General features: G+C 42.1%; 1 protein-coding gene across 2 annotated transcripts; it reads left to right on the top strand.

Moving 5' to 3' along the window:
• The first annotated feature begins 87143 nt into the window (after window positions 1-87143).
• GOLM1 (golgi membrane protein 1) lies at window positions 87144-143793 on the top strand. Of its 2 annotated transcripts, none has more exons than XM_068974127.1 (10): window positions 87144-87205; window positions 97924-98073; window positions 100087-100266; window positions 117410-117464; window positions 120738-120840; window positions 128644-128773; window positions 133801-133960; window positions 134728-134997; window positions 136559-136672; window positions 141995-143793. In XM_068974127.1, exons 2-10 carry the CDS (start codon window positions 97945-97947, stop codon window positions 142003-142005), a joined length of 1152 nt encoding a protein of 383 aa, XP_068830228.1. In that variant the 5' UTR covers window positions 87144-87205; window positions 97924-97944; the 3' UTR covers window positions 142006-143793. The 2 variants fall into 2 exon arrangements, with proteins under 2 accessions (XP_068830228.1, XP_068830226.1); XM_068974125.1 differs by having other exon boundaries at window positions 141681-143793.
• Window positions 143794-144179: the final 386 nt, after the last annotated feature.

The following is a 144179-nucleotide window of genomic DNA, read 5'->3' as shown; positions in this document are numbered from 1 at the left end:
AAAAAGCATAGAAAGTATTGAGAATCAATAAGAAGAATTTGCAAAATGCCTACTAAAGAAGTGCTGAAGGCTTTGAATGTTTGATAGGTCTGAAACATTTACAGCTTTGCCACCCATAGGGGCCTAATTGTCCTTTCCTCTGGAGTTCTCTCATGTGCCCTTTCAGACTCTATGTTAAAATCTCTCTTCTGCCTCCATGAATTCATTTCCTGAGATCTTGGAGGCAGACTCTCTGAGATGTGGCCTGTCTATTCAAGGAATATGCATGAAGCCCTGTAGGCATCCGTATGAGGGATATCCAGTACTTAGGTTTAATTGTAACAATTCATCTTTTACTGTTCTATATTGCTTGTTATTGCTATTATTGTATCAGTCAGCCAGTCCCTAAATCTTTCTCAGTCCAGGAGAACTTTAGGTGTCCTGATATACCAAAGAATGTTATAGAACACATCCTTACTAGCTCCAAGAGCCGGGGGAGGAAAAGGGTGTGGGTGCTGCCATTTTCTTCTTCTCCTATCACATGAGCTTCTCTTGCTCTGGATAAATCCTAGAGGACTATGTAGATTAGGCATGTGTTTTATGAAAAATTACAGAAAAAAAGTCAAATGAGTTTTTTTTTTTAATTTTTCCATCTGGAGGCAGACAAGGGCAAGAGCAATGCTTTTTGGTGTTGTCAAGAACCCATGCTCCCCATCTTTTTGTGTGCAGTTTTTGTCTTCATGGCTAAAATTGTATGTACCTCCAGGTGCTATGGATACATTTCAGGGAGGAAGGGGGGCTAAGAGAAAGAGCCACATTGGCTACTTCTGTCCTCTTTTAATGGGAAAGCAATGCTTCCTCAGAACACCCCTTCTCAGGTGACCTCTCCACACATATTCTTGGCCAGAATTGTGTCCAATAGCCACCCATTACTGCAAGGAATCCTGGTCAATACAGATCTTAGCTTTCAACTTTCTGAGGAGAGGAAGGCTGAAAAGGATTATACACGGTATAGAGTGAACCAACCCATAGTGTCCACGACAGATCACAACATAAAGCTCTTCACTAATCAATACCATGCATTCTCTGACCTCACCTCTTGAGAGTCCCTTGGACTGCAAGGAGATCCAATCGGTCCATCCTAAAGGAGATCAGTCCTGGGTGTTCATTGGAAGGACTGATGTTGAAGCTGAAACTCCAATACTTTGGCCACCTGATGTGAAGCGCTGACTCATTTGAAAAGACCATGATGCTAAGAAAGATTGAGGGCGGGAGGAGAAGAGGACCATAGAGGATGAGATGGTTGGATGGTATCACCGACTCAATGGACATGAGTTTGGGTAAACTCCGGGAGTTGGTGATGGACAGGGAGGCCTGGCATGCTGTGGTTCATAAGGTCGCAAAGAGTCAGACATGACTGAGCAACTGAACTGAACTGAATGACCTCACCAAATATTCCTGCTATTCCAGGCCTGCTGAGATCCTGTCAAATTCCCTCAACCTTGGCAACTGGGCCCTAGGACAGGCCATTGAACACTATGGCCAGATCTGAATCAAAGAACAGTCCCTGGCCCCTGTCTCCTAGTTCAGGCATGTGTAGAATATTTATACAGGCTTCCTACCTCACAGACCTGGGGAAACTCAAACCCTTCCCAGGGATGGGGACCTGACTGGGGCAGGAGCAGTATCTCAGCCATAGGTGACCTGCTCAAATATCACCACACAGGGAAGATGCCAGAGTCACCCACTAGAAACAGATCAGCCCAGCTGCTTGTTTGCTTGACCCATTTTCTCCTGCTCTCCTGATATTCTTTACACTCCTATTTGCTCTTTGGCCTCGGGTTTTACACCCAAGCCCCTGCCTAAGATCTTTTTATTGTTCTTTTTGCTTTTAGCCATGAACACATCCTTACTAGCCATGAAAAGAATTGAAGGGAAGGGAAAGGGCAATGGCTGCTAAGGAGGGGACTGCGTAGTATATGCTGGCTTGAGTTTTCCATGGTTCATTACCTCCATGAAGAGGTTGAAACTATTAATGATGCCCTAAGCTGGCAGGTCCTGAAAGTGAGGGGAAAACAACCAGATTCTGGCTAAACCACTGCCCTTTTATACTCAGGCCTTACACTAGTGTCTTGGGAGAAATGACACTCACAAATGTACTGTGATCAGTCTTTCCACTCATCTTAACCACCCATTAGGATCCTTTTCTATGTCCTGTAGACCTCTGTACTCTGTGTTCTCTAGATTCACACCAGAGGAGACACCTCTACCTGTGATGGCCCTGCAAGGTCCACTCCAGCCCTAGCCAGCCCACTCTATCTCCCATGTAGAGGACGGCTTTATAGGCAATATAGGTTCCCCCTTAGTTTACAAAACTTCAGAAACAGATTTATTCAGAAAGTTCAGAAACACAAGGGAGAAGGGGACTTGAATTCGTCAAATGTTCCTTCTGTTCATGAAGCATCTCTAAGTAACTGGGGGTTAAATAAGGCCATTGTGTGATTCTTTGAAAATATGATTCTTTTCAGCAAAACAATTCATGGATCTAAGGGATCTGGAATGGAGATTTTACAAGGGGCTTGTGAAGTGGAAGCGCTGCATTTTGAATGAGTTTTCAGACATTAAGAATGACAGCGAGAAGAGATTTGTGGGGAGCCTGCAGCTGCCACATCCTCTTTCCCCACCTCTAGTTCATAAGTCTCTGGTCATTTATCCTCAGGTTGATCACCCAAAAACGTTATCGCCTTCTTAAATGAAATATGTAGTTCATTAAAACATCGTAGATACAGATCTTTCTTTTGAGAGCAGTGAATTTATACGTGAAAAGCAAAGAAGCAGCGGCCCCATGGAAAAGAGGAACTGAGTCTATAAAATATGCATGTAACGTTCAATATGAAACCATTATTATGGAGTAAAAGACCTAAATTGGTCTGCTAATATAATGCCTGGTTTGGACTGGTGAAATCCATCTGGACCAGGTAATTTAAACCGTATGAAAAGAAGAGTGCATATGAAGTGAACTCCCGAGCAAGAATAGCTCTTAAAATATTTTAGGCATATGAAGAAGTCCATTATCATAAAAATAGTAAACTCAACAAATAGTAATAGTAAATTCAACAAATGGAAGAATTGACAACTGAAGTTATAGAGATCATTCTGAGAACTTAAAAAATAACATGCTAACTGCCCGAAAACATGAGGAAGGACCTAGCATTTATGAAGCAAGAACAAAATTTGAAAAAGAACAAATTGGAAATCTTGGGAAAAAATATCGTCTTTGAAAATAAAATGATAATGATAATCCTTAATAAATTATCTCAGTGGCATACTAGATAATTTGAAAAGAGAGGATTAATGAGATGGAAGATAGCACTAGAGAGAAGCTTCATAGCGCAGTAAGATAAAGGAGAAAACTATGAAAGAAGTTAAAAGTAATAGAGTGTAGAATTAGAAGTTCAGAAATATATCCAATGTAAATTGCAGAAGAATATAGGAAGACTGGAAAAGAAATGATGCTTGAAAATAAATGACATAATTTTCCAGAAATGAAGAAGCATGTGAAATCTTGAATTGAAAAATCTCACTGAGTGATTAGCAAGAAAATCAAAATAAATCTATACTAGAAACACTGCAGCAAAATTAGAGTGTTAAGCAAGAAAGGAAAATATTATTTGCAAAAGAGAGTAGATGGATACCATACAAAGAAATGACAAATCAATAGTGGAACTTTCATTAATAGATGTCAGAAGGTGATGATGTCATATACTCAGAGTCCTGAGGAAAAACAGTAAATCTGGAATTATCTAACCAGCTAAACTCTTTTTAAAGAGTAGGGATAAAAATAAATACATTTAAAAACATATGAGAGCTAAAATCACTTACTATCCACAATCTCTTACTGAAAAATATGTACTTTATTAAGAACTCAGAGTATAAGAAACAATAGTGAGCAATTAAATTTTTAATAATATTTGTATATGAGTATATGGACATTAAAATATACTTTTGGATTCTATTTCCTATTACCTAGAAATTTTGCCTGTATGTATGTGAAATTTGTCTGTGTTGTTTGGTCACCAAGTCCAACTCTTTGTTTGTGACCCCGTGGACTGTAGCCCACCAGGCTTCTCCATCCATGGGATTTACCAGGCAAGAATACTGGATTGCATTTCCTTCTCTAGGGCATCTTCCTGACCCATGGTTTGAACCTGCACCTCCTGCACTGGCAGGCAGATTCTTTACTGCTGAGTCATCAGGGAAGCCAAAATTATTCTACAGTTTTCATTTTTCAGTTCAGTTCAGTTCAGTCGCTCAGTCGTGTCCGACTCTTTGTGACCCCATGAATCGCAGCATGCCAGGCCTCCCTGTCCATCACCAACTCCCGGAGTTCACTCAGACTCATGTCCATCGAGTCAGTGATGCCATCCAGCCATCTCATCCTCTATCGTCCCCTTCTCCTCCTGCCCACAATCCCTCCCAACATCAGAGTCCTTTCCAATGAGTCAACTCTTCGCATCAGGTGGCCAAAGTGCTGGAGCTTCAGCTTTAGCATCATTCCTTCCAAAGAAATCCCAGGGCCGATTCAGAATGGATTGGTTGGATCTCCTCACAGTCCAAGGGACTCTCAAGAGTCTTCTTCAACACCACAGTTCAAAAGCATCAATTCTTCGGTGCTCAGCCTTCTTCACAGTTCAATCACATCTATACATGACCACAGGAAAAACTATAGCCTTGACTAGATGGACCTTAGTCGGCAAAGTAGTGTCTCTGCTTTTGAATATGCTATCTAGGTTGGTCATAACTTTCCTTCCAGGGAGTAAGCGTCTTTCAATTTCATGGCTGTAGTCACCATCTGCAGTGATCTTGGAGCCCAAAAAAATAAAGTCTGACACTGTTTCCACTGTTTCCCCATCTATTTCCCATGAAGTTTTCATTTTTACACTATTTTTTTTAAAAATTGTTGAAGTTTAGTTGATTTACAATGTTGTGTTAGTTTCAGGTGTACAGCAAAGTGAATCAGTTTATACATATACACATATTCACTCTTTTTTAAGATTCTTTTCTCATATAGACCATTACAGAGTACTGAGTAGAGTTCCCTGTGCTATGCAGTAGGCTCTTATTAGTTAACCTATTTTATATATAGCAGTGCATTTTTTGCAGTATTTTTTAAAATCATGTTTTAGTTCAAAATAGAGGGGATCTTCATCAGGAGTACTGTCTAGTTTCTCGGCTACCCATAATATTTTGTTTTTTTCTTTGTGACTAAGTTCAGTGTGCAAAAATTCCTCAAGCTGTACACTTAAAACTGAAAACTTTTCTTCATGCATGTGACAGTTCTGTTGCAGGAAGGAGGACCCCTTCCAGGCCCCGAAACTGGGCTCTTGTCTAACACTCGGAAATGAATTGTCCGAGGAGACACACATGCTGGCAAAGCAAGAGATTTTATTGGGAAAGGGCACCCAGGTGGAGAGCAGTAGGGTAAAGGAACCCAGGAGAACAGCTCTGTCACATGGTTTGCAGTCTTGGACTTTATGGTGATGGGATTCATTTCCAGGTTGTATTTGGCCAATCATTCTGACTCAGAGTCCTTCCTGGTGGTGCACCCCTTGTTCAGCCAAGATGGATGCCAGAGAGGATTCTGGGAGGTGGTCAGACATGTGGTGTCTCCTTTTGACCTTCCCCAAACTCTTCTGGTTGGTGAAGGCTTATTAGTTCCGTGTTCCTTATCAGAACCTCCTGTCGTAAAACAACTCAGGCAAATGGTTACCATGGTGCCTGGCCAGGGTGGGCGGTTTCAGCCAGTGTGCTTCCCCTAACAGTTCCAAAGATATTTTTTAAGTTGTGTTACCTTCACAATATGAATTAGGGAATTTTCATCCTTTTTTGGAGGCCATAGATACCTAAATAATAATAGAAATTTATTCTTTAAAATCGAGCTAGAGCTCAGCTATAAAACCATCTAGTCCTGACATCTTTTCTTCCCATATTTATTATGAAAGTGTTTAAACATTCATAAAAATAAGTAAAATTATACAATAAACCTGTATACACCCATTATTAGAGTATGAGATTCAATATTCATCAAGATTTTATCACACTTGTCTCATCTATTCCTTTTGTCGTTGTGTTTGCTTTATCTACTGAACTATTCTGAAGCAAACCTTAGGCCTCAGGTCTATCATCCTTATATGTTTTGGCTTGCAACTCAGAAAAAATGGAGACATTTTCTTTCACAGTCACAATGCCATTATCATTCCAAAAAAATGAACAAAAATTCCTTGATCCTGTCTAAGTTCAAAGTCCCCTTATTGCCTCAAAATTGATACTTTCTAGTTGACTTGTTTCAATAGGTATCCAAGCAAGGTTAAATACCGCATTTGGTGTTTACTTCTCTTTACCAGCTGAGCCACAAGGGAAGACCGGTTTTTACTTCTCTTAAGGTTCTTTTCAGGAAAGTCAATGGCACCTGACTCCAGTACTCTTACCTGGAAAATCCCATGGACTGAGGAACCTGCTGGGCTGCAGTCCATGGGGTCACTAAGAGTCGGACACGACTGAGAGATTTCACTTTCACTTTTCATTGGAGAAGGAAATGCCATTCCACTCCAGTGTTCTTGCCTGGAGAATCCCAGGGACGGGGGAGCCTGGTGGGCTGCCATCCATGGGGTCACACAGAGTCGGACACAACTGAAGCAACTTAGCAGCAAAGTTCTTTTAATATAGAGAATTTCATTTTTTCCCCATGCAATTGACTTACTAAATAAATAGATCCTTTCTCCTATAGAAGGTCCCTCAATCTAGATTTTTACCCTTTTTCTTCTGTCATCCATATTTCTTGTAAATTAAATGTTTGCTAAAGGCTTGCAGAGACATTACTTTCCCAACAAAGGTCTGTCTAGTCAAGGCTATGGTTTTTCCAGTGGTCATGTATGGATGTGAGAGTTGGACTGTGAAGAAAGCTGAGTGCCAAAGAATTAATGCTTTTGAACTGTGGTGTTTGAGAAGACTCTTGAGAGTCCCATGGACTGCAATGAGATCCAATCAGACCATTCTAAAGGAGATCAGTCCTGGGATTTCTTTGGAAGGACTGATGCTAAAGCTGAAACTCCAATACTTTGGCCACCTCATGTGAAGAGTTGACTCATTGGAAAAGACTCTGATGCTGGGAAGGATTGGGGGCAGGAGGAGAAGGGGACAACAGAGGATGAGATGGCTGGATGGCATCACCAACTCGATGGACCTGTTTGAGTGAATTCTGGGAGTTGGTGATGGGCAGGGAGGCCTGGCATGCTGCGATTCATGGGGTGGCAAACAGTTGGACACGACTGAGCAACTGAACTGAACTGAACTGAACTGATTAGATTTAGACTCAACTCTTTTTGCAAAGGACACTTCATGAGATGATGCTGTATACCTCAAATTGCTTCACAACAGAAGGCAAACAATAGCTGGTTGTCCCCTTTATAATAGATTGAGGAGTGAATTCATGTGGTGGTGCCTCTGATGATGAAGTTCTCCATCAGCCTTTCATCCAGTGGTTTCCATCCACTCATGATGATGGTAGGCATCCTCGATGAGGCTCCCAGTGATCCCCACCTCTTTGGTATTTACTTCCTTGTGTAAATTTACACCCTTTCTTTGAGTGTAGGCTGGCCTTATGACTGTTTCTATTAACAGAACCCAGCAGAGGTGATGGTATGTCATTTTGACATTGTTTCAAAAAACTGTGCACATTATCTTGAATTCTCTCTCTTACTCTCACTCACTTGGTAGCTCCTGGGGAAAACAGCTGTTATATTCTGAGATGCTTTATGAAGAGGTTCCTGTGGCAAATAACTGACATCTCTGGACAACTGCCAGCAGGGACCTGAGCTGTGCCAACAGCTGCAAAGGGGAGCTTGGAAACACATCCTCCTGCAGTCCCAGCTGAATCCTTGACTGCATCCTCATAGGAGAGCCTGAGTCAGGGGCATCCAGTTAAACCACACTCAGATTCCGGACCCATGGAAACTGTGACATAAAAAATGGTTGTATTAGGTTGCTACATTTTGAGGGTAATGTGCTACACAACAAGAGATAACTAATACAAAAATCTTTGACTAGATTATTTCATTACAATTTACTCATTTGGTGATTTTCTAATTCTATCATTTATTATAAATTTATTAATTGGGAATAATTTGTAAGAAAAACTTTCCCCCCATCAATTAGGGCTATTTAGTTACACTGAAAAATTGCGCAAGAGGTGATTCATTGCTTAAGGTTTCCCCTTTAGTTGCCAATATTTAGATTAAAGAGATGATGTTCTAGTTACCTCCTAAGTTGACCAAAGAAATGTTTCTCTCTTTTTTCTTTTTTGGCCACACTGTATGGCTTATGGGATCTTAGTTCCCCAACCAGGAATTGAACCTGCTTCCTTGGCAGTTAAGCTACAGGGTCCCAATCACTGACTACAAGAGAATTCCCTGTCTCTTTCTCTCTTTTTAAATAGCAATGTAGACTTATCAATGTTTGTTTTGTTTTTCAACAAACGTTTTTTCTGAAGTATGCTATCACACAGAAAATCCAAACCTTGATGAATTATAACAAACTGAACACACCCATGGAAACACCACCTAGGTTATAGAATACTGTCAGCAAGCCCTCTCTTGCCCTCTCCTTATCCTTATCCCACTCCTTCCCTCCAAAGTCAACCAATATTTACCGTTGGTTAGCTTTGCTTGTTTTTGCACTATTTTATACAAATGCAAACATACAGTATGGATTTTCTTGTATCTGGCTTCTTTCAGTATTGTGCTTGTAGGGTTCACCCATGTTTTGTATGTAATGGGCTTCCCTGGTAGCTCAGCAGGTAAAGAATCCACCTGCAATGCAGGAGACCCCGGTTCAATTCCTGGATCAGGAAGATCCACTGGATAAGGGACAGGCTACCCACTCCAGTGTTCTTGGGTTTTCCTGGTGGCTCAGCTAGTAAAGAATCCACCTGCAGTGTGGGAGACCTGGTTTCAATCCCTGGGTTGGGAAGTTCCCCTGGAGAAGGAAATAGCTTCTTACATGTTTTGTATGTAACAGGATTTATTAATATTTTTTGTTGTTTAGTGCTCAATTGGATGAATATAACCTAACTTATTTATCCATGCTGGGTCATTTGCATTTTTTGGCTATGACAAAAATGCTATTGCAATAATGTACTTAGTTGCTCAGTCATGTCCAACTTTTTGTGACCCCATGGACTGTAGCCCTCTAGGCTCCTCTGTCTGTGGGATTATCGAGGCAAGAATACCAGAGTGGGTTGCAATAATAGTGGCATTTAAACAGGTTTTGATTGTTAGAGAAGATGCACAGGACCCAAAATGAGAATTTCTGCCAGTCTAAAGTTTATTGCAGGAAAGGGATTCAATACAGCAAAAGCATCACAGACAACAGCAAAGGGTCCAGAGAGACCAGACCCAGGCTCTCGTCATCCTCTCCGTTTTTTGCTTGTATTGTTTGCCTCTCTCTGTAAGGACTATACTGGGCGCACTGTTTCTCTGCTATCTAGAAGCAATGTGTGCATGGAACACTTTATTATCAGTGAGCGCAAAATGGAATCTCAGACACTCCTTTTTGCATTTTGCTAATCAAGTAGACATATCCCTGTTCTGTGTAAGCAGATTCTGGTAGTCTCATCAGAATAGGTGTCAATCATCTTATGAAAAATACAATGCTGATAAGCTGATACAAATTACCCTGAATGTTCTTGGAACAATGGATACAAAAGTGAAAGTGAACACCGCTTATTAGTGTCGAACTCTATTACCCCATGAACAGCCGGTGTGAGAGTTGGACTATGAAGAAAACTGAGCACCGAAGAATTGATGCTTTTGAACTGTGGTGTTGGAGAAGACTCTTAAGAGTCCCTTGGACTGCAAGGAGATTCAACAAGTCTATCCATCCTAAAGGAGATCAGTCCTGGGTGTTCATTGGAAGGACTGATGTTAAAGCTGAAACTCCAATGCTTTGGCCATCTGATGGGAAGAGGTGACTCATTTGAAAAGACCCTGATGCTGGGAAGGATTGAGGGCAGGAGGAGGAGGGGACGACAGAGGATGAGATGGCTGGATGGCATCACCGACTCAATGGACATGGGTTTGGGTGGACTCCAGGAGTTGGTGATGAACAGGGAGGCCTGGCGTGCTGCGGTTCATGGGGTCTCAAAGAGTTGGACATGACTGAGCGACTGAACTCAGTCATGTCCAACTGACCAGCCGTAGTCCATGGAATTCTCCAGGCCAGAATACTGGAGTGGGTATCCTTTCCCTTCTCCAGGAGATCTTCCCAACCCAAGGATCGAACCCAGGTCTCCCACAATTCAGGCAGAGGGGTACAAAGCAACACTATAAATTGACAGGTTTCATGCCTTGATCAGAGGTCATTGTGATGTGGGAAATTTATCATGCAAAACTGTTGCTATGAACAGTCATATTCCTACCTTTTGATATGCAAGTGCACGTATTTCTCTCGGGTGCATATTATGTGCATATTGCTGAATTACAGGGCCTGAATACATTCAAGTTCAGTAGATAATGCCAAACATTTCTGCAAACTGGTTGTACCAATTTACTGTTCTACCAGCAGACTATGAGGAATCTCATTGCTCTATATAACTTTGTTGTTGTTCCTTTAAATTTTAATATTCAATTAGATACAATGATAACTCATTGTATTTTTATTATTGTATTTTCATTATATTATTATATTCTGCTTACAAATGAGGTGAACACCTTTTCATGTTTATTGGCCAGTTAGATATGTTCTTGTGTAAGTTGCTATTCAGATTACATGTCTATTTCATGACTGTGTTGTCCTTTATTCCTAATTGATTTGTAGTTTGATTATGAGTTGTTATATGTATTTCAAATATCTTCACCAATTATGAGATCTTTGTTATATGTATTTCAAATATCTTCACCAATTAGCTGGATTGCTTTTTGATTTTCCTAATGATACCTTTTGATAAATACGATTTCCTAATTCTAAAATCCTCAGTTGATTAATCTTTTCCTCTGCAGTTAATCCTGTTGAAGAATTCTTTGCTTATACAAAGATCATGCAGCTATGTTATCTTGTCAAAGCTTTATGTTTTTATCTTTCATATTTAAGTCTACAATCCATTAGGATTGCTATTTACATTTGATAAGATGTCCAAAAAAGTTGTACAGCAGCTGAAAGGTATGCTTAGAGGGAAAATTATAGACCTAAATGCACATATTAGAAAAGAAGGAAAGCTGAAAATCAACTATTTAACTTTCAGCGTAAGTTAGAAAAAAAGGATAGTTTCTAATTTCCAATATGATATCTTTGAATTATTTAAGGTTATTCATGTGTATGGCTTTCATTTATTTTTGAAAGAGTATTGTTTTTAAATAACTATTCAGAATTATATTTTTAGTCCTTAAATATATGGATATTTTCCATTATCACTTTGTTATTGATTTCTAGCTTAATTCCACTGTGATCAGAGAACATGCTTTGTATGATTTGCTTGTTATGAAATGTGCTTTATGGGCTATCACATAGTTAATTTTGATAAGGTTTCATGTGTACTTCAGCAGAATGTATATCCCATAATTATTGGGTATAGATTTTTATTTATATCAGTTATGTCAAATTTGTTAATCATGTCATTCAGTAGGTCTACTGATTTTATCAGTTACTGAGAGGAGGGATACATTTAAGTTTTCCATTTTGAGTAAATAGGATTTTGCTTTTATTTTTAGTTCTATTAAATTTTTTCTTCATACGTAAGACTCTGCTATTCAAGGCATACAATTTATGTTTTATCTTCTTGATAAATAAAACTTAAATGATAAATAATACTCTATCTTTAATCATGCTTCTTACCTTAAAATTTTGTTGTCTGAAAGTAACAAAGCTCTGTAAACCAACTATACTCCAATAAAAATAAATTTAAAATTTTAAAATAAGAAATGAAATGATAAATAAAATTGACTTTGTCTGATATTATGATAGCTATAACAACTTTCTATTACTAAATGTTTCGATGGTATATCTTTTCCCATCCTTTTACAGTTAATCTTTGTGTATTCTCGTACTTAGATTATGTCTCTTGTAAGCAGCAGGTCACTGGAATTTTTTTATCCAGACTGACAATATTTGGCTTTTAATTTGAGGTAGTTATTCAATTCATATCAATTCAAGTGTTGATATACACAGTTTTCCCTTCGTGGATCACAGCTTTGTTGTATAGGGACATGAGTAACTCAAGCCATGAGCCATGCTATGCAAGGCCACCCAAGCAGATGGGTAACAGTGAAGAGTTCTGAGAAAATGTGATCCACTGAAGGAGAAAATGCAATCCGCTCCAGTATTCTTGCCACAATAACCCCATGAACAATATGACAGAGAAGCCTGGTGTGCTGCAGTCCATGGTGTCACAAAGAGTCGGATATGACTTAGTGACTGAACAACAACATACACAGTTTTAACATCTTACTATATGCAAGAATACACAGAAGAACTGTACAGAAAAGATCTTCATGACCAAGATAATTACGATGCTGTGATCACTCACACTCACCTAGAGCCAGACATTCTGGAATGTGAAGTCAAGTGGGCCTTAGAAAGCATCACTACACAAAGCTAGTGGATGCGGGGGGCGCTCTGCAGAAAGAGAGAGGCAGTGGAACTTCCCTCAGCAAAGCCAAGGGGTCCCGAGGAGAGGTGAGCCTGCTGTCCGCCAACCCAGCCCCTGGGCAAGCGAGAGACAATCAGACGCGACAAGGGGTTCCGTTTAAGCAGTTCCACTTTATTGCCACAAACTCTTGGTTTATATAGGCAAGCAAGGGGGCTTTGCGAGGGACTTTCCATAGTTGCACCAATCACGTTAAAGGTCAAATCATAATATGCCATAGTTGCACCAATCACGTTAAAGGTCAAATCATCATGCGCCTTCATTGTAACAGGAGTCTATGTTGATCGCTGCACTGTCCACTTGCACAGAAATCAAGAGAGCCAATCAAAAACTGTAACATAGACCACGCCCCTATCTCTTCCGCCAGGCGCCATCTTAGCTCTAAACCACAAAGCTAGCCCTTCTTTTTTAAGGTTTCCCATTTAGGGCCCCACCAGTGGAGGTGATGGAATTCCAGTGGAGATATTTCAAATCCTGAAGGATGATGCTGTGAAAGTGCTGCACTCAATATGACAGCAAATTTGGAAAACTCAGCAGTGGCCACAGGACTGGAAAAGGTCAGTTTTCATTCCAATCCCAAAGAAAGGCAATGCCAAAGAATGCTCAAACTACCGCACAGTTGCACTCATCTCACACGCCAGTAAAGTAAGGCTCAAAATTCTCCAAGCCAGGCTTCAGCAATACATAAAGCATGAACTTCCATATGTTCAAGCTGGTTTTAGAAAAGTCAGAGGAACCAGAGATCAAATTGCCAACATCCGCTGGATCATGGAAAAAGCAAGAGAGTTCCTGAGAAACATCTATTTCTGCTTTATTGACTATGCCAAAACCTTTGACTGTGTGGATCACAATAAAGTGTGGAAAATTCTGAAAGAGATGGGAATACCAGACGACCTGACCTGCCTCTTGAGAAACCTATATGCAGGTCAGGAAGCAACAGTTAGAACTGGATATGAAAGAACAGACTGGTTCCAAATAGGAAAAGGAGTATGTCAAGGCTGTATATTGTCACCGTGCTTATTTAACTTATATGCAGAGTACATCATGAGAAACGCTGGGCTGGAAGAAACACAAGCTAGAATCAAAATTGCCGGGAGAAATATCAATAACCTCAGATATGAAGATGACACCACCCTTATGGCACAAAGTGAAGAGGAACTAAAAAGCCTCTTGATGAAAGTGAAAGAAGAGAGTGAAAAAGTTGGCTTACAGCTCAACATTCAGAAAACGAAGATCATGGCATCTGGTCCCATCACTTCATGGGAAATAGATGGGGAAACAGTGGAAACAGTGGTAGACTTTAATTTTTTGGGCTCCAAAATCACTGCAGATGGCGACTGCAGCCATGAAATTAAAAGACGCTTACTCCTTGGAAAGGAAGTTATGACCGACCTAGATAGCACATTCAAAAGCAAAGATATTACTTTGCCAATAAAGGTCCATCTAGTCAAGGCTATGGTTTTTCCAGTGGTCATGCATGGATGTGAGAGTTGGACTTGAAGAAAGCTGAGCGCCAAAGAATTGATGCTTTTGAACTGTGGTGTTGGAGAAGACTCTTGAGAGTCCCTTGGACTGCAAGGAGATCCAACCAGTCCATTCTAAAGGAGACCAGTCCTGAGTGTTCTTTGGAAGGACTGATGCTAAAGCTGAAACTCCAGTACTTTGGCCACCTCATGCAAAGAGTTGACTCACTGGAAACGACTCCGATGCTGGGAGGGATTGGGGTCAGGAGGAGAAGGGGACGACAGAGGATGAGATGGATGGCATCACTGACTCGATGGACTTGAGTTTGAGTGAACTCCGGTAGTTGGTGATGGACAGGGAGGCCTGGCCTGCTGCAATTCATGGGGTTGCAAAGAGTCGGACATGACTGAGAGACTGAACTGAACTGAACTGAACTGATATGCCCTCTGCTTTTCCCACCTTCACTATATAACTTTTTCTTGACTTTCTTGTCTACTTTTGGGTTGGTTAAATATTTTTTATTATTCATTTCTCTTCCTCTATCCTTCCTTTTATGATACAGTATCTTCCTATTCTTTCAGTGGATATCCTAGATATGACAGCAAACATCTTGAACTTAGAACTAATAAACCTACTTCTTTCATGTTTCACATATGTTATTACTTTAGGACCCTCTAACTCCATTTACCTCCATCCCAACTTACGTGCTTTTGTTTCCATGTATTTTAATTCTATAGGGAGATGCCCACTCCGTAACATTTTTAAGATTTGGATGAGTACACATGGAAACCCATACACTATGTATCTAGATAGTTTAAAGAATAAATCATGCTAACAAATTGTTGAGCAAAATATATGTTATTTTCCTACATTTATCCGTAGTGACAATTTAGAAAGCCAGATGGAATTAATAATTCTGAATTCAGATTCAGGACTCCTCAGAGTTCGCTGCTAGAATATTACGGCACAGAGGAGCTAGCTTCTGGTTCCTGGTCCACAGTTACACTCATCCTCCTCCCATCCCCAGCTCCTCTTCCCACTTCTACCTCCAACACTGGGAGGCCTCATGCACGTGTGTACGGACTATCCAGCTCTGTGAATTCCTGCTACAAACAGCCTCCGTGTATTCACTCTTAGGTCCTCAGGTGTGCACTGGAAATGTGGTCTGTCCTTGGGAGGATGGAGCCAGGGATAATAGGGCCCACACCACACAGACCTGGAAGGAGGATCAGATCCATGTGTGTGGGGAATTTTGAGGTCCCAGGCACACAAACTGTGCTCTAAGTAGAGAGACATAGGCTCCAGGTGGGCATGTACCCTATGGATACCTTACCTTAAGGCATGGCAGAAAGAAGGCCAGAGTGCAAGGCCCAGGGAAGGGTGCCTCTGGCCCAGATCTTAGTGACTACACACACACACACACACACACACATACAGTGTGTGTCCATCTCTACAAGATATTATTTTACAAAGTTTTATACAGCTAATATGCATTTAGATTTACCTACATATTCACCTTTCATATTGTTCTTCACTTCTTTCTGAATTTCCAGCCTTCTATCTCATTTAATTTTCTTTGTGCCTTGAGGACAATCTTTAATATTTTCTTTAAAGTGGGTATCCTAGCTGTGCATTTTCTCTTTTTCTTTTTTTTGTTTGTCCAAAAATATCTCTCCTTTCCTGTCACATTTAAAGAATATTTTCCCTGAATGTAGACGTCTAGGTTAGAAGTGATTCTCTTTCTGGTCTTTGAAGATGCCATTCCATTGTTGCCTTTGACTCTGTCTCTCTGGGGTGTTCAACTGTCAGTGTTAGTGCTTAAACTTTGAAGAGCACGTAAGCAATAATTAAGTAGATGAGCAACCCAATTTTTAGAAATAAGAAAAGATTTGAGCAGACCCTTTACCAAAGTTTAAAAAAAAAGATAATATATCAGACTTGTAAGATTTCTGTAAAATATGATTAATACACAGGTCTGTGGTAAGACTGCTCAGGTTGAAATACTGGCCCTCTGACATTCAGTGAGTCACGTGAGCTCTCTAGATATTAATATCTTCATTTGTGAAATACAGATAATAATCATAAAGGCCAGTCTGAAGCTTAAATGTTCAGTTCAACGTAAAGTGCTTACAAGAGGGCCTGGCATACAGTCAACACTTAGGAAACGTGAGCTAGCTGTGCTGTGAGTGTGTACCTTTGCTCTGTGTTATGAATAGTGTTAATAGTAGTATTAGTAGTAGCAGTTGTATTGAGATATTTCCTCTTGGTTTTGGCTCCTGTCATATTTGGGAGCAAATTTCAGGATGCCATGTAGCAATTGTGCAAGACAAGCTTGTCTTCTTTTTGGGGTTACCATCATCACTGGATTTATTTTCACCAATATTTCTCCTAGTTCCCTAGACCATTGTTTTTTCCTTTGATGTATTATTAGATTTAAGATTGTGTTTAGCTACAAGTAAGAGAATGCCTACATGCCAGCCCCCTAAAAGAATAAAGTTTTGTTCATCGCATCTGATGACATGAACAGAGGTCAGCAGGACTAAGATATCATCAGTCTCTTAGACTCCTGTGCTTCCCTTATCTCAGTCTTTAACTGCGGTTTTCATTTAGATGGTTTCAAGAGGGCTGCTATACCCATGGGCATTGCATCAATGTTTCAAGCAGAAGAACAGGAAAAAATTAAAAGCTGTCTTCTAGAAGTTCTCTTCTTTACACAGGAAGGGAAGCTGTTTCTATCAAAATCCTAGATACACAATATTAATCAGAACCTCTAGCTGCAAGGGGTTCTTGGAAATGAAAGGTTTTTAATTGGATACAATGCAACCCCAAACAAAATTGTAGTTCTGTTAGAAAAGGAAGAAGTGGGGATGGATGGTTACAGGGCAAGTACTCGGCAGCGTCAACAATGAGGGGTAAGCTAAAAGCCCACAAAGCTCTAATTTTCTGATGCTTTCATACCCTGTGACCTCATCTCATGCCCAGTGCCCCTCAGCCACTGCCATCTAGCCACACTGCCTTCTTTTAGTCCTTTCAACTCACTAAGCCCCTTCCTGCCTTGGAATATTGATACTGAGCCCTCTCTGCCCAGAAAGCATCCCCCTGAATTTTACATGGCTTCTTCCTCTTCATTCGTCACATCCCAGTTTCCAAAGCCCCAGCTTAGGACTCTCCACCCCATCCCTCTCTCAGACACCATCTCTGCTTAGTATATAATGTATAATAGTACAACTATATGATTACTAAAACTTTATGTGATGTTTTTCCACATTTTGGTACTTATTAGTCTGTATTTCCCAGCAGGAATTTTGTCATTCTGTTCACTGTCATGTCTCCAGTGCCTAGAACACTTGCTGACACATGATAAATACTCAATAATTATTTGTGGGGTGAATAAAATAATCCTAGCTATTTTACTGAAAGAATAAATGAAAGCATCTGTATGGAACTAGACCTCCCCGAGGAAGTTTCAAATGTGACCACTAACTCTGTAGTGTCAAATACTAGGTCCTATGTGCCAGACTACTTTAAAAGTAAACTCTTTAAAATCTTCACGAATAGCCAATAAACTTCACAAGTGAAAATGAGGCCCATGAAGTCAATTCCTATTCAGAGTAGTGAACAAATGCTTTCCTTTATTCTGGACATTAAAGATAAAATCCTATCTCTTCCAGGGCCCTCACTTATAATTGCCCTCCCTTGAACTTCTCCCACTAGCGATCAATTGCCTCTGCACTTAATGCGTTATGAAACTGAGAACCTGTTGTACCAATTTTGTTCCTAATTTCCCTCTAATTTGTATCTGCTTCTAGAATGGTAATAAAATCAGCCTGAATCATATAACAAAATAAGATTAGGGGCTGCAGATACACACGAAGTTTCATTAAAAGAATATATAACACAATCAGGATTCTGAGATAATCAAAATGTAATAATCTGCAAATATATCAAGCGAAAATTATCGCCCAAATGATACAATCAGATGATGAAAGTAAGCATAATAGTTCTGAATTCATGTGACTTCCTTTTAAGAAATGATTACTAAGGGGAAAAAAGGTCATTTAAAAGGAAGTGGGGTCTCTTATCAAGTCCAAAAACAAAACAAATAATCAGATTACTGTCTCTGAAAATAGAAATAGATGCTGTGATCTTGGAAAAGCGAACTATTTATCATGTCATTGAGGCATTGACTGGTAATGAACCAGGCCTTCTGGTGACAATGATTAAAGCATTTGGAACACATGTGAATAGAAAGCAGAAAGGAAAAAAAGGAAGACAACAAAACCTATTGTGCTAAATAGCCTCAGGGCTGTTAGAACAACCTCATTCAGGAGGCTTTAGACTTAAGATGTGGTGACCTTATTTAGATACTGCTTCCTATCACCCTGCCAAAAACATAAAGCCCAGGCATTTGGTTGTTGTTCAATCACGAATAATAAAGCTGATTGCCTTCAAGAGGTAAGAGCTGAGGGATATGAAAGGGAGTAACAGTACTCTGTCCTTCTTTGTATATTTCTGACTTTCGGAAACATATTAATGTTCCTTGTGTTCATGAAATAAAAGTAACATAGATGAGAGAGGAAAATGTCTAAACGAAAGAAAACTGGGGGAAAAAACGGAACCCAATAGAATGAATGTAACTCCTGAAGGAGAGAAAGAGAAAGAAGTAACCCAACACAGGAAGGCAGATTTGGCAGAGTGGCTCTTTTGAGTAAATCTGTTTTTGCAGCGGTATATTAGAAACAATTCTGAAGCTATATAATTTTATTTGTTTATTGGCTGTGCTTGGTCTTCATTGCTTCTGGGCTTTTCTCCAGTTGCGGCAAGCAGGGACTACTCTTCACTGCAGTATTTGGGCTTCTCACTGCTGTGAGTTCTCTTGTTGCGGAGCACAGGCTCTAGGGGTATGCACTGAGTCGTTGTAGATTCCAGGCTTTAGAGCACAGGCTCAGTAGTTTTGGCACATGGGCTTGGTTGCTCCATAACACGTGGGATCTTCCTGGACCAGCCATCAAGCCTGTGTCTCTTGCATTGGCAGGTGGATTCTTCACCACTGAGCCTCCAGGGGAGTCCTAAAACTATTTTAGATTTATTTTAAGGTTGAATAAAGTTGTAAATGTGTTGATACTTTGGAAGCCAGGATTCCTGCTGTGGAAGGGAGGACTTACAGATACGAAGTGGGCTTATGGAGGGTCAGAAAGAACCTTACGGGTACAGACTGGAATCATAAGTATCTATGGAGTCTCATGATTTCTAAGATATGTTGTTAATCCTCATTATTGGAGGGTTCTTCTACTCACTAAAGTCAATACATGTGCCAGTCTGTGGTCTCTCACAGACATAGTCAGAGTGGCAAAAACTTTGAGTCACCGGACACTCACATTCCCAGCTGAGGGAGAACGAGGCAGTGCTCTCGCGCTTGTTCTTGTTGCGGCTCTCCTTCTGTAAGCAAATGCCCGTGTTGCAGTCTATTCAGTGCCACATCTTGCCCATTTGTGATGCTTTCTGTTGGTGATGTTGCTGTTAACATGGCTCCCAAGCGTAGTGCTGAAAGTGAAAGTAAAAGAAAGTGAAGTCGCTCAGTCATGTCCGACTCTTTGCGACCCTGTGGACTGAAGCCCACCAGGCTCCTCCGTCCATGGGATTTTCCAGGCAAGAGTACTGGAGTCGGGTGCCATTTCCTTCTCCAGGGGATCTTCCTGACCCAGTGCTGAAGAGCTGTTTAATGTTCCTAAGCGCAAGGAAGCTGTGACGTGATTTATGGAGAAATATATTTATAAGACAAACCTAGTTGAGGCATGGAAATATAATGCTATTGGCCATGAATTTAATGTCAATGAGTCAACAATATATACTAAATAAGGTGTCTTTAAATAAACACATATTAAAAAAAGTTATGTATTGATCAGTGGACAAAAATGTGACCAGAGGCTTGCGGGAACACAACTACACAGTGTCAGTGCATGTGGCCTGGAAAACAGATACATACCAGGTTGGTTCTAAAAGGGGATCGATCATGAAACAGGGCATGTTTGTCATTTTCAGAGTCACTGCAGATTGAACAAGCAGCAGCCAATTTTATACTTTGCACAGTTAGAGTTCACCTATTGTGGATACTGTCATCTGAACCATGTGGTTAGGCTCTTGGTGCAGTTTCAACAAGCCGTAGTCACTGGTAGCTCAGACAGTAAAGAATTTGCCTGGGTTCGACCTCTGGGTTGGGAAGATCCCTTGGAGGAGGGTATGGCAAGCCACTCCAGTATTCTTGCCTGGAAAATCCCCATGGACGGAGGAGCCTGATGGGCTACAGTCCGTGGGGTCACAAAGAGTTGGACACAACTGAGTGACTAAGCACAACTTAGCACAGCCCTGTATTTGCCCTCTTAGCAATGGTTTAGTATTTTCTAATTCAGTGTTTGTGGCAACTTTATAGAACATAACTATGGAAAATAGGGAGAGCTGACCATATATGTCTATGCATGACACTTGCCCATGTGTACAGTCATATAGGTAAGTATGTTTGCATGTATATTATATGTGTATATACCATACATGCCTATATTTCCTGGTTCTGACTCTTGTAGAGCCAAGCAATAAAAACATCCCAGTATCAGTGAGCATACCTAGCACTCAGATATAATTCTATAATACAAACAAAATAAAGAATCAGGGCTCCTTGGTAAAATAACCAATTCCAGGTCAGGGGTATGGTGGATGGATGGATACATGATGAGTCTGGAATATCTTATCATGCCAGAAAGTAGGAAAGCACCCTAAAAAATGATGGAGGCAGCCTACTCAAAGCAGGTTCCACTGGCCAAGTCAGGGACAACCTGAGCACTAAAATAATTGAGTACAGTAATGAATCACAAACCATTAGGGGAAAAAAATAGAAACTGAGGTATCTGTATCCATTATTAACAAATGACAAAAAAGGGAGCTCTTCCTTACAGTGGAATGCTGGTTGCCAACTGAAAAATGGGGACATAGTGCTGGTGTTGAATTATCATTCTGCAGCCATCATTATAATGACTGGTTTGGTTAAGAATCATATTCATGCTACATTAAGGGAGAAATTTTGATGAGGACCTGGATATTTGAATGTCTCCACACAACTTGCTCAGTAATTCCAAGGGAAAATAGTAGTAGTCACTACACAATGGAGAAATAAGAGAAGACTTTCACCAGATGATCAAAATTAACATCACAGTGAAGGACAGATGGACATGGTGTGCCTCCAGACGTGATGCCCTGAAAAGGACACAAGAATGCATAATCTGAATCTAATCATGAAAAACACCAAACAGATCCATGAGAAGCATGTTGCTCTCTTAAAGTGTTAGGAGAACCTCTATTCTTTTGAAATATTAAGGTCATAAATACACAGAAAGACTATGGATATGTTTCAGATTAAAGGAAGCTAAGGAGATATGGCAACTAAATATAATGTGTCATCTGAACACAGATCCTGTACTGGTGAAAATGCTTTTAAAACTTTATAGGCATAAGTAAGTCAACATCTGAGTTATTGACGCAATAAGCGAGTCAACAAGTGAGTTAATATCTGAGACTGGAATGTAGGCAAGAGATTCAGTGAAAGTATTTTACCTAAGGTAAGTTTACCGTAGTTTTATATAAGAGAGTCTCTGCATTCTTAGAAAATATACACTGAATATTTAAGAGTAAAATGTTAACATTAGGTGCATGTGAATGAAGAGTATACAAGTGTTCTTCATATTCGTCTTATACCTGCAACTTTTCCTTTTTCCTTTTTATTCATGCAACTTTTATGTAAGTTTGAAATTCTTTCCAAGTGAAAGTTTTAAAAGCAAAAGAATGAAAATTCTTGTTATCCCAGAAATCTTACTTCCTGGAATGTTTTTCAACAGAATTTTAGGAAGAATAACAAAGACAATGTGATAATAGAATGATTGCTGTTGAACAAAATCAGAGAGTTAAAATCAATCTTTAGTAGGAGACTGGTTAAGTAAATATAAATGTATATCCATGATGACCCAATTGCAGATATTTGCTCAGCTCCCATCAACCCTCTCGTTGCAGCCATATTTGCACCAGAGCCTGGGTTCAGGTGTTTGGCCTGAGGGTGGGCACCTGGTTCATAAGCCAGTCAGGTTTCCTCCACCAGAGGTTCCATGCTGGGCTGACATTCCAGTTCAGTCTGCGTGATTCTGTTGACCAGAACAGCAATAAATCAAGAAGTTCCAGTAGCCATCTTCAACCAGATGTATAGAGGAAAAAGAGCATTAAGGAACTGCTAACAATCTATTTTTCCATAAAATATATTCAGGTATTTAAATAGATACATTTTAACTGTCCATTTATATTCTTTACAATAGTACAGGAATATGAATCCCAACAAATAAAAAATTAATGATCAGAATATTGAAAGCGTTCATGCTATTTAATCTCATATGTTTAATATTGTCTCACAGATTTATGTATGATATTATAAGTAAATAATGTTTTTTTTTTAATAGATCTTTTAAAACATATTGAGCTTATGTTTTAATGATTTCATGATGCTGTGAATGTCTCTTCTCCAAACAAGTTTGTTCAACTTTAACATTTTTAAAAAGATGCTTAAAGTTTCCACATCTGTGAAATGAATAATCTGAAGGTTGGAAGTTGGATCCATTTCCCTGCATGCTATTGCCGCCTAGTGGCTGATGATAAGAACCTAAATTTGAATTGAGAACTGGCCCATTGCGTGACTGGAGAAGGCAATGGCAACCCACTCCAGTACTCTTGCCTGGAAAATCCCATGGACAGAGGAGCCTGGTAGGCTGCAGTCCATGGGGTCGCAAAGAGTCAGACATGACTGAGCGACTTCACTTTCAGTTTTCACTTTCATGCATTGGAAAAGGAAATGGCAACCCACTCCAGTGTTCTTGCTTGGAGAATCCCAGGGACGGGGGAGCCTGTTGGGCTGCCGTCTCTGGGGTCTCACAGAGTCGGACACGACTGAAGTGACTTAGCAGCAGCCAGTGCATGACGGGGGCAGCTTAGCTATTCCACCCACTCTAAGAAGGTAAGTTCCACCAGCCAACTCCCATCAGGGGTCTCCCAAGAAGTAACTCTACATATCTTCCTAGAACGTCTTGCTCCCCAAAGCCTGACTTCTTTCCCAGGACTTCCTGTTTCCCAGAATCCCAGGTTAAGTTGGGAGCATGACAAGAAAGCTTGGGGACCCAATCAGTGAAGAGGCCCCGAAAACAATCTCATTTGGATGTCATGCCAAGGAACTCATCTTGGAAAGAGAAAAGGAAAACTGAAATGCTTTCCACTACAGCTCGCAAAATGCAGGATAAAGCAAAAACTACCAAGACTCTAGTTAAGGGCACCAGCGAGCTCTCACCTTGTGGGAAAAGAGAGCCTACATCAGGTACAAGATACGTGCAGTCTGCTCTTTCCACAACTTACCCTCGGGGAGTCCTCCAGTTTCCCTGGGTCTGGATTTTATCTGCAAAATACTACCCTGTCAAATTCACCCCAACTTACCTGTTCAGTTCAGTTCAGTCCAGTCACTTAGTCATGTCCGACTATTTGCAACCCCATGAATTGCAGAACGCCAGGCCTCCCTGTCTATCACCAACTCCCGGAGTTCACTCAAACTCATGTCCATCGAGTCGGTGACGCCATCCAGCCATCTCATCCTCTGTCGTCCCCTTCTCCTCCTGACCCCAATCCCTCCCAGCATCAGAGTCTTTTCCAATGAGTCAGCTCTTCACATGAGGAGGCCAAAGTACTGGAGTGTCAGCGTTAGCATCATTCCTTCCAAAGAACACCCAGGACCGATCTCCTTTAGAATGGACTGGCTGGATATCCTTGCAGTCCAAGGGACTCACAAGAGTCTTCTCCAACATCACAGTTCAAAAGCATTGATTCTTTGGTGCTCAGTTTTCTTCACAGTCCAACTCTCACATCCATACATGACCACTGGAAAAACTATAGCCTTGACTAGATGGACCTTTGTTGGCAAAGTAATGTCTCTGCTTTTGAATATGCTATCTAGGTTGGTCATAACTTTCCTTCCAAGGAGTAAGCGTCTTTTAATTTCATGGCTGCAGTCGCCATCTGCAGTGATTTTGGAGCCCCAAAAAATAAAGTCTGACACTGTTTCCACTGTTTCCCCATCTATTTCCCATGAAGTGATGGGACCAGATGCCATGATCTTCATTTTCTGAATGTTGAGCTTTAAGCCAACTTTTTCCACTCTCCTCTGTCACTTTCATCAAGAGGCTTTTTAGTTCCTCTTCACTTTGTGCCATAAGGGTGGTGTCATCTGCATATCTGAGGTTACTGATATTTTTCCTGGCAATTTTGATTCCAGCCTGTGCTTCTTCCAGCCCAGCGTTTCTCATGGTGTACTCTACTACTACTACTACTACTACTAAGTCACTTCAGTTGTGTCCAACTCTGTGCAACCCCATAGACGGCAGCCCACCAGCCTCTGCCATCCCTGGGATTCTCCAGGCAAGAACACTGGAGTAAGCAGGGTGACAATATACAGCCTTGACATACTCCTTTTCCTATTTGGAACCAGTCTGTTGCTCCATGTCCAGTTCTAACTGTTGCTTCCTGACCTGAATATAGGTTTCTCAAGAGGGAGGTCAGGTGGTCTGGTATTCCCATCTCTTTCAGAATTTTCCAGTTTATTGTGATCTACACAGTCAAAGGATTTGGCATAGTCAATAAAGCAGAAGTAGATATTTTTCTGGAACTCTCTTGCTTTTTCCATGATCCAACAGATGTTGGCAATTTGATCTCTGATTCCTCTGCCTTTTCTAAAACCAGCTTGAACATTAGGAAGTTCACGTTCACATATTACTGAAGCCTGGCTTGGAGAATTTTGAGCCTTACTTTACTAGTGTGTGAGACGAGTGCAATTGTGCGGTAGTTTGAGCATTCTTTGGCATTGCCTTTCTTTGGGATTGGAATGAAAACTGACCTTTTCCAGTCCTGTGGCCACTGCTGAGTTTTCTAAATTTGCTGGCATATTGAGTGCAGCACTTTCACAGCATCATCTTTCAGGATTTGAAATAGCTCAATAGGAATTCCATCACCTCCACTAGCTTTGTTTGTAGTGATGCTTCCTAAGGCCTACTTGGCTTCACATTCCAGGATGTCTGGCTCTAGGTGAGTGATCACACCATCGTGATTATCTGAATCATGAAGATCTTTCTTGTACAGTTCTTGGTGGGGACTCTAAAACCGCTCTCCCTCACTCTCCACATCCACATAATACAACTCCAGTCCATTTCACCTTTGAAATACTTCTCTGACCTCTACCCTAATTTTCCTGATCCCATAGTATTCACACTGTCCCTGGTACAGCCTCCTAGGGACAGCCTTCCAGCCCTGTCCTGTCTACATCACATCCACACGCCACAAGGTGGGGAAAGGGTGGACTATTTGGAGAGCAAATCTATCTCTTGCTCGGGGTTGAAACCTTCACCTACTGGAGGAAGTCTTGGGTCTCAAGTGGAACCTGAGGCCTCTCTTTCTTCCCATTTCTTGCATCCCTGCCTCTCACATTACCCGCTGGCCACTGGACCCCTCCACCAGCTGTCTCTCCACCTGGCTTCCACCATCTCCTCTGCCTGCAAGCTTCACCCCACACACATTTCACCAGCTAATCCTACTTATTAATACCCCTGGGAAGCCTTTTTTCACCTCTCTTCCACCTCAGCTCCTGGGCCCAGACTGTGTCAGGGACCTCTCGTTCCTGCTTCCAGAATATTTCCATCTTGACAGTTCACTTCTTCATTTACTCACAAACAACTCTTTCAAGAACACTGCTCTGTGCAAGGCACAAAGGCCAGGGGCAAAACCAGAAAGGAGGAACATGGAGTCCCAACAAGGCATAGACTCCACATGTCCCCTAGGTACCACAGGGAGGTCTTCTCTCTTCATTGCCCACGTGCTCCACTGGGCTGTGAGCAGAAAGGACAAAATACTCTTAGTTATCATTTTACTGCCAGGCTTGGCACAGTGTCTGGCTATAATCTTTTCTTTTTTCTTGGCTGTTGTACATGGCATACGAGATCTTAGTTTCAAGACCAGGGATCAAACCCATGCCTCCTGGAGTGGAAACACACAGTCCTAACCCTGGACTACCAGGGAATTCCTTGGCTATAATCTTTATGGATGAATAGAATAAGGACTCACACCTCCCAACATGCAACGTCCTATGCTGACTTTTTGGAATTAGAGAGAACCTTACAGATGTGGCACAACTCCCTCCCCAGACCTTTCAGTTCAGTTCAGTTCAGTTCAGTTAAGTCGTTCAGTCGTATCCGACTGTTTGCGACCCCATGAATCGCAGCAAGCCAGGCCTCCCTGTTCATCACGAAAACCAGAGTTTCCCCAAACTCATGTCCATCGAGTCGGTGACGCCATCCAGCCATCTCATCCTCTGTTGTCCCCTTCTCCTCCTGCCCCCAATCCCTCCCAGCATCAGGGTCTTTTCCGATGAGTCAGCTCTTCGCACGACATGGCCAAAGTATTGGAATTTCAGCTTTAGCATCAGTCCTTCCAATGAACACCCAGGACTGATCTCCCTTAGGATGGACTGGCTGAATATCCTTGCAGTCCAAGGGACTCGCAAGAGTCTTCCCCAGAACCACAGTTCAACAGCATCAATTCTTTAGCGCTCAGCTTTCTTCACAGTCTGACTCTCACATCCATACATGACCACAGGAAAAACCATAGCCTTGACTAGACGGACCTTTGTTGGCAAAATAATGTCTCTGCTTTTGAATATACTATCTAGGTTGGTCATAACTTTCCTTCCAAGGAGTAATCATCTTTTAATTTCATGGCTGCGATCACCATCTGCAGTAATCTTGGAGCCCCCAAAAATATAATCTGCCACTGTTTCCACTGTTTCCCCATCTATTTCCCATGAAGTGTTGGGACCAGATGCCATGATCTTCGTTTTCTGAATGTTGAGCTTTAAGCCTACTTTGTCCCTCTCCTCTTTCACTTTCATCAAGAGCCTTTTTAGTTCCTCTTCATTTCTGCCATAAGGGTGGTGTCATCTGGCATATCTGAGGTTATTGATATTTCTCCCGGCAATCTTGATTCCAGCTTGTGTTTCTTCCAGCCCAGCGTTTCTCATGATGTACTCTGTGTAGAACTTAAATAAGCAGGGTGACAATATATAGCCTTGACGTATTCCTTTTCCTATTTGGAACCAGTCTGTTCTTCCATGTCCAGTTCTAACTGCTGCTTCCTGACCTGCATACAGGTTTCTGCAGGTCAGGTGGTCTGGTATACCCATCTCTTTCAGAATTTCCCACACTTTATTGTGATCCACACAGTCAAAGGCTTTGGCATAGTCAATAAAGCAGAAGTAGATGTTTTTCTGGAACTCTCTTGGTTTTTCCATGATCCAGAGGATGTTGGCAATTTGATCTCTGGTTCCTCTGCCTTTTCTAAAACCAGCTTGAACATCTGGAAGTTCATAGTTCACATATTACTGAAGCCTGGCTTGGAGAATTTTGAGCATTACTTACTAGCCTGTGATATGAGTTCAATTGTGCGGTAGTTTGAGCATTCTTTGGCATTGCCTTTCTTAGTGATTAGAATGAAAACTGACCTTTTCCAGTCCTATGACCACTGATGAGTTTTCCAAATTTGCTGCCATACTGAGTGCAGCACTTTCACAGCATCATCTTCCAGGATTTTAAATAGCTCAACTGGAATTCCATCACCTCCACTAACTTTGTTCAGAGTGATGTTCCCTAAGGCCCACTTGACTTCACATTCCAGGATGTCTGGCTCTAGGTGAGGGATCACACCACTGTGATTATTTGGGTCGTGAAGATCTTTTTTGTACAGTTCTGTGTATTCTTGCCACCTCTTCTTAATATCTTCTGCTTCTGTTAGGTCCATACCATTTCTGTCCTTTATCAAGCTCATCTTTGCATGAAATATTCCCTTGGTATCTCTAATTTTCTTGAAGAGATCTCTAGTCTTTCCCATCCTGTTGTTTTCCTCTATTTCTCTGCATTGATCACTGAAGAAGGCTTTCTTATCTCTTCTTGCTATTCTTTGGAACTCTGCATTCAGGTGCTTTTATCTTTCCTTTCCTTTGCTTTTCACTTCTCTTCTTTTCACAGCATTTGTAAGGCCTCCTCAGACCACCATTTTGCTTTTTTGCATTTCTTTTCCATGGGGATGGTCTTGATCCCTGTCTCCTGTACAATGTCACAAACCTCTGTCCATAGTTCATCAGGCACTCTGTTTATCAGATTTAGACCCTTAAATCTATTTCTCATTTCTACTATATAATCATAACGGATTTGATTTAGGTCACACCTGAATGGTCTAGTGGTTTTTCCTACTTTCTTCAATTTAAGTCTGAATTTGGCAATAAGGAGTTCATGATCTGAGCCACAGTCAGCTCCTGGTCTTGTTTTTGCTGACTGTATAGAGCTTCTCCATCTTTGGCTGCATAGAATATAATCAATCTGATTTCGGTGTTGACCATCTTGTGATGTCCATGTGTAGAGTCTTCTCTTGTGTTGTTGGAAGAGGGTGTTTGCTATGACCAGTGCATTTTCTTTTTTTTTTTTTTATACTTTAGAAAAAGTATTTTGTTTTCTTTTCCTTTTTTTTTTAAATTTTTTTCCCTTTATTTTAATTTACAATACTGTATTGGTTTTGCCATACATTGACATGAATCAGCCACGGGTGTACATGCGTTCCCAAACATGAACCCCCCTCCCACCTCCCTCCCCATAACGTCTCTCTGGGTCATCACCGTGCACCAGCCCCAAGCATGCCTTATCCTGCGTCGGACATAGACTGGCGATTCGATTCTTACATGATAGTATACATGTTACAATGCCATTCTCCCAAATCATCCCACCCTCTCCCTCTCCCTCTGAGTCCAAAAGTCCGTTATACACATCTGTGTCTTTTTTGCTGTCTTGCATACAGGGTCGTCATTGCCATCTTTCTATATTCCATATATATGTGTTAGTACACTGTATTGATGTTTTTCTTTCTGGCTTACTTCACTCTGTATAATCGGCTCCAGTTTCATCCATCTCATCAGAACTGATTCAAATGTATTCTTTTTAACAGCTGAGTAATACTCCATTGTGTATATGTACCACAGCTTTCTTATCCATTCATCTGCTGATGGACATCTAGGTTGTTTCCATGTCCTGGCTATTATAAACAGTGCTGCGATGAACATTGGGGTACATGTGTCTCTTTCAATTCTGGTTTCCTTGGTGTGTATGCCCAGCAGTGGGATTGCTGGGTCATAAGGCAGTTCTATTTGCAATTTTCTAAGGAATCTCCACACTGTTCTCCAAAGTGGCTGTTGACCAGTGCATTTTCTTGGCAAAACTCTATTAGTCTTTACCCTGCTTCATTCCGTACTCCAAGGCCAAATTTGCCTGTTACTCCAGTTGTTTCTTGACTTCCTACTTTTACATTCCAGTCCCCTATAATGAGAAGGACATCTTTTGGGGGTGTTAGTTCTAAAAGGTCTTGTAGGTCTTCATAGAACCATTCAAGTTCAGCTTCTACAGCATTACTGGTTGGGGCATAGGCTTGTATTACTGTGATATCACATGGTTTGCCTTGGAAACAAACCAAGATCATTCTGTCGTTTTTGAGATTGCATCCAAGTACTGCATTTTGGACTCTTCTGTTGATCCTGCCCACAGTAGTAGATATAATGGTCATCTGAGTTAAAGTCACCCATTCCAGCCCATTTTAGTTCACTGATTCCTAGAATGTCGACGCCAGACCTTTCAGTTCAGTTCAGTTCAGTTCAGTCGCTCAGTCGTGTCTGACCTTTTGCGACCCCATGAATTGCAGCACACCATGCCTCCCTGTCTATCACCAACTCCTGGAATTCACTCAAACTCACGTCCATCGAGTCAGTGATGCCATCCAGCCATCTCATCCTCTGTTGTCCCCTTCTCCTCCTGCCCCCAATCCCTCCCAGCATCAGAGTCTTTTCCAATGAGTCAACTCTTCTCATGAGGTGGCCAAACTACTGGAGTTTCAACTTAAGCATCATTCCTTCCAAAGAACACCCAAACTGATCTCCTTTAGAATGGACTGGTTGGATCTCCTTGCAGTCCAAGGGGGACTCTCAGTAGATGAGAAATAAAAACTCCTGCAGTGAGAAAAATCAAGTGTTAGCAGTGGAATTCTGAATCCAAATTTCAGTACTCTTTCTTTCTAAACCATGCTGCCCCTAACTTGAATAAACTGTTTTTTGTGGTCCTTGGTAACATTTGACTAATTAATATTTTCTATCACTTATTTAACCATAACTTAGTGATCATTCTTGCTTGTTCGTTTCTTTATCTTATAATCCTTATAATCAAAATGATTATAAGGATGATAATCACTTTGATCACAAGAGAATTTTAGACTAGTTGAGAGAGGATTCTAATGGATTCTAGGGTACAAAATGAACCAAGCCAGGTCCCTGTCCTTAGAGGGGACAGCTGGGTGCAGACAGGTGCAGCCAGTGTGAATGCCATCACTGAAGTTCTTATTTGGATGTATCATGAGATGCTGCCTGGAAATGAAGCCTCATCTCTAAAAAGTCAATGGACATTTTCCAAATATTTGAGGACCCAGGAAGGAGAGTGTTCCTAGCAGGGGCACCACAGTTATAAGGAACAGGAGCAGCAAACTTCAGTCCTTACAATGATGTTGGCTATGTTCTTTTGAATTAAACTTGTTTGTATCTCAATCAGTCCATCAGTTATTATACCACATCTCACATCTAACTGCTTATCCTTTTATTGATCCTCTTTCAAAAGAAGTAATTGATTCAATTCTTCCAGTGTTGAATCCACTCTATTTGACAAATTGGTTACAAGGTTCTAAACACTTGGCAAGTGCCGTGGTCAGTGGCACTCATTCCACAAGGCTATGTTGATGACCACGTGCCAAGCGTTGAGCCAGGTGCTGATGCAGACTCAAAGATCAAGATGGGGTGCCAAGGATGCAAGGGGCTGGCCCAGTGAAGACAGGAGAGATCAGCAATCACCCACTAAAAAAAGCCCCAAAGGAGGCTAATTTCAGCTGTTATTGTATTGGTTTAATTACTGGAAATTCTTTGAAGGCAGGAACATGTCTGAAAGTACCTGGGAGTCACTCTGATGTTCCTCATGCTCCCCACTCCCCAGTATCTACCACCAGGTCCTTCCTGTTTTACTCATAAATATTTTTCAAATCCATCCATTTGTTTCCATCTTTATCAGCACCTCTGAAACAGAGCAGGACCTATGGTCCTTCCTTCCAATTTCCTCCACTTGCCTTTGGTCTGTAGGAAAACTTTGGTCAAAGAATAAATTTAATCAGAGAAGTGAAAAAATGCAGAAGCAAAGGGAAACAGTCCAAAAAGACCAAATCATAGTTGTTTAGTCATTAAAGTCAAGGACCTTTGGTTCCTTCTCAAAGGCTATAGATAATATTCTAAGCCATATCCTGTGAGCTGTCTTATAGATACTGAAACCCCTACCAGATGGAAAAAGTTAAATACGTGATAACCAGACTGTAGCCATGGCATAAGCTATCACAATTCCAAGAATTGGCCTCAAAGAAATGAAAACCAACCATGGAACCGAAGATTAACTGTACTCAGGACCATCAAGGTGATGCTGGTCAGACCACCATCGACCAATTCAAGATGACTGTCAGAGCTGACTGCTACTTCTGCATGGCCTCACTCTGTCTATATGCCCCTGCTGCTGCTGCTGCTGATGCTAAGTCGCTTCAGTTGTGGCTGTGCGACCCCATAGACGGCAGTCCACCAGGCTCCCCCATCCCTGGGATTCTCCAGGCAAGAACACTGGAGTGGGTTGCCATTTCCTTCTCCAATGCATGAAAGTGAAAACTGAAAGTGAAGTCGTTCAGTCATGTCCGACTCTTAGCGATCGCATGGACTGCAGCCCACCAGGTTCCTCTGTCCATGGGATTTTCCAGGCAAGAGTGCTGGAGTGGGGTGCCATTGCCTTCTCCACTATGCCCCTGGACTCACCTTTAAAAATTCTTGCCCACTGATTGTCAGTGGGGAATTGGCCATCAGACATGAGTCCTCTTCTCCCACCAGGTGCCAGCCTCTGAAATAAAGCAAAGTTTCCTTTCCTCCAACCTAGCTCCTCAGGTATTGGCTTCCCAGTAGTGAGCAGCCAGGCCTCAGCACTTCCATATTGCTAGTCACCATTTCTCTTTCTTCTGGATTACTGTGATTGCTTTCTTTGTATCATTTCTAATCCTTTTGTAATGCCCTCTAATCTATTGTCCACATGTCAGCCAGAGGAATCTTTGCCACATGTAAGCCTAATCACATTCAGTTCTCACACATGTTTAAAGTCATTCCCTGCCTTCTGACTATTTTTGGTAAAAAGACGTGACCTGTACCTTTGCACCTCCAATGGAAGCAGAGAACTTGAATCAAGCCTTTTAGAACTCTGTGTTCTCAGCAGTGAGGAATAAGCAAGTATTATGTCATCTGATGTCATTTAATGGCTTAAATGCTTTGTCTGCCACAAATTCATACATCTCATATCACTCGTTAGCATCTAGAGACTATTCCATATTGGCAGAGCTGTTTCTTTTATTGTCATAACTTCATGTTATTTCATAATTCTTGATGTTTCATAATTTTTTAAGCAGTCCCAATCCCATTTAAGATGTTTCTAATGTTGTATGTATACAAATTATACATAGATCTTAGTTTACTATTCTTCATCTTCAAAATTACTTTAGCTCTTCCTATAACAATTTCCCCATTCTGACATCTTCCAAACTTTAGAATTAGTTTTTTAAAACTCTCTTCACACCAGTCAGAATGGCTGCAATCCAAAAATCTGCAAGCAATAAATGCTGGAGAGGGTGTGGAGAAAAGGGAACCCTCCTACACTGTTGGTAGGAATGCAAACTAGTACAGCCACTATGGAGAACAGTGTGGAGATTCCTTAAAAAATTGCAAATAGAACTGCCTTATGACCCAGCAATCCCACTGCTGGGCATACACACCGAGGAAACCAGAATTGAAAGAGACACATGTACCCCAATGTTCATCGCAGCACTGTTTATAATAGCCAGGACATGGAAATAACCTAGATGTCCATCAGCAGATGAATGGATAAGAAAGCTGTGGTACATGTACACAATGGAGTATTACTCAGCCGTTAAAAAGAATTCATTTGAATCAGTTCTGATGAGATGGATGAAACTGGAGCCAATTATACAGAGTGAAGTAAGACAGAAAGAAAAACACCAATACAGTATACTAACACATATATATGGAATATAGAAAGATAGCAATGACGACCCTGTATGCAAGACAGGAAAAAAGACACAGCGGTGTATAACGGACTTTTGGACTCAGGGGGAGAGGGAGAGGGTGGGATGATTTGGGAGAATGGCATTCTATCATGTATACTATCATGTAAGAATTGAATCACCAGTCTATGTCTGACGCAGGATACAGCATGCTTGGGGCTGGTGCATGGGGATGACCCACAGAGATGTTATGGGGAGGGAGGTGGGAGGGGGGGTTCATGTTTGGGAACACATGTAAGAATTAAAGATTTTAAAATTAAAAAAAATAATAAAAAAAATAAAACTCTCTGAAAACTTCTATTAGAATCTTGCTCAAAATTGCAATAATTGTATAGGTTATATGTAAAGATGAAAAACGAGAACATGGAGCATTATTCTGTGATTCTATGTGAGCAATGATTTTTTTGCACAAGAGACCAAAAAAAAAAAAATCACAAACTATAAGCACATTTCCTCCTCAAATAAGAGGAAAATATAGTTTTATTGAATTGAGGGTCCTTGAGATTATTTAGTCATTAGAAAACTGGGACAAATTCATCTTCCTAGATGTGGGCCCTCAGGGGCCATGTGTGTGCTGCCTGCCCCAACCCTCTACCTAACCCCAGCAGTTTGGACCATAGCAGACACTTGACCAAAAAGAAACCAACCCCTAGACCTGGCTGAGTCAATTAGATTTGTTTTGTTTTTTTAGAATTGGAGAGAAATAGAAATAGAAGATGACGAGGCCTTCAACTGAAAGATCAGGCAAATTCAGGGCCAGGTTGGTACTATAGAACACAAAAATGAGCTGAAATCATGAAGGGGCAGAGGAGAGCCCACTTAAAAAAAAAAAAAGAAGCCCATAGCTAATACCATCCTTAATGATGAAAGATGGGAACACTTCCCCCTGATATCAGGAATGACAAAGATGTCTGTTCTTGCCACTTTTATTCAGTATTGTAATGGAGGTTCTAGCCAGGACAATTAGGCAAGGAAAAGAAATGAGAGACATTCAGATTAGGGAAAAAAAGAAAACAAACTATCCTTATTTGCAGAAGACAAGATCTTATATACAGAAAATCCCAAGGAATCCTCAAACACCATTAAAATTAATAGACAAGTTTAGCAAGGTAGCAGGATACAAGAATGATATACAAAAATCAGTTGCATACCATCACTAAGATGAACAATCTGGAAATGAAATTCCACTTACAACAGCATCAAAAAGAATAAAATACTCAGTAATAAATTTAATAAAATAACTGCAAGACATACACTGAAAGCCATAAAATATTTATTGAAAGGAAACAAAGAAGACCAAAATAAAGGAAAAGATAGTCCATGTTCATAAATTGGAAGGCAATATTATTAAGAAAATAATATTCCCAAATTGATACAGAACTTCAACACCATCCTTATCAAAATCCTAGCTGCCTTCTTTGCAGAAATTGAAAGCTAATTCTAAAATTTATATGCTATTGCAAGGGCCCCACAATAGCCTAAACAATCTTAAAAATAACAAAGTTGGAGAAAGTGCACTCCCCAATTTCAAAATTTACTAAAAACAAGAGTAAAAAAGACAGGGTATTACTGGCATAAGAATATATAAATGAATGAACTGAATAGAATAGCAGTTCAGATTCACATTATGTTCAATGAATTTTCCACAAGAGTGCCAAGACAATTCAGTGGGGAAATCATTTCAACAAACGATGCTGAGACATCTGGATATCCATATGGAAAAAGAATGAAGTTGGGACTCTACCTCACATCATATACAAAAATTAACTCAAAATGGATCATGGAATTACATATAAGAACTAAAATCATACAAAGAAAATGTATGAGTAAATCTGAATGACCTTGGTTCACATAGTGGTTTCTCAGATATGATACCAAAAGCCCAAATGAAAAATAAACCACAAAAACCAGATAAATTGGACTTCAGAAAAAATTAAAAACGTTTTGTACTTCAAAGGATATCATTAAGGTCAAATTTTTTAAATGACCTGTAATCTATAGGATGAAGGAAAGTATTTGCAAAGCCTGTATCTATCTGATAAAGGATGTGTCTCTAGGACATATATAAAGAAATTTTACAACGGCTGGGAAAGATTGATGGCAGGAGGAGAAGGGGGTGACAGAGGATGAGACGGCTGGATGGCATCACTGACTCAATGGACATGAGTTTGAGCAAACTCCAAGAGATAGTGAAGGACAGAAAAGTCTGGTGTGTTACAGTCCATGGGGTCACAAAGAGTCAGGCATGACTTAGTGACTGAACAACAACAAAATAAAAAGTCAAATAACTCAATTGAAAAAATAAACAAAGAATATGAATAGATAGTTCTCCAATGAATATACCCAATTGGCCAATACTAGTCACTAGGTTAATGCAAATAAAAACAAACCACAATGAGGTTAAAATATAAAAGACAGACAATGACAAGTGCTTACAAGAATATGGAGAAATAGAAACCCTCCAACACTATTGACAGGAATATAACATGGTGCAGCCACTTTAGAAAACAATTTATAAGTTCCTCAAAAAGTTAAATATCAAGTTATCATATGGCCCAACAATTCCACTCCTAGGTTTATACCAAAAGAAATTAAAACATATGTTTACTGAAAAACTTGTACACACATGTTCATAGAAGCATTATTCATAATAACCAACAGGTGGTGGGGGGAAGGCCCATCAGTTGGTGAATGGATAAATAAATTGTGGAATATCCATACAAAGGAATATTCTCCAACCACAGAAAGGACAAAGTACAGATGTTACAACATGGATGAACTTTGAAAACATGCTAAGTGAAAGAAACCAGTCATATTAGTAAAAAGTGACACGGAATATAATCTCATTTATATTAAGTATCCAGAATAGGCAAATCCATAGAGACATTCAGAAAGTATGGCAACTCATGGTTTCCAGGGGCTGAGGGGAAGAGGGGGAATAAGAGGTGAATGCTAATGAGTATGGGTTTATTTTCGGATTTATGAAACGTTCTGAAATTAGTAGTTACAGTTGTGAAAGTCTGAAATATACTAAAGAAACAAATTGTAGTAGTAGTGTAGTTGCTCAGTTGTGTCTGACTCTTTGCAACCCCATGGAATGGAGCCCACCAGGCTCCTCTGTCCATGGGATTCTCCAGGCAAGAATACTGGAGTGGGTTGCCATTCAGTCAGGGACTGAATCTGCGTCTCCCACATTGCAGGGAGATTCTTTACCCACCTGAGCCAACAGGGAAGCCTAACAAATAGCATCCTTTGGAAGTGAAAGTCACTAAGTCATGTCCGACTGTTTGCAACCCCAAGGACTATACAGTCCATGGAATTCTCCAGGCCAGAATACTGGAGTGGGTAGCCTTTTCCTTCTTCAGGGGATCTTTCTAACCCAGGGATCAAACCCAGGTCTCCTGCATTGCAGGTGGATCTTTACCAGCTGAGCCACAAGGGAAGCGACTTTCACTTCATATACGTATTGGTTTGGACTTCCCTTGTGGCTATAGTCCATGGGGTCACCAACAATCGGACATGACTGAGCATCCTTTAAAAGGGTGAATTTTGTGGTATGTGAATAACCGGCTTTAAAACTCAGGAGGAGATGCAGCAGAACTGGGTAAAAGAGAAGTGGAAGAGTATGTGTGAATGGACTTCTCTCCTGTGTGGTCAGAGCTCCTGGGGGTCTGGGAGAATGTATGGTGAATCCTTTCCAGTAATACCCTTGTCCCTGAGCTAGCTCAAATGGTCATCCGTCTCTTGTTCCCCAGCAATTCCTGACAAACACAGACATTGTTTCTGCCTTGATTCTAGCCAAACACCTGCAATCACATTGCTCCCCACCCCTAGGGGCTTTGGGGCTCAGGTTTTGGCCTGGTGAGGAAGCAGCCAAGTGTGTACATCATTCCAAACATGGACTGAACTTGTGAATATGGGAAACATTCGTGCAGGAGAGACATGATCGAGTCCAAAAGGATAGGATCATTTTTTATAACAATAAAGGACATTGTTATCTTTCTAAAGATTACAGTTTTCAGAAAGATAAATGCTCACTTGAAGGCTTTCCCATTTCTATTGGGTAAAAGCCAAATTGATGCTACAGATTCCTAGCCAGGTCCTAACATTAGTTATTTAGATGAATGTTTGTCTGATTTTCTGCTATGCATCAGGGCTCACTTGAATATGAATTTTGTTCATATCCATATTCAAGGAATATGATTATGAAACCTCTATTTGAAGATACACTGTGTGACTCAGGACAAGATTCTTTTAAAAATAATTTTAAACGTTTGGCTTGCAGAAGTAACCTTCACCATCTGTAAAACAAATCTGAGAAAATTCCCCAGTGAGATCTTTTTATTGAGCTCGTTTAGTTTAGTGTGTCTTTTGTGTTTGGGAGAAAATTGGTTTTATGCTGAAGAAATCATTCAGCTCATTATGCCTTGATTGTGGGAGACAATGCCTAGTTTTGCAGGACTGATCCTACTTAAGTATATGCAATTTAACAACTATCAGAATATACAGCAGCAAGGAAAAAACCCATACCTCCATTTCCTTTTCTTCTTTTTAAAAAATTTTTTTGCCCATGCCACATGGCTTGCAGGATCTTAGTTTAACAACCAGGGACTAAACCCAGACATTCAGTAGTAAAAGCTCTGTGTTTAAACCACTGGGCCACCAGGGAAGTCCCTATTTCTTTTCAATTATTCAAAATCTCACTAGTATGAGCATGTGTCTCCATAGAGGCTATTTATGAATTCCCATTAGGGATTATTATTCCCACATGTAATACACAGATTGGTTCTTTTCTGCCCACCTATGTGTCTTTGGATGGCCCCTGTGCCTCCCACACCAGCCCCAAACCTTGTTTGTTGTCGCTGTTTAGTCCTAAGTCATGTCCGACGTTTTTGTGACCCCATGGACTGTAACCTGCCAGGCTCCTCTGTCCATGGGATTTCACAGGCAAGAATACTGAGGTGCCTAGTCTTTTTCTTTTCCATGGGATCTTTCCAACTCAGGGGTCAAACCCACGGCTACTGCATTCGCAGGTGAATTCTTTACCATTGAGCTACCTGGGAAGGACAACTTTGTTCACCTACTTTCAAAATTCAGGTGTCACCTGTTCTTACAATTCCCTCTTCCCACACTGAGTCAGACACATCTGAAATTCTTAAAACCTGTCTTTTGGTACTCATCATGCTGTACTGTAAATCATGAGAATGTGAGCTCCTTGAAGGCAAAAAGCATCCCTTTTTCTTCTCTGTGACCCCCAACAAAAAACATTTCCTAACACAGTGAAGGTATTCCATTCATGATAGTTTAATGAATGGATGAATGCATGATTTAGCTTAAAGATTTTTCTGTCTGTCACTCCCCAAAAGATTATAGACTGTCCAGATGCAGGGAAGGAAAACTTTTCCTTTACTCTTCTAGGTTCTTTTGACTGGCCTATTAGCTAAATTGACATAAGACATATTAATAGGAGAAAAACCAACTTGATTACATAGATTCGGGAGTTCCACGAGAATATTAGGCCCAAGGACAAGTTGGGGCTTATATGCCATCTTGAGCTAGAGGATGGGACAGGGGTCTGGGGCTTCATAGGGAAAGAGGGTCATTCACAGAACAAAAAGTAGAGCTGACGTTTGGTAATTAGATGTTCTTTCTGCATACAGACAGGTTTTTCAGATGACAATTATCTCTGGTAAGAGTACTTCCTCTTGAGCTAAGAAGGAGGCTCCCTATCTAAATGTGTAATAGGGAAGAACAAATCTGACTCCATATTGGATCTCTTTCTTTTACTTTAACCTTTGTGTTCTATTGCTTTTGCTACAACTTAATCACTAAAGAGATGCTGCTACGGCTTAATGTATACATAATGGCCCGTCTGTGTGAACCAGGCTCTCATGCCTGAGCTTAAGCTATAACAACTGTTTAGCTTATACGAAATATCCTGACCAGGCCCACCTGAGAATGGCTGCAGGCATGAAAAAATTAACACATCCCCTCTGAAGTCTGCCCAGGATCAGGAACTATTTGCAACAACTTACTGCCTTTTTTACTTTTCCTCCTTGAGTTTGGGTGAACTCTGGGAGTTGGTGATGGACAGGGAGGGCTGGCGTGCTGCGATTCATGGGGTCACAAAGAGTCGGACATGACTGAGAGACTGAACTGAGCTGAACTGAACCCCTTCTGTGCTCTATGCATCCAACCTGGGCAAGATGGTTCTTTGGGACATTAGACCACCATCTTCTCTGTCTGCAGGCTTTCTGAGTAAAGTCACTATTCCTTGTCCTAACATCTAATTTCCTGATTGCTTGACCTCTCCTATAGGGAGCAATATGAACTTGGACTCGGTAACTTTTAAGTCATTAAGAAAAGTAAAAGTGTTTCTTGAGTTCTCTAGGTCAAGATTGCCTTCAGCCCAAAATAATCCACATGCCAATTCAGTGCCATATTTAGGGATAATGTATTCTGCTCCCCCTCTTAGACCATCCATTTTTGCTAGTTGTTGTGTGCCCTCTGTGTACAGTGAAATCAGATCATATGATCTCCATAATGAAGAATAGTGATTCCCAAAGAACAATGCATGTTCTGAAGCTGATCCATCACAGATCATTTGTTCATCATCTGCAAAATGGGAAAAATAAGGACATGAGTTCTCATGGAGGAAAAATGACAGTTTTTTTCTGAGATAAATATCATCCTGAGATAAATAATCATCTCTGGTATTAAAATATTTTTCTTTAATGAACTGGTAAAGTAAACAGAAGGTGAGACCCACGCATACACACACAATATAGGTGAGCTATACACACAATATCAATTCAGTTCAGTTGCTCAGTCGTGTCCAACTCTTTGCAGCCCTATGGATTGCAGCACGCCCAGCCTCCCTGTTCATCACCACCAACTCCTGGAGTTTACCCAAACTCAACCATCGAGTCTGTGTTGCCATCCAACTATCTCAACCTCTGTTGTCCCCTTCTCCTCCAACCTTCAGTCTTGCTCAGCATCAGGATCTTTTCAAATGAGTCAGTTCTTCACATCAGGTGGCCAAAGCATTGGAGTTTCAGCTTCAGCATCAGTCCCTCCAATGAACATTCAGGACTGATCTCCTTTAGGATGGACTGGTTGGATCTCCTTGCAGTCCAAGGGACTCTAAAGACTCTTCTCCAACACCACAGTTCAAAAGCATCAATTCTTTGGTGCTCATTTTTTTTATAGTCCAACTCTCACATGCATACATGACTACTGGAAAAATCATAACCTTGACTAGATGGACCTTTGTTGCCAAAGTAATGTCTCTGCTTTTTAATATGCTGTCTAGGTTGGTCATAACTTTCCTGCCAAAGAGTAAGTGTCTTTTAATTTCATGGCTGCAGTCACCATTTGCAGTGATTTTGGAGTCCCCAAAAATAAACTCAGCCACTGTTTCCACTGTTTCCCCATCTATTTGCCATGAAGTGATGGGACCAGATGCCATGATCTTCATTTTCTGAATGTTGAGCTTTAAACCAACTTTTTCACTCTCCTCTTTCATTTTCATCAAGAGGCTCTTTAGTCCTTCTTCAGTTTCTACCATAAGGGTGCTGTCATCTGCATAACTGAGGTTATTGATATTTCTCCCGGCAATTTTGATTCCAGCTTGTGTTTCTTCCAGCCCAGCATTTCTCATGATGTACTCTGCATAGAAGTTAAATAAGCAGGGTGATAATATACAGCCTTGACGTACTCCTTTTCCTATTTGGAACCAGTCTGTTGTTCCATGTCCAGTTCTAACTGTTGCTTCCTGGCCTGCATACAGATTTCTCAAGAGTCAGGTCAGGTGGTCTGGTATTCCCATCTCTTTCAGAATTTTCCACAGTTTCTTGTGATCCACACAGTCAAAGGCTTTGGCATAGTCAATAAAGCAGAAATAGATGTTTTTCTGGAACTCTCTTGCTTTTTCCATGATCCAGTGGATGTTGGCAATTTGATCTCTGATTCCCCTGCCTTTTCTAAAACCAGCTTGAACATCTGGAAATTCACGGTTCACATATTGTTGAAGACTGGCTTGGAGAATTTTAAACATTACTTTACTGGCATGTGAGATGACTACAATTTTGTGGTAGTTTGAGCATTCTTTGACATTGCCTTTATAGGGATTGGAATGAAAACTGATCTTTTCCAGCCCTGTGGCCACTGCTGAGTTTTCCAAATTTGCTAGTGTCTTGAGTGCAGCATTTCACAGCATCATCTTTCACCATTTGAAACATGTCAACAGAATTCCATCACCTCCACTAGCTTTGTTCGTAGTGATGTTTCCCAAGGCCCACTTGACTTCACATTCCAAGATGTCTGGTTCTAGGTGAGTGATCACACCATCATGATTATCTAGGTCATGAAGATCTTTTTTGTACGGTTCTTGTGTATTCTTGCCGCCTCTTCTTAATATCTTCTGCTTCTCTTAGGTCTATGCCATTTCTGTCCTTTATTGAGCCCATCTTTGGATGAAATGTTCCCTTGGTATCTCTAATTTTCTTGAAGAGATCTCTAGTCTTTCCCATCCTATTATTTTCCTCTATTTCTTTGCACTGATCACTGAGGAAGGCTTTCTTACCTCTGCTTGCTATTTTTTGGAACTCTCTGTTCAAATAGGTATATCTTTCCTTTTCTTCTGTGCTTTTTGTTTCTCTTCTTTTCACAACTATTTGTAAGGCCTCCTCAGCCATTTTGCTTTTTTGCATTTCTTTTCCATGGGGATGGTCTTGATCTCTGTCTCCTGTACAATGTCACAAACCTCCATCCATAGTTTATCAGGCACTCTATCAATCAGATCTAGTCCCTTAAATTTCTTTGTCACCTCCATACCTGAATGGTCTAGTGGTTTCCCCTACTTTCTTTAATTTAAGTCTGAATTTGGCAATAAGGGTTCATGATCTGAGCCATAGTCAGCTCCCAGTCTTGTTCTGGTTGACTGTATAGGACTTCTCCATCTTTGGCTGCAAAGAATATAATCAATCTGTTTTCAGTGTTGGGCATCTGGTGATGTCCATGTGTAGAGTCTTCTCTTGTGTTGTTGGAACACAATGCAGGACATATACATATATATATATATATATAAAACATATTTATACATCATATGAATATGTATTATTTAACTTATATGCAAGAGTACATCATGCAAGATGCTGGGCTGGATGAATCACAAGCTGGAATCCAGATTGCCAGGACAAATATCAAGAACCTCAGATATGCAGATGATAGCACTCTAATGTCAGAAAACAAAGAGGAACTAAAGAGCCTCTTGATGGGGGCAAAAGAGAAGAGTGAAAAACTGAACATTCAAAACACTAAGATCATGGCATCCATTCCCATCACTTCATGGCAAATAGAAGGGGAAAAAGTGGAAGCAGTAACAGATTTTCCTTTCTTGGGCTCCAAAATCATTGTGGACAGTGACTACAACCTAAATTAAAAGACTCTTGCTCCTTGGGAAAAAAAGCTATAACAAACTTAGACAGCATACTAAAAAGCAGAGACACCACTTTGCCAACAAAGTCTGTATAGCCAAAGCTATGATTTGTCCAGTAGTCATATATGGATCTGAGTTGAACCATAAAGAAGGCTGAGTGCTGAAGAATTGATTCTTTTGAATTGTGGTACTGGAGAATACTCTTGAGAGTCCCTTGGAGAGCAAGCAGATCAAATCAGTCAATCTTAAAGGAAATCAACCCTGAATATTCATTGGAAGGACTGATGCTGAACCTGAAGCTCCAACATTTTGGTCACCTAAGGTAAATCTGACTCGTTGGAAAAGACCCTAAGGCTGGGAAAGATTGAAAGCAGGAGAAGAAGGGGATGACAGGATTAGATGGCTAGTTGGCTTCACCAATTCAACGGACATGAGTTTGAGCAAACTCTAGGAGATACTGAAGGACAGGGAAGCCTGGCATGCTGCAGTTCATAGGTCACAATTAGTTGGAAATGACTTAGCAATTAAACAGCAACAACAAAAAATATATGAATATCTTGTATTGTTCAGACCAGCTTGGCTCTTTGTGCCAAGAAAGATCCCAAGTTCAATGTCTCAAGGAGAGAGGTGTATTCCTCTCTTACACAATTGTCCCACAGTGAGTGAACCTGGTTAGTGGGACAGCTTTTCTCGTGTAGTCATTTAGAAACCCAGTATCCTTCTGTCTCATTATCTTGCCCCCCTCAGGTGGGATTTTCCTTGTCTATGTGGCCAAACCTGGGTCATGGACACATCAAGAGAGAGAATTACAGGCAGGCAGACTGTCTTTGGGGTTGGGAGAGAAGAATGAATTGGTAGAGCATGGAGGATTTTTAGGGCAGTGAAACTACTCTGAATGATATGACAGTGGATACATGTCACTATGCATTTGTCAAAACTCAAGGACTATAGAACACCAGAAATGAACTCCAAAGTCACCAGTGAACTTTAGTTGATAATACTGTATCAATTCTGGCACATCAATTACAACAAATGTACCACATGAACACAAGACATTAATGATAAGGAACTGGGAATGGGGAGGTTTATAGGAACTCTCTGTAGTTAACACTCCATTTTCCTGTAAACTTAAAACTGTTACCAAAGAACAATCTATTAAGACCAGAATAAAACAACTCATTAAGTTTCTTTTGGAGACTGTAAAAAAATATCTATTGGCTTGTACAGGAAAAAAAAGCCATGACTTTTATGCTATCAAAATCCATGGCTCCTAAGTTTCCCAGTTAAGGACAGTAACATAAACTCTACAATATTTTTTCACTACCTCTGTGGCTATTTTCCAGATTGAATACAGGTAGTGATGACTTCAGGATTCCCAGATGGCTCAGTGGTAAAAAATTCACTTGCCAATGCAGGAGACACAAGAGATGCCAGTTTGATCCCTGGGTCAGGAAGATCCCCTGAAGGGGTAACCCAGTCCAGTATTTTTGCCTGGAAAATCCCACAGACAGAGGAGCATGGCAGGCTACAGTCCAGGGAGTCAGGCACAACTAAGCACACACACACAGTGGCAACTTTGTGGTTTTATTCTACATTTATGAGATTTTAAAATATTTAGTATTTCTATTTTATTCTGCTTAAAATCATTGTGACTTTCTTTGCCTCAAATAGCCCTACCATCATTGTCATTTTTTTTTCTAAGCTAAGATCTCATTGTGGTTACCTCTAATTTTTTTCTCAGTCACCCAAAAAGCATTTTTAACTTTTCATCCAGTTATGGTTTAAAGATATCTATAATATTAGAAATATGATGAGATTTTAAAAATTTTATTACATCAATAAACATTATAACAATAATGTGAATCAAAACCAGGAGAAAAACCCTCAAAACTTTTAAGAAAACTTTCTGCTCATTTTCATTTTTCCATGTTACTTTATATATGCGGTCTAATAATTGGATAGGGCTTCCCTAGTGGCTCAGGGGTAAAGAATCCTCTTACCAATGCAGGAACCATGGGTTCAGTCCCTGGGTCTGGAAGATTCCCTTGGAGAAAGAAATGGCAACCCACTCCAGTATTCTTGCCAGGGAAATTCCATGGACAGAGGAGCCAGGTGGGCTGCAGTATATGGGGTCACAAAGAGTTGGACATGACAGCGACTAAACAACAACAACAGTCATTGGACAAACACATATCATGTTTTCCTTACAATAAGGCATATGTAGTTTTCATATTTTTATATAGTTTTGACAATTAAAATTTTAAAGGAAATATTTTCAAGTTAAAACAACATGAATAATTATTATTAGACATGGTTTGTTTTCAATTTTTTATATTGTAAAGTGTATAGAAAAGTGTTCATGCAAATACCTTTTCATTTTTTAAAAAAGTGGTACTTTAGGACTTGCCTGGTGATCCAGTGGTTAAGAATCTGCCTGCCAGTGCAGGGGACGTACTTTCAATCCCTGGTCCGGGAAGATCCCACATGTTGCAGAGCAACCAAGTCTGTGCGCCGGGACTGCTGAGCCCAGGACCTAGAGTTTCTGTCACACCATGAGAGAAACTGCCACTACGAAAAGCCTGCACACCACATTGAAAGGTAGCCCCTGCTTGCCAATACTAGAGAAGCCCTGATACAGCAATGAAGACCCAGTGTAGCCAAAAATAAACACATAAATAAAAAAATTTTAAAAGATGTTACTTTATAATAAATTTTCAAGAAAAGGGTCACTGATTTTTTTACATTTTTTTTGATACTGCAGGCCAGAAATTCATTTATACACAGAACAGCGAGTTACCTTGAGGCAGAGTTTTTTTTAATACATTTTGGACTTTGTGTACTTCATTAGATAAAATCAGAGAATGCATCACATACTACTGAGATGTATCAATGATTCAAGTGTAAAACCTAAAACCCCAAAAGGGATAAAAATAAACATTAAGGATATGTTTATAATCTTGGAGAGAAGATCTTTTTAAGACTTCAGCAAGTAAATAAAACAATTGATAGGTGTGATTAAGTGAAAATTAAAACATTTTGCAGAGCTGAGGAAAAAAAATGTAAGTCGAGAAAATATATTTGCAACATATATGACAGTCTAATTTCCTAATTTCCTTAATATAAAGAGTGTTCATAAATCATTAAACAAGGACAAACAGTCCCATAGGAAAATGGACAAAAGACCAAAGGTCTAAATAAAAGTGATCAAAAAAATATACAAAGATACTCAAATTTTTCATTACAAAAAAAAGGAAAATTAATTCATGAGATTATTTATATTTATCTGATTGACAGAAATAATATTTCATCATGCTCACTCAAGACTCTTGTGTAAAATGGCACCAATTTTTAGAAAGCATATCCTCTGACAAATATCATACTTGAATTTCCCAGAAAGCAGAGCCCCAAGGCAAAGGTTTCAGTTCAGTTCAGTCGCTCAGTCATGTCCGACTCTTTGTGACCCCATGAATCGCAGCACACCAGGCCTCCCTGTCCATCACCAACTCCCAGAGTTCACCAGACTCACGTCCACCAAGTCAGTGATGCCATCCAGCCATCTCATCCTCTGTCGTCCCTTTCTCCTCCTGCCTCCAATCCCTCCCAGCATCAGAGTCTTTTCCAGTGAGTCAACTCTTCGCATGAGGTGGCCAAAGTATTGGAGTTTCAGCTTTAACATCATTCCTTCCAAAGAAATCCCGGGGCTGATCTCCTTCAGAATGGACTGGTTGGATCTCCTTGCAGTCCAAGGGACTCTCAGGAGTCTTCTCCAACCCCACAGTTCAAAAGCATCAATTCTTCAGCGCTCAGCCTTCTTCACAGTCCAACTCTCACATCCATACATGACCACAGGAAAAACCATAGCCTTGACTAGACGGACCTTAGTCGGCAAAGTAATGTCTCTGCTTTTGAATATACTCTCTAGGTTGATCATAACTTTTCTTCCAAGGAGTAAGCGTCTTTTAATTTCATGGCTGCAATCACCTCCTGCAGTGATTTTGGAGCCCCCCCAAAAATAAAGTCTGACAATATTTCCACTGTTTCCCCATCTATTTCCCATGAAGTGATGGGACCAGATGCCCTGATCTTCGTTTTCTGAATGTTGAGCTTTAAGCCAACTTTTTCACTCTCCACTTTCATTTTCATCAAGAGGCTTTTGAGTTCCTCTTCACTTTCTGCCATAAGGGTGGTGTCATCTGCATATCTGAGGTTATTGATATTTCTCCCGGCAATCTTGATTCCAGCTTGTGTTTCTTCTAGTCCAGAGTTTCTCATGATGTACTCTGCATAGAAGTTAAATAAGCAGGGTGACAATATACAGCCTTGACATACTCCTTTTCCTATTTGGAACCAGTCTGTTGTTCCTCAACTTCATCCCATCCCCTCCTACTCACCTCCACCAACACACAGCCATCCACTCACTCCTTCCCTCATCAAAAAGGCTTTCCCCATTCTTGCCAGGTGAGCCTGGCTTCACATGGTATTCCTTCCAAATCCTCTCAATGGCTAAAGTGTTCTGAGTCAACCAAGTCTTGGTTCTTGCTATTTCAAGAGATGGTTTTTGAAATTCAGAAAGACCTGTTATCTCTCTGAGCCTTTCAACAATCATGGATTCAATGCTCAGGAATCCAGAAGGAAACCCAAGACTTAAGGGTCAGAGAAGAACAAAGAGTTTATATCTTCAAATCTGTTCAGCTCCTGGGCCATTGGTCAATCTTAGCATCACTAAAAGTGGAATACTACTGTGTTTTTGTTGGGGTGGAATTATGATGTCACAGCACCAGCTATGAACTATTCATACCTTAAACACTGAACCTGAACCTAATCACTTTTTAAATACAGCTTTCAGTGCTGAGGAAATACAAGGGTGGAATAAAAGTTGACTCCCTGAAAAAACAGATAAGTCATGGAAAATTCTGTGGGACAAAAGCTTGTATTAAAAAAGGGTGGGGGTGAGTTAGTTGCTACAGATTCAGAAATATAACCACCAAATGTTACATGTGGACCTTGTTTGGATCCTAGCTCAATCAAACATAAAAATACATTTTTAATGTAATCCCTGATTTTTATGCAATTAACAAAATTTGAATACAGAGTAGATATTACCTGATATCAAGGAATTATCACTTAGTTTGTTAGAAATGCTTTTTAATAGAAAATTGCTTTAAAATTTTAAGATGCATATTGAAGTGTATTGGGGTAAAATAACTTGATATTCTGGATTTATTTTAAAGTAGTTTTATTTAAAAAATTCAGTCTAAAGATACCACCCTAAAAAATATCTATATAATATATAAAGTGCAAAATGTAAGTTGAAGATAAAAATATATAACATACTTATATTTCATCAATATAAAGTTTTCTGATTAGATGATATAGAAATAAACATATAAATGACACTATACATGTGAGTAAAATTTAGGAATAAAGTACACAGAATTTAAAGAACAGTTACCTTGAGGGCAAAGTATTGCTTGGAAAGAAAGAAGACTTTGAAGTACAACATTTTAAAATTGTTTAAAGTTGTACTGTAGTGGATTAATATTTACTTTTTGTTTTTTTGTTTTAATTCTCTGTCAAACTAAAAATTAAAAACCTTAAAACCACAAACTTAAAATTTAAACCTATTCTAGTTACATATATAAAAAATTGAGAGAATATCTGAAACAACAAGAGTTCATGTGATTTCCCTTGAGAACTGGCATTGGGAGGAGTGTGCAAGACAGCTAGAAATCTCATTCCACAGACTCCATTACTGACTGAACCTTTTATAACAAGCATGAGGTATATTCACCATTGGAAGAAAAAGGAATAAAAATTAATGCGCAAACTCAAAGCCTGGGAAAAAAAAAAACAACTAAACCAAACATCTCTTTATATGCACCGTAACAACTTCTTAAGAATGCATATTTTGTCAAATTTTTTCTCTTAAGAAACACCAAAATGTGACCAACTGGTTAAAACCAAACACCAATGTGATTGTGAACTGCTTTGGGTTTAAAATCCTGGATTTGAATCCCAGGGCCCTCACTACGACTAAATGACGTTGGCGAAATTATGACACCTCTCTTTCGCACTTCCCCGATGGCTCAGTGTGTAAAGAAGTCACCTGCAGGGCAAGAGAGGCAGGAGACGCGGGTTCAATCCCTGTGTCAGGGAGATCCCCTGAGCATGTTAACTATGAAAGGGATTAAATAACAGGAGAAGCCTGAACCCAAACCCTTGCTCAGCCATTTATCATCTGTGTGTCCTTGGCTGAGTGACTCAGTTTTCCTGTGCTTCGTTTCCTCCTTTGCAAAATGAAAGTTACAACCTCCTAGTTTTGTGGTGAGGGTTAAAGGAGTTGACACAAATGAAACATCAATAACTCCAATCTATATAAAACCCTCAGCAAGTAGGGTTATTATTACCTCCCACACAGAAACTACAAAATCTTAAATAAGATTCTGTATACTGAGTGCTTTGCACAATACCTTGGTAGCTGTTCTTGTACTCATCAATCCAGGAATAAGTATATTTTTTATTGTGGTAAACACATACATAAAATGTACCCTCCTAACCATTTTAAAGTGTTCAGTTCAGTAGTGTTAAGTGCATATTCACGTTGTTGTAAAACAGATCTCCAAAACTTTCTCATTTTGTGTGACTGAAATCTTGTACCAAGTAAACAGCAACTCCTCTTTCCCCTTCCCCAAGCCAGATATCCACCGTTGTACTGTTTCTTTGAATTTGACTTCTTTAGATCCAAAAAAGTGAAACTGTACTGTATTTGTCTTTTCATGATTGGCTTATTTCACCTAGCATCATGTCCTAAAAGCTCATCTATCTTGTAACATGTGCCAAGATTTCTTCCTTTTTGAGGCTGATTAATACTTCATTGCAGGTACATACTGCATTTTGTCCATCTATTCATCCATGGATGGACCCTTGGTTTGCTTCTATGTCTTGGCTGTTGTGAATAGAGCTGCTCTGAATATGAGTGCACCCTGCTTCCAATTCCTTTGGCTATATACCCAGGAGTGGGATTGCTGGATCATATGGCAGTGCTATTTTTAGTTTTGTGCTGAAACTCCTACTGTTTTCTGTAGCAGCTATACCATTTATATTCCCATCAACAGTGTGCAAGTGTTGCAATTTTATCACCTCCATTAACACCTGTTATTTTGTTTCATTTTGTTTTAATAGTAACTATTCTACTATCAGGTATTAGATGACATGCCAGTGTGGTTTTGATTTGCATGTCTCTGATGTTTGATGATGTTGAGCATATTTTCATGCATCTTTTGGCTGTTTGTATTTCTTCTTTGGAGATATGTCTGTATTGAGCTTAGTCGCTCAGTCGTGTCCGACTCTTTGCACCAGGCTTCCCTGTCCTTCACTATCTCCCTGAGACTGCTCAAACTCATGTCCATTGAGTCAGTGATGCTTTACAATCATCTCATCCTCTGTCGCCCCCTTCTCCCGTTGCCCTCAATCTTGCCTAGTATCAGGGTCTTTTCAATAAGTCAGCTCTTCACATCAGGTGGTCAAAGTACTGGAGCTTCAGCTTCAGCATCAGTCCTTCCAATGAATATTCAGGGTTGATTTCCTTTAGGATTGACTGTTTTGATCTCCTTGCAGTCCAAGGGACTCCCAAGAGTCTTCTGCAGCACCACAGTTCAAAAAATTCTTCAGTACTCCGCATTCTTTATGATCCAGCTCGCACATCCTCTCACATGTACAGATCTCACATATACATCAACAGTATATGACTATTAGAAAAACCATAGCTTTGACTATATGGGCCTTTGTTGGCAAAATGATGTCTCTGATTTTAATACACTGTCTGGGTTTGTCATAGCTTTTCTTCCAAGAAGCAAGTGTCTTTTAATCTCATGGCTGCAGTCAGCATCTGCAGTGATTTTGGAGCCCAAGAAAATAGTCTGTCACTGTTTCCATTGCTTCCCCACTTTTTGCCATGAAGTGATGGGACCAGATGCCATGATCTTAGTTTTTTGAATGTTGAGTTTCAAGCCAGTTTTTTCACTTTCCTTTTTCATCTTCATCTTTAGTTCTTTTTCACTTTTGGGTGGTGTCATCTGCATATCTAAGGTCATTGATATTTTTCCCGGCAATCGTAATTTCAGCTTGAGGATCATCCAGCCCAGCATTTCACATGTGGTATTCTGCACAGAGTTAAATAAGCAGGGTGAAAATATACAGCCTTGACATACTCCTTTCCCATTTTTTAACCAGTCTGTTGTTCCGTATACAGTTCTGTTGCGTCTTGACCTGCATACAGATTTCTCAGGAGGCAGGTAAGTTGGTCTGGTGTTCCCATCTCTTACAGAATTTTCTAGTTTGTTATGACCCACACAGAGGCTTTAGTGTAGTCAGTGAAGAAGTAGAAGCTTTTCTGGAATACTCTTTCTTTTTCTATGACCCAATGGGTGTTGGCAATTTGATCTCTGGTTCCTCTGCCTTTTCTAAATCCAGCTTGAACATCTGGAAGTTCTCAGTTTATGTACTGTTGAAGCCGAGCTTGAAGGATTTTGAGTATTATCTTGCTAACATGTGAAATGAGTGCAATTGTATGGTAATTTGAACATTCTTTGTCATTGCCCTTCTCTGAGATTGGAAGGAAAACTGACCTTTTCCAGTCCTGTGGCCACTGCTGAGTTTTCCAAATTTGCTGGCATATTGAATGCAGCACTTTAACAACATCATCTTGTAGGATTTGAAATAGGTCAACTGGAATTCCATCACCTCCTCTAGCTTTGCTCATAGCGATGCTTCCTAAGACCCACTTGACTTCACACTTCAGGATGTCCAGCTCTGAGTGAGTGAACACACCATCGTGGTTATCTGGGTCATGAAGATCTGTTTTGTACAGTTCTTCTGTGTATTCTTGCCACCTCTTCTTAATATCTTCTGCTTCTGTTAGGTCCATATCATTTCTGTCCTTTATTGTGTACATCTTTGCATGAAATGTTCCCTTGGTAAATCTAATTTTCTTGAAGAGATCTCTAGTCTTTCCCATTCTGTTGTTTTCCTCTGTTTCTTTGCATTGTTCAGTTAACAACGCTTTCTTATCTCTCCTTGCTATTCTTTGGAACTTTGCATTCAGATGGATATATTTTTCCTTTTCTTCTCTGTCATTTCACTTCTCTGCTTTTCTCAACTATTTGTAAGGCCTCCTCAGACAATCATTTTGCCTTTTTGCATTTCTTTTTCTTGAAGATGGTTTTGATCACCACCTTCCATGCAATGTTACAAACCTCTGTCTGTAGTTCTTCAGGCACTCTATCAGATCTAATATCTTGAATTTACATGTCACGTCCACTGTATAATCATAAATTTGATTTAGGTCATACCTGAATGGCTTAGTGGTTTTTCCTACTTTCTTCAATTTAAGTCTGAATTTTGCAATAAGGAGCTCATGATGTAAGCCACAGTCATATCCTGGTCTTATTTTTGCTGTCTAGAGTTTATCCATTTTCACCTGCAAGGGATATAATCAATCTGATTTTGGTATTGACCATCTGCTAATGTCTAGTCAAGGCTATGGTTTTTCCAGTAGTAGTCATGTATGGATGTGAGAGTTGGACTGTGAAGAAAGCTGAGCGCTGAAGAATTGATGCTTTTGAACTGTGGTGTTGGATAAGACTCTTGAGAGTCCCTTGGACTGCAAGAAGATCCAACCAGTTCATTCTGAAGGAGATCAGTCTTGGGATTTCTTTGGAAGGAATGATGCTAAAGCTGAAACTCCAGTACTTTGGCCACCTCATGCGAAGAGTTGACTCATTGATAAAGACTTTGATGCTGGGAGGGATTGGAGGCAGGAGGAGAAGGGGATGACAAAGGATGAGATGGCTGGATGGCATCACTGACTTGATGGACGTTGAGTCTGAGTGACCTCTGGGAGTTGATGATGGACAGGGAGGCCTGGTGTGCTGTGATTCATGGGGTCACAAGGAGTCGGACACAACTGAGTAACTGAACTGAACTGAACTGAATGTTCAGTGTAGAGTTATCTCTTGTGTTTTTGGAAGAGGGTGTTTGCTATGACAAGTGCATTAACTTGGCAAAACTCTGTTAGCTTTTTCTCTGCTTCATTTTGTACTCCAAGACCAAACTTGCCTGTTACTTCAGGTATCTTTTGACTTTCCTCATTGAGGGTCAGAGCTTCATGAAGTTGGAGGCGGACTCAACTCAGCCCGCAGCACTATGTAAGTGCATACATGTTCCATAAAATTGCTGTGGATTGTCAGCCTTGCCATGAACTTCACGCTAGGGCAATCTTCCAATGCCTGCCTCACTGTAAGCATCCTCGTCTTCATCATTACCATGAAGAAGTTGTAGTTTTATTCCCCAGGAGTTTCTCTTGGGTCCCCTTGATGGAGCTTTAGCAAGACAAATGTCTAGTGTATCAAGGAAACAGAATCTTGTGGATTTTAACAGTAACCAAGAAGAGGTGGATCTGCTAGGTCTAAACAAATTCTTTAGTAGCCTGAATCCTCAGCTAGAGCAAAATCTTCTATAGCAAAACTGCTCTTCTCTATGTGTAAGGGGCTGAATGTTGAACGTCATGAAAAATTCAACAGGTTCGAGTACTGTTCACAAATGCTAATAATTTGATTTACATTCACGATGCATTAGTGGTTTATAAGACACTGTCAATAAATTGTTGTGACTTCCATTTACGTTTGTGAATTTATAAATATTGTAGATATTGTGATGACTATTGAAAAGAATATTGCCAAATCTCACTGATTACCAATGTTGAAATATGTCAGTGTTGTTTGAAGGGCAAAAAAAGGTCCATACTTAATAATTCTCAAAGCTCTTATCTCTAAGTGGACACGTGTCTAGAGGTATCAAGTAAAAACAAGAATCCAAATATGAAGGAAATGGTCTCTGTTCTTGTGACAGCTACTTAATGAAGTAATAAAATAAATAAAGGTAAGAGCTAAACAACATATAAAGTTTACCACCAAGAAAATAAGTCACAAACTGAACTCAGCTCTTTGCTCCAGGCTAGATCTCAGCTGGTAAAGAATCCTCCTGCAAGGCAGGAGACCCCAGTTCAATTCCTGGGTCAGGAAGATCCCCTGGAGAAGGGATAGGCTACCCATTTGAGTATTTCTGGGCTTCCTTGGTGGCTCAGTTGGTAAAGAATCAGCCTGCAATGCTGGAGACCTGGGTTCGCTCCCTGGGTTGGGAAGATCCTTTGGAAGAGAGGATGGCAATCCACTCCAGTATTCTTGCCTGGAGAATTCTCATGGACAGAGGAGCCTGGCAGGCTACTGTCTATGGGGTTGCAAAGAGTTGGACAGAACTGAGCAACTAAACACAGCACAGATCTTATAGAACCACACAGTATCAGTTTCAAACTCATTTTAAAAGAGACTTATAAAACCACCTTGCCTCACTCATAGGTTCCTTAGCTTCCAGGGTCCCAACTCCAGTGGGAAGCTGACCCACGTTGCGTCTGTTTCAATTAAAAGCCAAAGGCACGATGGTAGCCAGGCCAGGAGACCCACAGGCCACTCAGATATCTCAACAGAGTCAAGTTAACATTGGTTGTCATGTAAAGAGCCAGTTTTCTTTATGAATGAGCAGCTGTTCCATCGCTCTGCCCAAAGGGACACTGCCAGTGTTTGGGGACCCAGGTGGCTCCCCACAAAGGCACTCACTCCCCGAGAAGGGGCTCAGGGGGAGAAGTGACCCAGTCTTCTGTGTCAGGTCAATTGAGCTCTGCTATAGAAAATGCTCCACACAAGCCTGTTTTCTCTCCTCCCCACCCCCAGCACAATCATGACCTGATTGTTAAAAAGACCGTGAATAACTACAGCTGGCCTTTTGCCCTGCTGGTGGCTGCCCATAATGATTTTTCCACAACTTTCAGAGAAAACTCGAGAAGACAAACACCCCATGTTAATAAACCCCCAAACAGAGGGGTGTTAGCACAGACCTCAGAGCAGCCTTTCAAGTGTGCAGAGTTTGTCCATAAGATACCAACTTCTCCCTAATTGAAAGGATGTTGCTTCTTGCTGAGTACTTGTTGCTCAATTCTGCAGAGCTGACGCTGGTTGGATGTCAGCCTTGTGCCGTGCTCTGTCTTTGTACCTGCAATTTGCAGAACATTGCCATGGTGGGGGATACAGCAGTGGAGATTGGAGTTCCTGCCCTCAGTAAATTCATGATCTCTTGGACCCACAAGTCAACAAGAAAATGGGGCATAATAGAAAAGTGACTCTGAGCTGATACCTGGCCAGTGTCATCACAAACTCCAGAGCTAAGCAAATGAAGGATGAATCACATAAATGCATGGCTTTGAAGCTCTAAGGCCAGGACTACGTAGCCATTAAAAAGAATGGAACAGAGCCATACGTGCTGACAGGGAACAAGCCCAGAACACACTGGACACTGATAAAAGTGGGGAGCAGGACAGTGTGTTTGCTGTGGTCCCATTTGTACTGAAGGGGTGGGGGATAAGGATGAAGAAGATGCAAATATGATGAGGATAAACACAGAAACATTCCCAAGAAACTGGTAACAGAGTTCCTTTAGGGACAAAAGCTATATAACTAGGAGTTTGGCTGAGGGTGACTGTGATAGGACATACTTTTCGCTGTATTTGGAGTTTGGTATAGTATGAATGTATTATCTTTTGCTATCTTTTGAATTTAACTTTAAATAATTTCTAAGACACTTATGAGTACCATTCTTCATTTAGTCTATAGAGAAGCAAGAGTGTGTGTGTGTGTGTTTATTCAATGCAATTTCAATCCAAATCGCAGCATGCTTTTTTCCTAATTCTAAATTGATTCTAAAATTCAAATGGAGATGCAAGGATCCTGGAAGAGCCAAAACAAGTCTGGTAAAGAAGAAACTAACAATATGTGATTTCAAGAAATATTATAAAGCTATACTGTTTAGAACATCTTGATATTGGCATAATGGTAGACAAAGTGATCAATGGTACGAAATAGAATAAAGCATGTGCATAAAAGACCCTAGAAGGATATACAAGAAACAAATGACAATTATTACCTTCTTGCATGTTGGGAGCTGGTTGGATGAAGAGCAACGTGGGGTACCTTTCACTGTATACATATTTAATGTGTGATTCACATGAATGATTCAAAAAATAAAATTCAGAAGCATTTATGCCACTTCTTAAAGTACAGTTTATGCTAACTTTCCAGAGCAAATTATCAGGAAATATTGCAAATTTTGCATTTTGGTAAGCAAAAAAAAAAAAACAACAACAACAACAACAAATTGTCCATCAGATCAGTTTAAACCAAGGTTTGGATCCTGGGGCTACTGGTTTTTCAAAAGACACTAAGTTATTTCTGAGAATATTAGAAAAGGTTGTGTCTGACCACCATGCTGTGGTCACATCTGGTCCCAAAGCCAAGAAATTCTTTATCAAGAGAGAAGCTGGGACTTCCCTGGTGGCGCAATGGATGGGACCACCTGCCAATGCAGGGGTCACAGGTTCAATCCCTGGTCCAGGAAGATTCCATATATCTCAAAGCAGCTAGGCCCATGTGCCACAAGTATTGAGCTCATGTGCCACAACTACTAGAGCCTGCACCTAGAGCCTATACCCCACAATAAGAAAAGCCGCCATAAAAAGAAGCTCACGCACCAAAATTAGAGAAAGCCTGACCACAGCAACAAAGACACAGTGCAGCCAAAAATTTTTTAAATTAAAAAGAATAAGAAAGACGCTGAATTTCTGGTTTCCTCTCCATCTGAGATCTCAGTCAACAAGGAGACTTTTTTATTTTCCTTTCTTTTCATTGAAGTAGAGTTGATTTATAATGGTGCTTTCTTTTTTAAGACAGTCGTATTGAGGTATAATTGTCAGACAATGCACTGTACACATTTAAAGTGTGTAACTGACATTGGTGTTGAGAATTGCAAAACTCTCAACACGAAAGACTCCATCCAATTCCCAACACAAAGGGACATGACCAAACTCACGTGGCCCTAGTGGCCTGTGGCTGTGTTCCTGGGTTGACCCAGCCTCTCTAATTTCCTGCTTGGGAAAACTCAGGCTGCCAAACAAATTTTCTATTTGTTCCTGATGAGCCCCTTGACCTCCCTTTTCTTAGAGTATTTACTTTAGAAAACTTGCAATTGTAAGTCTTTCCTCCCATCCCTTGAGAAGTATATGTATCTTCTATAACCCAGGAATGTCTTCCTCAAAGGGAGCCCTTCCTTTAAAATGTGACCATCAAGAAGGATAAGGCTCTATCATGCAGTATTTGTGAGAGACTAGGAACCAACCTCAGTAAGCACCAATATTAGACACAGATGGCCTAATCACATCTCTGTTTTAAAATAGATATTTAAAATATTTGAATGTTCAAATTCTAATTTTTCATTAAGATGCATTATAATTACAAGGAATTTATAAGAATTATCTTCCTATTTTTTTAATTTAAAAAATTTATCAAAAAACTTTTTTTTTAATTTTTGGCTACGCCACACAGCTTTAGGCATCTTAGTTCCCCAACCAGGAATCAAACCCATGCCTCCTGCAGTGCAAGCACTGACCACCAGGGAAGTCCTTGTTTTTATTAAGCATCTCCTAGAAGATACATATGCCACAAAGCAAAGATTATTAGTTTACTTTCCAAAATCTGTGCTTCCACTTTAATAAGGCAGAATTTTATTTTAGGAAGAAACTCATGAAGGAGAGACTTCATTTTTCATTTTCCACTTTGTCTACAAATTATCTGCTTGTAACAAACACACCCATAATTATTATTACTATAATTTCCTTAGCTTTTAGTATCCTCCTTAATAAACATGTCAGGATGAGAAAATGCTAAGAAAGGCAAACCTTTTTCTTGAATGACATTACCTCTAATCACATCTGCAAATGTCCTCTAGGACTTTTCCTTAGTTCGTTCCAGTGTTTGTGTTTTAATTTAATTTAATTTTCACCTGAATGTTTAAGAGACCCTTCTGACCCTCCCCACCCACTCTCCAACCCCAAGCAACCAATGATGTGCTTTCGCCCATAAATTAGACTGCATTTTCTAGGCTCCCTCCACCATCCCCAGTTTTAATGATTTAGAGTTGATATACATCACTGTATAAATTTAAGGTTGTCGATGAAAATTAAATTAACTATCAAGTTAAGAGGAAGAAATGGAATTTTATTTGAACCAAACTGAGGATTATAACCTGGAAAGTAAAGTCTCAGAAAGCTCTGAGAACTGTTCCTCCTGTTAGGTGTTGAATGCATTTTCCAGACAAAGGATCATACGTCAGAATGACAGACTGAGGATGAAGGGAGGCCCCGGAGGGAGGAGATGTATATGTACATATTGCTGATTCACTTCATTGTACAGCAGAGACTAACACAACATTGTAAAGCAATTATACTCCAGTAAAAAATGACATTCTGATGTTTTATATTAAGTTCACCAAGGATACACAGTCCAGGCAAGCACCTATAAAACAAGCAGCAAGTCACCATGATCCTCCACAGAGCTGGGAAAGAACACTGTTCTTTAAGGAATCAAAGAAAGTAAAAAGAAAAAATGATCTTTACAGTTGAGCAGGCTCTCCTTGGTTAATGAAGAGAATTTTATACTTAATTTTTATATGATTTTGTCTTGTCTTAAGATCTAGATGTTATTTCATCAAGGTGTACAGTGTAATGGTTTCATTTACAAATATTGTGAAATGATTACCACTTTAAGTTTAGTTAACATCCATCATTCCACATAGATATATTACAATAAAAAGAGAAACCAAAAAAGAAACAGATTTTTTACTTTAATGAAATGAGAGCTCTTAAGATTTGCTTTCTCAAAAGCTTTTCTATATATCACAGAGCAATATTAACTATAGTCATGCTATACATTACATCCTTGGTAATTATTTATCTTGTATCTGAAAGTTTGTACCTTTTGATCACCTTTCCACAATTCCATTCTAAAAATGTCGACTTTTAAAATACATGTGGAGTCATACAATATTTAGTACTCTTTTTGTCTAGTTTTTCTTTACTCAGAAAAATTAAGATTCATCCATATTGCGTGTATCAATAGTTCATTCCTTTTTATTGCGGAGTATTATTCTACTAGGTAAATATATTATGCTTTCTTATCCATTTAACCACTGATGGAGGTAGTTTCCTGTTTGGGGCTATTACAAACTAAAGCAGCTGTGAACATTTATGCACAATCTTTGGATGGATAAATACTTCCTTCTAGGGGGTTAAATATCTAGGAGTGGAATAGCTAGATCATATTGTAGATTTCTGTTTAACTTTCTAAGAAGTGGCCAGATTCTTGGTTCTAGTAGCTTTTTGTTTGCTTCTTTTCTCAAATCCCATCTGATTTTCTGATGGACCGCTCTGGTAGACGCGCATGTTTGGGAATAAAGACCGTTTGTCTTGTTCTCTTCTAGTCTGGATGCATTTTATCTATTTTTCTTGTCCAATTGTAAACCCCTGGTACAATGTTAAATAAAAGCGGCGAGACGTCCCTGTCCTATTCCTGACCTTAGGGGGAAAAATATTCAATCTCTCACCATTTACTGATACCAGGCAGGTTTTCGGCAGATGCCCTGTGTTCGACGGAAGAAGTGCCCTTTCACTCTTAATTTGCTTAGAGTTTTTATAAGAAATGAACATTGGGGCTTGTCAAATACTTTTCCTCCATCTATGGAGGTGATCATATGATTTATTTTTGCCTTTTTAACTAGTACAGTGAATTATATTAAGAATAACTGACTTTCTTCTTTAAAAAGATTTATTTATGTATTTATTTGGCTGCACTGGGTGCCTGTTGCTGCTCGCGGGCTTTCTCCAGATGCAGCGAGCAGGGGCTACTCTTTGGTTGTGGTGTGTGGATTTCTCAGTGTCATGTCTTCTCTTATTGCAGAGAATGGGCTCCGGAGTTCTCAGGTTTCAGTAGCTGCTGCTCGAGGACTTAGATGGCCCACTGCATGTGGGATCTTCCTGGATCAGGGATCAAATCCATGTCTTCGGCATTGGCAGGCAGATTCTTAACCCTCAGCCACCAGGTAAAATCAGTTTTCTTTACCACTAAAAACTGATTTTCAAATGTTAAGAATGACTCTGGATTTCTGGGATAAACCCCACTTGGTCATGTTGTATTATCCTTTTAATATATTGTTGGATTCAACTTGTTAAAATATTAGAATCTTTGTGCCTACATTCATGAAGGAAATTGATCTGCAGTTTTCTTTTCTTGTATTACCTCTGATGGTGTCAGATCAGGTTGATGCTGGCCTTGTAGAATGAGTTAGAAAGTATTGCTTATTCTTCCTATTCAATTTTTGGGGAAGAGTTTATATAGTATTGTTATTATTTTTCCTTTAAAGGCTTTTTTAAAATTCACCAGTAAGGCCACTGGGGCTTGTATCTTAGTCTGTTCAGGCTTCTATAACAAAATAACATAGATTAGGTGGCTTATAACAAACAGAAATTTCTCTCTCATAGTTCTGGAGTCTGGAAGTCCAAGACTGAGTTGCCCTCACGGTCACGTTCAGGTGAGGGCCCTCTTCCTGGTGCAGAGTGCTGACTTCTCATTTTATCCTCACCTTGTGGAAGAAGCCAGGGAGCTTTCTCAGACTACTTTTGTAAGGGCACTAATCCCACTCGTAAGGGCTCCACCTCATGATCTAATCACCCCAAAGGCCCCCATCTCTTAATATCATCACCTCAGGGGCTAGGCTTCAACATACAAGTGTTGGAGGGATGCAAACATTCAGACCATAGCAGCTTGAAGTTTTATTTATGAGATGGTTTTTAATTACAATTTAATTTTTTCAATAAATATAGGATTACTCTGGCTATGTATGCTCTTCTTCAGTGAATCAGGGCTATGTCTAGAGTTGATATCCCTTAGGAATTTGTCCATTTCACCCAAGTTGCTGAATTTACTGGCATTATTTATATTATTCCCTTGTTATCCTTTTAACATCTGTAGCTGTCACTCATCTCATTCCTGGCATTAGTAATTTGCGTCTTTTCTTCTTTACTTGATCAGTCTGTCTAGAAGTTTGTCAATGTTTTCAATCTTCTCAAAAATCAGATTTCCATTAATTTTGTCTATTGTTTTGTTTCCATATCACTGATTCCTACTTTGATATTTATCTCCTTTATTTTGCTTCATGTGGATGGAGGAAAGAGGAAAGAAAGTATATATCCTCTCTTTTTGAGAATATGTCCCAGGAACTATATAGAGCACTTCTTCTTACATTATAGTGGCTATAGGTGAACCACATGGGCAGGCTTTGCTTCCAGGGAAGTTGGGAAAATGTAGAGTATTTTCAGAGTGGTTACAAGTCCCACTGAAATTCCAGGTTGCTGGGAGGAAGAGAATAGATAACAGAGGACAAGAATTAGCCTCTGTCATCTGCAAAACAAACCACAGAGCAAATTCTCAAGAGTGTATTGCTGTGGAGTTAAAGAGATGATTCCAACTAGATAAATGGAACCTAGCTGGGAATTTCAAGGAAAACACACCCTTATTGCCCAGGGTTAGATGTGAAAAGAACATCTGTACTTTTTTACTTCAAACTATTTGGACCTGTAATACAGCACTTCTTAAACTTTGGTGTGAAGACTGATTACCTGAACATCTTGCTAAAAATGCAGTTTCTGATTGAGTAGGTCTTGGGTAGAGCCCAAGATTCTGCATTCCCAGCAGTTCCTAATTGAGACCAGTGCTGCTGGTCTGAGGATCATACTTTGAGTAGCAGAGGATAGAACCTGTAATGGGTTGAACTGTGTCCCCGAAAAAAATATGTTCAAGTCCTAACCTCCAATTCTTGTGAATGTGACTTTATTTGGAAATAGGGTCTTTGCAGATGTAACGAAGACATAAGTTAACATGAGGTCATACTGGATTAGGCTGGGCCCTAGATCCACCCACTGGCATCCCTATAGAGAAGAAGAAAGCCACGTGAAGACGGAGACAGAGATTTGATGTAGTGTGGCTATAAGACAAGGAACACCAAAGATTCCCAATAGCCAGCAGAAGCTAGAAGAGGCAGAAAGGATCCTCTTTTAGAGTCTTCAGAGAAAGCATAGCCCTGCCCACAACCTGAATTTAGACCTCTGCCTTCCAGAACTGTGAGACAGTGTGTTCTTGCTTGTTGTATTAGTCTTTTTAACAGTTGCTTGTTTATTTTTGGCTGTGTTGGGTCTTAGTTCCGGCATGTGGGATCTTAGTTCCCTGACCAGGGATCGAACCAGTGTCCCCTACATTGGAAGGTGGATTCTTAACCACTGGACCACCAAGTAAATCTCTGTTTCTGTTTTTTTAAAAGTCACCCAGTTTGTGGTGATTTGTAAGGGAAGCCTCAGGAAACTAACACACCCCTCGACTCTGTGTGTGGGGGGGAGGCGATGAGGGGGCAGGATGGAAGATTCTCTCAGACTAGAGTGTTGTCAAAATTGCATCATACTTCATCTCCTTCATTCCCAAGGTAGCATTTCTCAAAGCATAGAGTAGTGACCTAGGATTCTCATTTAGAATCTAGATTTTCTAGGCATCAGTGTAGCCATGAAATCAATATTTTTAAAGACTGGACTCCGTAACTCTTTCCTTACCACCACAAGCCTACAGGGAGTAAGAAGCTACTCCTGATGAAGGAGACAGGCGGGCGAGCTGCTGGCTATTCTGGGCAAGGCTAGAGCCTGCACTGGCTGGTGGTGTTTTGGAGAGGGCTGATAATTAATGGTGGCTGACTTTGCCCTTTTTAGTCATTTTCTTGGGGGTGACTCTTTGGTTCTATGTAAAGCTAGTTCAAGTACTCAGAATAATCAGCTTCTATAGATTAAAAGAAACCACACACACACATACTAAGAAGTGTAGTTTTCCATCTCTATCTTTTTTCCTCAATCCCCAGCACCACTAAACTTTGAAGGAGTTTGATGATATTGACAAATGACTTAAAGGCCCCTGGGTGAGGGGGGGAAAACCCAACTGCGAAAAAAATAAGAGCTGTGGTTCCCTGACTGCTATGGGCAGGGGTTACGTGAGGGAAATTTCTGTGGCAGTAATATTCTACATCTTTCTTTCTTTTGGTGGGGAGAATGGTCAGTGTTTAGTTATGGAGAACTTTATTTATGTATTTATTTTTGAGAGTACTATACCTTTTTTTGTTGTTTATTTGGCTGTGGCATCTTAGTTGCAGAGCTCGGGTTATTCATTGTGACATACGGGTTTCTCTTTAGTTGTGGCACACAGGCTCTGTAGTTGTGATGCACAGGCTACAGACAGCATGCCAGCTTAGTTGTCGTGCGGCACGTGGGATCTTAGTTCCCCAATCAGGGATCAAACCTCTGTGCCCTGCATTGGAAGGTGGATTCTTAACCACTGGACAACCAGGGAAGTCCTGACGGTAATATTCTATATCTTAATAGGGTTTGTGGTTACATAGTTAAAGGCTTTTGTCAACCCAGGAACTGTCTGTACATTTCACTGTACAGAAATGTTCCACACAAGAAATTGATCTACCAAAGCTTCATTTCTACCTCACAAAAACACCACTTTTTGGCACATAGGAAAAGAATACCATGCTGTGGAATGGTGGTCCAGGCTTGTATTAGGAAGCACAGACCTGACCTGAATTCATGCTTTCGGATCACCAAGAGACTTTGGTCAGAAAGGCTCTTGCTGGTGTCTGTGAACCTGGAGCACCGTCAGAGTTGAACCACATGCAGGAATGTACAATGGCCACTAGCCTGGCTCCTGGAGCCTGGAGTACCTGGGGTTCAACCTCCCTCTCCCATTTTTGTGATTGGAGCCAGTCACTTCACTTCCAAGCCTACACTCATTTGTAACATAGAATAACAATAGTATCAATTTCATGGAATTGTTGCAGGGAGTAAATAAGAATTTAACTCAAGGTATGACTGCAAGGAGATCCAAACAGTCCATCCTAAAGGAGATCAGTCCTGGGTGTTCATTGGAAGGACTGATGTTGAAGTTGAAACTCCAATACTTTGGCCACCTGATGCGAAGAGCTGACTCATTTGAAAAGACCTTGATGCTGAGAAAGATTGAGGGCAGGAGGAGAAGGGGACAACAGAGGACAAAATGGTTGGATGGCATCACCAACACAATGGACATGGGTTTGGGTGGACACCGGAAGTTGCTAATGGACAGGGAGGCCTGGCGTGCTGCGGTTCATGCTGAACGACTGAACTGAACTGAATGACAGATAGTAATCTCTGGGAATTGTTAGCTATTGTCACAGATGTTTATGCTGGTATTTATCAGATTTCTAGGTGTGTGTTCTTTTCAAAATTTTGCTATTTATTTAAAAGAGCAGAGCTAGCAACTCCTTGTTTTAGTATGAAGTGAAGGAATTGTGTCTATTTAATTCTATGTGTTGCCGCAACCGTTTTTAGAAAACTGCTTCAGTTCAGTTCAGTTCAGTTCAGTCCAGTCGCTCAGTCATGTCTGACTCTTTGCGACCGCATGAATCCCAGCATGCCAGGCCTCCCTGTCCATCACCAACTCCCGGAGTTCACCCAAACTCACATCCATCGAGTCAGTGATGCCATCCAGCCATCTCATCCTCTGTCGTCCCCTTCTCCTCCTGACCCCAAGCCCTCCCAGCATCAGAATATTTTCCAATGAGTCAACTTTTTGCATGAGGTGGCCAAAGTACTGGAGTTTCAGCTTTAGCATCATTCCCTCCAAAGAAATCCCAGGGCTGATCTCCTTCAGAATGGACTGGTTGGATCTCCTTGCAGTCCAAGGGACTCTCAACAGTCTTCTCTAACACCACAGTTTAAAAGCATCAATTCTTTGGCACTCAGCTTTCTTCACAGTCCAACTCTCACATCCATACATGACCACTGGAAAAACCATAGCCTTGACTAGGTGGACCTTAGTCGGCTAAGTAATGTCTCTGCTTTTCAGTATGCTATCCAGGTTGGTCATAACTTCCCTTCCAACGAGTAAGCGTCTTTTAATTTCATGGCTGCAGTCACCATCTGCAGTGATTTAGGAGCTCCAAAAAATAAAGTCTGACACTGTTTCCACTGTTTCCCCATCTATTTCCCACGAAGTGATGGGACCAGATGCCATGATCTTTGTTTTCTGAATGTTGAGCTTTAAGCCAACTTTTTCACTCTCCTCTTTCACTTTCATCAAGAGGCTTTTTAGTTCCTCTTCACTTTCTGCCATAAGGGTGGTGTCATCTGCATATCTGAGGTTATTCATATTTCTCCCGGCAATCTTGATTCCAGCTTGTGCTTCTTCCAGTCCAGCGTTTCTCATGATGTACTCTGCATATAAGTTAAATAAGCAGGGTGACAGTATACAGCCTTGACATACTCCTTTTCCTATTTGGAACCAGTCTGTTCTTCCATGTCCAGTTCTTTTTTTTTTTTTTTTAGTTTTTTATTTTTTTAATTTTAAAATCTTTAATTCTTACATGTGTTCTCAAACATGAACCCCCCTCCCACCTCCCTCCCATGTCCAGTTCTAACTGTTGCTTCCTGACCTGAATATAGGTTTCTCAAGAGGCAGGTCAGATGGTCTGGTATTCCCAACTCTTTCAGAATTTTCCACACAGTCAAAGGTTTTGGCATAGTCAAGAAAGCAGAAGTAGATATTTTTCTGGAACTCTCTTGCTTTTTCGATGATCCAGCGGATGTTGGCAATTTGATCTCTGGTTCCTCTGCCTTTTCTAAAACCAGCTTGAACATCAGGAAGTTCACAGTTCACATATTGCTGAAGCCTGGCTTGGAGAATTTTGAGCATTACTTTACTAGCGTGTGAGATGAGTGTAATTGTGCAGTAGTTTGAGCATTCTTTGGTATTGCCTTTGTTTGGGATTGGAATGAAAACTGACCTTTTCCAGTCCTGTGGCCACTGCTGAGTTTTCCAAATTTGCTGGCATATTGAGTGCAGCACTTTCACAGCATCATCTTTCAGGATTTGAAACAGCTCAACTGGAATTCCATCACCTCCACTAGCTTTGTTTGTAGTGATGCTGTCTAAGGCCCACTTGACTTCACATTCCAGGATGTCTGGCTTTAGGTGAGTGAGAAAACTGCTTACAAGTAGCAAAATAGCTTTATTTTGCAAACATGCTATGGTCTGAATTGTATCCTGTGAGAATTCATTATGTTGAAGTCCTCCTGCCAAGCACCTCAGAATGTGACTGTATTTGAAGACAATCTTGAAAGTGGTGATGAAGTGAAAATCAGGTTATTGGGTGGGCCCTAATCCAGGATCACTGGTGTCCTCATAAACTCAGGAGATTAGGTCAGGGTACAGAGGGAAGACACAGGGAGCTGATGGCATCCAGAAGCCGAGGAGGGTCTTCCAGGGAAACCGACCTTGCTGACACTTGAGCTCAGACTTCCAGCCTCCAAAATACACTTCTGTTGTTTAAGCCACCTGGTCTGTCATACTTTGTTGCAGCAGTGCTCACAAACTAATACACATGTGTATTAATAATTTCTACAAGATGAAGCATGATTAAGCAACATTAAGCAACTGTAAGAATACAATCTACCATTTTTAAATCATTTTTTAAGAATTTGTTTTAAAGAGTAATCTTAGGTTCACAGTAAAATTGAGAAGAAGGTTAAGTTTCCTGTGGGAGTTTCCCTGGTGGCTTAGTGGTAAAGAATCCACCTGCCAATGCAGGAGATGTGGGTTCCATCCCCAGGTTGGGATGATCCCCTGGAGAAGGAAAGGACAACTCACCCCAATATTCTTGACTGGAAAATTCCATGGACAGATGAACCTGGTGGGCTACAGTCCATGGGGGTCACAATTTAGCGACTAAACAACAGCAAAGTTTCCCATATGCTTCCTCCTCACCCCACCCCCAACCCATGCATAGTCTCCTCTGAGACTATGGGGCTGTTAAGCGTCTAGTCAAGGCTATGGTTTTTCCAGTAGTCATGTATGGATGTGAGAGTTGGACTGGGAAGAAAGCTGCACGCCAAAGAATTGATGCTTTTGAACTGCGGTGTTGGAGAAGACTCTTGAGAGTCCCTTGGACTGCAAGGAGATCCAACCAGTCCATTCTGAAGGAGATCAGCCCTGAGATTTCTTTGGAGGGAATGATGCTGAAGCTGAAACTCGAGTACTTTGGCCACCTCATGTGAAAAGTTGACTCATTGGAAAAGACCCTGATGCTGGGAGGGATTGGGGTCAGGAGGAGAAGGGGATGGCAGAGGATGAGATGACTGGATGGCATCACTGACTCGATGGACGTGAGTCTGAGTGAACTCCAGGAGTTGGTGATGGACAGAGAGGCCTGGCGTGCTGCGATTCATGGGGTTGCAAAGAGTCAGACACCACTGAGCGACTGGACTGAACTGAACTGAAGCCCCATAAGTGTGATACATTTGTTACAACTGATGCAGCTACATTGATACATTATGTCTGAAGTCCATAGTTCACCTTAGGGTTTGCTCTAGGTATTATACATTCCATGGGTTTTTAAAAAAAATGTGTAATGACATGTATCCACCATTACAGAATATTTTCACTACGCTAAAAATCCTGTATTTCCCACCTATTAATCCTATCCCAAACCCAATCGCTGTCAACCACTGATTTTTTTTTACTGTCTCCATAGCTGCACAGAATGTCACACAGTTGGAATCATACAATATGTAACCTTTTTTAGACTGGCTTATTTCATTTAGTAATAGGCATTTAAGCTTCCTTCATATCTTTCCATGGCGTGATAGCTCATTACTTTTTAGTGCTGAATAATATTACACTGTCTGGATGTACCATTGTTTATTTACCTACTTACTATTTTCTTTCTTTTTGTTTGGCTGCACCACACAGCATGTGAGATCTTGGTTCCCCCACCAGGGATAGAACCTGTGCCCTCTGCCGAGGAAACACAGACCCCCTAACCACTGAATCACCAGGAAATTCTTTGTCCACTCACTATTTCACAATGAAAGGACATCTTGCTTGCTGCCAAGTTTTAGCAATTACGAACAAAGTTTCTGTAAATATTCATGTGCAAGTTTTGTGTGATCATAAGTTTTAAAATTCTGTTAGTACATACCAAGGAGCATGATGGCTGGATCCTATGGGAAGGATATACTGTTTTGTAAGAAACCACTAAACTGTCTTCCAAGTGGTTGTTGCATTTTGCATTCCCTCCAGCAATGACTGAGAGTTCCTATTGCTTCACATCCTTGTCAGCATTTGGTGTTGTCAGTGTTCTCAGTGATTTTTTTCCTTTATCACTAGTCCTGGAATCTCAGGCAATTCGCAAGCCCATCTTCAGCAACCGCTCCCGCTCGCTGCCCCCCCCCCCCCGCTTCACTGTCTCCTCCACTTCCTTCTTTGCCATATGTGTACCTTTCTAGCTGCTCCATCCATATGTGAATGATACTCTATTCTGGTGGTGGAAAATAAAAAGATCTTTTTAAAAAACTCAATTTTTACATCTTACTGTCTTGATACATGTATTTTTTTTTTTTTATCTCTGGTGAGTTTGCTTAAAAACACATGACTCAGACATTAAATAATCTGCCTGCAATGCAGGAGACCTGGGTTCAATCACTTGGTTGGGAAGATTCCCTGGAGAAAGGAATGGCAACCCACTCCAATATTCTTGCCTGGAGAATTCCATGGACAGAGGTGCCTGGTGGGTTACAGTGCATGGGTGGCAAAGAATTGGACATGACTGAGCAACTAACACTTTCACTTTCACACATATATGAAACTTCCTTGATGGTCCAATGGTTGGGACTCCGTGTCTTCCACTGCATGAGGCACTAGTTCCATCACTGTTCAGGGAACTAGGATTCTGCTTGCTACATGGTGCAAACAAAGAAATAAAAACAAAGCAAAAAATAAATACATACACATTAGAGAGAGGACCAAGTAAACACACAAGGAGATACAGTACAAACGGTGCAAAGTTAGATGTCTGGAACAGTTTGGCTTTTTCAGGAAGACAGCTGGGTCTAGGACAAGTTACTTCCGAGCCTTCTGAAATGTGCCTTCTCCTTCCCTGGGTTAAGCTGGCCCCATTGCTGTATTTCTCCCATCATTATTTCAAACTTTCATGTCTCTTGACTCTGCTGCTGCTGCTGCTAAGTCACTTCAGTCGTGTCCGACTCTGTTTGACCCCAGAGATGGCAGCCCACCAGGCTCCCCCGTCCCTGGAATTCTCCAGGCAAGGACACTGGAGTGGGTTGCCATTTCCTTCTCCAATGCATGAAAGTGAAAAGTGAAAGAGAAGTCGCTCTTGACTCTACTCCTTTCCAAATGCCAAACTGTAGCCCTGATTTGCTACCCAGGTGGCACAGTGCCAATGCAGGAGACGCAAGAGACTTGAGTTCGATCCCTGGGTAGGGAAGATCCCCTGGAGGAGGAAATGGCAACCCACTCCAATATTCTTGCCTAGGAAACCCCATGGACAGAGGAGCCTGGAGAGCTACAGTCCATGGATTCACAGAGTAAGATGCATTGAGTGACTGAGCATAGCACAGCCCCGATTTATCCTTTCGCTTATGAAGGTTGCTCTTCTCGGCCAGCTTGCGAAGCTTCCCTAGCTCATTATCATAGCAATAGGAGCACACTGCTGAAATTAGCACCAACAAAGCAGGGGGATCACGTGCTTGTACACCACCACGGATCTGGGTCACAGACACGCCAGGCTGGCTAAAACGGCAACTCTGCATTTCCCAGCTCATAGACTTGAAAAACAGGGAGATAGTAACTCTTGGGAAAAGTACTACTCACCTCCACACCTCTTTCCTCTCTTGTGAATGATGGTTTTTCTCTAACCCAGAGGGAAATCTTAAGATGGTTCTGTTTCACCTCACTCAAATAGGGATGACCCAAAATAGAGGTCAAGAGACCTTCTGTTCCACAGTGCACCATCCCTCTAAGGGCTTAGCTCCACCCTACAACTCACAGGCTTGCATCCTGGGCTGCCAAAAGAGGGAGAAGTGGGTTGTTGGGAACTGAACACAATTTGGTGGGGGCGGGGGGGGAGGGGGGGGCTTCTGGCTGTGGAGGAAGGGGGCCCTAGCCAGTCTCTGAGAAGGTAGCCTGAGGTGAGTCAGTTCTGAGGATCACTCAGATGGAGAACATGTGGGCTGTGGGCCTGAAGAAGCCCCCAGGAGGCCTCCTGGATGTCAAGAAAAAGCTGATGGCCTCTGGAGGTACAATCCACCTTTCAGATCCTGTACCCCCATCCAGACTTCATCAATCTCAACCCCTGTGTCCAAACCCCTCCCCCCAACACTGAGGCTCCCTTCTAGGTTTAGGTTAAAAGGCTTTACTTCTTTCAAGGCATTTCTTCCAAATCTCTTTCAACAAGCATGCATCCTTCCATTTCATCTCAGTGCTGGGGCTTGGGAAATTCAAATTGAAAACACATAATTGAAATGTTTTTTATTTCTGGTTTTCCTATGCTATACAGAGTCTCAGGCAATAAACACAGTGCCTAAATTGGGAGCCTATGGACCCATTCTCAGAATAAAAATGTTAAATGCATGAAAGTAAAATGAAAAAAACAAGCAATCATATTAAAATACAGTTGTTAATACATTATAAAACAAATGTGTAGTAATATATATAACAAATGATATAGTAATATATGTGCTTGTTTAATGCATCAACAAGATCAAGTACTTTGATTTCAAAGGGTTGTCATGCATAAATTTATTTAGAGACATTTGATACAATTATGATATGTTGTCAGAGTATCTGTATTTTCTCTTGGTTACAAAGTCATGGGCACTGTGAATATAGTGAAGTCTATTGCCACAGTAAAATGGAAAGTATGCTGAGTCTCGGGCCTTCCCTGATTGCTTGGTCCTGCCAATGCGGGAGACATGGCTTCAATCATTGGGTCAGGAAGATCCCCTGGAGAGGGAAATGGCAATCCACTCCAGTATTCTTGCCTGGGAAATCCCACGGACAGAAGAGCCTGGCAGGCTACAGTTGACGGTGTCACAAAAGAGTCAAATACGACAGTGACCAAAACACTACGCTGAGTCTCAGGTAGAGGTTATGTCAGTAACTATGAGGAGCTGTTTTTCTCTTCTTGGAAGGGTATAAGTTAGCATGCCATGGTGTTACAGATGCTCCCAGAAAACAGGAGACTCCTCAGGCAGAGACAAAGGACAGTTGGTAAGCCACAGATAGAACAGTCGGCAGAGGTATCAACATTCAAGCTGGTCCTCTGAAGCTCATTTCCCACAAAGTCATGTGAAGAATGCCAGGTGACACTGCACACAGAGTGAGTTGTATATTATTATTTATATTAACATGTAATGAATTTATTGTTTTTAAATAATAATTTTTTAAAATTTCTATAATATTGATAGCAGAACTCACATGATGGAAAATTCTTTGGGGTCATCAATAATTTTTAAGTGTATCTACTGAAAATTTTGTGGTCCTGAGCCTGAATAAGCAAAAAAATTCTTCAGGAAGAAGAAAAAGCTGGAGGTATTCTAACTGATTTCAAGCTATACTACAAAACTATAGTAATCAAAAAAGCAAGGCATTGGCACAAAAACAGACACATAGATCAAAAAATGAACCCACACTTACATGGTCAATTACTCTACAGTAAAGGAGGCAAGATTAAACAATGGGGAAAAACACTCTTTTCAATAAACGGTGCTGGGAAAACTGGACAACTACATGCAGAAGAATCAAACTGGAATACTTTCTCACATGATGTACAGAAATAAACTTAAGCTGGATTAAAGACTTGAATATAAGACCCGAAACCATAAAATTAGAATAAAACATAGGTAGTATGCTCTTTGACATTAGTCTAAGCAACATTTTTTGGGGATATGTCTCAAGTAAGAAAAACAAATCAAAAATAAAATGGGACTACATCAAACTAAAAAACTTTTGCATATTAAAGTGAAAGTGAAGTTGCTCAGTCGTGTCCGACTCTGCGACCCCGTGGACTTAGCCCACCAGGCTCCTCCATCCATGGGATTCTCCAGGCAAAAATACTGGAGTGGGTTGCCATTTCCTTCTCCAGGGGATCTTCCCGACCCAGGGATCGAACCCAGGTCTCCTGCATTGCAGACAGACGCTTTAACCTCTGAGCCACCAGAGAAGCACAAAGGAAGCTATTAACAAAATGGAAAGGCTGCTACTGAATGGGAGAAGATACTTGCAAATGATACATCTGATAAGGTGTTAATATCCAAAAGATACAAGACTTCATATAACTCAACTTCAGAAAAAACAAACAACGTGATTAAAAAATAGAGAATTTGAATAGACATTTTCCCAGATGGTCAAAAGGCACATGAAAAGATGTTCAACATTATTCATGATTAGGGAAATCCAGATCAAAACCACAATGAGATATTACCTCATACTTCTCAGAATGCATGCATTCAAGCTCAGTTGCTCATTCACGTCCAACTCTTTGCAACCCCATGGACTGTAGCCCACCAGGCTCCTCTGTCCACGGGACAGTTCAGGCAAGAATACTGGAGTGGGTTGTCATTTCCTCCTCCTGGGGATCTTTCCAACCCAGAGATTGAACCCACATCTCTGCATCTCCTGCATTGGCAGGTGGATTCTTTACCACTGACCCTCCTGGGAAGCCCACTTCACAGAATGGTTATTTTCAAAAAGACCACAAGTAACAAATGTTGGTAAGGATGTAGAGAAAAGGGAACATTCGTGCACTGTTGCTGGGAATGTAAATTAGTGGTCAGTATGAAAAGCAGTATGATTCAGCAATTCTGAGTATTTTTCCAAACAAAACAAAAATACTAGTTCAAAAATATATATGTAGCCTTCTGTTCACTGCAGCCTTTTTCACAATAGCCAAAATATGAGAGGAACCTAAATGGCTATCAATAGATGAATGGATAAAATATATGTGGTGTAAATATACACAACGGACCATATAATTTAGCTTTTTGGATTCCTATCTTTCTCTACTTCCAGTCATAGCCCCTTGGCACACAATGCATTTTCCTCTTTTTCTTTGGCTCCCAGTTTCCTCACTTTTTGATTCACATCATGTGGTTTCTCTGGAGGTACTGTGTACTGAACTAGTACCACCAAAACTGACAATGGAAGAAGATGCCCTTGGTGATGAAGAGCAGCTGCATTGCTTTGTAAGTGACACCCTCTCTTCCTGCAATCTCCATCTCTATCCCCACCATGCCCCGCCAGGCCCTGATTTACTGTGTCCTGATTGATTTCCACTTGCCAACCTCAGGAAGGTGCTGGAAAACCAGTCAATACTAAAGTGTCAGAGTTCTATGGGCTGTGCTGATTACCTATTGCTGCATAACCAACCACCTCAAATGCAGGGGCTTGAGACAACATACATTCCGTGATCCTTCCTAAAGCCCCTGTGCTGACTGGATGCAGTTGGGCACTTCTCGTGCAGGATCTTGAGAGTCCCTTGGACTGCAAGGAGATCCAACCAGTCCATCCTAAAGGAAATCAGTCCTGAATATTCATTGGAAGGGCTGATGCTAAAGCTGAAACTCCAATACTTTGGCCACTTGATGCAAAGAACTGACTCATTTGAAGATACCCTGATGCTGGGGAAAATTAAAGGCTGGAGGAGAAAGGGATGACAGAGGATGAAATGGTTGGATAGCATCACTGATTCAATGGACACGAGTTTGAATAAACTCTGGAGTTAGTGATGGACAGGGAAGCCTGGTGTGCTACAGTCCATGGGGTCTCAGAGTTGGACATGACTGAGCAACCGAACTGACTGACTGACGTGCAGGGTCCCTCCTGCAGTCACAGTCAGATGGAAAAGCCAAAGGCTGTCTTAGTCCATCGGGCCTCTGTAACACAACACCGCAGACTGGGCAGCTTACAGACAACAGGAATTTATTTCTCGGGGTGCTGGAGGTCAGAGGATCAGGGGCCTACATGGTCAGGTTCTGGTGAGATTCTGCTTCCAGGCTGCAGACCACGGACCTCTCACCATGTCCTCCAATGGTGGAAGGAGAAGGGAGCTTTATGGAGTCTCTCTGTACATAGGCCATCACTCCTAACGGCCTCATCTCCTTCTAACATCACCTCGGGGTTAGGCATATAGTTGGGAGCGTGTTCAGATCACAGCAGCGGTTGACTCTGGAGTTCAGGGGAAATCAATCGGAGCTTCCTCCCTCATGTGCACGGCAATTGCTGGGAGCTGTCGGCGGAGACCACAGCTGGGGTTGACAGCCACACACCCACACGTGGCCTCTCCTCGTGGCCTGGGCACCCCACAGCATGGTGGCTGGAGCGTAACTGCGAACATCCTGGAGAGATCCAGAGGCAGCTGTGTCACCTTGTATGACCTCATCTGTGCTGTATGCTATTTGCTGGAGCAGTCATAAACCCCCACCCAGTTTTATGGGGAGGAGACACAGCCTACAGTCTCAATGGCAAGAGTATCAAGGAATTTTAGGGCCAAAGCAAGTCAGTACTTTTTTCTTTCCCTACTTAATCAAGGCTGGACCACTGAAATCCAGCTTTAATAACATACTAGGGCTTCACTTTATGGATACATCCATAAAGGTAATCCAACTTAGGAGGAATGGAAGAATTGATTGCTATTGCTAAACCCTTCTTCCTTGTCTTTTTTAGGAATGGTACCTACATCTGGGGTCATGGCTAACCAGAATAGAAGCCTCTATTTCCCAGCTACCTTGCTACTAGCAATGGACATGAGACAAAGTTCTGGCCAAGGAATGTGATCAGAAATGTTACATGCAATTTTTGAGAGGTATCCTCAAAGGAAAAGAACAAGCTTTCTTTCTCCTTTTCTCCTTCATCCGGTTGGAATGAGGAAGTGACAGCTTAAGCTTAAACAGCTGTCCAGGGGTGAAGGCCACACTTAGGATCAGTGGAGCCCAAGTCCCTTCAGACTCTGCAGGCATGTCAATTCAGCCAAGACCATCTACTTGGAGACTTCCTGAGAGAGAATAAAGCTTTGTGGGTTTAAGCCACTGTTATTTGAGTTTCTTGTCACTAGCAGCTGAACCTAATCCTAAAATGATAAAGCAAAGCTCTCATTATGGGCTTAAACTTCACATTCCATAGAGTGGAACCTTACAGGGAAAAAAGGTTTTTTTCCAGGAATTCCTTTCATAGGGTGACTAGCCTTGTATTGCTCACTGGATCATCAGAGACCAGTGTTTCTCAGTTGACCAGGGTGGGTGCACTATTGGCACTGTGCCTGCATGCTCAGTTGCTTTAACCATGTCCGACTCTTCGCAACCCTATGGACTATAGCCTGCCAGGCTCCTCTATCTATGGGATTTTCCCAGAAAGAATACCAGAGTGGGTTGCCATGCCCTCCTCCAGAGGATCTTCCCAACCCAGGGATCGGACTCACATCTCTGGTATCTCCTGCATTGCAGGCAGATCATTTTTTGCTGGGTAGGATCCTCAACTAAAGGTCAATAGCAGAAGGCTCCCCAACCCCTCCAAGTCATTGTTAAAAAACAGAGTTATAAATAAAACTGATTACAATCACCAAACTTGCTAAGAGAATGAACTTCATTATTTCAACTACTAAAAAGAAACGATAAAGTGCTAAGAATTGCTACAATAGAAATCATATTACAATTCACAAGTGAATCATATTAACATGTTGCACCTATTAAACTGATACAATGTTGTATGTAAAATATATCTTAGCACAAAAAAAGTCTCCTTACATTTCCAGATGCTCCCTCCACGCAGGATACTACCCTCAGCTGAGAACCACTGCTCCAGACCAAGGAGACTGACCCACTGTGAGGGAAATTAAAATGGAAGAAGTTCTGTTCAGGGTTCAGAAGCAGCAGAGCAGTCCTCTGATCTTACTTGTGATCTGCCTGGACACTGCCTGGATTCCATGCTTGCCCGTGAGCACAGCTCATCAGGCAGCACTTTAGATAAGAGAAGGAGTGAGTGGGTCTTGGAATTCTTGAGCCCCTGGAGACCTGGCCAGCTGTCTGGGGTTTAATGAAATCCTATGAATTGCAAGATAAAATAAATACTGTTGCAAAAATGTTAAAGAAAAACCAGAGCTGCCTTTTTGCACACAAAGTGATGATGATGTCAGTTTGCAGCCTGAGATTATAAGCAAGAGCCCCCAAACTGCAATTTGAAGTCTCACCCATGAAGTGGATGCACTGCCCAGGACCTCTTCCATACCCACAAGGGTGTGACCTCACTATGTCACCCTAGCGGAAATAAAGTGGTTCTTAACACAAGTTGTGAGATCTTGCTGGGTGTGGAGAACTTGGACAGATTTGGTAAGGCGGTAAGTCAGTGGGGATATAAACAAAACTAAGACAGCAGGTGGTCTGGTATTCCACCAGACCACCTGACCTGCCTCTTGAGAAACCTATATGCAGGTCAGGAAGCAACAGTTAGAACTGGACATAGAACAACAGACTGGTTCCAAATAGGAAAAGGAGTACATCAAGGCTGTATATTGTCACTCTGCTTATTTAACTCATATACAGAGTACATCATGAGAAATACTGGGCTGGAAGAAGCACAAGCTGGAATCAAGATTGCCAGGAGAAATATCAATAATCTCAGATATGCAGATGACACCACCCTTATGGCAGAAAGTGAAGAGGAACTAAAAAGCCTCTTGATGAAAGTGAAAGAGGAGGGTGAAAAAGTTAGCTTAAAGCTCAACATTCAGAAAACGAAGATCATGGCATCTGGTCCCATCACTTCATGGGAAATAGATGGGGAAACAGTGGAAACAGTGTCAGACTTTATTTTTGGGGGCTCCAAAAGCACTGCAGATGGTGATTGCAGCCATGAAATTAAAAGATGCATACTCCTTGGAAGGAAAGTTATGACCAACCTAGATAGCATATTCAAAAGCAGAGACTTTACTTTGCCAACTAAGGTCCATCTAGTCAAGGCTATGGTTTTTCCAGTAGTCATGTATGGATGTGAGAGTTGGACTGTGAAGAAAGCTGAGCGCCGAAGAATTGATGCTTTTGAGCTGTGGTGTTGGAGAAGACTCCTGAGAGTCCCTTGGACTGCAAGGAGATCCAACCAGTCCATCCTAAATGAGATCAGTCCTGGGTGTTTATTGGAAGGACTGATGGTAAAGCTGAAACTCCAATACTTTGGCCACCTGATGTGAAGAGCTGACTCATTGGAAAAGACCCTGATGCTGGGAGGGATTGGGGGCAGGAGGAGAAGGGGACAACAGAGGATGAGATGGCTCGATGGCATCACCGACTCGATGGACATGAGTTTGGGTAAACTCCGGGAGTTGGTCATAGGCAGGGAGGCCTGGCGTGCTGCGATTCATGGGGTCGCAAAGAGTCGGACATGACTGAGTGACTGAACTGAACTGAACTGAAGACAGCAGGACTGGATGCATGTATTGTCTTCCCTAGTGCTTAAGCACATGTGTGTGCTGTGCTAAGTTACTTCAGTTGTCTCTTTGCGACCCCATGGACTGGAGCCCTCCAGGATTTTCTGTCCATGGGGATTCTCCAGGCAAGAATACTGGAGTGGGTTGCCATGCCCTCCTCCAGAGGATCTTTCTGACCCAGGGATCAAACCCACATCCCTCACATGTCCTGTGTTGGCAGGCCGGTTTTTTACCACTAGTGCCACCTGGAAAACCCTGCTCAAACATACTTGTATGCAAAAAAGAATTCACACAAAACAAAAGGCAGAGTGACTTCCCTGGTGGTTCAGTGGCTAAGATTCCATGCTCCCAATGCATGGGGCCTGGGTTTGATGCCTGGTTGGGGAGCTAGATCCCGTATGCCTCAACAAAGATTAAAGATCCCATGTGCCACAACTAAGACCTGGCACAGCCAAATAAGTAAATTAAAATTTTTTAAAAGCAGAAACCACTGAAATATAATTGACATTTCAAACTGTATTTTCAAGAAATATCCTCTTTTCTCAAACATCATTGAAAAATAAGCAATAGTGGATGAGTTATTGAGCCAGGCAACTTCTCAAGTTTGTAAGTTTTTGAATATTCTTACCATTGCTGCAAAGTTAAAACAAACTGTCAGTCTCTCACTCTAGACATACATCTCAAGGTTAGAGAACTGATCTACCTCAGAAGTCTTTTGAAAACACTTTTGAGAACCAAAGACATGCTAGCATTAGTGAAGCAGAAGACCCTCCTTTTCTTGAACACTGAGTCTTGGTGCCAAAAACACACAGCACCATTCCCATATATCCTGGGCTAGGGTGCTGTTTTATATATGCCAGACTTCATGCCTTCAGGCTGGCCTCCAGATGTCAGTATACCCTTAGCTTGGGCACTTTTCTTCTCCTCTGCTCAGTGGGCATTGCCTGGCCCCCTCCTCTGCCTCTCCAGCTGGGTCTCCCATAATCCTTTGCGTTTGGGCCACGCCCTCACAGGTACATCACACCAAGCAGAGGAAACCATAAAAGCGGCCCTGGAAGCGCATCAGCTTTAGAGTATGTCATAGGGCTCTCAGCCCATTCAGGAATTTCTCCACGACTTTGCTCAGTATTGCCGAGGCTATTAAAAACTGATGTTTCCTTCTCTACTTCAAATCATATTCAGGTTATTGATAATATGAGGCTATAATCACAGTCTTCTCCAGTCAATATAGGAGGCTGAAGACAATTATTCAGAAAGAGACATCTGCTTCCCTGGTGGCTCAAACAGTAAAGAATCTGCCTGCAATGCGGGAGACCTGGGTTTGATCCCTGAGTTGGGAAGATCTCCTGGAGGAGGACATAGCAACCCACTCCAGTAATCTTGCCTGGAGAATCCCCATGGACAGAGTAGCTTGGCGGGCTACAGTCCATGGGGTCACATAGCTGCTGCTGCTGCTGCTAAGTCGCTTCAGTTGTGTCCGACTCTGTGCGACCCCATAGAAGGCAGCCCACCAGTCTCCCCTGTTCCTGGGATTCTCCAGGCAAGAACACTGGAGTGGGTTGCCATTTCCTTCTCCAATGCATGAAAATGAAAAGTGAAAGTGAAGTCGCTCAGTTGTGTCCAACTCTTTGCAACCCCATGGACTGCAGCCTACTGGCTCCTCCATCCATGGGATTTTCCAGGCAAGAGTACCGGAGTGGGGTGCCATTGCCTTCTCTGGGGGTCACATAGAGATGGACAGAATTGAGTGACTAAGCACAACACACTTAGAATAAAGATTATCCCTACCTTCCTCTGTATGATAGTAAGCTGGCCTTTCAGAGGTTTCAGATGATCAATAAAAGCCCTTCTGCCAACATAGGATTGCCAGACTTTTATAAAAAATAAACCACCCCGAAACCAAAAACACAGGATGCCAAGTTAAATTAAGTTTCAGTTAAATAACAAATATATACGTGCATGGTATCATACCCATTCAGTATATAGGACACACTTATACTAAAAACCTATCTATTGTTTATCTACAGTTCATATATCTCTGACAACCTTACCCAGGTAACAAAAAGACTCTGTGAATCAGAATGCTTTGGGCTGCTTGTGACAGGAATCCAGCTCATACTGGCTAAGTCAAATGGGGAATTAATTGGCTGATGTAACTGAAAAGTCCAGGGATAGGACTGGCATAAGCTATGGCTGGGTCCAGAAGATCAAATGATATCATCAACGCTAGACTCTGCCTCTGTCTTTTTCAACAAATTAGGCAGGTGTCTCCACGTGGGGGCCCCAAGCAGCTCTGCTGCTGCTAAGTCGCTTCAGTGGTGTCTGACTCTGTGTGACCTCATAGATGGCAGCCCACCAGGTTCCTCTCTCCCTGGGATTCTCGAGGCAAGAATACTGGAGTGGGTTGCCATTTCCTTCTCCAATGCCTGCATGCATGCTAAGGCGTTTCAGTAGTGTCCAACTCTGCAAGCAACTCTAGGCTTATCTTTTCCTAGTATGGGTTGCCTTTGTGGAAAAAAGCCTTCTGTTTTCCAGTAGCTCCAGCAAATGTCCTATAACACAGTCTCATTGAATTGATTGGATCTTGTGCCCATCAATGAAGCAGTCACTATAACCCGTGGAATTGGACATTGTATTAATTCCTGGGGGCTGCCATAACAAAGTACCAAAACTGGTTGGCTTCAAACAACAGGAGTTTTATTCTGATATGGTTGTGAAGGTAAGGTCATGCTCTCTCCAAAGACTCTAGGGGAGAACCCATTGCTTACCTCTTCCAGCTTCTGGTGGCTCCAGGCACTCCTCGGCTTGTGGCCACATCGTTCCAGTTTCTGTCCTTCTCCAGCTTCTTTCTCTCTTCTGTCCAAACACCCTCGGCTTTCCCCTTATAAGGACGACTACTACTGTTACTAAGTCGCTTCAGTCATGTCCAACTCTGTGCGACCCCATAGACGGCAGCCCACCAGGCTCCCCCGTCCCTGGGATTCTCCAGGCAAGAACACTGGAGTGGGTTGCCATTTCCTTCTCCAATGCATGAAAGTGAAAAGTGAAAGTGAAGTCACTCAGTCGTGTCTGACCCTCAGTGACCCCATGGACTGCAGCCTACCAGGCTCCTCTGTCCATGGGATTTTCCAGGAAAGAGTACTGGAGTGGGGTGCCATTGCCTTATAAGAACACTTGTCCTGAAATGCCAGTTGGGCATTTCAGGGCCAAATGGAAAATTCAGAATAAGCCCCGCCTTTCAAGATCTTTATTTAATCACATCTTTTGCCATATCAAGCAATATTCACAGATTATTGGAGTTAGGACACTGAAATACATCTTTGGATTTTCAGTTTACTACAGGCATTTAGGATTGAAAAGTCTGTGAGAAATAGGTACCTGAAGAAGGAAAAAATGGATGCTAAAACGCAAACACAGCAAGAGGCTTACAACAAGGACTTCCTATTCTATTCTATTCCGCTGATTTCATGTATTTAGTATTTGGAGTGCTTCCAATGTCCTGGGCACTGTGCTACCCATAGGAGCTTGTGGTCAGTCTGGAGTACTTATCTAGCACCTACTGTGTAAGTGCTGGGAAGGAGACCACGCCAACAAAGGAGAGTCCCTTCCATTGGGAACTTTATGGACAGGACAACTGTGGGGTGGGCAGAATGTGGTGGGTACTATGAGAGTTGGTTCTGACTGGGACTTTAGGGCTGAGTTGTAAGAAAAGGAAGGGGGACCTTCTAGGCAGAATTGCAAAGTCTATGGGGAGTGCAGGATAGCAGCCTGGCTTGGTCTGAGGAAATTTGGACACATAGCCTAGAACGCTAAGATTTATATAAGCCAGGAAAAGCCATGGGCAGTTATTAAAGGCAGGGGTGATGTGACCAGACTGGTAGCTGGGAAAAATTACAATATTGTATAGAATGGCTTGTTGCATCTAAGGTAGAACCCCTGGGTCTACCTTTCTATCTTACATTTCTATCCTGCCCTCCCATCTGCAATGACTCCCCTACCTGAACTAATCCCCTGTTGTTCTGCTTCACTCTTTTCTCTTCTGAGTCTTGTCGTCATTCTGGACAATGGTGTTTCTCCACCCTTCCAGGCCTGTGCCAGTCTCCTGCAGCACCCAGCCTCTGCAGCACAAGTACCAAGCAACTGCAGCTTCCCTGGGCACCGGAGCAGTTTTGTAAGAGAGCACCTCCAGTGAGAAACCAACCCATGAACAGCTTTCCTGGGCAGCTTAGAAGGTGATTTCTAGAAAGTTCTGGTGGGCAGATTTTCAGCAAGTTCTACTGACAACACAGCAATTTCTCTGCCACTTAGGGAGCCACAGCCCTCTGCACAGAGGTCTCAGTCTTATTCGTGTGGTTGGTGGAGAGACAGCAGATCTGAGAGCAGATGATAACAGCTGCTCAGAATACCTTCCATTCCTATATTCTTTTTTAAAAAGGTTTATTTATTTAGATTTTTTTTTTTTAGTTTTCTGAATGTTGAGTTTATTTTATTTTTTATTTTTACTTTATTTTACTTTACAATACTGTATTGGTTTTGCCATACATTAACATGACTCCACCATGGGTGTACATGCGTTCCCAAACATTAGATTTTTATTTCTTTGCTGTGGTGAGTCTTTGTTGCTGCACATGGGCTTTCTCTAGTTGTGGCTGCCAGGGCTATTCTTTGATGTTAGGTGTGGACTTCTCGTTGGAGTGGCTTCTCGTTGCACAGAGCAAGGTTCTAGGAGAGCAAGCTTCAGTAGTTGCGGCGCGTGGGCTTAGTTGCTCTGCTGCATGTGGAATCATCCCGGACCAGGGATTGAACCGGTGTCCTCTGCACTGCAAGGTGGTCTCTTAACCACTGACCACCAGGGAAGCCCCATTCCTACATTATTTATAGTTTTCTTTGCTTTTTACCTGCCAGACCCTTGTGATGCTATGTTAAAGAATCTTTATGTTTAAATTTACCCTGTTTAAATTACTGTGTACTTTTTCTCTCTCTAGATAAGATCCAAGTGGATACATCATCCTTCTACACCTTCCATGTCTAATGTTGTAGCCACTAGCCACATGTAGCTATTGAGCATTTGAAATGTGGCTGGTGCCGAGGAGAAACTGACTTCTTTATGTTTACTTTTATACTGAAATTAAAAAAAAAAAGTGGACTTCCCTGATGGTCCGGTGGTTAAGAATCCACCTGCCAACGCAGGGGACATGGGATGATCCTTGCTCTGGGAAGATCCTGCATGCCACGGACACAGAACCCATGCACTAGAGCTGGCCCTCTACAACAAGAGAAGCCACCACAATGAGAAAATGGCAGGCAGCAACGAAGACCCAGAGCAGTCAAAAATAAATAAATAAAAATTAAAAAACTGAAGTGGTGTATTTATTTTCTGTTAAATGTTTTATTGGGTGTAAAATGTCCCATTCAGTTCAGTTCAGTCTCTGCGACCCCAAAGATGCAGCTACTAGAAAATTTTAAATTATATATGTGGTTTGAAATCTATTTCTGTTGGACAGCCTGTCCTACACCAATTTTCTGTTTAGTCTTTCCTGATTTTCCTAGACCGACATGAATTCTGCTTGCTCCACAGCTCTTTGAATTTCTCTTAGGATATTTGTGGGGGACATTTGCTGATTATTTGTTTGCCAGAATCCTCTTTTTTAGGCATTACCTCAATTTCCTTTTGTGGAATTAGTGGCCACATCCAGCCACAGAAACCAGAGTTGTCCCAGTTAGCCTGGTAAATGGACATAGAACCAGATCCCTCTAACTGGAAGCTCCCTCTGGACACTTTGTGTCTTGAGCAATGTTGCAAACAAGTGGGGTAAGTTGGAGGGCGTATTTCCTACAGATGCTGCAGTGTGGCATATATACCAAACTCACTCTATCTGCTGTGTCACTTTTTCAGTGATTTCTGCTGCTTAGCCCTCTGCAGCATTCAGGGTTTCCAAACTGATTGAAAATCAATTTTTATGATTTCACTGATTCTCACTGTTGACGCCCTGAGACCCTGACCTTTGTCCAATCAACTCCTTTTCCTTAAGATTTACAAAGGCTCTTTCTATTGTTTGTGACCAAGAACTCTGAAAATAATTCCACACTGTTGTTCTGTTATGTATTACATTTCTTTCTAGCAAGTTCTAGGTATGGGGAAAGCCTCAGAATTGCAGGATAAACTGAAAAGTCAGCTTTTGAGGAGCATAGGAACCAGCCCCACAGATCTGCATGCCAAAAATGATGGGTACCATCACTGACATACGTGCACACGGATCCTTTTTCGTCTTTGGGTCATTGCTTTATCCCAGGAATAGAGTGCAATGAATCAGCTGAGGATAGGGGTCTGTAGCAGACAGAATAAAGGCCTCTCAAGATGTTCATGTCTTAATCCCTGAAACCTATAAATGTTACCTTAAATGGAAGAAGAGAATTTGCAGATGTGATTAAATTAAGAGTCTGAGCCACAGACATTATCTTGGATTATTTGGGTGGGACCCATGCAATCACAAGTGTTCTTAGAAGCAAAGAAAGCTTCCCAGCTGGATCTGAGAGATGTGCTATGGAAGCAGGATTAGAAAGACGTTACCGATTTTGAAAATTGCTTGCTTGTAAAATGAAAGAAGGGGTTTACGCACTGGGAATGCAAGCAATCTCTAAAAGCCAGAAAAAGCAATGCAATTGATTTTCCTAAGAGTCTCTAGAAAGGAACACAGCCCCTCCAACATCTTGGTTTTAGCTCAGTGAGATTTTTAACCAACAGAACTTTGTCATCTTAACTCTATTGTTGTTGTTAACAACTTAGTTGTTCCGAAATAGTGTCTAACTCTTTTCAACCCCATGGACTGTAGCCTGTCAGCCTCCTTTGTCCCAGGGATTTCCCAGACAAGAATACTGGAGTGGGTTGTCATTTCCTTTTCCAGGAGATCTTCCTGACCCAGGTGTCAAACTTGCATCTCCTGCATTAGCAGGCAGATTCTTTACCTCTGAGCCACCAGGGAAGCCCTCTAGGTTTGTGATAATTTGCTAGGGTAGCAAATAGAAAACTGATACAATGGTCTATTCCTTGAGCTAGAGAGGACATCACTTTGACAGTCCAACTAAGGCTGTATCCCTTGGAGAGTAGGAGGTAGGTTCCTATATGACCATAGTGTGCTGTTAGCTAGCGAAGGAAAGAAAACTAAACAGACAACACACAGGGGTGCACTACAACCAACCACAACAGCCCTTTGCACATTATTTAATCATTGAAAGTGAAAGTGTTAGTTGCTTACTCGTGTCTGACTCTTTGTGACCTCAAGGTCTGTCCATGGGATTCTACAGGAAAGAATACTGGAGTGGGTTGCCATTCCCTTCTCCAGGGTATCTTCCTGACTTGGAGATCAAACCCCGGTCTCCTGTACTGCAGGCAGATTCTTTACCATCTGAGCTACCAGGGAAGCCCTTATTTAATCAAATCAATCTATCCACTTGAATTTTTAGGGCGAGCAACTGATTAGGTTAAACATTCTGGATGAGAAGCCTTGAGGAAATAGAGCACTTTATAAGCAATGTAAATCCAAATTCACATATGCAACACTGCATATATAAATACTGCATTTTAAAAGAACTTTAAGAACTACTCTAATTCCAAATCTTGCCATAAAGATCCCCATGAAACTTGGAAAGGATGATTCCCTCTCAGTAAAGATGTAGTTAATTTAGCCAGCTTCCCTGGTACCTAGACATATGGACCTCTTCTATAAAGTGTTTAAGAATCACTGGCTTAGTCACTGACTAATTAGCCGTTGATAAATCACAGACACTAATGGGAACATACTTGGAGGCAAATGAGATGGAAGTTATGGTTCACAGTCTAAGAAGGCAAAGTGTTACTAGGAGAGCCAAAATGAGCAACAAGGGAAGATACTGCGCCTGTTCTAAAACCCTGACTATGGTCACTGAAGGTTGGTAGGGGATCAGAGGCAAGAGTTGCAAGTCAAGACCAAGGACAAGCCAGAGCTGATGTCAACACATACACACAGGTTTTGAACACTTAGTTTGACCAGGTGGCAGTCTAACAATGGGCAATGGAAACATAATTTTGGAATATACTAGAATATCACTCTAAAGGGGCTATTATTGTCAGCTCATGACTCAGGTTTTGACTCAAAAACCTCTCCTAACTGCCCTTAAGGAGATCCACGCTCAGGTGGTAGTAGGAAACCTTAAATTTTTAAAGGCGTCTGTTCTGGTTGAAACCAGTTTTGACTGTGAGAGTTCCTTCAGGAGTGTGTGTCCCCATTTGTCTTCTGGAGTTGGGGTTTGGGAGGGATGAGCCAGGGGGTTCTTTTCTCAGATACTAGAGGTAGGTAGGTTCAAAAAGAGATGATTCTAGGAAAATTGTTCTCAATTCTGGCCACGTGTTCAATCTTTAAAACAAAAATACTAACGTTCAGACTCAGAACTCTAGAGGTGGGACCCTGGTATCTAAATACTTTACAATCTCCCAGATAATTTGAATGTCTGGCTCATGCTACCAGGGTTAAGAATCATTGCTTTATAATTTCCTAGTACAGGCCAACTTAAAATATATTCACAACCTAAAAGTTGAGAGTTATGTTTTATTTGGTGGGAATTCGGGGAGTTCAAGTCCGGGAGACAGGGACTCTGAGACAACTGCTGTGAGAAGGTGAGAGGAAGAGCCAGGTTCTGTAGAAGTTCTGCAACAAAGGGCAGCTAGTTGGAACATCAGATTATTGTTAATTAAAGAAAGCAGATATCCCAAGTTAAGAAAGTTTGTGCTTTTCTGTGAATGAGACAATGCAAGAGTCTCAGCTCACTGAAATAATTTCTTCTATATACATCTCAGCTATGGGATCTGTGTTTTCACATCCCAAGTTCCCCTGGGCTCACTGTAGGGAGCAAGCGAAGTCTGCTGGTATTCTCCCTGTGTTCCCTTAGAATACAGGCTCACGTTGTCAGGCTGCAACCGCTGATGGCAATGACAGTCTTATTTCCTGATATGGCAGGAAATATTCCATTTCTCATATGGTTATTCTACACGTCACTAGATTTGTGGCATCTTCTCAGGTAGGTGTGGCTCAACAGTGCTTCTCAAACTTCCGTGTGCCAGAAGGTCACCTGGGTGCTGTTTAAAATTCAGATTTCCAGGCTCCATACTGAGAAAATCCTAGAGGATCTCGTTTGGGCAGCGCCCAAGAGCCTTCGGATTTTCTCTGCTGCCCACATTTGGAGTGTCCCAAAAAATGAGCGCTGAGAGATAATAGCTGTAGGGAGATCAAGCCCACCTGAGAAGGGCTGGTGGAAGAAAAAGGACAAATTTGTGAGTAAATATCCCCTAAATACCTGTTTTTCCTTGGCCCCTCTATCCTGGGCAGTTTCGGACGGGACTACGTGAGCAAGACCAGGAGTGTGACGATGGGTGTGGTCGGCTCTGGGTTCCGGAAAATTCCTCCGGGCCGGAGGTGGGGGACGTTGCGGGGGGTTGGGGGGGGGAGGGCGGTCTCCCGGGGCCCTTCTCTCCGCCGCCGCTTCTCACCTCCTTTAAAAGCATCGAGACCGCTCTGCTGGTCTGTCGGAGCCCAGTCCCGAAGGCGCGCCGGGAGCCTCCGGCGAGGAGCTGGGGAGGAGGTTGAGAGGGGGCGCGACCAGGCTTTTCCAGCTCCCGCCGCTCCGCGGCCGCGGGCCAGGGCGCGCGCACTGCGGGGCCGAGAGTCCGGGCGCGGTCCCGGCCTCGCCTCCTCGCGCTCCCGAGGCCGCCTCCTCCGCGCGCCGCGGGCGCTGGCCAGAGGCGGGGACTCGCCGCTGCGGAGGCCGCGAACGCGGCGGCGCTGGACGCTGCCCCGGGCGGACGGGAGCACGAGGCCGGCGGCGGCGGGAGAGCTGCCTGGGCGAGCAGGGAGCCGGGCCCCCGCAGCGCCGAGCGACCGCCGGAGCCGCGGCAGGAGGTGAGCAGGCGGCGCGCGTGCCTGGCGGCCCTCCCCCCGGTCGCCCCGGCCCCCTTCTCTCTCCTTGTCCCTCCACGGCCCCGGGCCCGCGCCCAAGGACCCCGCGCCGGGCCCCGGAAACACCCGCCCTCCCCCGGCTGGCGCCCGGGCCGCAGCCTTTACCGGAGTGGGCACGAGGCCGGCCCCGCACCTCCCCGCGCTGGAGCCTCCTTCCCGGGGCCGCCCCGACCCGCCGGGTTCCGCCTCCCAGGCTCCGCTCCGTTGCTGGGCTCCCCTGAGGAGGCCGGTCCGGGGGGATGCAGGGCCTTTCTTTTTGTTCTTAGCTGTGTCACGCGCGTCGGCACCCAGAGTCAAAAGCGAGCATCCCCGAAGTGGCGCTAGTGGCAGCGGTGCGGGCGTGATTGGCACGCGGGGAGGGCTGGCTGGCCGCGCCGCTCGTCTCTTTCCCCCTCCGCCCCGAGCCGCCGCCGCGGTGCCCACGTTGGCAGCAGTCGCGTCCTGGCAGGTGAGCTTGACACCGGATCTTCGGTCCGCGAGCTGCCCGAGCTCTTCCGAATCCCGTCTCAGGGATGCTCCGGGTTCCTTCTGTACCTGTATTTCCCACCTTTGGCGGCGTGGAGGATCCACAAAACTTCTGTTCTCCTGTAAAAATAGTCTCCTGGGTTTACATCCTCTTTATATGTCACATCTTACTTAATATTTTTAATGATTGTCTTTCGGTAGAACAAAATAGGCAAAATACCTGTTTCGATGAGCGTTCGTTTTAGCGGAATTTTAGAATCATTGCATTCGGCAAGTCGTGGTGATGCTTGAGATATCCCATTCCCAAATCTGCAAAACCAAACTTGTGTGACTTTCACGGCTTTGAGTTTCCTGGTTTGTGGTCTCCAAGGTCCAATTGCCCTAAATAATGCAAATATTGAGGGACATTCCTAGGGGCAGAGTAAAATAGTCCAGTAGCCTGATTACATATTTAACAGGTTTAGAGTGACTCTGTTTGGCTCATGGCCACGAGATTGACTCAAATTTAGGCAGTTTTAGTATTTCTGAATTTTTTTTGTAGCTTGGGGCCTGAGAAGTTGAATCCCTTGTTGGTACTTCTGGGTCTCTTAGAGCATCCATCCATAGCTCCTCCTCCCTATGTTAGAGAAGATTAAGCTAAGGGCAGGCTACTGTGAAGAATAAGTTTATTTGTAAATAGAAACCAAGAGCTTGCTAAGACTTGGGATTTTTAGGTCAGAACTCAATTTCTAAGGAGTCAGCAGTGAAAAGACATTGAATTCTTAGGATGTTTAAAGAAAACAACACTTCAAGACATATTTTCTTCTCCTGTGAAGATGTCACCTTTTCTCCCCATTGGTTTTGCTCAAAAGTGAAAGACCAAGAATGAGAGGCAGGAATGCTGGGGGTGAGGGGTGGAGGTCAGCATTTGGGAATATTGCTGTTAGAAAATAAGGGTGCCATTTGTTTTCTAATTGCTGGTCCAGTTATTGATGGGGGAATGAAAAGATTTTGCATGTATATTGTTTTTTTCAGGGGTGGGGCTGAAACAGCAATGAGAATGGTTGACCCAGGGCCAGCTTCAGTCCATTTATGTGGCCACCTTCCTCCAGCCAGGAGGGAACTGCTGATCCTGTGAACGTTGCAAGCCAGCTTTCTGCATCTGAAGCACAAAGGATAGCCAGGCAGAGCCTGGGGAAACTGCATGTGTGGGAAGAGTTGGAAGGTGGGGTGTCGCTTTCAACTCACCATTCTGGGCAGCGAGTAGGATCCCATCACTGGTAGTGTAGTGGAAGGGAACATGAGGTAGTGTGGCCCTGCTTTTAAACAGTCCCGGAGGGGCAGTGAGGGGAGGCAGGGACTGGAGAAGAGGCCCTGTGCCTGGGGCTTTTGAAAGTGAAAGTGAAGTTGCTCAGTCCTGTCCAACTCTTTGTGACTCCATGGACTGTAGCCCACCAGGCTCCTCCGTCCATGGGATTTTCCAGGCAAGAGTGCTGGAGTGGATTGCCATTTCCTTCTCCAGGGGATCTTCCCCGCCCAGGAATCGAAGCCGGGTCTCCTGCATTGCAGGCAGATTCTTTACCATCTGAGCCACAGGGAAAAAAATAAGTTGTCTTAGAAAAGATTGATTTCTTTTTTAATGACTTGAAATGGGAAATTGGGATAAGAAAAAAATCATTTTTCTTTTTGTTTAAAAGAAAAACTTGGTTAGCATTATTTTCTAAAACTTCACAAAAGTAGAAGGAATGGTCTTGATATGCCCTTGTGCTTAGTCGCTCGGTCTGACTCTTTGTAGCCCACCAGGCTCCTCTGTCCACTCCAAGAATACTGCAGAGGGTTGTTGTGTTCTCCTCCAGGGGATCTCCTGAAAGGTAGATTCTTTGCCTGCTGCACCATGGGGGCTTTCACCTTAACAAACTGTGAGTGGCATTTCACTTGCTCCCCCAGGATGGTCTTAGAGTGTGGCTGCTTTCTAGACTTTTTCAAGTTACTGATGAAATTACATTGAAAGAGAGTCTTGGCTTGAAGTTTAAGGATTATTTCCAAAATTCCCAGAGAGCTTTTCTTTGCTTCACAAAGAAATGTCCCCCACTTTCAGGAAAGAAAATGCACGCCTTCTCAGATTTTTACATTGTGATCTTATTCTCTTTCAAGACTGCATTAATAAAACTTCCTCTCACTAAGATTTTGATGATTAACTAGTGCCTGACAGGAAGAACACATATGTAAAAATACTGCATAATGAGATAGTTTGCTGTGGTTTCCAAGCTTTTTTGCTCGTTCTTGATAGTTAAAAAAAAAAAAAATTTAACATCTAAAACCAGTACGGCATAATGTCAGTTGTATCTCAGTTAAGACCAGTTTTTAGTACTCCTCTGTATGTGTGTTTGTTACTTAATTATAAATTAATGTATATGGGCTAATGTTGTAGCTCAAGATCCAGTATACACTTAGGGCTGGATTCATTGTGGAGGTAAAACCCTCTTTCAAATACTCCTTTAATTTTGAGGTTTTTTTTTGGTTTGGATCTTGTTAGATCTGAGTACATTATCGTTGTTGTGATGTCGCTCAGATGAAGCTGACTCAGGGTGGGAAGTACATTCCTAACCCCCGGCTTGTGTTCACCTGTGCTTGCGTTTATTAGTATCTGTGCTTTTTATGGGGACCTTAAAGCTTCATATACTCTGTGAGGTTTAGTTTCGTTTTAATTTGTGCATCTATCTCATTGTGTGCTTGCCCAGTCAAAGGATACCTCAGAGGGCTGGTGACAGGTGACCCTTGACAAAGGGACTTTGTGAGGGTGCAGTCAGTTCCTGCTTTTATTAGCACTGTTAGTATTTCATGGTAATATAATTAGTATAGTGTAACACAGTGTAAAGTAATTAGTGTACGCATAATATATTTAACTTGTTGGTATAATATTTACATTACTAAACGTAGTTGCTATTCTACTTTTTGGACAAAAATAAATGTAACTTCTAGGATCTTTTCCCCAGCCCAGGTGGAGCGTCTTTTATACCTTCTGGGCTGCATAAGCCCTGCTGGTAGACAGCTGTTTCTCTCACTTCAGTCTCAGGTAATTCTTTCATCTGATTCTCAGAAGAACCCTGTGAATGCAGGTATAATGGATCACACTCCCCCTTTTTTTTTTTTTTTAATGAGTAAACTGAGACTTTAAAGGGTTAATACCACAGTAGTTCTTTTGAGTTAGTATTTGCTTGGTGACAAGTAAGTGCTCTCATTTAATTTCCACACTGGCTTTGGAAGACAGGGATAAGCCTTTACAGGGGAGCCCAGGAGGCTGGGAGGAGATGAGGAACCACCGTGTCGCCAGCTCAGAAATGGGCTGCCCTGTGTTTCCTCTCAGTTTTCTGCCCAGGCTCAAGACAGGAACCTGGGTTTTCTTAGTGCCCCCAGTGGTGGGGGCCAGCACAGAAGAGAGCTGGGAATGTATTTGAATGAGTTCAGTTTGTTTTTCTGCTTCAGAATGCATACATATGGTATCATTGTTTTGTTTTAGAGGAAGCTGTAAAATACTGTGATTTCATCTGGGAATGCTAGAAATATAACTTCAAATCTTGCTAATGTTACCATTGTATATCTTCCTAGCATCTTAATTTTTTATTGTTACTGTTTGGCTTTTGCATTAAAGATAGGCTCCTTGAGGGAAAAAAAGATGATATAAAGCAAAAAATGAAGTCTTCTTTCTGTTCCTCTCTACCTCCTCCTCTCTTGCTCCAACTTGTAAATATCTTTCCATATAAGCACTTGCTGTACATTTTCTATTATAGAGGAATGTAAAATGGCAACCCACTCCAGTACTCTTGCCTAGAAAATTCCATGGATGGAGGAGCCTGGTGGGCTACAGTCCATGGGGTCACAAAGAGTCAGACACGACTGAGCAACTTCATGACGATTGATTTATTGAGTATATTTTTAAAAATTTTCAACAAAAATGGGATATGAACATTACTATTTTGTAACTTTTTTCATGTAACAGTTTATGTTTTGATCACCTGTTGCTCCATAACAGATCAGCTGCAAGCTTAAAACCATAGATTAGTTATTACTTCTGGTTCTGTGGGTTGACTGGACTGCATGCAGTCTTTTGAGGCTCAGCTGGGCTGGAATTTCAAGATGGCTCATTTGCTATTACTAGTTTTTAAAAGAATTGCCTTGGTGAATTCTTGGACAAAATTTTAATATACTAATGATTTTAGAAAAAAAAGTTTTTTCTAAGCTATTTCTCTGATTCCAGTGCTGCCAGAACTGGAGGGTCTAGCCCATAAAAATGCTCTCCATCGTTTATATCTATGCAGCAGGTAGATGATACCTTATCTTTCCTCTCTGTTTTCTATATCAGTGAGGGAGGATCCTGTAGAAGCCATGTTGCTCTGGAATTAGTGATCACTTCATTCTGATTGGGGCTTCCCTGGTGGCTCAGATAGTAAAACATCTGCCTGCAATGTAGGAGATCCAAGTTCTATCCCTGGGTTGGGAAGATCTCCCCTGGAGGAGGAAATGGCAACCCACTCCAGTATTCTTGCCTGGAGAATCCAGTGGACAGAAGGGCCCGGTGGACTGTAGCCAAAAGCCAAGGAAGTTTGGGGAATCCAAACTCAACCTTTAAACAATATGGAAATGTTTAAACAGTATAGAAATGTTTCCCCAAAGATAAATAACACACCCTCTCCAACATGCCTTTCTGCTTCTTAAAAATAGTTGAGTGTGACCAGAACAAGAGGCACTTGTGAGACCTGTCCAGTGAGCTCTGGAGAGCACAGTTCTCAATCTTGACCTGTATCAGCATCACCTGGAGAACTTTATAATCACGTGATGCTGATGCTGCTGGTCCAGGGACCATACTTTAAGAACTGTTGAACTACAGCAGGTGTTGGCAAACGTTTTCTGTAAAGAGTCAGGTGGTATTTTAGGTTCTGCAGGCCCAGTGGGTTGTGTCACAGCTACACAGTTCTCATAGCCTGACAGTCATGACAATATGTAAATGAATGGTCATGGCTGTGTCCCAACAGACCTTTATCTATGTCAGTGAAATTTTAATTCCATGTACTTCTTCTGTCATGAAATTTTATTCTTTTGGTTTTTTTTTTCAATTAAAAAGCTTGAAACCTGAGCTTTTAGACAGTGTACAAAGACAGGTGGCTGGCAGGATTCTGCCCTGAAGCTGCAGCTTGCCGACTCCCAAACAAGAGGAGGAATTTGGGAACGCTTGCTATCGTGTAGCTGTGGAGTCCACAGGGGAGTTGGCCTTTCTGCAGAAAGTCAAGTGCTGGAAGAAACACAATGGAATTGGTTCTCATTCATTTCCACTCATCCATCTCATTCTGGTATTTTCACTCCATAGCACTAAATATGCACATGAATTTTGACATTTTTTCTTTTTAAAACATTTTATTGAGCATAATTGACATCACATATTAGTTTCAGGTATACAGTGTAAAGATCATTATTTGTATACTTTGCGAAATGCTCACCACAATAAATCTATTATAAATCTAATAACTTGCACGTAGTTACAAATTTTTTTTTTCTTGTGATGAATTTTTAAGATCTACTGTCTTACAACTTTATGATATGTGATATGGTATTATTGTAGTTACCATGCTGTTAAAGGTTTTTCTTTCTAAACTATTAGGTTCTAGAATTGGGGGAAAATTGAGGGTTGGGAAAGTGGGAGTAGGAGAATTGTATACTTCCTAGTAAGTTTTTAAAAGAATTTAAGAATTTAAAAGGAGAATTCAGTGGACTTGTCATTTAACCCTAATAGTTTAAACAGGAGTTTACAGACTTCCCCAGAGGGGCCAGATAATACATCTAACTGCTTCAGTCTTCATTCTAACTCTTTGAGTAAATCCTCGTGTCGATTGTTCAACTCTGCCTGGTAGGCAGAAAGCAGCTGTGGGCAGTACTTCAAGGGCTGGGCGTGGCTGTGTTCACCAAAACCTTATTTACACAATGGGCTGCTAATGGCTCTAGGCCTCAGTATGCTGACTCCTGCCTTGGAGACATTCTTGGGGTGGGGTGGAATATCTTTGAATCCTCCAAAAAAATGTTGGTGACCAATTCCTGAGACCTCAGCGCTAAGTGGGACATCCTGCCATCTGTTTGCTCACTGAGGTGGCTTCCGAACTCCATTCAGGTCACTTCCGGCTCCGTTGAGGGCACTTCCGGCTCTGGCCCTCCGCCCACCTGGTAAGGCTATTACTTCTGAGAAGGAATAAAGGTACAGCTCCCATATTGTTTGGAGAAGCTGTGTTGTTCCTGCAGTGATGACATTGGTTAAACAAGTCAATCTGATTTGATTGCTTGTGTATTTGCCTATTGATTAAAAACCTCTGTGAAAATGAGGAAATGGAAAGATTATTTAACTAGGAAGTTCAAAGGGCTCATGTATTTAACCAGTTGCCCATTTTCTTATGCTTTTTCTTAAAATAAAAAAAGTCTCTGTTCTCTTGTTCTCTCTGTTGCTTAAAAGGCAACAATAATTTTAACCAGTAGATTGAATTGCTTAAATTAATTAAGCCAGTCATTTTTTAAAAAACGACTCTTCCAACTTGCCAAGAAACATTTAATGCAGATACACCTGGAATTTCACAGCGTTTAGTTGATTTCAGTTCAGTTCAGTTCAGTCGCTCAGTCGTGTCTGGTTTAGGTTAATCTTTTTCAGCATGTCAAGTAACTATAATCAAGTATAAGACAAAACACATTGTGAAGCCTAAATTAGGACTGTTAATCTGTCTGACATAGACTGTCTCCGACCCACTTCCATCACCGCCAGTCTGTGTAATTTCCAAAGTGGAGGAGAGTAGAGTGTTTGAAACATTTGACAACCCTGCCTTTGAGTGCCTGCCCTTAGTTTTCATCAGGCTTTGGCATTTTCCCGGCCATGACTCCCTTCATCTTGGGCAGCAGTGTTTCTGCAATCCTGGAAGTCCTGGGTGAGGCACGTTACAGGACGAAGGGTCACTGTTGGCCCTTTCTCCATCATGGTCATCTGCTTACCTGGGCAGCCCTCTGTCCATTGGGAGCCCAGGGCTCTCCTTATTGCGCCCTCTGGGCGGCTGCACACCGACTGACCTGCCAAGTGCTGGGTCAGGTGAGGGGTCTCTGAGACTGTACTCAGCTTCCTGGAACCTCTCTCTTGCATACTAGGGTCCTAGTCTAGGATGTCTGCTGCTGCAGCAGCATCTGTGAGTCAGCCCAGTGATGGCAGTGACTGCTGCTTCAGTGGACAGCAGAGTTGAGGGAGGAGCTGGTTCCTATAAAGTAGAACAACTGAGGAGGGAAGACGTTCATCACCTTTTTCTTATAAAGTGCAGAAAAGGCCAGATCTGGAAATGATTTGTTATTCATCTTTCCATCTCTATTGATGATTAGTGTTAGTTGCTCAGTCATGTCCGACTCTTTGCAACCCCATGGACGGTAGCCCACCAGGCTCCTCTGTCCATGAGATTCTCCAGGCAAGAATACTGGAGTGGGGGTGCCATTCCCTTCTCCAGAGGATCTTCTTGACCTAGAGATCAAACCCAGGTCTCCCGCATGATAGGCAGATTCTTTACTGTCTGTCTGTGTCACCAGGGAAGCCTCTAATATGAGAGTCAGCATTCCCTGAGCCATTGAAACTAAGTGTCAGTTGTGGTTCCAGGCACTTCTCTTATCTTTTCTGGTCTATATTCCTCATTTAAGACCTCTGAGGAAGACAGTCCAGGGTTCTGTGGTGCTTAAGAGGTGGAGCCAAGTCTGACTCTGGCCACTGGGTTCTGAGTTTGTTCTCCTAATGCTGCCCTGGCTTCCTGTTGCTAGCGCGGCAACCTGTTCTGTCGCAGCTGTTCACTAAACTTTTTGACTGGCTAAAGGAAGGAGAATGTTAAATGATCATCTGTAAGTTCCTTGAAGTGAGAATTGAGTTACATTGTTTTCAAACTTACAGTACACCATCCTGACTCACATCTGCAGGTATAACAAAAGATCAAATGAGGATCCCATCTAAAAGTGTATTGTTAAGGGTTTAAGCATTTGACAAAGACGGCCTTTCAGAGAACTGAGTTATAGATTATTGCATAAGAGAGTGCTAGAGAACTGGCTGGCCATTTCAAAAAAAAGAAAGTTTTCTTTGTATTTCCTTACTTCTTAGGTCAAAAAAATTCCAAATGGATGAAATATTTAAATATAAATATGAAACCCATAGGTATGTTGAGAGGAGATATGGGTAAATGTATATCTAAACTTAGAGTAGGAAATGTCTTTCAAAATACAAGCAAAATCTAGAAACAATGAAAGAGTGATGAGATTAGATTATTTTGAAAACACCAACAGTAGCCAAAAATTACGGGCAAAAGATTTCATAGAGAAAGGAGGAGTTGGCCTACTTGTTGGTAATTTAAGAAATGTCCCGGGTTATTTTGATGCCTTTTGAGGGTTAAGAGCAGCTGGAATAGAAGAAACGGCTAGTGGAGTAGGAAGAGGAGGACTTTTAATTTTATACTTCACTGTGTGTGATTTTTCTCCCCAATTGTATTTGTAATCTTATATATTTTTAAAGAAAGACTTTTCATGAACAAAACATGATAAAGCAGTGGAGACACATTTTCAGCAGATCCATAGAATTTTCTGGAACTTTAGTATTTCTGAGCATCACTCTCTGTTAGTACTTACAGTGCTAGCTGATAGCAACTGACAGTTAAATTTAAGACTTTTTTTCCTCTTTTGCCCCAAGAGACCAGAAGCTGGTGAAGAAGGCACCAGTCAATGGAGGCTGGACTCAGCCCTCAGTTCTATGCATGGGAATTCTGGGGGTGCTTTGTTTTAGGTGATTTCCACTATGCTCTTACATCCCCTTCTCAGCTCCCACACCAGTACCTACCAAGAGAGGATGTCTCCCAGGGACACAACTCAGCTACAGGTACCATTGGGGGAGAGCTGGCTCTCAACTCTCCTGTGTCCTCACCTGCAGGAACTTCTCCTCAAAGCTGAGTCCCTGATGGTGTCTCTTCCCCTCCTCCCCTGTTTCCTTCTCCCTTTCCGCCCTCACCTCCTCTTCCCCGTCCTCCATTGCTGGCCTCACCTGGCGTAAAAGCATATCTGTTGTGAGGGAGACCGTTTATTACGTGTACTGTGTGCATTGCCTTCCTTCTGATAAGGTCCTGTTGATCGGGCTCAGCGAGAGCCATTTGGAACAGTTCACTAACCTTACCCTTGCTGGAGCAGGGCTGGGATCCAACCAGACTGGGCTTGGGATTGAAGCCCAGGAGCAAAAACATGGCTCCTTCCTGTCAGCTGTATTTCTGCTTCTTTCAAGAACTTTGATGCTCCCTGTAGCCCTTGAAGTCTCCTGACTTGAGTGTGCTGCACAGATACGGGCTCAGAAGGGAGAGAACAGTGTTCAAAGGAAGCTGGGCCAATGCCTCTTTCTGAGGCAGTTGGGGCACTTCTGGTCCTGGCTTCACATGCCTCCAGGAGGCTTTCCTGCTTGGCTCAGGGAATATCGTAATTGGGTGTCACTGACAATTTTATCAAAGGATAGAAAACCCTCCCTTTGTTAGGAATCAGATCAAAAAGACTTCTTTGGGGAATAATGAGAAATGGAGTTTTTCTTTCATTTTTAAAAGATTTTTTGATGGGGACTATTTTCAAAGTCTTTTGCTTCTGGTTTTTTGGTGGTCAGGCATGTGAGATCCTAGCTCCCTGACCAGGGATTGAACCCTCACCCTTTGCATTGGAAGGTGAAGTCCCACCCATTGGACAACCAGGCAAGTCCCTGGAGTCATTCTAGTTATTCTAATGTGATGTAGAAGCACTAATAATTGCTATTACTGCTTACAGAGATGGTGATTTCTCAGATTGTATTGGGAAGTAGAAACTATAGTTATCCCCATTTTTTCAGATGGGAAAACTGAGGCATAAGAGAAATTATTACCTGCCCGTGGTGTTGAGCTGGTGTGTGATGGGTTTCTATGACAGTGACCACTCCCACAGGCCTGTCCCAGGGGTCTAGCCACACTGCCCAGGGCACACGTCACTTGCTCCGGGTGTGCTGTGTACAGTCCTCTCTGCCAACAGCTCCGTGTTTCAAGGAGAAAACACCAGCCTGTGCTTCGGAGCAGGCCGCCTTCCTGTTGCTTGTGATGATGGATGTGGCATGTCTGAGGCATGGCAGTCCTGGTACTGAGGCCTGTGTGTCTGTTCTTATTCGGCAGGTTCTCAGCCCGGCCCTTGAGATGATGGGATTGGGAAACGGACGTCGGAGCATGAAGTCACCACCGCTCGTGCTGGCTGCCCTGGTGGCCTGTATCATTGTCCTGGGCTTCAACTACTGGATCGCCAGCTCCCGGAGCGTGGATCTCCAGGTGTTCTCTTGGTCCTGTTTGTGTGGATGTCACAGAGTATTTAGAGCTGCTGGGTGCTGGATTCTGAGGAGTTCGTGGTTTTTCGGCACCTAAGGCTTTGTGCACAGTAATGCATGTTCTGCAGGGCCCAACACCCAGCCTCAGGCCAGGCTTCACACCAGCCCTGCTCTTGGGTGGGAGAGGACCCCCTTGTGACTTCTTAGGCTTGCTGCCAGGACATGCCTGTCTGCCCTTCCTGTAAGTGAACAATTTTTAGTCAGGCCTTTGGGGCTGGTTCTGGGAAAACAGCTTAAGTACCCTGCCCATAGCCCGTTCTGGTCCTCCAGTCCACATTCAGTACCTGAGTGGTGTGGGCATTGTATTTGGAGAGTGGGTGTGAGAAATGTGTTTAGAGGTACCAGTCTTTACTAGCATCATTTACTGATAGTAATAACTTTATCTTTCCTATTCATTGCCACCTGTCATGGGCCAGCAGTATTGAGCGACGGCCAGGACTCTCCTTGACCACAGTTTAGTCAGGCTTTGAGGAGCCCCCTTCTTGACAAGGCCTCAGTCCAGGCCCCCATCCTGTTTTTGGCCTACCCAGCCCAGGCTCAGCAGAGAATCCTGCTAACTCATTCCCCCACCCCTGATGCCCAAGCAAGCTCCTCATGCATTATCTTTGATGGGCTTGCCTTTAGCAAGACTTCCCCTACCCTCTTAATACTTTACCAACCCCTTCTCTCTGCACTTTGGCTGTAAATCCTCAGCTGTCTCTGCAGTACTCAGAATTGAGAACAGTTTCTCTCTCAACTGCACTAGTCATGACCCCTGTTGCAGCAGCCTTGAATCAAGTTTTCCGTATTATTTTAACAGGTATAAGAATAATGTTTCTTTAAGGGTACGTTGCATACATTACCTTCTTTTGTATTCTGTCCGTTTAGGATCTTGTTCCCCACCCCATTTCACAGAGAAAGGATGAGGGGAACTGGGACTCCAACCCAGTCTTTCTGGTGGCAGGGCTTGAGTCCTCAGGAAACCCATCCCTTAGGAGTGTTTCTGAACTCCTCTTGGTGCTTGCCCCACACAGTTGTAGTGCTTTTGTCTGAGTTTCTCCTGGACCCCTGTTTTCTGGGCAGATGGGGTTTTGTTGTCCAGAGAACTCAATCTGTTTCAGAAATTGTGTCTTATAAAGAGCATTTAAATGCTGTGTTAGTGAGGAAAAGGAACTAAATATTTGAGCGCCAGCTCACACCAGGTAAAGCATAAAGCATTTTATGTACAGGCAGACCTTGGCCATATCACAGATTCAGTTCCAGACTGCTACAATAAAGCAAGTAGTGCAATAAACAAGTCATTTGAGTTTTTGTCTTATCAGTGCATAAAAGGTTATATTTATGCTATACTGTACTCTATTAAGTGTTCAGTAGTGTTATATCTAAAAAAAAAAGGTACATACCTTAACTTAAAAATACTGCTAAGAAATGCTGACCATCTAAGCATTCAGGGAACCTTAGTAACTTCAAAGATCATGATCTCAGGTCATCACAACAAATATACTAGTAATGAAAATTTGAAATATTATGAGAATTACCAAAATGTGATACAGAGATATGGAGTGAGCAAATGCTGTTGGAAAAAATGGTGCTGACACACTTGCTCCTTGCAGGATTGCCACATACCTTCAATTTTTAAAAAATACGATACCTGTGAAGCTCAATAAAATGAGGTGTGCCTATACCTGCCTCAGTCAAGCCTGGCAAAGTCCCTGTGAGGGGTGTGATGGTGTTTCCATGGAGACGCACAGTAGACACACAGATGCTCAGAGAAGTGAATAGCCTCTAGAATAGCCCGTGGGAGCATCTACACCACTCACCTAGAAGATCAAGCCCTGGGGACACACCATGTGTGAATGGACACAGTGTGAACACACTTGACCCCAGCTGGAGGCTGTGGTGTGGTCTTGCTGAGGGAACGTGGTGGTCTGGTCTGAGGATAGCTTCACATGGTCCTTATGCTGCGGTATCCTTGCAGACACGGATTGTGGAGCTGGAAGGCAGGGTCCGCAGGGCGGCTGCGGAGCGAGGGGCCGTGGAGATGAAGAAGAATGAGTTCCAGGGGGAGCTGGAAAAGCAGCGGGAGCAGCTGGACAAAATCCAGTCCAGCCACAACTTTCAGATGGAGAGCGTCAACAAGTTATACCAGGACGAAAAGGCAAGACCTGCTTGACTTTCCCCTTAATTCTGTTCTAAATGCCATTTATACCCTGTTGAATTCTCCTGAATGGGAGGATAAGCAGCTGTGTATTTATGTGGGTTGTTGTTTAGTCACTTAGCCACGTCTGACTCTTGGTGACCCCATGGACTGTAGCCCGCCAGGCTTCTCTGTCCATGAGCTTTACCAGGCAAGAATACTGGTGTGAGTTGCCAATTCCTTCTCCAGGGGATCTTCCTGACCCAGGGATGGAACCCAGGTCTCCTGCATTGGCAGGTGGGCTCTTTACCACTGAGTCACCAGGGAAGCCCTCGGAAGGAGTGAATTCTATTGACTGAGGTGGAGAGGGGTCACCAACGAGAAGTGAAATTAAGTAGAGTGTTCAAGGATGAGCTGGAATTGGAAACACAGAACAGACGGGAAGGGCAAAGAAACTGCATGTGAAAGAAGAGGGCTGTTCAGATGTGGAATGAGCCTCTTGCTCAAGCTTTGGGCGTTTCCCCATCTTGCCAGTAGTCCCTGGGTGAGCTTGTTGGAAAACCTTTTGAAGTGGTGATAAAAGGGAGAAATGCCAAAGAACTGTCTAAGCATCAGGTTCATCCTCTTGTTAACCTTGTTTTCTTACTTTCTACAAATTTGCGTTGGGTGCCTCCTCTGTGCCAGGTGTGAGCTGGATGCTTGTATCTCACAAAGGGATAGCATTGTGACTGTGAGGATCCCACATGGAGAGGAGATGCAGACCTCCTCCTAAATATGCACAGAGAAAGTAGGGGACCCGAAAGCGCTGGGTTTTATGCTTAAAAAATACTAGATCCTGCGCAGATTTTAGAAGGGACTTCTGCTAATGAGAGCAGCTTTATGGGTCTTGCTTTTTCTGGCTTGCTAGGGACTGTGTGACTCCACTTTCCTGTTTATTAAACTGTGTAATGGTATGAGTTACTAATATCTTCTTTTCTAAAGTGCATCAGACTCATGACCATTTATTTCCTTGAAGACTTGGCTACTAGTTTCTACTAAAATCAAGTCCGCTTTCAAGATAATGCATCTCAAAATATGACTGCCTTCCAGTAAATCAAGCATTTCACAGAGAGAGGCACATGGATTACCATGAGCCAAATCTATATAAAGTCCTGCTAGTTACCAGATAATGAATCATTTCTAGACAGGGCCTCAGACTTTTCCTATGTGACTGGTTTGAAGGGTGAGAAATACTTTTTAAAAAAAAATCTGAAGAGTACTTTCTCATAGTCACAAATGTCTGTTTCTTCTCTGACTTGTTCCAGTTTTTATGCTGTTGGAGGAACGTTCTGCCTCATTTTTCTCATATGTGGGTGACACTGTGTGTGCTCCCAAAATCCTCTTCAGCTGCGTAGAATAGGACCTTGCTATTTCTCACATGCTTAACCTCTTGAAGTACATTTTGGGAGGAAATAGGGTTTATTCGTAAGGGATGAAGTTGGCAGAAGCTCCACGTGGGATTTTTCAGGGTGTGTGGAGTGGTCTCTGATAGCCAGGCCTCTGCTGGGTTAGGAAGGAGGCGTGTTGATGGGCCCTGGCGAGTGTTGTACTGGGAAAGGGGACCTGGCAGAGACCAACGTTTTGCCCCATCAGGTCTGGACTGCACCAGGCAAGGTGGGAAGGACCGTGCTGCTTTAGTGGTTCGTCAGTGCCTGACCAAACCAGCCAGAGCAAGGTTTCCCTTCTACAGGGAGGGAGGAAAAAGAATGTTTTGTGTGTCTCTCTGCCTGCCTCTCCACCCCTGTGTGTATCTGTTACTACCTGAAAATCTGACTTTTTTTTCCTTAGGAAGAATTACCTTTTACTCTGAGCCTCTGGCCTTTCTATATATATATGTATATTTTTTTTTCTTTTTGAACATTCTTTGGCATTGCCCTTCTTTGGGATTGGAACGAAAACTGACCTTTTCCAGTCCTGTGGCCACTGCTGAGTCTTCCAAATTTGCTGGCATATTGAGTGCAGCACTTTCATACAGTGGCATCTTTTAGGACTTTAAAAACTCAGTGGAAATTCTGTGACCCCCACTAGCTTTATTGATAGCAATGCTTCCTAAGGTCCATACTCTAGTATGTCTAGCTGTAGGTGAGTGACCACACCATTGTGGTTATCTGGGTCCTTAAGACTTTTTTTTGTATAGTTCTTCTGTGTGTTCTTGCCACTTCTTACTCTCTTCTGCTTTTGTTAGGTCCTTACTGTTTCTGCCTTTTATTGTGCACATCCTTGTATGAAATGTTTCCTTGATATCGCTGTTTTTTTTTTTTTGAAGAAATCTCTGGTCTTTCCATTCTGTTGATTTCCTCTGTTCATTGTTCATTTAAGAAGGCCTCCTTATCTCTCCTTGCTGTTCTCTGGAACTCTGTATTCAGTTGGGTATATCTTTGCCTTTCTCCCTTGCTTTTCACTTGTCTTCTTTCCTCAGCTATTTGTAAAGCCTCCTTAGACAACCACTTTGCCTTCTTGCTTTTCTTTTCCTTTGGGATGGTTTTGGTCACCACCTCCTGTACAGTGTTAACAAACTTCCATCCATAGTTCCTCAAGCACTCTGTCTACCAGATCTAATACCTTGGATCAATTTGTCATTTACATTGTATAATTATAAAGAATTTGCTTTAGGTCATACCTGAATGGTCTAGTGGCTTTCCCTTCTTTGTTCAATTTAAGTCTGAACTTTGCAATAAGGAGCACATGATCTGAGCCACAGTCAGCTCCAGGTCTTGTTTTTGCTTACTTTATAGAGCTTCTCCATCTTTGGCTGCAAAGAATATAATCAATCTGATTTTGGTGATATCCACGTGTAGTGTCATCTCTTTTGTTGTTGAAAGAGCATGTTTGCTGTGACCAGTATGTTCTCTTGGCAAAACTCTGTTAGTCTTTGCCCTGCTTCATTTTGTATTCCATGCCAAACTTGCTTGTTACTCCAGGTATCTCTTCTATTTTTGCATTCCAATCTCCTGTGATGAAAGGGACATGTTTTTTTGTATGTGTGTGTTAGTTCCAAGAGGTCTTGTAGGTCTTCATGGAAGCAGTCAGCTTCAGCTTCTTTTGCATTAATGGTTGGGGCATAGATTTGGATTACTGTGATGTTGAATGGTTTGCCTTGGAAATGAACTGAGATCATTCTGTCATTTTTGAGATTGTACTCAGGTACTGCATTTCAGACTCTTTTATTGATTATGAGGGCTACTCCATTTCTTCTAAGGGATTCTTACCCACACTAATAGATATTAATGGTCAATTGAATTACATTTGCCTGTTTCCATCCATTTTAGTTCACTGATCCCTAAGATGTCAGTGTTCACTCTTGCTGTCTCTTGCTTGACCATGTCCAATTTACCTTGTTTCATGGACCTAACATTCCAGGTTCCTACGCAATGTTGTTCTTTACAGCTTCAGTCTTGACTTTCACCACCAGACACATCCACAACTGAATATCGTTTCCGCTTTGGCCCAGCCACTTCATTCTTTCTGGAGCTATCAGCAGTTGCTCTCCACTCTGCCCCAGTAGCATACTGGATGCCTTCTGACCTGGGGGGCTCATCTTCCGGTGTCATATCTTTTTGCCTTCTCATACTATTCATGGAGTTCTTGAAGCAGGAACGCTGGAGTGGTTTGCCATTCCCTCCTCCAGTGGACCACGTTTGTCAGAACTCTCCACTGTAGCCTGTCCACCTTGGTGGCCCTGCATGGTGTGGTTCATGGCTTCATTGAGTTATGCAGGTGCCTTCAGTGTGACATGGCTGTGATCCATGAAGGGGCTACTGGTGTATAGGTCCAGTTCATCCACTATCACCGCTGTGCCCTATTTCTTTGTATAAATGTACCCAGCTTACCTACCCTCTGCACTGGGCCCATCGGTTGTTTCTAGTGTTGGCTATTGCAGAGAACTAGCTGCTTCTGCAGGCCTCCCTTGACACATGTGAGTTTCTCTAAGCTTGCAGTATGTTTCTGACTACAGTTTGGGGCCCCATTAATGAGCTGGGAGTAATAATTTGCTGGTTATGACCCACATAAAAATTTTTAAAATATTAGAGTATTATTGTTTTATATTCTTTGGTGAAACCATTGTGTCATTGTATATATTAAAGATAATACATATGTGAATGTTTGCACTGTATCAAGTTTGTCATTGTGAGTCCAAAGAGTTTTAGAGGTAAACTTGAAAGCTGAATTGCTGGATTGTGTTATTACATTTTTATTATGTTTCCACCTTGCTCACTAGTGTGGTCCTGTTACTTTTTCCTTCTGCGCTTTCCTGGCTTGTTCCATTTTCATGAGCCATAGGCTATTGGAAGCAGGGAGAAGCCTGGGTCAGTGAAGTGTGCCCATTCCCAGGGCTGCGGCTGGTCAGTCAGGTTCTCTGCCTGGATGATTTGAACCAAATCCCACAGACTCTGATTGGTTGATAGTAAATACTTCCAATGAGACTTCAGCTGATCCTTTGAGATTGGATTGTCATGTCCATTTTCTTTCCGTTCTGCATTCCTGTTGCGTGAATAGGTGTGGTTAATTCAGTTTGATTGCACAAATGCAATTACACAAGTTCATGTGTATTTATATAACTGGGTAGAAGCTCATTTCCTGAGTTGTATATTATTAGTAGGAATATTCAGCTTTGTTTTAAAACAAGAAATGATTGTATATGTCAGCCTTCAGTAACTTTCAAAGAAGTTGTCTTTTTTTTATTGTCAAAATATTTTTATTATAGACGATTAGGTTTCCCTGGTGGCTCAGCAGTGAAGAACCTGCCTGCAGTGCAGGAGACCAGGGTTCAATCCCTGGGTTGGGAATTAGGAAAATATAAAAATTACGAAAATATAAAAAATATTTAAAAAGACAATTATGAAAATATAAAAATAAAAATCACCTGTAATTCCATCATTTGGCAATTAACCACTGAGAACCTTTAAAAAAATACTACACTTTCAGTTCAGTTCAGTTCAGTAGCTCAGTTGTGTCCGACTCTTTGCGACCCCATGGACTACAGCATGCCAAGCCTCCCTGTCCATCACCAACTCCTGCAGCCTACTCAGACTCATGTCCATTGAGTTGATGATGCCATCCAACTATCTCATCCTCTGTTATCCCTTCTCTTTCTGCCGTCATTCTTTACTAGCATCAGGGTCTCTTCACATGAGTCAGTTCTTCACATCAGGTGGCCAAGTATTGGAGTTTCAGCTTCAACATCAGTCCTTCCAATGAATATTCAAAACTGATTTTCCTTTAGGATGGACTGGTTGGATTTCCTTACAGTCCTAGGGGATCTCAAGAGTCTTCTCCAACACCACAGTTCAAAAGCATCGATTCTTCGGCGCTCAGCCTTCTTTATAGTCCAGCTCTCACATCCATATATGACTACTGGAAAAACCACCGCCTTGACTAGGTGGACCTTTGTTGGCAAAATAATGTCTCTGCTTTTTAACGTGCTGTCTAGGTTGGTCATAACTTTTCTTCCAAGGAGTAAGTATCTTTTTATTTCTTGGCTGCAGTCACCATCTGCAGTGATTTTGAAGCCCCCCAAAATAAAGTTTGTCACCATTTCCACTGTTTCCCCATCTATTTGTAACATTTATAAATTATGATTGTGTTCAAACTTTTATTAATGTAGTGTGCCATGAAAATTGTAGATAAGGTGGCTTCTTTAAACGGTGAATGTGTTTGAAAACTCCTAGTTTTTGCACATCGTTTAAAGGGATGCAGGAACTCTTGGCTTATTCTGTCTTGTTATCTTAGGGATGTTGAGGTAACCTTCCCCTAGGAAGGAAGGCAGGGGTGTACTTCCAGAAAAGAGGATTCTTCATAAATATTTGCTGAAGGGACCTTTGTAGAATGCCTTGACATCTGATTGGCATAAGGGACCATGTTTTGAAGATCTGTTTTTGAGTCAGGTGAACATGATTATATGTATATGTGGTGTTCTGTTATTTATTGTTGGATAACAAATTGCCCCCAGACACAGTGGTTTAAAACCATGACAGACATCTATTTTATTCACGACCTGCACTTTCGGAGGGCCTAGAGGGAACAGCTTGTTCTATTCCACACTCCACATCCGGGGTGCTTTGAAGGCTTGGGGTGGAGTCGCCTGAACATTCCTTAACTTGTGTGTCGCGGTCAGGGAACTGAGACTTCAGAGGGGTCTTGTGAGGTCACGGCACCTACACATGACTTTCCACGTGGCTGGGGGCTTCCTTGAAGCATGGAGGCTGGGCTCCCAGGGTGAGGATGCCAGCAATGAAGGGGAGGAAGCTATAATCTTTTGCAGGAGTTTCCCAGAGCTACCAAGACAAATACCATGAACTGGATGCCTTAAAATGAAAATTTATTCCTTCATTGTCCTGGAGGCTCCAGGTCCAAAATCAGGGTGTCAGCAGGGCCATGCTCCCTCGAAGGCTCTTTGGAGCCTTGGCACTCGTAGCTTCTTGTGTTTGCTGGCAGATTTTGGCATCTCTTGACCTGCAGACACGCTACTCCAGTCTCTGCCTCCATCTTCCCTCTGTGTCTGTGTCTATTCACCTCTTCTCTTTAGTCATTCTGATTTGGGGCCTACCCCCCCCCAACTGCCCCCGCTCCCCCCGACATTATTACAACTAACTTACATCTGTTCAGACCCTGATTCTAAATGAGGTTTTTAACAGGTTCATTGCTATGTTCTGGGTGGAGATAAATTCGGGGTTACGCTAATCAACCCCCTACACCTTTCACTGGCCAGGCCTCAGAAGTGTGCAGGGTCACTTTCTGTACATTCGTTAGGAGCAAGTCACTAAGGCCAGACCAGGTGAAAGGGGTAGATGTTAGACTCCATTCTGGGGGGCAATGTCAGGAGCTTGAGGGGTTATTTTTAAACCACCACATTTGTCTGGGTACAGGTAATCCTCACACAAGCACCCAGTGAAATGCTGTTTTCTTTGTACAGATGTAAGTGATGCATAGTAGAGGTTTTCGCTGGGTGGTGAGAGCCCCAGACCGTGTGCCTCCTGTTGCTTTGTGGTGTTTGGACCTGAGGTGAGGGCTGCTCCCTTCAATCATAGCAGCGATGGTTTCTTATGAGTTGCTTCCTGTGGAAGATTCTGTCTCTTGAAAAGGAGGCAACAAATGTCAAGAAGTCTTGCCATTTGTCCTGCTTTGAAAGAAAAAGTGAAAGTGTTCATTGCTCAGTCTTGTCCAACTCTTTGGACCCCTGTGAGCTATAGCCTGCCAGGCTCCTCTATCCATGGGATTTCCCAGGCAAGACACTGGAGTGGGTTCCCATGTACTTAATATAAAAACAATCATTTTAATGATTTTTCAGTGTGCAGTTCATTGGCATCAAGTACATTCACATCATTATGCGACTGTCACCACCAGCCCACTCCAGAGCTTTCTCATCTTCCCACCGGAAGTTCTGCCTGTGTGAAGCTGGGCCTCTGTGTCCCCCCACCCGGTGTGGCGTCTGTGGTCCTGCCTTCTGTATCTGTGGACTCAACTGCTCACAGCGCCCACTCAGCAGGATCTCACAGTGTGCCTTGGGGTCTGGCTTATTTCACTCAGCACACTCACGTTCTTATACCACTTCTCCCACTTGCACACCTGTACACTCACTTATCTCTTACTCATGTGCCCTTAAACCATTTTGGACCTTGAATAACCCAAGTTCTCATACTGTGTAGTGTCCTGGGTCCCTTAAACTCCAAGAGTAGGTCTTGACCTCAGCGCTTGTGCCCATCTGTCTCTCAGCTCCTCCCTGTGGTCTGGACTCAGCTGCCTTCTGCTGCCCACCTGCCCCTGCACACCTCTCCCTCTCTCCTGCATGTCTTTTTTCGGGGGCCCTGCCTGGCCTTCTCCCCACTGATGGGGGAGCCAGGCAGCGGTGTGCAGACCCCACGTTGCGCAGGTGGATTGGGTGTGCTGAGTCCTGGGGTCCTTCAGTGGTCCCTGGGCGGGAAGACAGCCTGCTTTTCCATGGCCCTGCCTCCTCTGGATGTGCGTGAGCTGAGGATGAGTATCTTTCTCCCTTAGTTAGTCAGCAGTTTCTCTGGGCAGCTTCTCTTCATGCCTTGCTCAGGGGGCAGTGCATCCTCCTGCTGGTGCTTGCTTCCTGCCTGCTGTCATTTAGCCTCTCTGGGCTGTGGTTTTCGGCAGAGGCCTGTGGTGGAGAGGTGGGGTCCGGGTAGGCTGAGTCACTCCCTTTTCATATGGGCCTGGCTGTGGAGGATTTTTTCTGCAGAGAAGAATGGCTTCACTGCTGAACCCTCTGGCCTCTACCCTGGGCCATTGGGAAATGTAGGGGGCAGGGCTCTTTTTGGTTGGGGAAAGCACACTGCAGGGGTGAGGGTGCTGCCGGTTTGGGGAGGGGTGGGGGGAGCAGGGCTGCTGAACATGCCGCCATGTGGAGACCCTGTAAGGTAAAGAGTTGCCCCACCTTCATGTGTGCATGGTGTGCCCCCATTAAGTGTCACAGGTCCTTCTGGTAGGTTCCAGCTGTGGAAACTGGGGCCAGGAGAAGTTATGTGAGGTGGCCACAGATAGAGCAGATTTGTAGCATACCTGAAACCAGAATCCACAGAACCTTCCATCTCCTTGCACATCTTTTTATTTTCTTCAAAAAAATTACCACCCTCCCCCATTTTCTTTCTGTTGCTCTCAATCTCTCTACTTCTTTCTTTCTTGTTCTTCTCTTTTATCCCTTTAAGTGCCTCGGAAACCCTTATGATAGCTGATAAATTGTTGGCGGAGCTGTATATATCATGATGAGACAACTCAGTTGGGGGAGTGAAATTTGATTTGTCCCTGGGGGTCCACGGGGGTTTGGTTCCCACACGCCCTGTGGATGCCAGCCTCCTCAGTGCTCAGGCTCTATGTGTCGAGTGGCTCATGCAGCTAGCCCTCACGTCCAGGGTTCAACCAACTGCAGGTGTGGCACCCTTGGATACAGAGGGCCACAGGTAAGAAGTAACAAACAGGAAGTATCTATACTGTTAAAAGATCTTGAACCTCTCTAGATTCCACTCAGAAAATGAAAGTTCCAGGATTCTCTGATGGTCCAGTAGTTAGGACTAGGAGCTTTCACTGTGATGGCCTGGGTTCAGTCCCTGGTCAGAGAACTGAGATCCTGCAAGCTGTGAGGAGTGGCCAAAAAAAAAAAAAAAAAAAGTTAATTTCATCTCACCATCATCTAACTCATCTTTCTTTTCCACTAAAACCAGCCTTGTACTTAAAAAGTTTGAAAAAGGATTTGTTCTTAACTTTGCTTTTCAGTTTTAGTTATTGGCAGTGCCACAAGAAGGGCTGATGCTGAAGCTGAAATTCCAGTACTTTGGCCACCTGATGAGAAGAACAGACTTACTGGAAAAGACCCTGATGCTAGGAAAGATTGTAGGCAGGAGAAGGGGGCGGCAGAGGATGAGATGGTTAGATAGTATCACTGACTCAATAGACATGAGTTTGAGCAAATATGGGAAATAGTGAAGAACAGGGAAGCCTGACCTGCAACAGTCCACGGGGTCCCAAAGAGCTGGACACGACTTAGTGATTGATCTTAGTGTGTGTGTAGACTAATCATAGAAAGTTTAAACATGAAAAAGTAGAGAGAGTGATCTAATGGACTGTCAGTGTCCAACATCAAGATTCAGTGACTGTACCTCATGCTGTTTGAATCATTCTTGTTTCAGCGTGTATCTCTAAAATGTGCGATCATCTCTTTCTCGTAACTACCCTAACCAAAACTCCCAATAATTTCTTAGTATCAGATATTCAGCCAGTGTTCACATCTCTGCACATGATACTTTAAATCACAGCAGTGGCTTACGTCAGCTGTAGGGTTTTGGACTGGACATGTCACCTCACTGCTTGTGTCGTGGTTTCTCTGAGAACATGCGTGTTCAGAGGACCAGCATTTGGCCCACAGGCACCATAAGCTTGAAGTGTCTGGGCGGCAGTTGTCTGTTGTGGTGGTGAATGGTGCTGGTGTGAGGGTGTAATCCTATCAAGATAACTCAGACGGTAAAGTGTCTGCCTGCAATGTGGGAGACCCAGGTTCGAGTCCTGGGTCGGGAAGATCCCCTGGAGAAGGAAATGGCAATCCACTCCAGCACTATTGCCTGGAAGATCCCATGGACGGAGGAGCCTGATAGACTACAGTCCATGGGGTCACAAAGAGTCAGACACGACTGAACAACTTTACTTCAACTGGCACTTATGTGATGCTGTTGCACTCTCTCCTCCCCTCTTACTGCTCAGGGACTGTGCTGTCTCCATGGACAGGTGGCTGCTGAGAACTGAGAAGACCCAAGTGAGATGCACTTTAAGTGTAAAAATATGTTAGAGTTAAAGAAGAAAAGTAAAATATCTCATTAATACTGTTATGTTGATTACATTTTGAAATGACATTTTGTCTATATTTAGATTAAATGTTAATATTCAATTTCATCTATTTCTTTTAAATGGGATAGATTCACATAACATAAAGCACACACCTTTTAATCATTTTAACGTGTACAGGTCAGTGGTTTTTAGTATACGCACAGTGTTGTGCAAGCATACTGGTGTTGTGCAAACTCTCTAATTGCAGAACGTTTTCATCACTCCAAGCAGGAATGTGGGCCTGTGGACTGTTACTCCCCAGCCCTTCCTCCCTCCTCTTTCCAGCTCCCCAGTAACCGCTCATTTACCTTCTTCCTCTATGGGTGTGCCTATTCTGGGCATATAACATTTTATAGCGTGTCAGTACTTCTTTCTTTCTTTTAAAACTACCTCTTTGTTTATTTACTTGGCTGCACCGGGTCTTAGTTGTGTCTTGCGGGATCTTTACTTGTGGCGTGTGGGATCCAGTGCCCTGACCAGGCCGTGAACCCAGGCCCCCTGCATTGGGAGTGCACGTCTTAGCCACTGGCCCACCAGGGAAGTTCCTTCATTTCTTTTTATGAGTGAATAATATTCTATTATATGGATAGACCACTTTTATTTATTAATTCATCACTTGGACATTTGGGTTGTTGCCACTTTTTTGGCTGTTAAGAACAATTCTGCTGTGAACATTTGTGGACAATTTTTGGGTAGACATGTCTTTTCAGTTCTCTTGGGTATATACCTGGGCTTCCCTGGTAGCTCAGATGGTGATAAAGAATCTGCCTGCAATGCAGGAGACCCAGGTTCAATCCCCGAGTCAGGAAGATCCGCTGGAGAAGGGAATGGCAAACCACTATAGTATTCTTGCCTGGAGAATTCCATGGACAGACTCCACGGGTCATATACCTCGGAGTAGAATTTCTGGGTTGTATAATAACTGTTCAGCTTTTTTCTCCCCTAATTTTATTTATTTATTTTTGTCTGTGCAGTATCTTCATTGTTGTGCAGGCTTATCTCTAATTGCCGCTGTGTGTTGTGCTCAGTCATGTCAGACTCTTTGTGACCCCATGGACTGAAGCCCACCAGGCTCCTCTGTCCATGGGATTCTCCAGGCAAGAATACTGGAGCGGGTAGCCATTCCCTTCTTCAGGGGATCTTTCCAACCCAGAGATCATACTCGCATCTCTTGCCAAGTCTCCTGCATTGCAGGTGGGTTCTTTACCGCTGAGCCCCTGGGGAAGCCCCTGTTTAGCTTTTTGAGGAGCTGCCAAATTGTTTTCTGCAGCGACTTCACCATTTTACATTCTCGTCAACTGGCTGGGAGGTTTCCAGTTTCTCCACATCCTTGTCAATGCTTGTTATTTTCCTTCTGTTTGATTCTTTAACTTGTCACCATCCGAGTCTGTGTGTTTCACGTTTTCAGGACGTGGTAAGCTGTTGTAGATTTATTGCTTTGAAAATTTACTATGGAATGTTGAAGTTATTTTCTTAGGAATCTAATGGAGAAATAGGTTGATCAATTATACTTGTTTCTGGAATAGAATGGCTATGATACGTTCATTTATGGGCGATTCATTCCAAGGCCTTCTGAGCTAGTGTCTAATTGAATTTTGGTGGCACTTACTGCCTCCTTGTCTGCTGCTAAGAATTCCCAAGAAACAGGTCACACAGACCGGGAAGTCCAGCTCCCCTAAAGTCACTCTTTACCAAAATGCGAAAATCATCTGGGCTGTTTAGGGTGCAATATGTAATTAATTTAAACATAATTTTGTTTAATGATGGTGATTTTTTTCCCTTTATTTTGAACCCCTCATAAAACTAAAAGCATTTTCATAGTTTTCCTGAAAATTATTCAACAAGATCTTCAGTAAATATAAAACTGCATACATAAAGCTCTCAGTGGAGCTTATGATCCTTTTCTCATTTACTTAAATGGAGACTGTTTTTCCATGCATCAGGAAGTAGGTTGGGGGAGATAACTAAAATATATTTTCTTTGGAAGAATAAAGTCACACGGGAGACAGAAATATCTTCAGATATATCAAGTTGCAGCAATTCCTAAACCCTCAGGCAGTTGCAAACTCTAATAAGGACTTTTTTTTTGGATGGAACTTCAGCAGTACGTGAACCATGAACTTCCAGATGTTCAAGCTGGTTTTAGAAAAGGCAGAGGAACCAGAGATCGAATTGCCAACATTGGCTGGATCATGGAAAAAGCAAGCGAGTTCCAGAAAAACATCTATTTCTGCTTTATTGACTGTGCCAAAGCCTTTGACTGTGTGGATCACAATAAACTGTGGAAAATTCTGAAAGAGATGGGAGTACCAGACCACCTGACCTGCCTCTTGAGAAACCTCTATGCAGGTCAGGAAGCAACAGTTAGAACTGGACATGGAACAACAGACTGGTTCCAAATAGGAAAAGGAGTACGTCAAGGCTATATATTGTCACCCTGCTTATTTAACTTATATGCAGAATACATCATGAGAAATGCTGGGCTGGAAGAAGCACAGCTGTAATCAAGATTGCCGGGAGAAATATCAATAACCTCAGATATGCAGATGACACCACCCTTATGGCAGAAAGTGAAGAGGAACTAAAAAGCCTCTTGATGAGAGTGAAAAAGTTGGCTTAAAGCTCAACATTCAGAAAATGAAGATCATGGCATCTGGCCCCATCACTTCATGGGAAATAGATGGGAAACAGTGGAAACAGTGTAAGACTTTATTTTGAGGGGCTCCAAAATCACTGCAGATGGTGATTGCAGCCATGAAATTAAAAGATGCTTACTCCTTGGAAGGAAAGTTATGACTAACCTAGGCAGCATATTGAAAAGCAGAGACATTACTTTGCCAGCAAAGGTCTGTCTAGTCAAGGCTATGGTTTTTCCAGTGGTCATGTATGGATGTGAGAGTTGGAGTGTGAAGAAAGCTGAGCGCCAAAGAACTGATGCTTTTGAACTGTGGTGTTGGAGAAGATTCTTGAGAGTCCCTTGGACTGCAAGGAGATCCAACCAGTCCATCCTAAAGGAGATCAGTCCTGGGTGTTCATTGGAAGGACTGATGCTAAAGCTGAAACTCCAGTACTTTGGCCACCTCATGTGAAGAGTTGACTCATTGGAAAAGACCCTGATGCTGGGAGGGATTGAGGGCAGGAGAAGAAAGGGACAACAGAAGATGAGATGGCTGGATAGCATCACCGACTCGATGGACATGAATTTGGGTGAACTCTGGGAGTTGGTGATGGACAGGGAGGCCTAGTATGCGGCAATTCATGGGGTCACAAAGAATCGGACACGACTGAGCGACCGAACTGAACTGAAGGGTAATGGGTGGAGCAGGGACAAGTCAGATTGCCGTAATTGCTGTAGAAGTGATTTGCCCAGGAGGTTGGCTTTTGAGATTATCAGTATATAATCATTTAAGTGCCCCTTTTCTTTCTCTGTCCTCTTTCATCACTGATATTCATAGGGAAGGTGGTTTGTTACCTATGCAAGGTAGAGATTTAAGGGTGCAGTTCAGCTGTGTTAAATATATTCACATTGTTGTGCAGGAAATATCTGGAACTTCTTCATCTTGCAGTGCTAAGAGTCTATGCCCATTAAACACTAGTCTGTCCAACCTTCCCCACCCCTTGCCCTTGGCAGCCACCTTTCTGCTTTATGTTTTGATGATTTTGTCTGCTTTAGACACTGTGCATATAGATAGAATCATACAGTGCTTGCCCTTTTTTGATTAGCTTAGCATGATGTCCTCAAGGTTCACCTAAATTGTGACATGTAACATTCTTTTTAAAGGCTGTGTAGTTTACTATTCCATTGTATGTATGTGCCACATTTTTGTTTTTTTCTTAAAAATTTTTTTTTAACAATTACGATATTGTGTTAGTTTTAGGTGTACAGTAATGTGAATCAGTTATACATACACATATATCCACTCTTTTTTTAAAGAATTTTTTCCACATAAGCCATTACAGAGTATTGAGTGGAGTTCCCTAGGCTGTAGAGCAGGCTCTTATTATCTGTTTTATATATAGTAGTGTGTATATGTCAGTCCCAGTCTCCCAGTCTATCCCTCCCCATGCTTTTGGCCACCTGATGTGAAGAGCTGACTCATTGGAAAAGACCTTGATGCTCAGAAAGATTGAAGGCAAATGGAAAAGGGGTGGCAGAGAATGAAATGGTTGGATAGCGTCACTGACGTGATGGACATGAATCTGAGCAAACTCTGGGCGATAGTGAAGGACTGGGAGAAGGGGATCCTGGTGTGCTGCGGTCCATTGGGTCACAAGGAGTCAGACATGACTCAGCAACTGAAAAACAGCACCTCTTTTTTTAGATTCTACATATAAGCCATATCATATGATATTTGTCTTTCTTTGTCTGATTTACTTCACTCAATATCAGTCTCTAGGTCCATCCAGCTTGCTGCAGATGGCATTTCTTTGTTCTCTTTTCTTGCTGAGTGATATTGCATTGTGTGCATGTATCACAGCTTTTTTATCCATTCCTCTGTTGATAGGCATTTAGGTTGCTTCCCTGTCCTGGTAAGGTAGGTAGTGCTGCAGTGTGTAATGGAGTGCATGTATCTTTTTGAAGTATAGTTTTCTCCATGAATGGGATTGCTAGGTTGTATGGTATTTCTGTTTCTAGTTTCTAAAGAAATTTCCATGCTGCTCTCCACAGTGTCTGTACTTAGTCACGGGCTTAGCATGTCCTCAAAGGTTCGTGCGTGTTGTAGCATGCGACAGTCTTTCTTTTTAAAGGCTGTGTACTGTTCCATTGTTTGTATATGTTGCATTTCTTTTATCCATTTATCCACTGAGGGATCCTACGTTGCTTCAGTTCGTGACTTGTGAGTGGTGCTGCTGTGAACATGGATGCAGATATCTCTTCAAGATCCTGCTTTGTGTTCTTCCGAGTATATATCCTGAAGTGGGACTGCTGGGTCTTGGGGCCATCTTTTGCCATTTTAATAGAACATGTGCAAGCCTCTGAGAGTAGCAGGAGCTATGAGCTGGCCCACATGGAAGGTCATGGGCTATGGTTGTGATATTCCCTCCCTGAGAGATTAGTTGTACAGGTGGTATCACTGTGACTTGTTTCCTGTTGTGCCAGACCTCCTGAAATAAACACCAGAATCGTTTGGCCAGATTTTGTTTCTAGGTGTGTATCCCTGTATTCATAAACACCTTCCCCTAGAAAGCCCAGTCCAGGACAAAGAAAGACTGAGGGCTGGACAGAGAGATCCAACAGGAAATGGAAGCACAGAACGGGGCCGGGAGGGCGTCGTTGTCCTCCTTTACCCAGGAATGGGGCAGACCAGCCAGTCGACAAACTTTGGTGATGATGACACAGTAAGAAACTTGCATGCTGTGGCCCAGTACTTAGCTCTGTGTGCAGAACGTCACTCACCTGTGTGGTGCAGACTGGTGCTTGATGTCGCCTCTCCTTGAGGGTACAGCACCGGGCGCAGTCACTAGGTCACTGTCCTGCTGGGGTTCGGATCCCCATTTGTCGCTGGATTGCAGTCCTGCTGGGGTCAGACCCCGGTTTGGCAGGCAGGCAGTGAGGAGGAGCTTCATCTCTGGGGCAGGCCTGCCAGGCTGGGACTTGGGCTCTGCCTGTTTGCTGTTGAGAAGACCACGTGACATCGAGTCTCTAAAGCCACGTGTGCCTCAGTTTCCTGTCCCCCTCAGTGGGATTGTGTTTTGCCTCCTCACACAGCTGTGTGAGGGTCACAGGGCTGCGGGTGAGGCACACTCTGGGGCCACCTGGCACCTGGTGGTGACTCTGTGCCAATGTACAGGCTGCCGGTTACACTGAGCCCCGCACTCACGTTTCTTACTTTTTTGTGTTTTTCATTGTTTTCCTGAGGCCTCCGTTGCTTCTTTGTCCTCTGTTGTGGGCATTCCCAACGTTATGTAGCTAGCTGGGGGTGACCCCTTCCGTGCCCTGAGCTTGCAGTCTGGATGGAAGGAGGAATGTTGGAAGTTAGAAAGGATCAGGAGGCTTCACGGGTGGTGGTGGTGGCTCAGTTGCTCAGTCGTGTCCGATTCTTTGCAGTCTCATGGATTGCGGCACGCCGGGCCTGCCTGTCCTTCACTGTCTCCTGGAGTTGGCTCAGTTCGTGTCCTTTGAGTTGGTGATGCTATCTCATCCTCTGCTGCCTTCTTCTCCTTTTGCCTTCAGTCTTTCCCAGCATCAGAGTCTTTTCCAGTGAGTCGGCTCTTCATATCAGGTGGCCAGAGTATTGAAGCTTCCGGCATCAGTCCTTCCAATGAGTATTCAGGGTTGATTTCCCTTAGGATTGACTGGTTTCATGTCCTTACAGTCCAGGGCCTGTCAAGAGTCTTCTCCAACACCACAGTTCAAAAGTGTCAGTTCCTCACCACTTAGCCTCCTTTATGGTCCAGCTCTCACATCCATACATGACCAGTGGGAAAACCACAGCTTTGACTATCAGGCAGGTGGAGCGGTTGCCGAACACCCACCCCCAGCCAGTTTTAACTTCTGGTTGAGATGGACTGGACCTGGATTCCCCCAGAGGAAGACCGCAGTTACTGTGGGGTTGCTGTTTCTGCGGGCATGGAGTGGAGACAGCCAGAGGAGCCGCCCGCCCTTGCCTGGGCTGCAGGCTGGTGCTGGGACACCGATACTGCTCCTCCCCAGGCATCCAAGTTCATACCAGGGGGGTGGGGCAGGGGCTACCCCCCAGCCTTTCTCCCACAGTCACGACTCGTCAGGGCTCTTCTAAGTTGTCGGTTGTCAGTGTTTCATTTTATGTGTTTATCTTCTTTGCAGGCCGTTTTAGTGAATAACATCACCACAGGCGAGAGGCTCATCAGAACCTTGCAAGGTGAGTTCCACTCCCCACTTTACACCAGATGTCAGGTTTGTTAGGAAAAACCCACCTTTCCTCCATCCTATTCTGGGGTCTCTTATTGAAATATGATGATGGGTAGAAAGTGAAAGTGTTAGTTGCTTAATCATGTCTGACTCTTTGCAATGCCGTGGACTGTAGCCCGCCAGGCTCCTGTGTCCATGGGATTCTACAGGCAAGAATACTGGAGTGGGTAGCCATTCCCTTCTCTAGGGGATTTTGCTGACCTAGGGATCGAACCCAGCTGTCCTCCATCGCAGGCACATTCTTCACCGACTGAGCCGCCAGGGAAGCCCTGATGATGGGTAGTGTTGGAGCAATTGAGTAATCTTTGTTCTTTATTCTTTTTGCCAACTGTATCTCTTTACCTTTTTACAGTGTTACTGAATACATTGCAAGCTGTTATGAGAAGATTTCAGATTCTTATTTTTGATACATTAAGAAATATATTTATGATACATGTGTCATCTGTTTTATATATATACATATTATGTATATATGATATACGTATGCTCTCTTTTCATTGGGTCATCCTGAATTCAGATTTTCTTCATGAAATTTATATAAAAGTGATACAGCCCAATTTAATTGCGTATCTCTGCTGCTCTCACTCAGTTTGGCAGCCAGTTTGTTCTTCTTTGGGCCCTTCCGCAGCAGGGGAGAAGGTGGAGATGGGATGAGCCCCTCTGTGTGGTGGGGCCAGAGGGGCCAGAGGGTCCACTGCAGCCTTCCTACCTGGTGAAGGGAGCCCTGGGTCCTGTGATCCTTGACCTGACCCTGGTCTCGCCTGTGCCCCTAGTTAGGAAACTCTGCCTTCAGCCTCAGTTTCCACTTCTAAGATGGGAAGGTCAATCTAGAACTGGGCTTCAGAATAGTAGCCCTGAGACCCACTATGTGGAACTCCTTTGGGCAGTAAACATTTGTGATGTGGCTCATGGGACAGAAGAACTGGAGTTTTAATTTTTACTTTTCTGCAATTTAAAATTAAAACTGATACTTGTCTCAGGTATTGTGAAGCTTAAGTATCTTTGGGACAACTTACTTATACCAGTATTATTTTAACTGTATATATTATGAAATCTAAATTCAGATCAAGAAGTCCCAATTCCTCTTTAACATCTGAATTGAGATGTGCTATAACTGTAAAATACACACAGGTTTTAAAGACATAGTACTAAAAAAAAGAGTATAAAATGTTTTATTCTTTTTTTTTTTAACATTAATTCTGTGTTGCCATGATCATATTTTGGATCTGTTGGGTTTAATGAAATATATTATTAAAATTAATTTCACCTGGTTTTATTTGGTTTTTAAAAATGTGGTTCTAGGGAATTTTAAATGATCTGTGTGGCTTATATTATAGTCCTTTACAGCAGTGCTGGTCTAGAATTCTAATTCCAAACCAGCTTCTAAGAATATTAATAGGGGAAATGCAGAGTTACACTAAGTTAAATGGGTTAGTTGACTGCCAGGGTTTCTCAGAGTTGATGACCTGATGGTCTGTCCTCAAGTATGGCATACAGCCTGCAGCCTTTCTTACACTTAGCATTTTAAACAGCTTTAATCAGGTGTGATTTACATACAATAAACTACACATATTTAATTATTCTGGCTGCGCTGGGTCTTTGTTATAGCCTGCAAGGTTTCTTCAGTTATGGCACATGGACTTAGTTGCCTCGTGGCATGTGGTATCTTAGTTACTCGACTAGAGATCGAACCTGCGTCCCCTGCATTGGAAGGTGGATTCTTAACCACTGGACCACCAGGGAAGTCCCCTGCACATGTTTAAAGTGCAGTCCCACCAGTTTTGACATGAGTGGCTCTTCAGGAAACCACCACAGTATCAACACAGTGAACATGTCTATCACCCCAAGAAGCTTCTTTGTGTCCCTTGATAGTCCTCCTGAGGCCCTGTCTGATCTGCTTTCTGTCCCTCTAGATTAGTCTGTAATTTTTATGATTTTGTATCTATCAGATGGCATACACCTTTTTTTGTGAACCTTCTTTCACTCAGCATAATTATCTTGAAATTCATCCATGCCGTTGGGGCTGCAGTAAATAGTCCATTCCTTTTTTATTGCTGAGTAAGTATTCCCTCGTCCTGGGTTTGATTTGCTACGAAATTTTTTTTTTTAGGTTAGGTTTATTGAAGTATAATTTATACACAATAAAGTTCACCCTTTGTAGTGTACCTTTCAGTGTATTTTGACATAAAGTCAAGACGCAGCTCATGTCCCACTCCAGGAATTCCTCCCCACCGCCCTCACTTCAGCCTCAGGCACCCAGTGAAACATTCTCTACTCCCCCGTAGTTTAGTTTTGTCTTTTCAAGCATGTCGTATAAATGAATGCTTTTGAGGTGGATCCATGTTGCAGTGTGTATCAGCAGTTCAGGGTGTCTTTCACTTTTTAAAAATTTTAAACCACTCCCGCCAGCACACACGTCTCCCCTCTCCGCACTGCCCCAAGAACCTTGCAGGTCTAGAGCTGTGGTGACAGGCCTTGGGGAAGCTCAGGTGTCTGTCCAGGGCTGTGTCCCAGGCCCTCGTTGCTGCCCTCAGCCCATTCTGGTGTCACCTTTGTGGCACTTTTTCCTTCTGCCCCCAGCTTGGTTGTTGGTCAGTGAGCTGCTGCTTTTTCTGCAGAGCTTTTATGAGCCAGGGCTGCAGCCATGGGGCTGATGGATTTCCTCAAAGAAAGCTGTTGTTTCCCAAACAGGAGGGTCGGGAGACTGAGTGCACAGGGGGCCTCAGAGAATAACTGGGCTGTGAGCAAATAACAGGAGAAGGATACTGGCAGGTAGCCTGTGGCTGAGGATGGGGGGTGGAGGGATTACGTAGGAGAGGCTGCTGACCAGGTGTCAAAATCGATTTTCCAGACTGAAGGATATGGAGCTGCTGAAAGCAGCATTGTGAGCAGTTCAGGGTGTATGATGTCTAGGAGGGAAACAGGCAGTAGGACCTCCTGATGCATTGTAAGGGTTGGAGGTCAAAAGGACATTTAGGAGAAACGTGTGGGAAGGAATCAGGGTCCTGGCTCCTATAGGATCACACACCTTCTGGGCTGCTTCCCTGATCAGAGTGGGGAGGTTCCTGGGGTGGGGCCCTGGCCTCATTGCTTCCTTTTTCCCCTCCTTGCTCTCTTGGTGCCCCAGCCCCTTGTGTTCCCATGGTGGGTGTTGGTGTGTCTGCTGTGCTCAGGATGGCCATGCCAGCGACCCCAGTCATTTCGTGTGCTCCTCTTGGTTTAGACCAATTAAAGGCCCTGCAGAAGAATTATGGCAGGCTGCAACAGGAGGTCCTCCAGTTTCAGAAGAACCAGACCAACCTGGAGAGGAAGTTCTCCTACGACCTGTAAGTTTGTCCGCATCAAGTTGCGCCGCTCAGGGGCTGTTAGCCATCGTACAAGAGGGCACTTCTCCTTAGCAGGAAATGACTAACTCCATGTACTGTAAAATACATAACTGAGAACTCTGTAAAGTGCAGGTGTACTAGTTAAATCAGTAATCGAAAGCCTTTAAAAATGTGTTCCAAAAGTGCTCAGATGTGACCTAAGTCAAAGTCATAGACTTTAAGGAGTTTGGTATAATATTCATGTAATTTATCACTCGGCATTGGTACTATGGACATTTTGTTTTCTTGAGGCTTTTAAGTCACTTTCCAAATTTTTGCAGTGAGAATGGAGGTTTTTTTTTTTTTTAACTTTATTGAGTTAGGATTGACAAATAATCATTGCATGTATTTTAAGACATAAAAGCATGATATTTTGACATACCTATACATGGTGAAATGATACTCAAAATCATCCATAATCCCCTGTCTTTACCTCTATGTGTATGGTGAGAACACTTAAGATCTAGCAAATTGCAAGTATAAAATGCATTATTATTAACTGTAGTCACCATGCTGTACATTAGATCGCCAGCATATAGTTAGGACAGTCTGTTTTAAGCTAATGACTTTAGTAGCATACAAAAACTCTATACTTATGCATATCAGAGTACTTTTGTGGTCAAAACAATAAACATTTAAAAAGTTCAGCTAAACCCCTTAGTAAGATAGTAAAAACCAATTTAGAGGGTAGAGAATAAAGTTGTAGTCTGTTTATTTTTCTCTCCCTTTTCCTTCATAGAAAGTATATACCCCAGACACAGGAAATTTGGGATTCAGAGGCAACCAGCTGCCCATGACCCCAGCCCTCTTTATTCTTTGATGTGTTGTTATTGTTCAGTTCGCTAAGTTGTGTCTGATTCTTTGTGACCTCATGGACTGTAGCATTCTAGGCTCCTCTGTCCTCCACTATCTCCCAGTGTTTGCTCCAATTCATGTCCATTGAGTTAGTGATACTATCCAACCATCTCATCCTCTGCTGCTCCTTTCTCCTTTTGCCTTTAATCTTTCCCAGCATCGGGGTCTTTTTAGAGTCAGCTCTTCACATTCTGTGGCCAAAGTATTGGAGCTTCAGCTTCAATAACAGAACTTCCAATGAATATTCAGGGTTGCTTTCCTTTAGGACTGTCTGGTCTGCTCTCCGTGCAGTCCAGGGAGCTCTCTAGAGTCTTCGCCAGCACCACGATTTGAAAGCATCAGTTCTTTGGTGCTCAGCCTTCTTCAGTGGTCTGACTCTTACATCCGTGGATGGCCATAGCTTTGACTATACAGACCTTTGTCGGCAAAGTGATGTTTATCTTTTTAATACATTGTCTAGGTTTGTCATAGCTTTCCTTCCGAGGAGCAAGCATTTTTTAATTTCATGGCTGTAGTCACCGTCCTCAGTGATTTTGGAAGCCCAACACTGCTTCTGTGTTTTCCCCTTCTGTTTGCCATGAAGTGATGGGACCGGATGCCGTGATCTTGTGCAAGGCTCTTTGTACTTGATTTTGGAAGGGCTGAGAGCAGGTGAAAACAGTATTTCCCTTTTGTAGATTTACCAGTTTGGAAGTGGCTGTGCACCTGCTCATTGCCAATCCTGAGCTTCTGGGAAGTTGTTTGATCACAGTGAATTGCACACATTTTGTTCTTTCCTTGCACAGACTTCTTTTTATTTGTTCTGTTTAGGCTACTGTGCACGTGTCCACCTCCTGTGGCTTGCATGTTCATGAGAATTTTATTTCCATGAAGGTTTCACCAGGTCTTTCCTTGATCTCTATATTGCTGTCCAAGGTCAGATGCTCTGTCTTCCCTTTTTTTCTGCAGTTCTGATGCCCTTCTGTGTGTGGTACTCTGAGACCCAGTTAAGTCCTTTGAACTAAAGGGTTGTTACAAGAGTTAGAGGTTGAGTACAGTTACACTTGGCTCTGAAATACCTGCAGCTCCAGAGAGGCAGCCAGGGGATAGAGAGAGCCCTGCTCAGTCTGGTTTCTGGGTTCAGCCTTACCTCATTCTGTCTCTGTGATCCTGGTCTGATCACCTAGCTTCCTTATTTGTATGTATGTATGTATGTATGTGTGTGTATGTATTTATTTAATTGCTGTTTCTTTTTTGGGGAAATATTTATTTTTTCAAGTCTGTTGAGATCTTTTTTTCTTTTTTATCAATTCTGAATAATTTCCAGCCATTCTGTCTTACAGTGCTTTCTGACCCCATTCTCCCTTGCTTCTCTGTCTGAAATTCCAAACAAATGTATAACAAGACTACTCCTGGAACCCTCACATTCTTATCTCTCTCTTTGGTATTTTCTCTATTTTTATACTGGGAATAATTTTAAATTTAAAAAGTTACACAATTTTTATAATTGTAGAACTGGATTATAACCCAGTACTGTTTCCTTTTATAGTTGTTACAAAATAATGGCTAGATTCCCTGTGTTGTACGATGTGCACCTATCTATGCCCAATAGTTTATAGCTCTCTCTCCCCACTGTGTTTCTCCTGGATTTCCCCTCTGCCTTTCCCTCTCCCCACTGGTAACTAGTTTATATCTGTGCATCTGCTTCTTTTTGTTATATTCAGTAGCCTGCTGTATTTTTTAGATTCAACATAGAAGTGGTATCATACAGTATTTGTCTTTCTCTGACTTATTTCAGTTAGCATAATGCCCTCCAGGTCCATCCATATGCTGAAGACGATAAAATTTCATGTTTTTAAAATTACTGAGTAGTATTCCTGTGTGTGTGCACCCACACATGTATGTATCGCACTTTTTATCTATTCATCTATTAGGACTCTTAGGTTGCTTCCATTGGAGAAGGCAATGGCAGCCCACTCCAGTACTCTTGCCTGGCAAATCCCATGGATGGAGGAACCTGGTAGGCTGCAGTCCGTGGGGTCGCTAGGAGTTGGACACGACTGAGCGACTTCACTTTCACTTTTCACTTTCATGCATTAGAGAAGGAAATGGCAACCCACTCCAGTGTTCTTGCCTGGAGAATCCCAGGGATGGGGGAGCCTGGTGGGCTGCCATCTCTGGGGTCGCACAGAGTCGGATACGACTGAAGCAACTTAGCAGCAGCAGCAGGTTGCTTCCATATCTTGGCAATTGTAAATAATGCTGCTGTGAGCATTGGGATGCATGTGTCTTTTTGAATTAATGGTTTTGTTTTTTTCTGTAAAATTGGTCATATGGTAGTTCTCTTTTTAGTTTTTTGAGAAACCACCGTACTGTTTTCTGTAGTGGTTGTACCAATTTATATTCTCACCAATAGGGTACTAGTGTTAGTCACTCAGTCATATCTGACTCTTTGTGACCCCGTGGACTGTAGCCCACCAGGCTCCTTGTCCATGGGATTCTCCAGGCAAGAATACTGGAGTGGGTTGCCATGTCCTTCTCCAGTAGGGTACAAGGATTCCCTTTTCTCCACACCCTCACCTACATTGGTTATTTCTGGCTTTCTTATTTGTACAAGTGGGTAATTCAATTACTTCATAGCTCTGACACTTTGAAATATTCATAAAATAAATTCTAGGCAGGAAGCTGAAGTGATATCTTGAAATATCTAATTGAGAGTTCAGGCTGAATTAGATTATATGTCCCAGTAATAACTTTCTGACACCAGTCGGATGTTCTCCAATTCAATTTTTAATTTTTAAAAATAAATTTAAAATTTTTGAACAGCTTTAGATTTACAGTCTTATTGTAGAGACAGTACAGGAAGTTCCTGTACAACCCACACCAGATTCCTGTTGTTCATATTTTGTGTTAGTATGAAGTACCTGTCAGGATTGATTACCCAATATATATGCCTTGTTTTTATCTTGAAGTCCATCTCTACTCAGTGTTTCTTCAGTTTTTCCCTAGTTTTGCCCTCTTCCTGTTCCAGGGATGCATTACATTGATCTGTTATATTTCCCTAGGCTTCTCTTGGCTGTGATAGTTTCTCAGGCTTTACTTTTTTTTTAACTTTCAAGAATTTATTTGTTTAATTAGGGGTAACCTAACTTTACAAGTGGCATTATTAAATTAGCAAAGTCCACAAGTCTTGTACAACTTAACAAGTTGCATAGTTGTTTTAATCCAAGCTTATATAATTACTTCCTGGATTTACACAATATAAAAGGAGTCTAACATGTCAACATAAAAACTGAGATTCACTAATAATAAGGCACACAGATCATGGCATGGCTCATTATAGGTTTTTTCTTATATGCCAGGCAGAGAGTGTGGTAATCATGCTGTATTTATCATGTTTCATCAGGCTTTACTTATTTTTTTATGATCTTGATAGTTTTGAGGAGTGCTGTCCAGGTATTTTGTAGAATGCCCTTCAGTTGGGATGTATCTCATGTTTTTCTCATGGTGAAACAGGGGCAACCCATGTTTGCGGGGAAGGCCACAGAGTTGAGATGCCGTTCTCACGGCTTCACATCAGGGGTACGTGCATCAGTATGACTTACCACTGTTGAGCATCTGATTGAGGTTATGTTTATCAGGTTTTTTCCATTGTAAATTTACTCTGTTTTTTCTCCTTTTATGCTGTAATCTTTGGAAGAAATTCAGTATGCTTAAAGATTGGGAAATTATGCTCCACTTCCCTAAGGATGGAGTGTCTGCATGAAGTTGTCTGGAATTTTCCTGCACAGGAGCTGTGACTCTGCTTGTTTGTCTAATGATTGATATCAGTATGGATTAGTGGATGTTTATTTTATACTTTAGGTTATAATCCAGTACTAATTTATTTATTTTTCTTAAAATTTTCCAGCTTTGGCCATTGGGAATTTTTTCAGTTAGTTCCTTTATCCAGTTGACATATTTGTGATATTGTGGGTTTGTCTTTCCACCCCTCTTTTAAATTACTTTTTTATAATCTGGCACCAAAAGATGCTTCAGACTCCTTTTGCTATATTTCTTGCCCCAGTCCTAGAGTCATCCAGTCAACCATTTCTCCAGGGAGTCCTTGTTCTCTTCATTGGAGAATGGTGTTTCAGAAACCAAGATCTGGATACTGGGTGTGCTTTTTGCAACTGGGCTGTCATTGCTACTAGGGCCTCTCAGATGATGGAGCAGAGAGATATATGTATGTGTATACTAACTTGTGTTATATATTGGTAAATACTTCTGTATGTGTCTATCTATATTTAAATTAAACATAAATTTGTACTGCTGTCTTCAACTCTAATCCATGTAAATTAACATAATTGTATGTAATTGGTTGTGTTCTTAACCTGGGACACTCTTCAATTATTTTATCAATGTTTTGTAACTCAAAACATTCTGAAGCTCTCAGTGGCAAAGACTGGTCAGTACTTATCCATCCATTTATCTTTATACCAGAAAAATACTACATTTCTAGTCCCTCCTTGCAGTTGGGTATGGCCAGGTGATTAAATTCTGGCCAGTGGGGAAAGGAGATTGTGGGGTGGGACTTACAGGGAAACTTCTGAATCTGAGGATAGGTCAGTGCACATCCCTTTTCTTTGCCTTTTCTCCTCCTTCCTTCCTGTTGCCTGGGCTTCACACAGGATGGCTGGACTACTTGTAGCCATCCTGGGTCATGAGGTAATCATGGGGGATAGAAACCACTGCTAGGATTTTAAAACTGAAAGAGAAACCTGAATTTGTAATGACTCCAAGCTGCCATACTAACCCTGATCTACTTTTATGTGAGGAAAATATAAAGTGCTATCTTTTGGCCTTTTTGTTTCACCTAGCCAGACCTGAAGCTAACTTACATACTTTTTGAAGGTGCCTGTCTCTTTAAATATTGTTTTTTAACCTAGATCATTTTCATCAATGCTTATCTGTTACCCCTCCAAAAAAGACTTCTTAGGAGAGGCGATTTAGAAAGAATTGAGAATTGAGTCCTGAGCAATAAGGAGCTGAGAAGGAAGATGAGATAATTTAGGAGAGAAAGAACCTGGCAAGCTCAGAGTGACCTGGGCAGGGCAGATAGTATCATTTAGTCATGGAGGGTAGCAAGTTAAGAGTAGTATCTTGAGGACCAGTGTGAAAGTGACTAGTTATGTGGACCTGCTGAGAAGACTTTTTACACAGATCTGATGACGTGAATGTTAGGTCCTTTGTAATTGTCATGTAGGTCCACGAAGCTTTGTCCTTTTTCTTCCCTAAGTCTGTTTCCTCTCTGTGTTTAGATTAGGTGACGTCTGTTGTTGTATCTTCCAGTTCATTGGTTCTTTACCTACTCTGAGTTTTAAAATTCTAATTATTGCATTAAGTTTCCATTTGGTTCTTCTTTATATCTTCTCTTCTTTGCTGAAACTTTCTATTTCTTTGATGAAACTATTAAATTTTTCATTTGTTCCAAGCATGTTTTAATTACTCATTGAAACATTTCTAATGAAGTGACTGCTTTAAAATCTTTGTCAGATCATTTCAACTTCTCTGTTATATTGGTTTGGTATCTGTTGGTTGTCTCTCTTCATTCAATTTAAGATCTTCCTGGTTCTTGATAAGATGAATGATCTTTGACACCTCTAAGCAGTTGGTGGTGAAAGCCTGGCTCTTTACTGACAATGACACCACTGTCTGGGGAGAGGGAGGGGAACCTTGTTAGTGTCAGAGTGGGGTGGAAATGAAGACTTCCCATGTACTCTCCAGGTACACCACTGTGTTGTTCTAGATCCTGAGGTCCCTAACCAGTCTGCCTTCATCACTCCATCTTTCAGAGTCTTCTGTTTGTTGAAAATGTAATGTCCAGAGTTCTAGTTGTGCTTAGTGGAGGAATAGTGAAAAATACTTCTATTCTATCTTCCCCAAACGGAAATCCAATTCAGTTTTGACACCACCAAGAGTTAGCACAAACCCCGTGTTACGGGGCTCAGTCCCGCAAGACTGCCCCTCCTTTGGATGCTGGCCGTAGTTCTTGTGGCCCCAGGCCACGTGCACTTTTTGCCTGCCTAGCTACAGATTCAGGGCTTCCCACAACCCCCTCAGGATCAATAACTCGCTAGAGCTCAGGAAAGCTCTGTGTTTACAATTGCAGTTTTATTTTAAAGGATACAACTTAGCAAGCACTGAGTGGTAGGGACTCATGAGGCAAGGCCTAGGGTGGAAGTAGGGGTTAGGCAGGAGCTTCTGTTAGAGTCGGGTTGCCTCCTTACTGGTTCACAGAGATGTTCACCAAATGGGAAGCTTGCCAAGCCTTATCATCTAGGGTGCTTATCTGAGGTTTTATTACATAGGCATGACTGGTTGAATGGCCATATGATTGAACTCAATCTCCAGCCTCTCCCTCCATCCTAGAAAATGGGGCTGTAAGCTCCAACCCTCTCGTTATACAGTTGGCTCCCGTGGCCACCAGCCCCCATCCTGAAGCTGTGTAGGCTCCTCTCAGTAAGTCAGCTCCTTAGCATAAATTCAGGTATGGTGTGCAGGGGCTCATGTATAGCAGAAGACACTATTACTCAGGAAATTCCAAGGGTTGTAGGAGCTCTGTGCCGATAGTTGGGGACAAAGATCACATGGTTTTTATTATGCCACAGATTATATTAAAAAGACTTTTTTTAACCAGTTAAGTTCATTTATTTTAGAACAATATGACATATTTTTTGGAAGTTTCAGTTGACTCCAGTTTTCATGTCATTTAATAACTGAAACATACTGTTGCTCTGCCTCAGTGTCTTTTTCAGATGAAGTGCAGGAAGCAAGAAAGAGATGAGCTGTGTCTGTCTGGGAATTGGATTTCACCGTCACAGCAGGGCCAAATTTCAATAGTGTCTCTGAACAGCTGTCCTTTTCTTTTGCTTTCTTCCACCTTCACAGGAACCAGTGCATCAGTCAGATGAAAGAGGTGAAGGAGCAGTGTGAAGAGAGAATAGAAGAAGTCACCAGGAAGGGAAATGAGGCCATACCTTCGCGTGATCTGAATGAACAGAAGGACCAAAGCCAGCAGGTAATCCTGGGCTTTTTCTGCCAGGAATCTTACAAAGGTCTTCCTGCCCTCTCTTCAGGCATCCTGTTCCTTTATCTGCTGTCTAGTTTGCTCTGGTTTCCTGAGACACAACAGCCTGCAGGGCGTAGGGTCTCTGACTGAGTATGCTGTGCTCCAGGCTGTATGGAGATTGCTTCATTTAAAGCTCACAGCCACCCTGGGAGAGGGTTGTTTTTGTTTTCCTGTTTTGAGGGCGCTGAGGCCCATGGAGGTGGTCAAATACTGTCCCAAGGTCAGCGCACCTGGTCAGTGATGGAGCTGATCCGAGCCATGCTGTCAGGCTGCCTCCTGTGTAAGCACAGCCTATGGAAGTGCTGCTCAAAGCCTTCTGGGGATCTTTATTTTAAATGTAGCCATTTTATTGAGATATATTTCACCTACCATAGAGTCACCTATGTAATATTTACAGTTCAGTGCTATTAGTATATTCACATATGGGAAGTCATCATCATCACACTGTGATGGAGTCATCATCACAGTCAATTTTAGAACCTTTTCATAACTCCCAAAAGAAATCCTATACCCATTAGCTCACTCCCCTTTTACTTCCAGTTCCTGGAGGCTTAGATGGGCTGTGATCTATTTTCTGTCTTACAGATTTGCCTTATCTGGACATTTATATATGACATTTATTTATGGCAGACAACATTTATCAGTTACTTTCATATAGCTTTCAGGATTCATCCGTGTTGTAGCATGTATGAATACTTACTTTATATGGCTGAATAATATTCCATTGTATGACTGTACTGTATTTTGTTTATTTATTTGTCAGTTGATGGGCATTTGGGTTATTTCCGCTTTTTGGCTACTGTGAATAATGCTGCTGTGAATGCCCATGCACACATTTTTGTGTGAACATAGGCTTTCGTTACTTTTAGGTATATACCCGGAGTGAAATTGTTGGATCGTGTGGTAACTCTCCGCAGTGTATTGAGAAACTGCCATACTGTTTCAGAAAGTGATCATGCCCTTCTACATTCCTACCAACAGTTTATGCTGCTGCTGCTGCTAAGTCGCTTCAGTCGTGTCCGACTCTGTGCGACCCCAGAGACGGCAGCTCACCAAGCTCCCCCGTCCCTGGGATTCTCCAGGCAAGAACACTGGAGTGGGTTGCCATTGCCTTCTCCAGTGCATGAAAGTGAAAAGTGAAAGTGAAGCCTCTCAGTCGTGTCCGACTCTTAGCGACCCCATGGAGGGTACCAGTTTTTCCACATCCTTGCCAGCTCTTGTTGTTACATTTGTCTTTTTCATTATAACCATTTTAGTAGGTGTGCAGTGCTCTCTCATTGTGGTTTTGACTTGCATTTCTCAATCGTTGATGATATTGAGTCTTTTCATTATGCGTTGTTGGCTGTTTGTAATTTCTCTTTGGAGAAATTGTAAATTGTATCCTTTGTCCATTTTGAAATTGAGTTATTTTTATTGTTGAGTTGTTAGAGTTCTTTATATCTTCATATAGAGATATTAGGTGATGATTCGCCAATATTTTTTCCCATTCTGTGAGTTATCATTTCGCTTTCTTGATGGTGTTCATTGCAGTAGAGAAGTTACTAATTTTAAGTCTAGTTCATCTATTTCTTTTGCTGTTTGTTCTCTGGGTGTCATATCTAAAACTGCTTTACCTAACCTAGCATCATGAAGATTTATTCCTGCTTTTTCTCCTGAGACTTGTAAAGTTCTTAGCATTTAGTTCTTCTGTTTAGTCCTGTGATTCATGTTGAGTTAATTTTGCATATGATGTGAGGTAGTGGTTCAACTTTATTATTTTGCATGTGGATATCCAGTTGTCTCAACACCATTTGTTGGAAAAAAAAAACACACCAAAAAACAATTCTTTTCCCCACTGAGTTGCCTTGGCATCCTTGTCAGAAAAATCAGTTTACTGTAAAGATGAGGGTCTGTTTTTGGACTCTCCGTCTGTTCCTTTGATCTCTTTTTCTATCCTTATGTCCACAGTACACAGTCTGGATTACTGTATTTTTGTAATAAACTTTGAAATCAGCAGCTTTGACTGCTCCAACTTTGTTCTTTTTCAAGATTTTTTTGGCTGTTCTGCACTGGATGACTTTTTATGTGAATTTTTGGATCTGCTTGTCAGTGTCTTCAAGCCAGGTGGGATTTGGACAGAGATTATAGTCTGTAAGTCCCTTTGGGAAGTGTTGTCAGTTTAACATCCTGTCTTCTGATGTGTGAATGTGGGATTTCTTTCCATTTCTTTAAGTCCTTTAAAAATCTTTTCAATTATGTTTTGTAGTTTTCAGAATTCTTGCAATTCTTTTGTTCAATTTATTTCTAAGTATTTTTGATGCTGTTATAAATGGAATTGTTTTCTTAATGTCATTTTCAACTGTTTATTGCTAGTGTGTGGATAATTCATTTTTTATATTGATCTTGTATCTATCAGCCTTTCTGAACTTGTTTATTAGTTCAAGTAGTATTTTTTGGTGATTCCTTAGGATTTTCTGAATACAAGATTATGTCATCTAAAAATAGAGGTAGTTTAGCATCTTCTTTTCCAATCTGGATGTTTCTTTTTATCACCTAATAGCCCTAGCTAGCGGAGAAGGCAATGGCACCCCACTCCAGTACTCTTGCCTGGAAAATCCCATGGACGGAGGAGCCTGTTAGGCTGCAGTCCATGGGATCGCTAAAAGTTGGACATGACTGAGCAACACTTTCACTTTTTCCTTTCATGCATTGGAGAAGGAAATGGCAACCCACTCCAGTGTTCTTGCCTGGAGAATCCCAGGGACGGGGGAGCCTGGTGGGCTGCCGTCTATGGGGTTGCACAGAGTCGGACACGACTGAAGTGACTTAGCAGCAGCAGCCCTAGCTAGAACCCCCAGTATAATGTTAAATGTAAGTGGTGAGGATAGACATCCTTGTCTTCTTTTTGATCATAGGGGGAAAGCTTTTAACTCTTTCACTCTTAAGTCTGGTGTTAGCTGTGCAAGCATACCGCATTTTATTGTGCTTCACAGATGTTTGTGTTTTTTACATATTGAAGGATTGTGGCAACCATGTGTTGAGCAGATATATTGGCTTCATTTTTTTCCAACAGCATTTGCTCACTTCATGTCTCTTTGTCACTTTTTGGTAATTCTTAAAATATTTCAGACTTTTTCATTATTATTATATTTGTTATAGGAATCTATGATCGGGGGTCTTGATGTTACTCTTGTAATTTTTGATATTTTTAGAAAGTAAAGTATTTTTTAGTTAAGGTAGTACAGTTTTTGAACATGGTGCTGTATCCCTGATAGACTACAGAATAGTGTAAACATAGCTTTCATATGTACTGGGATACCAGGAAATTGGTGTGACTCACTTTATTGTGATATTTGCCTCACTGAACCTGTGATATATTCATGGTATGCCTGTGTATTTTTCATAGATGCACATGATCAAGTTGACGAAGCTCCCCTCTATTCATAATTTTTTGAGTGTTTTTATGAAGAAAAGCTGTTGAATTTTGCCAGTGTTTTTTCTGCATCTACTAGGATGATTGTGTTTTTTATCCTTTACACTGTTGACATAGTATTATATTAATTGACTTTTGATGTTAAACCTTGGCATTGATGGGGAAAATCCTACTTGGCCATGGTGTATAATCCTTTTGTGTGTCACATGATTTAATTTACTATTATTTTGTTGATGATTTGGGGGTCTTTGTTCATATTAGGTCTGTAGTTTTATTTTCTTGTAATGTCTTGTCAGGCTTAGGTATCAGGGTCATTATTGGGCTCATAGAATGAGTTGGGGAGTATTCCTTTCTATTGTGTTTTTGGAAGAGTTTGGGAAGATTTAGTATTAAATGGTTGGTAGAATTTACCATGGGAGCCATTTGAAACTGGGCTTTTTTAGGGGGAAAATTGTAAATTAGTACTTCAGTCTCTTGTTACAATCTGCTCAGATTTTCTACTTCTTCTTGAATGAGTTTTGGTAGTATGTGTCTTCCTAGGAACTTGTCTGTTTTAGCTAAGTTATCAAACTTGTTGGCAAACAGTTCTTGGTATTTCCTTATAATACAGTTTTTTAATTTGTGTAAGGGTTGGTAGTGTTATCCTCTCTTTGATGTTAGTAATTTGAAATTATTTTTAATTAATCTAGCTAAAGCTTGTCAAATTTGTTCATCTTTCAAGAACTAACTTTTGGTTTTGTTCATTTTCTTTGCTGTTTTTCTTTTACGTATGTCATTAATTCCTGTTCTAATCTTTACTATATCCTTCCTTGCTTTAGGTTTAGTTTTTTTCTTCTTTTTTCAAATGTCTTAAGGTGGGAGATTAGGTTATTGATTTGAGATCTGTCTTTTTTCTTGAGATAGGCCTGAAAATTTCCCTTTAAGCACTGCTTTAGTTGCCTTCCAGAAGTTTGGTGTGTTGTGTTTTCATTTTAATTTTTCTCAAGGTATTTTCTAGTTTTCCTTGTGATTTCTTTGACCCACTGGTTATTTTAGGAGTGTGTTGTCTAGTTTCCAAATATTTGTGAATTTCTCAGAAAACTTCATTCTGTTGCTGATTTATAATTTCATTCCATTGTGATTGGTGACCGTACATTGTATGAGTTCAGTCATTTAATGTTTGTTGAGGTTCGTTTTGTGGTCTAGCATCTGTCTGTCCTGGAGAGCAGTCCTCATGCACTTGAGAAGAATACACATTTGTGTGTGTTTTGCTCTTGTTGGGTTGGGTCTCTATAGATGTCTGCTTGGGTGGTTTGTCGTGTTCAAGCCTTCTCTTTCCTTGTTGACCTTCTGCCTATCTGTTAATCCAATATTGAAAGTTTTTTTTTCTGGGAGATATGGGCCCAGGCTCAGATCTCTGCTTTATGCCAGATGGTAGGGCATGACCAGGGTAGGGTATGGCATTAGTCGGGGTTTCCACGTGCTTGTTCATCAGAAGGTTGCAGTGGTCCATTGCATTGCTCAGGGTTGTTGAAGGTTCATGGTCACAGAGCCGCTGCCCTGACCACCTGTGTTCCTGTTTCAGCCCCGAGCCCCCAGTGAGCCCCAGCCCAGGCCGCAGGAGGCAGGCCCGCCCCAGGCAGAGGTGCCGGAAGCAAGAGGAAACGTGCCCAGCCACAGTGAGCCCCAGACACCAGCCCCTAGCTCCGAGGTGGCTTTCGATTTGAAGAGACAAGGTGAGAAAGGTAAGTGAAGCTTGCCAGTGACATGCTGTCTTCAGGGCCCTGTGCCAACAAAAACACAGCAGCAACTCCTGCCCCCCAAGTCCATACAAATATGCAGAGCTCACTGCTTGTGGGGAGCCCAGTAGTCGGGCTGCAGGTGGCAGTGAGTTATCTCTCTGGGCACCTGGACTCAGGGCCACGGGGCTTTTATCTGCCTTCCTGACGTCTCACCCCTGTAAACTTCCTCGTTCTTTGGCAGCTTGGTGAAGGAAGGTCTAGGTGTGCCTTTATTGAGGACAGTGGTGGGACTGTTTAGTTAAGGGGACGTGGCTGAGTCCTGGGTGGCTGTCACTGGCTCCCAGGTTCTGGGTCCCAAGTAGGGTGATCAGATAAGCCTGGCAATACCGCCTCCTCCACTTGCAGGATGCACTCAATCCAGATGACGTGGTCTGGATTTGTTTTCTACACCATTTCCTCTTTCTTGTGGTTCTGAAGATATACTCCAGGCACAGAGTGGCTTGGAGTCTGCTGCTGTTAAGTTGCTCAGTTTTGTCCAATTCTTTGCAACCCCATGGACTGTTACACAACAGGCTTCTCTGTCTTTCACCATCTCCTGGAGTTTGCTCAAACTCATGTCCATTGAGTCAGTGATGCCATCTGCCAGGCCACGGCATACATGATCAGCTACCCCGTCCATCCACAGTCCTTGGGAAGGCTCTGGGAATTGAGTGGTCTGAGGATTTCTGTTTTGTATGGTGAGGTCACAGCAAACTGTGTCCTATGCACAGAGGAAACCAAGGAAATTCAAGTCGTCAGCAAGGAGGAGCTTCAGAGGGACAGCCTGGCACTGCCGAAGGAGCCAGGCCAAGAACAGGCGGTGGAAGGAGACAGACAAGTGGGTGGAAAAGGCAATGGAGAACCTGGAGAGCTGGGCCAAATCCCACAGGTCCCAGCTGCCCTGCTGGCCAGCCAGGAGAATCAAGAGGTGGAGGGCCCTGAACGGGACCAGCTCGTCATCCGCGACGGACAGGAGGAGAGGCAGGATGCCGACGAGGAAGGTGGGTGAGAGGCTCCCTGGACTGCCCACTCCTCTGCATCAGGCACTAGCCCCCTCCATGTCCTTCCTGGTGCAGAACGGACACCCATGAAGATGACCAACCAGCAGAGTGCCATTTGGTAGTTCGTTCTGTTTGTTTGGTTCCATTGTCAGGCAGGAGGCAAGACAGAACGGCCAGGCGCTCCTAGCACTTGGAACTTGTAGAAATCATATTCACAGGGAGCCTAGAGGGCTTTCCAGGTGGAAGACCTTGGATGGGAGCTGAGCATAGAGTCCACATAGGTCTCCTGGCAGGCAGAGCCCACACATTTTCCTTGTCACTCCATCTCCTCCTGCCATGTCACTGGCAGTGCCTGCTGAACTGAAGGAGGAAGGAAGGATAGATGGAGGGTCATGCGTGTTTGAGCATTGCAGAAAAGTGACGTGGGAATCTTACCTTTCTGGTTTGGTTGACTTCTCTTTTTTAAAGAAAAGTGTGGGAAACTGAGATGAGCAGAATATTCTGGGATGTATCTTGGTCCCTGAAAGACGGAAAACATTTTAATCCTAGCTAAGCCAGGGGCGCTTAGAAGACACTTGTGTGCTGAGCCTGATAAAGTGATAGAAGGTGGGGATAGTACTTACTGGCAGAAGTTACCCTGATTTTCTGAAGAGTATGTTCTTACAAGTTTTCTGTTAAATAATTGGGGAGGGAAAAAGAAAAAGATGACACTCTGGGGGGCTGATCAGAGCGGCACTCAAGTTTCAGCTCACTCAGCAGTTGGTCACAGGGTATAACAGCTGCCAGAAGGCCTGAGCTACTGCGGGGGCCTATGTGTCACACCTTGTGAAATTCAAGGTCAGCTATAATGGTCTGATTAGTAGGATAAAGCCACATGGCACACAGGCCTGGGCTTGTTTCCTCTTCAGGCAGTTAGTGCAGGGATATAGAACTAGAGCTGACTTTTCCAGGCATGCTTTTTAAACAAAAGATCTTGTTTATACAGATATGAAATGTTTACAGTAACCCTCTGAGTATGTCTCTTGATTGCATCCTGTCCTGATCTTTTCTGGTTGCTCTTCTCTCTGGGGATGAACGCAGTGATAAATGAGCTAATTCTGTATGTTTGATGGAAAAATTTTACCCTTTGACTCACAATAGCTACTCCATTTCCTTCTCTCAGGGCAGTGAACCATTTTAAGCAGATACCTCCATTAACCAGAAACCTGTTTCCAAACAGTGATGCCTTCCTTTAACATTGAGTTGATTATCTCTTTAAAAAACTGGAATTTCGTTTGGTGAACTAGTTACCCTGATTCCAGCCTAGAATGAAGCTCTTTATTTAGGGCCATATTTTAAATAGATTCAAAGTTGGAGTGGGGCATACAAAAGTAGAGAAATCCTGCATGGTCTTTGCACTGGGAGCAAGCACATGAGTCCCTGTCATTTCCTGAGAGGAAGCAGAAAGAGCTGATTGTTAAACCAGGGTTGGGATAACCCTAGCACCCGGGCTCTGGTGTTCCCATGGCATTGAGAGAGAAATGATGTAGCTATGTTTTGTGGCTCTGTGCTCATTTTTCAGGGAGAAATCAGCAGAAACTGGGAGCTGATGATGACTACAACATGGATGAGAATGAGGCAGAATCTGAAGCAGACAAGCAGGCAGCCCTTGCAGGGAATGACAGAAGCAGAAATGGTAATTAACAGTGGTGGTGGTGGTTGGGCGGAGGGGGTCACCTTTCGTGTCTGATTTGTGGCCCTTCACTTTTGGTATGACTGTGTACTGAATCCCAACAATAATGTTGTAAGTAATCCCTAATTAGAAGACTGTTTTCTCCCGAAGTCTTGGAGTGTAGGGGCAGTGGAGAGAGGTGAGTTTCAGGAGGCCACAACGAGGACCTTTCAGAAAGTCTGCATACATGAACATGAGCATCAGCCCCCCAGGGGTCAGTGCGGATATGCTTCAGTGAAGTTTAGGAATTTCCCTTCAAAATGGTAGGTCACCACATGATCATTTCACAGCACTAGTCGAAATGCCGTGATGTGTACACAGGCAAGTTTTTATAGTAGCACTCTGTGTTATTTTGTATTACTGTTATTTTGAACTTTTGAAGAGTCTAGGCCTGTGGGATGCTCAGATTCTGGATTCATCTCCTTGTGATTGGATTCTGGTTGAACTTTTTTTTTTTAAATAGCTGCAGTTATGTTCTTCTAGCTTCACACCAGGAGGCACGGGATGGCAGGCTGATCCTTGGTTAAGGTGGTACCCATGAGGTCTCTCTGCTGCAAAGGTCGACTTTCCCTGTGTAACTAACATGTCTTACAGAGGGGGATGCTGTGCAATGGTTGACTTTGCTGTCCATTGAAAACCGTTGTCTGGATGGTCATTCCACACACTGATCCGCTGTCATTCTTTAAGGACTCCCTCACCCCCAATGTGTATACGTTTACACACACAGAGGCACACGTACTCTCTCTCCCTTGTTTTAGTTTCACTGTAGACTCAAGGTTTCCTTTCTTAAAGTTCATTTTTCCATCAAACTCTTGGTGTTTCTTTCTCAGTTTTTAAGAGTTCTTTATATGCTGGGGTGGTTGGCCTTTATCTGTGATGTTGGTTGCCAATACTACCTAGCAGTTTATCTTGATTTTGATTATGGTTTTTTGCCATGTGAAAGGTTTAAACATTTTTATGTCTTTTTTTGCCTACAGATATGGAGTCACAGTTTTCTCATTTAGAGTTGAATTCACACATTTTTTTTTGTTGTTGTTGTTCAGTATACTTTCAGATTTTTCTTCTGGTTTTATGAAGTAAATCAGATTGAGGAAAGCACACAAAACAAACGAGCTGTTAGAAGTTAAACATTTTTTAACTGCACCCTGCCTTCCGGATTCACGAAACAGAACTTGGCTTCAGGAAGTTCCTTCTTTGTTGCCTTCCTGTCCTAGCACCTTCCCTCCCTGTACTGAAATACCTGTCCTCACCTTTCCATTCAGCATTTTCTTGAATTTCTTTATGGGTTTATCACCCAAGTGGGCATCCCTGGATGCCATAGTTTAGTCTTGCCCATTTTCTTATATTTGATATGAGTTTAAGTTTCAATTTACAAGTCTTCTCTGCCTTCCTTCCTTCCATGCATTCATCCAGCCAGCCATTGCTGTTTGACCACAGTCTGGAGAGTGTTGATTGTGTATTTCATGGTTCTGTTCATGGTTTGGTTTAGTGTGTTCTTCTTTCCTCCCTATTTCATGCAGATCACCAGCTGATATCTGGAGGTGGTATTTTAATTCAGCCATTCCTATTTCATTTGTTAGTTGAAATATTTTGTAAATAGACAAGTCATGGTATTGTTCATATAGCATAGGCAGGATAAATGCTTCTTTCTCTTTACCAGTTTTCACAATAAGGAATTATTTCCTTTGACTTTTTGAAGGTGACCATTTGAAAATAAAAACTCTTAAACCTTTTTGATGGGTTTCATTCAGTTGCATTTATAATCTTTTTTGAAGTTCACATCATCCCACCTTCTTTGGCCAGTGAGGCTTTCCCCACTTTTCCCTGAACCATTGGTTCCTTTGTCTCTTGTCCTGCTTAGCCCTGCTTCACTCCACACAGTGCCTTTTCTCTGTGAGGGGCTTTACCTGAGAAGAACACGAAGAGGAGTCGTTGCCAGTGTGTTTCATGGGCCCCCACCAGCTCCTTCGTCTTCCATAGGCACACCGTGGTCACCTGCTGTGGGAGTAGCAGAGACTGCCCCTTCCAGCTGCAGCTCTCCCACTGGCCCAGGTGCTTTCTGCTGTAACCTGTTGGTTGGTAGGGTTTCTGTTGTTCTCAGGTCCATCAGAGGCTCCATTGCTTCCCTCTGTTTTCTTTCCAGACGCTGCGAGTGTATGGCTTGCTGTCCATGGATTATTTTTGACTGCTTGTATTTTGGGGTCTGCAGGACTCCTGCTCAGCTAGTTTTTCTGTAAATGGTCTCTAGTTTTTGAGTTTTTAAATTTAGTAGTTGCCTTATGTAAGGACTCTGAGAGGTTCAAAAACTATGCCACTGTTTCGGCCATCTTTCCAGAATCTTCTACTTTGATAACTTACACTTACATCTCTTAATTCATTTGACTCACTTTAAATGTTTTCAAGTGTATGGGCGTGAGATATGGGTCCAGTTTTCTTTTTCCAAAGGTGTTTGCAGTTGGCCCAACACCATCTCAAATCACCATCTCAAATCACCATCTCATAGTCAGTGATTTGAGGTGCTACTATCATCAAACACTGGATTTTCATATGTACTTGGTTCTGATTTTCAGATTTTCTATTTCTGTTCTATTGGTTTCTCTCTTGATTCACAGTGTACCACATTGTTCTAAGTATAGCAGCTTTTTTTTTTTTTTTTTTTAATCTAGCCAGTCTACTTTCTCTGGAAAATTCAAGCCAACATCCTTTGAGTAATGCTTCTTTCCTTTTGGGCTCCTCCTTGAATTCAGATTAGAAGTGTATTAGATCTTTTCAATCTATTCGTGTCTCGTGTCCTCTTTTTCATATTTTGCATTTCTGCTTCTCTGATCTGTGTTGAGAATAATTTCCTCAGAAATATCTTCCAATTCAAAAATTTTCTTTCATTTATGCCTTCTTTGCTCTGTTTTATTTTTAATTTCTAAACTTTTTACTTGGCCATTCTTTATGGGTCCTTATTCCTTGCTCATGTTTTCAAACATCCTTTATTTCTCTGTCAACATTATTTCATATGCCTTGTCTTCTAGTTGTAGTATCTGAAAACTTGCAGTGTTTCATTGTTTCTGCAGATTGTCCTCACGGTACCTTGTTTCCTTGTGTGTTTTGTGCTTCTTAACTGTGAGCTACTACTTTCCTTGGAACTTTATCTGTGGGAAGTCTTTGAGGACTGAGTTACAGAGAGAAGGTTGTTTGCCTCTGCCAGTCTCAAGGAGGGTACTGCAAATTCAAAACTCCTTTAATAAAGTAGGTTGTCACCTTTAGGGTTTTTTGGGATCACATGGAAAAATGAGAGTTTGAATTATACACATGCACGATCATCTCATGTAGTTAAGAATGCTCTAGTCCACACGAGACTTTTCATTGCAGGTTTATTTTCTGTTGCCTTTAAGTCAAGGATGTGAAACTTTAGTGTTCACGTTTATATGGGCATCCCTTTCTTCACTCCCCACCTTGAGGGGAGCCCTCATGCTTAAGGCCTTTTGAAGCTGTGAGGGGAGCTTGGAGTCTTCAGGCTTCAGCAGAAGTCCTCAGGACAAAAGCTGGCATTGATGCTTATTACCTTCAGTTGTTAATATTTCCACTTCATTTTTGATCTTCCTGCTAGTGTTGTTCATAGGCAATGCATTTCAGTGTTTTATTAATTTTTTTTTCACTTTTCATTTTGAAATAATTTAACAAAACTAGTAAGAAATTCCACAAACCTTCATCCAGGTACCCCAAGTGTTAACATCTTATGTAACCATAGTAGTTATCAAAATGAAGACATTTAATATTCACATAATGCTATTACCTATAGACATTATTCAGATTTCTTGAATTGTCCAACTAATAACCCCTTTCTGATTCAAGATCTAATCCAGGATCATATACTACATTTATCATCATATCTCTTTAGTGTCTTTTAACCTGGAACCCTGTCTTTACCACTTATAGCACTGATAATTTTTTAAGTGTTTTGGCCAATTGTTTGGTAGAAAGTTGAGTTTGATTCAGCAGTGCATCCTTAAAAAATCTTTCATATTTTATCCAGCATGTCACTTATTACAATTGGCAAAGTTGCTTGGGATTTCTAAAATTTAAAGTCTTAAGTTCATTTTTAAATTATTTTCATAGACTCTTCAGCTAATTATTTTTAATGCAAAAGATGAACATGTTAGGAGTCAGAAAATTAAGCAAATACAAGTTAGATGTGTGACTGTGCAGTGAAGCCTTGGGATCTTTCATCCTTTACACCCAGGTGTTTGTCTAAGGATTTGACCTTGTACCTGCTAAGGCTTTTAAACAAATTGAGGAGGTAAGCGAAGTAGAGAAATGGTTCTGTCAGCTCTTTTAAGAAAGAATTTTAAGTTGAAGAAATGTCATTTTAAAATTATGTCATCAAGATGGTTTCAGACACTGCTTTTCTCCAGGGAAATTAGAAGAAAAACTTTATTAGAGAACTTAAGACAGTCATTTATTTAATAAAATCATTAAGATGTACAGTAGTTGTAAATGAGGATCTTGGGTTTAGGTTATATTTGTGATGTGTCTTTTTACATCCTTTGGGTGTCGTAGGATAAAGAGGGTGGAAGCCACATATCGACATCAATTCTGTAAAGGAAGAGCTTTGGAGTCACCAAAGCTAACCTAAGTTGCAAATGGCTTTTAGAAGGCAGTGTGCTTCCTGCTGGAGGTACAGTAACAGATTCGTGCAGCGCCTGAGGGTCATGATCATGTCAAAAATTCTATGAGTACATTTCATACCATCCGTTTTGTAGAACACCATTTCACTATTTCACAGTTCATGGTACCTTGTTGGCTGTACATATGGACTCTTTTGCTATCTTGTCCTTGATGAGCAATGAAGTTCCACATTATAATGTTACCCTGGGAGACAGTCCTCTCTCTAGACACTTAAGTCAAATGGGTCCTGCCTGGGCTGGTTTCTCAAAATGCTTAATACTAGAAAATTTTGTTTTCTTTCTTTCCTTTTTAGTTCTTAACGCTGAAAATCAGAAAGGAGACACAATAAATTTACTTGATCAGCGTGAAAAGAGGAATCACACACTCTGAATCAAACTGGAATCACATTCTTGTGTGTCAGAATCAAACAGAGATCACTACAATAGTCACGAGGGATTGAATACTGTGAAATGTACTAAGTAAAATATCTAAAGATGATTATTGTGGAGTTTTAGTTTGTATTTACAATGTAGGAAAATGAGATTGTCTTTGAGACAAGTGTTTTAGAGGTATTTTTGAAGTGTTTATATTGAGGTGTCAAAATTGTTGAAATTTGTTGGCTAATAGGTATTTCATAAGAAGATCAACACCAGAAGTAGAACACAGGTTCTCCTTCAAGTACGGCAACAGCAGGATTCATATTGTGAAGTGTAACGTTTCCTGTGAAGCGGACTCCCATACTCGCAGAGCTCCTTGTCTTCAGGTCCCTCTGGAGTCATTCTCTTCGCCACATGCTGTGCTGAGACAGAAACCAGCCCTGCAGTCGGCACTGAGTGATTTTTGGTTTATTCTTCCGTGCTCACTTCTGGTTCTGACAATCAGTGGCCTAGAGCACTAACTGTTAACATAAACATCACTAGCAACGGTGTTAAACAAGTCTAAACACAGAGGTGTTTTGTGTGAGGATTTTTTAAAAGACTGCTCCTTGTACAATAACCCTTGTCATTAATGTACAAAATGCTTTCAAATGACTTGTAATTTGAATACCTGTGATCTATACTTGCCTTGCTTAGTATGTGTGGGCAAAGCATTACCAAGAAAAGCCACGTGTAGATTAGACTTCTGACACAACAGGGGCCAAAGCAGGGCTGACCTTGGGCACGTGAGGCAGAGAGGGCAGTACCGCACTGTGGGTGGATGTGCTGCAGACACTGCCTACTTCACTGCTAGAAGAAAAGAGAAATTTGATGATGAAGGAGATACACAGCATACAGATTTGGAAAGTTTAGAAAGTAAAAAAAAAAAATGCAGTAGTTGTCTTTTTCAGTTTACACATGTACCTTGCGGTAAAGGACCATATCACAAACTGATTTAAAAACCAAAATTAATTTGCAAATGACTAATCATAAAAATAGTGACATCAGGTTTGAGTTGGTTCTTAACATTGCGAATAAGAAAGACTCCCTACAGGGTTAAGTGGGTGGTGATGCTTATTAAATCAGCATTGAGTCACAGGGCTTGAGATGCAGGGGCTTCAGGTCATGTGACATAACCCCCTGGTTAACAGAGAAGAGACTAGGTCCTGGAGGACTTCTGAAGCTTCTCCAGGCCCAGCCAGAGTGCCTGCCTCGCAGCCAGCTGCGGACTCCTGGTGCCTCTGCTGCCACTGAGGGGAGGGGCCTGGTCTCCATTCAGGTTATGATTGCCAACTTGAATGCTGTGTGCTATTTTCTTACCTAATCATTAAGATTATAACTTTCCACCCAAAAAAGGCAACTGAAGGGTGTGAAAGTAGCTTTATAAGATACTCATCTAGGTCCTTGTCCAGCCTCCCTCTGTGTCTAAGTCTTAGTCAATCTTAGGGTTGATGTCTTGCATATTAGCCTTTGTTCATCTCATGTTTAATCAGTGTGCCTGGAGTTGCTGAGAAATGAAACTCTGTTCAGGTTTTAAAACTGCTTTCAGTTTTCCCTTCATCTGCTGTTGAAACTGGAATCAGCTTGTAAACTGTGGATTAAGGATGGTCGTTTGCCTTATTAATTAAACCTTTCTGTGGAATGAGATGCCAATATAAATAAAAAATAATCATGATTTAATCTCCCTGTACAGAGGCACCTGAAAGCTGTTTGTTCGGGAGGTGTGTACTTGACGTGTTTCTTCAAGCAGTCATGCTTTATTGCTGTTGGCTTCCCTTGGGATCAACTATTCCAAGGAACAATCTAGAGATGCCACAGCTATTTATTTAAAAAATAAAACCTGTGTAATAAGCATCAAATAGATTATCCAAAAACGTGGTCTTTTGGGTTCATCTAAAATCAGCAGCTAGTCCAATTTTTAATAAACCGTTTGATTCACACCCTCCTCTATATTCTCAAATGGTGTGTAGACAAGGAGTGATTATTAATTTGATCTTTTTTCCTGCAGATGAAGATTGCCATAGCAGCTTTGGATTAGATTTCATGAATCATCTAATCATTGCACCTAGCATACCTTTGTGTGATGGAATTTGAAAAAACATTCCCTGTTTAAGTCACTGTGGTGTCATTAAATAACTAGGTTGATAACTGGCATAATTGTTTTACTTGGTAATTGGTGGTTGTAATTGTAGAAGAGAATTGTAATTTCAGAGTCTTTTAAGGTCCAGGGGGGGAACTGGTCTATTCTCATTATGTATTTTAGCCTAAAAGATTATAAGGTAATCTTTATTAATGATTAATAACAATAATTAATCATTAATAGAAATGGTAATCTTTACTAATGATTGTAGATTAAGGATAGTTTAAAGGACACTCAGCCCACTTCGAACACTTGC

This window comes from Capricornis sumatraensis, chromosome 6 (genome assembly GCF_032405125.1).
Source record: "Capricornis sumatraensis isolate serow.1 chromosome 6, serow.2, whole genome shotgun sequence".
In the NCBI taxonomy this organism is placed as follows: domain Eukaryota; kingdom Metazoa; phylum Chordata; class Mammalia; order Artiodactyla; family Bovidae; genus Capricornis; species Capricornis sumatraensis.
The sequence above is the reverse complement of the archived record's forward strand: the minus strand, read 5'-3'. Positions and strand labels throughout refer to the sequence as shown.

Bases quoted from the DNA above. Each gene is read 5' to 3' on its own strand.
- GOLM1 (XM_068974125.1), top strand. From the start codon at position 97,945: ATGATGGGATTGGGAAACGGACGTCGGAGCATGAAGTCACCACCGCTC. The intron at 100,267-117,409 runs GCAAGACCTGCT...TCTTCTTTGCAG, and splicing joins AGTTATACCAGGACGAAAAG to GCCGTTTTAGTGAATAACAT. The intron at 128,774-133,800 runs GTAATCCTGGGC...TTCCTGTTTCAG, and splicing joins AGAAGGACCAAAGCCAGCAG to CCCCGAGCCCCCAGTGAGCC.